Raw genomic sequence first — 144,179 nt, forward strand, 5'->3', positions numbered from 1 at the left:
AGAATATAAAAGGAAGAGGAGGAAAGGAGGAGACAGAAGGAGGGAAATCGGTTCAAACTATCAGGAATAGTACTGAGACAAAGAAGAAATTAGTACTAAGAGAGGAATATTGGTACTAAGAGGAATAGAGGGTGTAGAACACTCGAGAGAATGAGAGAGAGAGAGTGAGTGAGTGAGAGATCGAGGGAGAGAAAATGATGATGACAGCGATATATTATGTGAGAAGAATATACAATGAAGGCTAGGAGGCTTAAGACTGGCGTTGAACCGATTTGGTTTGAAATAATGCCTTGTGCCTCCTTTTATAGTGTTCTCGGGAGTAATCTTGAAGCTTCTAGAATGTTCCAGAGAAATCTGGAATATACATTAATATCCTATGAATTACAATAGATAGTGTAATGGTCAAGAGCTTGACCCATGTAACATAAGGTCATGGGTTCGAGTCTTGCCATATCATGACAAAACCAATGCAGTAGAACGAGGACCCACTCGAACCCCTAGACCAGACTAGAGCATATTGGACATACTCATCGAGGATTGAAGAGGCTAATTGTGGGTTCGACGTACAATGTATTGTCCCACGGGCGTGTCATGTGTTGGTCAGAGGCTGGAGTATGAAAGACAAGTGGGGGATGAGTCAGAAGCAGAAAGTATTAGTTATTAATTAGCTAGAATTAAAATAGGAACGAACGGATCTGAAAGAGTTGCAACGATCTGGATCCAGACCGATTCGTAGCCAGTTGCCGGTATGGCACCGTTTTGTAATCAGAACCGGATTCCTATAAAAGGATCCGAAGAACGATGTATTAAGTATGGTGGAATGAATATAAGTAGAATTGTCTTTGAGAATATTGTGTACCTTCCTTTCTGTGCTTATGGTTTTATCTTACGAATGACATCAATCTGTGTATGTTGTTAATCCAGAACCGACCCGAAAATAGTCGGATATAATTATAATCCTACCAAAAGCATAAACCCTGTAACCACCCTTTGGTGAAGTGATCCGAAAGGAGACCCTGTGTTAGTGGCTAGTCCGGCCCAGGATTAAAAACCTTATTGTGCATGTTTAATTGGAACCATTTACAAACTTGTCAATTTTCATCACAAACTATTGATTTTTATCCTTATTGATATAGTTTAAACAATATCCACCCATCCAACAATGAAGATATTTTACATGCCTTGTGTAAGCTCAAACAATATAAACACTTACATTACAAAATAAGTGCACTTTGGGTCATATAAAACAATTGGCTTGGCCAAGTTAGCTACAAGGGATACAATCATTGTCCAAATATTCGGTTAATCCAAACAACCTTTCCAAATATCATGAATCCTCCTTTGGTCAAGGGATCCTTTAGTAGAATTTCTACTACCCGTTGTCTCTGAATGTTAGAAGGGGATGTATGTAGCAATGGGCCTAGTTTAGTTTCGGTTTGGTTTGGTTTCTTTGCCTTGAAACCAAACTGAACTAAACCAAACCATTTATATAAAACAAAAACCAAACCAAACCATTTAAGAAAAGGTAAACCAAACTATTTAAACCAAAACCATTTAGGGAAATGTTGAAATCAAACCGAGCCATTTAATAAAAAGTTTAAACCTAACAACATTTAAGCCAAACTAATTAAAAAATTAAATAAATAGAAATATACTAAATTAAATAAGCACTTATGTTAATTTAAATAAATAAGCATTAATTAAGCCATTAGATTAAATAAACATTTAAGTTAAATGAATTAAATCAATAAAAAACATTAATTAAACATTAAATTACATAAACATTTCAGGGATAAAAAAAGTTAGCCCAAACACCTATAAACCTTTAAACCAAACCACTTAAACCGATAAACCCCAGTTTCAAAACCGAACTGAACCATTTGACTAATAATTAAAACTAAACCAAACCATTTAATTATTTTGGAACTTATAAACCTTTAAACCATGGCTTAACGGTTCAATTTAGTTTGAGTCGAAATTGGGCCCATTGTTAGATGTATGTAGCATATTGGTGAAGAAGAATTATTACGTCAACCAAACCCCTAGAATTTCAACTACTCATTGTCTTCTAAATGCGAGAAGGGAATGTTTTAATGTAGCATATTTGTCAAGGTGAATTCTTAAGTCAACCAAACCCCTAATTCAACCTACACGTGTTGCTTTTTAACATAAAGCCACAAGGATCATACATATATATCTTTTTTTTATTTCAATTACATGGTGCATATGTATACGTACCATCACCGATTCTCATTCCCCCCTGCCCCTCAAGCCTCTACTTGTTTTATTATGACTGGAGATGGTGCTGACACTTTCTTGACCCTTGCAACTTGTTTTTCGTAATAGTAATGGTAACCATGGCAAGATTTTGACGGGTTTCATGCTCGTCAAAAACATACACATAGTAAAAATGCTCGTCAAATGAGATATAAAGTTTAAATTTTCATTTTCATGTGAAAGGCCCCTACAAATTATGCATGTCAAATAACATACTAAAATTCTATTTTCCATGTCATATATATTATATATATACATATGTCACTTATTATAGATAGTCAGTAACCATTTGGTTAAGTGTGTGCCCACTTAAGTGTGCTATTCTATTAAGTGCGCATTTTATAGAGGTCAAAATCTAGATCAAAAAATTTACATTGTTTCATGATGAAATTACATCTAACCAAATTGAAACTATGTTCAAACATTTAAAAAACAATAAAATCATATAAAAATCTGATTATTACACATTGAATGGTATGGTATGTGTGCCAATTAGCAAATTTCACATTCAGTGATATAATTTATTCATATTCATCCCCTCCTTCGTAGTGTTTCCCTACCTGAATACTCTTTCTATTGCTTCTTGTTATTTTTATTTTATTTTTTTCCAAAAAAAGATACTACATTAGTATTAGAAAACCGCCATAAGGCTAAACATACAAGCTATACCGATCCCCTATATTTTTCTAAAGTCTAACCATTGGCTTGAATAAACACTTTGGTGTTGAGTAGAACCACTCCACCTTACCAAAATACCGTCTATAAAATATACCTATGTCCCAAATGGCATGAAACTCCACCCGCCTAAGCTCCGCTTGATGCGTATTACCTTTTATTGTTATTGATGCATCTTCTTAATCTTCTTATAATTCTTATTCTTCTTCCTTCTTTTCCTTATTCTTTCCTAAACCACTTCTTTTTCTTGATTCTTATTGATCCTAATTTGTTTCATTCTTCTTCTTCCACTGCAGATGCATTTCCTTGATTCTTCTTCTTTTACTCTATGTACTCCCTTTTCATGATGTTTCTTCCTACTAATACCCCTTCCCTTCTTCTAATGAGTTCTTAATTCTTATTATTCCGTCTACTTCCCCTTCCCCTATTCATCATCATCTACTTCCTTCTGTTTCTTTCTTTGTATTTCCTTCTCCTTGCTCCCTCTCCTTTCTGGTTCGTCTTCTTCTACTTCATGTAGAGTTCTAGTCCATGAGAGAAAATACAAATTTCATAATATATTTGCGCCTGTAAAGCTTCATAAACTAGATTGTAGCCCCATAAATAGCTACTTTCAAGATGATAGTTCCAACTACTTAGCATCCATAAGAGAAAAAACTTGCAATTTCAAATTAAAGAAAAGGTTTTTCTAGGGTTGAAACAATGAAAATCACTTCCATTGCAACAAATTAGATCAAATTTCTATAAACAAATTAGAACAATCTTCAACATATGAAATGCTCAAGTTTTATTGGAGAATAGAACAACAAATACCTTCTGCCACAATAGGTGAGAACAGTCAGCTTCGACAAACAAAATTTAAATCTGTTTAGCTTCCTCCTGAGTTAAAGTTCTATTGTAGAAGAAAAAATAGAAGAACAGTTTCTGTGAAACAAGTTTTGCATAAGAAGAAAGAAAAAATTGGGAAAAAAAAATTGAGTGAAAAGGCCCTAAGTGCACAACTTGGTTAAGTGCGCACTTCTTCCTTGCGTTCAGAGTGCGCACTTAACCGAATGGTTACTGTACTATGAAGTGTGTATAATAATATATTTATTATTATATTGTAATAATGCTATATATTCTCAAATATTTATTCTTTACTAATAATATTAGTTGAAATTTGATTGAAATTTTAAACAATAACTTTTATTAAATACTTTAAGAGTGTAAACTCTGGGTTTGATTTTAATGATTTAAGTTGTTTTATGTTTAAATCAAATTGTTTACTTACCTAAAAGTTTAAGTTAATACAAAAAAATTTACTAACCTTTTTTTCATATTTATTAGTAAAAACATTAACACGATATTTATTTTATGTATTTCATTATCATTGTGAGGTAGTTATGTGTTTATTTGTGCATCTTTGTGTACTTTCTATAGTAATGAAATATATAACAATGAAGCATCATATAGAGCTTTTTATTATTAAAATTTTATGTCAAATGACATGTTAGTTTTTGCACTCTCATGTTATATGACATACATCTTTAAAAAATGCCCGTCGAAAAACATTAATACTAACCCATCAAATTTAGGCCCTGATGGTAAGTTGCCTTTGAATTCTAGATTCTTTATGGTAATGTACAATTCAATATATGTATTGCACCATGGTTTTTTTGTTAAGAGATACATTGTTTGCCATAAATTTCACAAATTGACAAAAATTACAATCTTATTGAGCTTTAGTTCATATAGAGTACAATGTACATGCTCATAATATATATATATATATATATATGCATATCCCTTTACTGAGATGTTCATAGAGGTATTATTCTATCTATATAGCTTATAATACAATACTAGCATTGAGCTTAATGAGATATTATTCATAATGGCATCATCCAATATATCAAATCTAATACACTTGGTAGCTTTGCCTTTTGTATTGTTGTTGGCTCATGGGTTAGGGAATTCACAACCCTATGGTTGCATAACAACTACTATACAGTTGCACAAACATATTTATGTTTTATATCATCGATTAAGTGCGCCCATCAATAGAGAATAATCTTCTAGATCTAATTACTCTACATTTGGGGATGATGTACAAGCTATACATGTAGTGCTCACACATTTTGTTTTAGTAGGTAACAACTTCTCAAGATTAAACATATGTTAGGTTTTCATGCCAATTCATGTTACGACGAATTTACAATAAGCTCAAATGTTAAGGAAAACTAACAACATACTAGAGACGACAATGGAAACAAATTTAAATTAAACCCATCCACGATAATAGTTGCAGCAAAGAGGTATGCAGGACACTAGCAATCATGTCATATCAACAACTTTGTATGTTCGGCATGGCGTCAATATTTGATTATGTATGTTTACATTGAAGAGAATTTCTTCGGCCACATGATGAAGGATATGATTTCCACAATCCTCATTGTTTCCACTCGAAACAACGTGCATGTGTACAGGTACGCATACACGTAATTTATTGTGAAACACACAAGCTTGATATCTTGATCCCTTGGTTAGGATGAATCCACATGTACCCTCCAAAACGAGACAAACAAAATATGTGTGGTCAAGGGACATTACAATTTAGCATGATCCATATACTAATAATGGGAGGCATGGTGGGTTAGAGGCAGATTGATCGAGCACGGTAACTTTGAAGAGATGCACGTGGTAAAAGAGAGCAACTATGATGTAACTCTAGTGATTCCTTCTGCATCCTACTATTCTCGACAGACAATTTGGATTGTTATGAGTCATGCGGGACATGCATTCACACCATTTGCCTTCTTTACAACAGTTATTATAGAGAAGCATGAGTAGCATTACATACAGCACCGGAGAAAGTCGGCCCAAAACTGGGGATATGAGTGACTAGATCAAATTATCGAGAGATAATAATAGTAAAAAACAGCTAGAAATGGAGGGTCCACTGACTCAAGAAACAAAAAAAACAAAAAGCAAAGTATGAGAAGAGACCAAAAGAAAAGAATAGAAAAACAAACTAAAGGAGAAGGAGAAGAGCAGAAAGCAAAGAAGAAGAAGAAGAAGAAGAAGAAGAAGAGATGCTTTTCTGCTTTTCTTGCTTTTTGGCGGAAAGGCAAAGGGAAAAGAAAAAGCGGAAAGCACAAAAAACAAAAAATAAAATAAAGAGGAATAATAAGAGAAAAAAAAAACAAAGGAGAAGAAGAAGGGAAAAAAGATAAAAAGAACAAAGGAAATGAAAATAGGAGGGCAGAAAAGCAAAACGCAAAACGCAAAAAGCAAAGATGGGAATTTATGAATATTATTCTTTTTATTTTTTATTTTTTATTTAGAATTAAAGGGGGAAAAAAAAAACAAATACGGATATATAAGCGCAGAAGAATCGAAGCTTCAGTCTATCTTCCATAGCCATAGCCATAGCCATCTTCATCTTCATCATCATCTTCTTCATCTTCTTCTTCATCTTCTGCAGCGGCAGAAGTAGCAGAAGCAGCAGGTCAGTATCTGTCTCTCTCTGTGTGTGTATAATATGATGCCTTTCTCCTGATCTTCTCCTGCTTGTCTGTTTCTCCCTGAATCACCTGCCAGAGATCAAGCTCTCTGTTTTGATATACCTCACTCACTATAGTAGGTGAAGAAACTGTTCTTGGTTTCTTCGACGAAGCCTTTTAATGCTGTTCTTTTCTTTTTTTGTTTTCCCTTTCGTTGATTCTGGATATGGCATGGCTTCCATTCTTTTCCTTTTCATTCTTCCTCTTCTGAGCCATGCCGTATACAGGCCTCTGTTTTAAGGCTTTCTCCTTCTTCCTCGGGAGACCTGTCTGCCTTATACATATTAGTGTTTCTTTCGGCTTCTTTTCCAAGAATCTATCTTCTGAATCCTTTTCAGCTGTATATTTAGGGCTTCTTCAGAGCTCTCGTTCGTGCTCTGAGGTTTGTCTGCTATAGATTTAGGCTTCTTTTGAGTTCCTCTTATTTCCGAGGCCTATCTGCCACATATTTAGGATTTTCTTTAGAATCTGATTGTCTTAGGTGTAGGAAAAGTTCCATTAATGTCCTATGTCCTATGCTCAGGTTTATCCTCTTGATATTCAGTGTTTTGACTTCTTGTAGAGTAGTTATAGAGTTGTCAGCTAACATGACTGACATGTCATGATCTCCTCAGGCTCTACATTTTTGTTTCCCTGAAAGGCATAAACTGTCTTATCGCATCTAATTTTTCCTGATCTAGTTTTTCTATTTATGTTTCTGCAAATAAAATCTTCATGCTTTGAATCAGGCAATTTTGAGTTCTTCTGTGTGTTTCACATCAAGTTTGTGAAAATAAATTTTTGTGTTTTGCAGCAAGTAAATTTTCACTTTTGTTTTCTGTAGAATATTTGTAACATCGTGTATTATGTCTTAAGTATTTTTCTCACCCTTTTAAGAATTCCACTGGTTCATCTTGATGTTCTCGTGAAGGATTAGATGCATTCATCCTGAAGGTGTTTTTAGTAGCTCTTATTACTTGTGGAAACTCTAAAGATTTGACCGATTTTTTAGAAATGTGTAAAGCTGTGTCGCACTTTCATTGGGGTTTCTGTTGCTGCATAGGTTTCACTGGGAAATCTTGCATCATAGAGAGTTCTGGTTCATCCCGACGTTTTTAAAGAAGGGTCTAAATTGTGATACACTTTTGGTTGGGGTTTTCCTGTATTGCACAGTGCTCACCAGTAAAATCTGCATGCTACATTCTCTTACTCATGATATATTACATGAAGTTTATGCTTTTTGAATGTCCTTAGTGGTAACCTAAAGTTTGCAAGTCTCTCTCTCTCTATATATATTTAACAAATATTATGGATCACACTTCAGTATTTGTTCAACTGGTAGTGGTTACTGACTTTAAATTTTAAGCAGTGATGGCAAGCGATGGAGTAGTTACGGTCTATGGCAATGGTGCGATTTCGGACCCAAAGAAATCGTCATACGCAGTGAAGGTTGGATTGGCTCAGATGCTGAGGGGTGGAGTGATCATGGACGTTGTAAATGTTGAACAAGCACGTATTGCAGAAGAAGCAGGAGCTGCAGCTGTTATGGCTCTTGAGCGTGTTCCGGCAGACATAAGAGCCGAAGGTGGAGTTGCACGCATGAGTGACCCTGGCTTAATCAAAGAAATCAAGAATGCTGTAACTATCCCTGTTATGGCTAAAGCTAGGATAGGTCACTTTGTTGAAGCCCAGGTTCTCGAAGCCATCGGTGTCGATTATATTGATGAGAGTGAAGTTCTTACTCCCGCCGACAACGTGAATCATACCAACAAGCATAACTTCAGGATTCCTTTCGTCTGTGGATGTAGGAACTTAGGCGAAGCTCTACGAAGGATCGCTGAAGGTGCAGCGATGATTCGAACCAAAGGAGAGGCTGGAACTGGTAACGTGGTCGAAGCAGTGAGGCATGTGAGGTCAGTGCTAGGAGAAATTAGGAAGCTTCAGAGCTTAGATGACGATGAGGTGTTCACGTTTGCGAAGGAAATCGCAGCTCCTTATGAGCTTGTGAGGCAAACCAAGCAACTTGGCCGCCTCCCGGTAGTGAATTTTGCTGCTGGGGGTGTTGCCACCCCTGCGGATGCTGCCATGATGATGCAACTTGGCTGTGATGGCGTCTTTGTCGGATCAGGAATCTTTAAGAGTGGGAATCCTTCTCAACGTGCAAGAGCCATTGTCTCAGCTGTCACTCACTTTAATGATCCTAGTGTTATAGCAGATGTTAGCTGTGGGTTGGGTGAAGCTATGGTCGGCATTAACCTCAGCGATAAGAAAGTAGAGCGCTTTGCAGCCAGATCGGAGTAGCTCTTTTTCTTCCATTTGTTTGCGCAACAAAACCTCTGTAAACCTCTGTTTGCGGTGATTTTGGGTTTGAGGAAGTGGGTCTTTTCGTTGAAGTCAAATTTCTGGCTCAACAAGAGGGGACATTGGACATGCTGACAAAACTCTGATTGTTCAACAATCAAGAGGGACACTGGATTTGTGTACTTTTGTTGCCTCTCAACATTGCATTGCTCTCAAAGTACTAAAGCTTTTCAACAAACTATATTTCCTATATTTACTGCATTGCATTGCATTGCGTAACTTCATATCTATTTACTCCAGTTCAAAAAAAAAAGCTCTAACAAGGCGTCTCTTGTATGAATCAAGAAGCTGTATTTCTTAAATGTATTGCATTGCTTGACCTTTTATTGCTTTCCCTTGAATTAGAAAATTGCTTTAACATGGTGTTATCTCTTGTATTTACAAGCGATTTGAGTGTTGTCCAGGTGTTTGTCTTAAAATGTGTTGTTAATTGTGGTAATGACTGTTTAATTGTTAGCACTACCAATGGTATGTGTGTTGAAACTGATGAAAGTATTTACTTGATATGATTTGTATGGATATGTTTCTACACAAATCTGGTGATAAGGGTTTGGATATGTGGGGTTGGCATTGTTTTAACGGTGCAAATAATAGGAGACTTTGTGATCTCTGAGTTTGAGTGAAGCAAAGAATGGTGGAGGGTTTTTACCATTTTCCTTGTGATCTTCATATCTGATCGATCGGAAGTTACCCGTTATAGTGGGATTAGTGTGAAGTATATCTCATTAGTGAAAGCAAATTGAGGGAGATAGATTAATGACGTAACGAGTTAGAAATGGTGTACGAGACCAAATAAAGAGTGTGCATCTTTAATTGGTGTCTCATCTTTGAGAACAGTGAACTGAAATAATAAATTATAACTCAACTTAGGTACTATATAGTCATCTTAGCTAAGCAATTGGTTTTCTAAACTTAGATGAAGCGAAAAACTTTTGCATCTGAAATTTCTCCAACTTTTGCACCTCTTTGGAGAGAGTGACACACCTTTGAGGTAGGGTGATAATGGCTTGGCCTATTGTCAAAATAACTATTGTTACTACATTTCTTTATTGGGGATAAAATTGATAGCTTCAAAATGGATTGTGGGAGTGCCTTTGAGGTAGGGCGATAATAGCGTGGCCTATTGTCAAAATAACTATTGTTACTACATTTCTTTATTGGGGGTAGAATTGATAGCTTCAAAATGGATTGTGGGAGTTTTGGTAGCACTCTTTAATATTATGTGAGTTTGGTAAACAACCAATGCCCCCACAAATTTGATATTTCTCTAAAATTAGTTGTAATCCAATGCATTCAGTGTTTGGAAAGTTTTTTGATAAAAAACTTTGAAGCCAATTGGTCCTAATTTGATTGATGATTCGATGGTTCATACTCAATAATTGGTAATCAACAGATTGGGCATGGTCCACACAAGATACAAATTCGAAAACAATGGAATATTTATTTAATCGGTTTCTTTATCAATTTTCTCTTTTAACTTTCAAACAATACAGCCCATAACTATCAATCAATGATACACAAACTTTAATTTGATAAATGATACACAAACCTAAACTTGATCAATGATGTTGCAATCCTTAACTTTCGATCAATGATACACAAACCTCAACTATTGATCAATGATACACAAACTTAATTTTTGATCAACAATGTCAAAATCAATAAACTGAATCCATACATCATGAATAACACATTTATTGAATTTGAAGTGATTGTAACCATGGGATTCTTTGGATGGTAGACATTTGAAACATCATTAGTGCAAAACACTTGACAAATAAACACATTATGCTTTAAGCACATCACATGGATAGGAATTTCTATTGATTGTGAGAGGATTAGAATGTGCATCTCCTAGAAATGTAGAGAAAGTATGTTTAATACTAGAAACACTCTCAAAGAAGACATTATCTGCTACACGACATACTCAAACATACATGACACCATCAATTTGGACCTTTTAATTTCTATTGTGTGCCTAAAAAATGTCAAACAATAGATGTTGGGCGTTTGGAAAATAAATATATCTTTTCATTCTCATTCCAATTGGTTTTATGTGGTTAATTTGTCGGGGAGAAAATGCATGAATATTGTGCAAGAAGAGCTATTTGATGTGGCAAAAAGGTGATGTGACATCATTAGCCAACACAACCGAGAAATTTGAGGGAAATGATTGGGAATTGAATTGAGAGTCTCCCATTGCAACGATATTTGCATACGTATGTATGTATGAGCAAAAACATCATGTGTGTGCATTTACAAATTTAGGTACTGACGTATGTACATGTTCATGTACTCGTATGTGAATGTGTTCACGTGTGGGACATGAGTATAATAGGTGTATCCCATACTTCAACTTTCTAAATAGAATATTCAATAGTTAAGAAGTTGCTCAACTCTCAAAGGAATCCATTCGCAATGAATTATTTTCTGCATGCATTCAAGTTTGGGAACTAGACAAAACATTCTTTGAAATTTCGAACCCTCTTGTATAAAAATAGCGAGTGGTAGATGACTAAAGTTCATACACGAGTTTGGAAACTAAACGAACAATTTTTTTTGATTTTTCAACATCTCAAAGGACTACTTTTATCTACGACCAGCACACAAACAAAACGTTTGGTTTGATGACAAGAATTCCAAGTCTAACACCTTGATGCGGACATTAGAATAGATGGACATGAGACTTTGAAGTTTCCAGAAATCCTTAGGAATGAATGGTCAATATAAAGATAATATAACTAACAACTTTTGAATTGTATGATGCCAACCCACATTTATGTTGTCATCATAAATTATAGCACCTCGATTGCTCTGTTGAGCATTCAAATTAGGTAAACAAGGCCAAAATATAACAGGTTGTTCATGACATGAAGCAACAACATATTCCCATCCACACAAAGCAACAACCAACAAACCCCCAAGTTCCAAACCTCCGAGGAAGTGTCAACTCACAATCGGCTATATATACACACAACTATGTATGCCTTCTTTACCTATTTCACAATCCTCTAATGTTGCCGATTTGCCATTTAGGGAGTTGCACTAACGTGTCTTCCATGATATGCACAAATCACATCCAACGAGTAATGCCAAATCGACAAACATACCATCGACCCATGCATGCTTCCATTTAGAGTGGAAGCAGGGTTGTTGGACAATGATGGGACCAAGAGTTCTTCTCATTGACACCATCCTTACCGGATGAAATGCGGGTCGACACTAAAGGCCGGTTCTATGTTTGAGCTATATCCTATACAAAAGAGCAAGGGTGTAAGTGTGAATTGATCATTCGGAGGCTCGACAAAGGCGTCTATCTGGTCCGATCCGATTCAATCTCTTGTGGAGACTACGGCAACTCTCTCTCTCCTCTCTCTCTCTCTCTCTCTCTCTCTCCCTCTCTCTCTCTCCCTTACCGGATGAAATGCGGGTCGACACTAAAGGCCGGTTCTATGTTTGAGCTATATCCTATACAAAAGAGCAAGGGTGTAAGTGTGAATTGATCATTCGGAGGCTCGACAAAGGCGTCTATCTGGTCCGATCCGATTCAATCTCTTGTGGAGACTACGGCAACTCTCTCTCTCCTCTCTCTCTCTCTCTCTCTCTCTCTCTCTCTCTCTCTCCCTCTCTCTCTCTCCCTCTCTCTCTTACATACACACACACACACACACACACACACATACATGGAAGAGTGAAGATTATTAAGAAATTGTCAATTGGGTGGTAGTTGTAACTTGTAAAATGTGAGCACTCTAAATATAGAGCAGAAAACAGAGGTAAAAAAAACAGAGGAAGAAAACAGAGACAAAAAACAGAGGAAAAAAAAAACAGAGGAAGAAAACAGAGACAAAAAAAACAGAGGAAGAAGAAGGACTACAAAGGCTTTTGGAAAAATTCCTGCAAGTACTCGCCATCGCCATCGCCATCGCCATCGCCATCGCCATCGCCATCGCTCACAGAAAGGTCGGTCCGCCGCCTGTCTTTCTTCCTTCCCTTCTATACATTCCATTCTGTGAAACTCCTTTATATATTCTGCCTCCCTTTCTCCTTCTCCTTCTCCGACTCTCTGTCTCCCTTTCTGTGTATGTATATCGAGCAATTCATCTGCAGAAAGGTAACCGTCTTGCAAACATGTGCAGAAGAGAAACTATCTTAGCAAACATCTGTAGAGAGTAAGTCTTCTTTGCAAGAATCTGCAGAGAATAACTCTTCGTTTGCAACCATCCGCAGGAAAGAAACAAGCACCTGAAGAAAAGAAAGCATCTCTGCAAAACCGTGGAGGAAAATTCAACCACCTTGGGCGAAGCTCTGCTCTGATAGTACCCATCTTGCGAAACTGTGGCGAAAATAATTATGTCGCGAATCTTTGTTCCTTTACGCAGAGAAAGAAATAACCTTGCAGAATTGTGCAGAAACCCGAAGCAGATCTTAGCCAACTTGAAACAGGTGTATACATTGTAGCAATACTGGTTTCCCATGGAAGTTTTCATGTGTATACATGCGTAACGAGAATTTCCGATTTCTTCGGCACACTATATCAAGCCTTTTGGAAAAGCCCAGTTTCAGTTGAGAATCAGAGAGGAATTTCGAGAAAAAGATTTACAAAGTTAAAGAAGAAGAAGAATACAAGAAGAAGAATCCAAGCAGGAGAACCTTAGAAGAAGAAGAAGAATCTAAGACATCATACAAGTGTCCATGGGAAGTATCCTTAAGAAGAAGAGGAGGAGTAGGACATACTAAAATGAGTGATTTTGCAAAGACAATCAGTCATAGGCACAGCAGCTTAACCAAGAAGAAGGTATCACACATCATAGAAGTTGTGATTTCTTCATTAGACTTTTGACGAGAACAGTTTGTCTTCCCTTTTGCTTGGGGGCTATTTCCCTTCTATTATCAATATGGAGGGACAAAATCAAAGTATTTCACTCCTTGAGTCTATATGGCATAATGCCAACCAGATAGTTGGAGCAAAAGGTTTTCCTTCTAGTCATAAGAGAGTCTGTGTTGACCTGATTCGCAGAGTTAAGCTCATTCTGCCATTTCTTGAAGAGGTTCGAGAATCTCAAGATTCCTCGTTGCAAGAAGCTTCCATTTCTGCTTTCTATGCCCTCGAAAAAGCTCTATGCTCTGCCCTTCGTTTACTTCAGTTTTGCAAAGACGGCAGCAAATTATATCTGGTTTGGCTCTTTCCAACTTTTGAGTTTAATTTTCATCCATATGTGCTAAATTCTCAAACATTTTAATTTGCTTCGTATGCCCACATAAAGTTTGATTTCAATGTCAGTTGATTCGCATACACTTGCTTTGTTCCATTTGTACACATGGAATGACTTCCATTATCTGATGTTGATACATATCACAAATATAGAGCATCTGCTCAAAAAGCAAGTTTTGGTGTTTTTGTTTGGTCTCTTTTCCTTAGGTTTTGGAGAGGGGAGTTATTGCAAACAGACTCTATGAAGTGACTGATGCAATGGATAAAGCTTTAGACCAAATGCCAACCAAATGTTTAGAACTCTCATTAGAGGTTCAGGAGCAGGTGAATTTCTTATGCTTGCAACTTTAGTCTGTAAACAGCCTGTAATTTCGACGGAAATGGGATTCTTAGCCTATGATTTATGCAAAATGTTACAGATTGAGCTTGTCCATGCCCAACTGAAACGAGCAAAAGGAAGATCAGACACACACGACATGGAACTATTTATGGATGCAATGCTAGCCATTTCAGAGAAGGATGACACAAAAGCTCTCTGTCAAGTTGCTGAAAAGCTTCAGCTTAAAAGTCCTTCACAACTAAAAACTGAAGCTCATGCTGTACAAAACTTGATTAAGGAGAGGAATGGGGTTGTTGATGAAAGCCTTAAACAGATTTTGGGTTTACTGAGGAGACTTACTCTTTTAATTAATGAAGCTGATACTGAATTAGATAGTTTGGAACTTGAGAAGCTTTCATTCTATGATGTAGCTGATGGTGAAAATCCACAATCACCTGTTGTACCTAATGATTTCCGGTGCCCAATATCCTTGGAGCTCATGAAAGATCCAGTCATAGTTGCGACGGGGCAGGTTAGCTACTTATGATTATGATTATGATTTTCCTGATATCTATAGAAAAGATTATTCTTGTAATATGTTTAACAGTGTTTTACATGCTTATGCCAGAATTTATATGTCAAAATGTGATTTCTGGGCTTGTGCAAGAGACTTGATATGATTTTCTGTACTTAGAGCCTTTGTTTTGAAATGTGTGTTTAAATGTGCTACTGCTGCTGCTTGCATAAGACTTTTTTGTATGTCTTCTGGTGCAGACTTATGAGAGATCGAGTATCCAAAAATGGTTAGAAGGACATAAGACTTGTCCTAAGACTGGGGAGGTTCTCCCACATACAGTGTTAACTCCTAATTTTGCACTGAGAAGTCTCATCATTGAGTGGTGTGAAGCTAATGGAATTGAAGTCCCAAAAAGAGCATGTCTGAATCGAGGTAATAAGACTTCTTTGGTGCTATCTTCCAAAGATGGCATCTCTTTGGATATGCTTATTGAGCATTTATGCAGTGGTCAATTAGAATTACAGAGGGTTGCAGCTGAAGAGATAAGATCACTAGCAAAACAAAATGCTGATAATAGAGTGTGTATAGCAGAAGCGGGTGCTATTCCACTTCTAGTGAATCTCCTCTCAACTGAAGATTCTCGCACTCAGGAACATGCTGTTACTGCGTTGCTTAACTTGTCAATTTATGAAGGAAATAAAAGAGCTATAGTGAGAGCTGGGGCTATCCCACACATTGTTGGAGTTTTAAAGTATGGAAACATGGAAGCAAGAGAAAATGCTGCAGCTACTCTCTTCAGTCTATCTGTGATGGATGAAAACAAGATGATGATTGGAGCGGCTGGAGCTATTCCTCCACTGGTAGACCTATTGAGAGATGGGAACCCTCAAGGAAGGAAAGATGCTGCAACTGCTCTGTTTAACCTAGCAATTTATCAAGGGAACAAGCGAAGAGCTATTAGAGCTGGAATAATCGATCCTTTAATGAGGCTAATGGTTGATCTCACTGCCGGAATGAGAGATGAAGCATTAGCTATCCTTGCTATCCTCGTCACCCACCAAGAAGGAAGAGTTGCTATTGGCAATGCTTCAGCAGTGCCAGTATTAGTGGATATAATAAAGAATGGCTCATCACGCAATAAGGAGAATGCTGCCTCAGTTCTTTTAGCATTGAGTTCTAGTGATATAAGTCATTTAATGGAAGCTCAAGAGCTTGGAGTAGAAGGCCCTCTCATTGAGCTTGTTCATTCTGGAACTGCGAGGGCAAGACGGAAGGCATCTAGTCTTCTAGAACGGTTAAACAAGCAAAATGAAGATTTAAGAAGTTCATGATGAATTAAAATTGAGTTAGTTGATTTCAGTTAGCAATTGTAGGAGGAGAAAAGTTTAGTGACATGATAATGGTTTGTGAAAACCATGATGAAAATATAGGCGATATCAGTTTGTAAAGATGAAACCAGGAAAGTTTAGGGCCAAGATAATGGTTTGAGGAAGCCATGATGATAAGATGTGGAATCAGAACAAATCAGTGGACAGGCAGGGACGATTTTAGCAGCCATGATTAGTAGAAGATTGATGAAAGCATCACACGTTTGGTCTTTGAGAAGTGTTGTGATGACGTTTTAAGAAGACCATGATGAAAATACAGTTAATTTTAGTTAGTTCCCGTGGAATAAGATGGGAAAACGTCTAGGAAATTTTTTAGTAGCAAGATGATGTTTGAAGAAGCCCATGATGAAAATATGGTTCATCTCAGATCGTGCAGGCTGAAATCAGAGCTAGTAAATGCTGGAACTAGTACGTGAAATTGCGCCACCCGTTTGCCTCACAAAGTTATTGTAACATTTATATAAAGTTTGTTGCATTGTGGGTCCGACTTCACCATAAGCTTCCTAATTCATGCACTAGAGATATTCAAAAGAGAGATTGTTTATTGCAGAGTAACGATACAACACAGCTGAAATCCATTGCTGGTCTACTAATTTGTATTCGGTCTATGTTCATGAACATCTTGCAGGTTGAATAAAATGTTCTAAGGTAGACAAAGTCCTCCTTAGTATATTCATAATAAATCCACGAGAAAGAGAAATCAATTGCATATATGCTTCCATTCAATTGTTTATTTCCAAGTTGTTTTTCATTATTAATAGCACTTCCTTATAATGGATTACAGCATTTTTCTCATCACTTTTTAGCTCATTGTTTTTTTCTTCCTTTTAATGGGTTTAAACAATGAGGAACAACTTGTGAATGTCAAGTTGTTACTCTTTGACTTCTCTCAATCTCTCACGAGACCTATCACTACCATTTTCTTTTCTTTTTTAAGGAATAGAGGAGTCTATAACAGGTTATTACTAAAAAAGAGAAACAAGGAGAGAGATTTTATGTTTTGCTAACCATAGCCTTTAAATGCTCGAGAGTAAAACTAAACTACACAACAGATTCAGTTAACGATTAAACTCCAGTGGTGAATTGTCTTGCTATCTATATTTATCCAATCTATTATGACATTCAACTATCCTGCATACTAATAATTGACGTTTCATTTTGTACAAGTACTGCTATTTCTTAATGGTGATTATATTATTCTGAAATTTGTATTATTTTTAGGATAGAAGCTTTCCTTATTTAGGACTTGGGAGAGTTTTATTATTGATTGCCTATGGTCTTTTAGGTTCCTCTTTAGATTTTACAAGAATCCAGGACATCCACATATAGTTGCTTGTAGTCATTACTTTTTAACATGTATATCTTTAATCATGACACATGTCATGGTGAGATTCCTCTTTAGATTCTACAAGGATATCTAGCAATGCACACAATCGTTTCTTTGATAGACATTGCAATATATACATATTTGGTCATGATGTCTTTGAGTATTAATTTTAACAGTTTAACGTCTCCTCGGGCCCTCCTTGAAAACTAGGCATTACCTTCAAATGAACACAGATAAAGCCATGGGCTTCTCATTAATGATCAATTTAAGAAATAAAAAGAAAACGACCATCAAGGAGCCTTGGTTGGATTCTTTTGTTGGATCATATTCCCTAGATTTAGCATTAACATGAGCTTTGAACACTAATTTACTTGTAATAGAACCATGAGGAAAATGAATATTGAAGTTAGTTGCATTACCAATTTTGCATTCGTGTCCTTATGATGCTTAAGTTGTCTATTTGGTATGATTTGAGTGCATATGAATTGAAGACATTTAATGGGTTTTTGAGCACATAGAGATGGTGGAGCATGTGATATAGAATCAAAGAGAAAATGACGCCGTACACACAGAGACTAGGATATAACCTTAACAATGGGGAGGGGGTTTCTCAATTATAGATATTAGTACGCAGCAGAATCTTTCATTTGTAAGGTAAGATGACATTTTGTGCTAGCTAATAACAAATCGTTGAATGTGTCTGGGTTAAATCTCTAAATAAAAAAGGCTATATTTATACGGCAAGTAATAGCTTTGCCAATGGATTATAGGAAGGCCATTTCATCTAGTTAGAACTCAATGATATCATCGTTCAACTTATTTGAAGACATTTTACATTATACTAGTTCAGTTAAATAAGTATAGACAACAAGATCCACATAATTGGCCATCCGCAGATGGAATGCAAAGACTTGTTACCATGTTATAAGATCCTTGTTAAGATTCACAGAAAATACTCATGTGCGGGAACTCTATCAATCTATCTTAATGTAATCTCTTAATTAGGACACAAAACAAGATCTTCAACAAGGATCTCTTTTTATTCTGCTAGAATTTACAGCATTAAGTTTCTTTCCAAAGGTTTTACAAACCAGATTTTGCCCATGAAGGCAAATCATGAAAAGATTTGGAAGTTAAAGTCGGCTCTGTTTCATGCCACGCTTATGTGCATCTCTGTTGGGACCTCGAAACTGGGTAGCTTTTACAAGGGCTTTTATTATGGAGTTTGGTGAAGCCTTGTCATTGGGGATTAAATTTCCTTGCTCCTCAGATAGCTACAAAGTACGCTTTGCTCAACTTAGTATCTGGATATCTTTTACTAGATCTTTTATTAGGGAGTTTGGTGAAGGCCTTGTCATTGGTCATTGGGGATTAAAATTCCTTGCTTCTCAGATAGCTGCAAAGTATTCTTTGCTCAACTTAGTGTCTGGCTTCATTGTTTTCTCACCAGGCTTCCATCCGGCAGGGCAAACTTCATCAGGATTGTCTTGCACATATTGCACTGCCTGCATGATTATTCATAAAAACAGCCCACAGTCAAAAAACAATTCTCAACAGCAACATAACCTTAAACAAGGCCGATTGTTATGCACAGACTCCTTCTACATCAGAATGGGTGTACTGCATATTATGAAGGCCCTTAAAAAGCGATTATACCTCAGGCATGAGAACAATTTCATTAACTTAGTGCCCGTCATATGTGAGATTCATAGTAGGAGATTGGGCCTCAAGTATCCAAACATACCCATTGGAGGATTTTAAACACACCCTTAGTTGGAGGGGTACCTCCAATCAATGTAGGAAAATGTGCTGTGCATTAAGTACTTGGATCTCTGGCATGTGAATTGTGGGCCTCTCACACTAGCTCAGACAATGCAACCACACATCCAGATGACTAAGGACATACTTGGAAGTATGCGAAATAAAAGTAGTACAACCAGTCATTTCAGAAGTCTTAGGGAAATGTTTGAAGTGAGGAAAAATAAAATTTATTTACCTGTAGGGTTCTTAAAGTTTCTTCTACACTACGACCAATTGCAAGGTTGTTAATAGTTGCATGTTGAATGACGCCCTCCTTGTCGAGGATAAAGAGGCCTCGAAGAGCAACACCCTAGAAAAGATTAGATTATCATATTATGATCCATAATAAAATGAAGTAACCAAAATTTACTATCAGCAATCAGAGCAAATGGCAAGAAAAAAAATATGATTCCATTGCCTTTCTTGCTTTTACCTGTCCCAGGATTAAAACGTTCCCTAATAAAATGAAGTAACCAAAATTTACTATCAGCAATCAGAGCAAATGGCAAGAAATTTTTTTTGATTCCATTGCCTTTCTTGCTTTTACCTGTCCCAGGATTAGAACGTTCCATAATAAAATGAAGTAACCAAAATTTACTATCAGCAATCAGAGCAAATGGCAAGAAAAAAAATATGATTCCATTGCCTTTCTTGCTTTTACCTGTCCCGGGATTAGAACGTTGTAAGACTTTGAGATACTCTTGGTTAAATCAGCTACAAGAGGATATTTGAGATCACCCAATCCACCAGACTTCCTATCGGTTTGAATCCATGCAAGGTGTGAGAACTATTCCCAACGCACAATACAAGAAATTACATCAATGAATCAATGAGTTAATGCAAAATTATTTGTTCTCTCTTACATAGCACAATATCACACTGAATTGAAGTTAAATTATGAGTTCTAAACACATTAAACTGAGGCTAAATTGTAGGTCCATACACATACCACACTCTCACTAAATGGAGCATACATTACTGGTGCATACCACGCTATCAATGGAAATACCGATAACTTCAGTATCCAAGTCCTCAAATTCTGCATATCGATCGCTAAAAGCGGTAATCTCTGTCACATGCATGATATGGAAATATAATTTAGAATTATGGCTTACAGATTGATCTCTGAGGTGCATCCTTATAAGGGAATATCATACCAGTGGGGCACACGAAAGTGAAATCCAAAGGGTAAAAGAATAGCACCACATACTTCTTCCCTCTATAATCTGAAAGCTTAATCTGAAGGTAAAGGAAACAAATTTGACGAAAAATAAACAAAATGTTAGAATAGTGCTCGGGGGTTCATGTGTCGTTTTAACATTGAATGAAGCTAATTACTTATGATTTATGCAGCCGAACCCTACTTTTATGCATTTGCCTTAAAAGAATTAACAGTTGTCCTGTCAAAATGAATTGATAAAGCATACTTACATTGATAAATTCTTGGTCAAAAACAGCCTCCGCTTGAAAATCTGGAGCTACATTGCCAACCAAAGGAAACTCTCCCTGCCATATTTAGGGAGCAAACTTCTATTAAAGAGAATAAGCCAGAAATAATATCCATTAACAAAGAACAATTTGAAGACGGTGGACAATGTTTTTATTAATAACATGCATGCTTGGTAATATAATACCACAACCAGGTTATTCTAATCAGTGGATATCCAGTTTGACAAATCTAGAGAATTTTCCATGTTTGAATTGTACAGTTGGTGGTTGAACATTGTGAGGAAAGGGAACTCAACTCATTCATCTATGTGTAAGGGATTAAGAAGCTATGAAACAAGGCGTCATGAAAAACTGGAAAACGTTTCTCGATCGAACAGAACACACTTCTTCACGCATACAAAATTCACGAAAAACTCTACACTTTTATGTAGAAAAAAGCATACGAATCAGTTTTTTAATCAGTGCAAAGAAATCGGAAGGAATTTTTAGCATATTTCTGAGCCGATAAAAAACGCGCGCGCGCGCGCACACACACACACACACACACTATAGACCTTCATTGTTCTTCTATTCTCCTGCATCTATTGTCTTCATCTGATTCTCCGACATTTCTCTTTCCTTCGTACTAATCCTCAGGGGTTTCCGATTCCATGCATGAAATAGTAGGAAAGTGATGGAATCGAAACATACCGCTCGAACAACAAAAGACGGAGACGAAGAAGAAGAGGAATAAGACGAATCCTTGAAACAAAGGGAAGACGAAGGGAGGGGTGATTGTCGCAGACCAGGAAGGGGTCGAGAGAAGGAAGAACTCCAAAGGGATCGTACGCGCGGATTATGGCGATGAGGAGCAGATGCAACGATCGAAGGAGGAGGAGAAGAAGAAGAAGAAGAAGAAGAAGAAGAGGAAGAGATTAAAGGAGAGAAGCAGAAGGTAGCAGCCATGGTGGATCTATCGTGGAAGCATAGGAAGGTGTCGAAGGGACATTTTATGAAGGAATCAGGAGATGGTGAGTAGAAGAATTTAGATGTATGTATGTATATGCATGTATGATGTATGTATATGATATGTATGTATGTATGCCATGTATGACATGTATGTATCATGTATGTATTTACATATGTATGTATGTGTTTGTGTGTATGTATGTATGTATGTATGTATGTATGTATGTATGTATGTAGGTGTGTGTATGTATGTATGTATGCGACATGTCTATTTACATATGTATGTATGTGTTTGTGTGTGCGTATGTATGTATGTATCATGTATGTATTTACATATGTATGTATGTACTCACGTATGTATGTATGTGTTTGTGTGTGCGTATGTATGTATGTATGTATGTATGTATTTACATATGTATGTATGTACTCACGTATGTATGTATGTGTTTGTGTGTGCGTATGTATGTATGTATGAATGAATGTATGCGACATGTCTATTTTCTACCATATCATAATGAGGTCTAGCGAGGGAATCGTGGCCACGGTTGATGCAAAGGGCAAATTTTCGAGGGCACGCGCGATCTACAGAGTCGAGATCTTTATCTCAAAAGATGTGCGCCATCATAAAATCTAAATTTTTGGTAGCTCGAGTAGCCCAACCATTCAAATCAGAGTTGCCCAGCTCAACTCTCCAATTACCCGATTCCTTTCCGTAGCCCGACTCTCTCATTGTAGTAGCCCGACTCGAGGCAATAACCTGACACATGGGGGAGCCCTGAGTCAAAGGAGCCCGACTAGTTGCAATAGCCCAACCTATACTTACATTCAACTAAAACCTTGATGTCTGTCATTATTCTCACGTTTTTGAAACGATGGCCAGGGTTTTAGGAGGGATGAAGCCATTCACCACCAACACCTGCCAACCACCTACATCCAGATCTACATTGCCACCCCTTCAGTTGCCGGGTATGTATTTATTGGTTTCTACTTTTGTTAGATAATTTCGAATGCTTTTGTGAAAGTTTTGAGTGTTTGGAAATGGATGGTAAAAATGTTCTTCAAAATGGATAAAATGTGGGTATGATGTGGATGGATAAAATGGTATTAGCGTTTAGATTCTTCGAGATGCATGTAGACCATGCCCTTATTGGATGACTTTGAAATCTTGCATGTTGGTGAATGAAAGGAAAATGTTGGGTTGGGTAAAATGTTGTTGAAATCTAGTTTTAGGATTTAGATTCTTGTGAAGGCATGCAAACCATACATGCATTGGATGATTGTTGACACCTGGTATTGATGTTCATGCCAAGGTCATTGGTTTGAATAAAATTTGGATTTCTGCCTTGCTTTCATAGATGGTTGCCAAGTCCAACGAGTTCCTAGAGTGCGATTCTAATTGGGGTGAAAGCAAACCCAATGAAGGGAGGTATGACATGATTCATTTTTCAACAATGTATACGAGACTATAATAGTGATGCATGTGTGCTAACTTTGGTTTTGGTTGCAAGGTTTTTGCAAGAAGGGGTACCAAAAGCAACGTTTTTACCAAGTTGGAGGCTGAAAACAACATGCATTAGAGGTTCCAAAGGTAGAGACTAATGATGTTGCGGACCCCATACTGGAACATGAACCATCAGATGTTGATGCTCCTCCAAAAGTTGAGTTGATGTACATCCTTGTATTCCAACTATAGTCATGTATATATTGGTTTATTCTAATGCATGCATATGTCATTAACACTTCAACTATATTTACGCGACCCACTCTTGCACTTCAAGTGTGACTGAGATTCAATGGGGATCAAATCTTGGACATGTATAGTGTCTGAGTCATGCTGGCAAAACTCAATAGCAGTTTGGGAAGAAAATGGAGATGGACACACATTTGTGGAAGGTATATGGCATTAATGTAGTGCTTGCAAGAGGGCTAAAGATATAGGAAGAGTAGCAATCGACTCATAGAAAGGAAAGTGGTCCATCATTCTTCCACAACAACGAAAGGGAAAGACTTCTTCTTCTTCTTCTTCTCTATCCTTTTTTTTTATCGTAATTAGCCTACAAACTCTACATCTTGGGTGTGAAACCCAATTTTCTCATATCTCTATTACTTCATACATAGAACCCATGACCTCTTGGTCTCTATTGGGCAGCTTACCAATTGAGTTACATCCATCTGGGCTCTCTCTCTCTCTCTCTCTCTCTCTCTCTCTCTTTTTCGTAAATAATGGCTTTCATTACGAAAGAAAAAACACCACCATGACTAACTTACAACAAACTATAGAACCCCTTCTATCTAGGGATCTAAAGAAAACTACGACACCAAACTCAATGCCACCCTACACACCAATTCAAATGGCGAATATGATGATATGTGACCTTGCAGAGTTCTCTCTCTTCTTGGTTGAGATTTTGTGACTTCTCTAGCACTGTCAATTGCCACAAAAGAAGTCCTTTTAACTTAAGAACATATTTTCTCACCCCAACTTGTGAATAAAAAATGAAGGCATTCCGCATATTCCAATTGAACCATAGCCCCCAATACCTCAAGAACTCAAAAATAATTTGAAAATGAGGCATCTGTTCATTGTTCTCTATATGTGAAAAACCCAACTGAAGGAAGATAGACTTACTCCTGTTAGAGACATCCACACTAAACTGATACACCTCCAAACCATCCTTGCCATCGGGCATGAAATAAATCGATGCCTACTATGTTCCAATTCCACCGAACAAAAGAAACACAATCCTTTAGTAATGTTTCTTCTTTTAAATGCATCCCCTAATGGTAAAGCTCTAACCATAACTCTCCAAATAAATACCTTGGCTCGTAGCATCAATCGAGAACACCAACCTGCCTTGATCACATGAAACCACCAAGTAATGGGCTTATGAAAACCCCATATCTTTATAACCCTTTCTTCCAACCATTTATGTTTGTCAATCAACTTGTGATAAGCAACATTCGTTGAGATCATAGTCAATCTCTTATTTCCAACAAACCTCCAATCAAGCTCTTGAGATCGCCCATCTAAATCAGGAATTGGCTCATGCGAAGATAGTATTTGTTGCAACTTATCCCAAATAAAGTTATAACCTTTTGGAATACGAAATGTTGATCTTATTGTTCGAAAAGCCATTAATCTTCTTTGTGAAACCAACATAGCATCCTTAACTCTTACCAAACCCAATCTAGCCATCCAATTAAATTGAAGGTTAAGAATTTGTTTACCTTCCCACCTCAACAACCTTGATGTTGCCAAAACCTCCATTTGTAATGAATTGGCACACCCCCTTTCTTGTGGGGGATGCCATTCCACAAAATCCAACATACTTTGCCAAGATGTCAACAAATGATTAACTATCATAGACCTTGTACATTTGACATCCCTGTTAGAATTAATTACATTCTACCAATTCGCTTCAACCTTCATGTTTCCAAGCTTTATTCCGTTCTTCTCTATAAAGTATGCCACCATTTCTGTCCAAGGTTGTACACCTTCAAACATGAATCGAATGAAAGTAAATCGACAAGCCACCATATGCTCATATAGATTCAATATTGATGCCCCACCAAGACGCTTCGGAGTATAAACATGATCCCATGCCAACCATGACAAGGCACTTTTCCCTTTTCTTTTCCATAACAACATTCACATCGAGCGTGACAACATTTCAAGAGCTTTCTTTGACCATGGGAGCAAAGGAAGATAATAAGATACCATAGAGACCATAATCGATTGGACCACCTTAAGTCGTACATGAAAAGGCCAAAATTGAGACCTCCAATACATAAACTTATCCTCCAACCTTTTGGATACCCACTTAATAAGTTTCACATGAGAAACTTCCACCCCAATTGGATATCCAAGATGACGTCTCTCTCTCTCTCTCTCTCTCTCTCTCTCTCTCTTTCATGTTCGTATGGACCTTGACACATGACTTGTTTGGCGCACCTTGTGTTTTTATGAATACCAACGTTGTGGGGTAAGGCAAGGTGATAAGCATATGATCCAACTCACTTAAGGATTTCAAAGGGGCCACAATATCGTGGGGCTAACTTACCACGCTCGCCCGTAGACAATAGCCTAGAGTCAGTAGGTACACGCAAAAAAACTTTTGGACTAATAGTAAATGTGCAAGGACATCTATTCTGGTAAGCATAAAATCGGGTGTATTCCCACCATATATATATTTGTCACTTTAATGTTTGCTTTAAATATTCAGGTTCTGCTAGAAGCGTTTCCCTCTTTACAACAACTCAGTATGGAAGTAGTGTGCTCAGTGCTAAACATGTGTGAGCTTTTCACGATGATTTGAGGGGAGCTCTATAAAAAGACATATGGGGATATCCTACGACGGTACGAACTTCATTGCGATGTAATAGCAATGATTGAACTAGCACACTACTAGAGTGCCAATAGACATCTTAGTGTTAGTATGGTGGTTGCACTCTTTAAGGCCACCCATGAGTATGCCAAATGTTGTGACAAGTGTTGATGTGATCAATACCCCCTTAAGACAGATTTATAACCTCCACCACTTGAAAGCAATCAACCATTCGAGAATAGTGGGCACAATTAAACCAACTTCAAACTGAAAATGCTACATAATCACCACCACTAATTATTCGATGAAGTAGGCTTACGCCACGACATACATAAAAAGCAACCTAGAGCTAAAACTTTGTTTCTATAGGAAAGAATGGTCATTCGTTTTGGATGCTCCCTAGAATTAGTGAGTGATCGGAGGGTCACATTTTCTAAATGAAGTAGTTGCATACATTACATTATATCATTTCAGCCCATAACAAGAAGTCCAAATCTTTGTACAAAAGATATTATGCCTTGCCCTTATATAAAATATTGTAATTTGTAACATTTAATGTAAGCACCTTACAAAAACATTAAGGTGTATATGAAAATTAAACAAAATGACATAAAATTCGAAAATGAACTCAATGAGAGATATAAGGAAATTTTCATGTTTAAAAAATGCTAGTAATCGAATCCTAAAATATGTGGGCATTCTGTGAATTCATCAATGTAGCGAAGAGTAAAGCTCTTCCACCCTAGCTTACCAAACTACTTTTGAGGAAATAACCACTAGTCTTTGTACCAAATATATTATCTTCAATCTTTAGATGTAGTCAAACTACACAAATCCTCACTTTTGCCAACATGGGTATATGATATATCCAAGAGTTTTGCTGAAACAACTATGATGCTAGTAAACATTTTTCTTAGTTTATGTTTGCTAATGCCATCTTATTCAAATTTAGCAAGGCTAATGATTTGTTATGTTTTTGCTTCTTGTCTAATGAAGACTTGTGCTGAATGTTTACCTTATGTATCCTAATACAAAATATATGCCTAGAGAAGAATCATCAGCTCCAATAATTTAAGGCATACCTATAAGAAGGAATTATTCGACAACAAGACATGCTTAGAAATTGGCAATCTTTGCGTCAAGTCCAACAACTATGTGCTTAGTCATAAGGGAATGAGTCCATTATTTGTGCACATCTTTACTAACACCTTATAACACTCTTTTATCTACCTTTCTTGTTTTGTTTACAAGAATTTTATACCATTTTACAAAGCGTTGAGCACGTGCCGAGTGCACACATAATTTTACATTTGCACAAATAATGACACAATGTTCATATGTTACATTCTTGAGCAAACCATCCAACTAGGAATAACATGGAATGCTAGAATGTATATTCGATCCCATCTTGTTTACAAAAAGAGTATATGTTACAATAAAATGTACAATTATAATCAATCAAGTAATGAGTTAAATTATGTTTTTTCTACCCCTTCATCTGAAGTGAGAAAAGAAGAAAGAATGTGTTGCATGCAAAATGTGTCGCTGTGTACATAAATTACAGGACAAAAATAAACCCATCTCCTAGTGCATGCATACTGTATAATAATCTAGTTATAGAAAATGCCACCTTTTAGTTGTCCAAGAATCTTTGGGATCGATACAAAAGATAACAATAGGTGACCATTTTTCCATGCTCCCTTAAAACTGTGGTGTTTCTAGTATTGGATCAACCATCTTGCATGTGTGTTGCTTCATTTATTGAGTATTTGGGATCAATCATCTTCGATTTGGACAAGCTTTTAAAGTCTCAAATCTATCTTCTCACCAAATCTGATGCTCTTTCGGAGATGTGTTAAAATCCTATTAACAGGTGCAAAATATTTGTAGCATCACCAGGTACTAGAAATGATTAAAACATCCAATCACTCAAGCCAAACTTCTCTTAGTCAAGCTTTGGTTGTTCCATTGCTTCTCCATTCATTTCCTTTAGCTTCACATGGTGACAAAACCTTCTCCTTTAAATCTTCTTTCTCCCATTTAAGGTTGCATGTAATCCATACCTGGCAAGCATTTTCATGAAACGGAACTCCTGGGTGTAAATTTAACATTCCGTATGAAAGGATGTTGCAATAGTTGATCAGCCACTGGTCTTTTTAAAGGATCTACTTGCAAGCAGCTTCTAATAAAATCCTTGGCATCTTCAGGAAGATCGTCAGGGATAGGAGGTAATTCTCCATGGGCAAGTTTCCACAACGCTCGATGCTGTACCATAAATTCGTAACACAATTTCAGGATGCATTTGAAAGAACAAAGATTGCATAAATGGAGTGACACATACCCATTCAAGATCACCAAATGGAGGGCGGCATGTCTCCATCTCAAGAACTGTACACCCTAGACTCCAAATATCTGCTGGAAAGCTATATGTTTTTCTTGGGTCAATTACCTGTTATTTGAGAATCAAGTCATATACTGTTATTTGAGGTACCACATTGAACATTATGTGTGTGTGTGTCTAGAAAACTAGAAACAATGTGGGAGAACTAACAGAATGCACACTCATTTCATTTATCCATATCCATAGTTTTCAAGCATTTCCTATTGCTAGCGTATACACCATATTCCACTACAAAGCCAATAAACCTAGATTATTAAGGAGAGATGATACACTTCTAAACATTTGGTAGATGGCTGTTAACTTGACGAAGAAAATATCTTGATATCACTTTGCACTAAAGCAAGGCACAGTTTAAAAAAAATTGTCTAGAGGATGCCACTCACTTCTGGAGCCATCCAGAAAGCACTCCCTTTGCAAGATTTAAGCTCATTTAATCTTGTCACCTGTGTAAACATTTCAAATACATCATATAACAAATGCACACATACGTGAACAAACAAATGTCAAATTGTATTTTAACATCTACAATTTCCATCAAATAAATCAACCTGTCTAGCCAGTCCAAAATCTGCAACTTTAACTTTTCCATCGATATCGACCAATATATTAGCACACTTGATATCTCTGAAAATAAAATTTCCAAAAGTGGACACATTAATCTAAAAGTCAACCAGGTCACTTACAAACAGTGATTCTTATCTCGACAAATACAAAATTCTACTATAATGACCATCACCTGTGCACTATTCTTTGGTCATGCAAATACTTCAATCCATTCAAAATCTGTCGAGTGTACAGTCGTATTTGTGGATCATATAATTTGTACTTCCGAATAAGAGAAGCAAGTGAACCTTTTGTAGCAAGTTCAAGGAAAATATACAGCTTATCAGAATCCTGTAAAACAACCATCCAGATAAAGAAGTTGTAAGTAGCAACAGATGTAAACCTGTAAGTCAGAAAATATCAAAGGACAACACAGGAAAGGAATGCAAGCCCCTACAATTTTGATTTTTACAATCAGGTAAAAGGAATCAGAAGATATTTTGTAACTGCATAACAATAACAAAGAGACTTTAAGTGACACTTACCTTTTCACTACCAAGATATCGGACAATATTATCATGTCGAAATTTGCTTAAGAATTTGATCTCCTGCAAACAGAAACTTTATATTAAAAGCGTAAAAATGAGATAACCCTCATTTCAGAAAACAAAACAAAAATGCCATATGCCATAGTTTTTTGCCGTTACATAAAACATAATTGATCATTACATTAACCAAAGGAGGATTCCGTTCATTGTACGATATCTATTTGGTACCTTTCTTCATGTGTGCATGCATAAAATATCTATAGAAATGCACACATGCATGGCTATATTTTTGAGAATTGAACAAATTGAGTAATATCTTAAAATATCAATAGTTTTATCCATAGTATAATTTGTTTTTATAAATTGTTGAGGTTGTAACATATCGTCTTTGTCCACTTTATAGATGGACATTAATCAATTTGATAGTCTTCTGGTTATATAAATCTCTAGTCTTTTGGCTATCTGAATTATGTTGCTTCTCCAAATAAGCAGAAATGGCTGCAATTCTAATGGTTGTAACATATCATCTTTTTCTACCTTATAGAGGAACATTAACCAATTTGAAAGCATGCTGGTGGAGATCGGTGCTTTCACCTTACAAAGAGGTTTCGAACCAAGTAAATAATGTAAAATTTCAGTGTATTTTTCAGAGACTTTGTCAGCGGACTACGACATTTCATAGAGGAGATTGGTGTGGAGCATAAGAGACTAACAGAGGGCACAAAAAAACGTGGCCAAAGAACGAAATATGTATTGATATCTCTGGAAGGCCAAGATAGCCAATGTGGCCCAAAAAGTAGTCACAACCGAAAACAAATTCTCGTCCATGAAGAGCAATCAAAGAATAAGCAGCGATTATTAAGTAAGTTGAACTTTGTTTAAAGAAAGATCCAAAAACTCAGAAGTTTGAAATGTTCAAGTACCTGTCCAAGCTGTTCAACACATTGTTGAGTCTTGGTATCACTTAGTGACAGACAAACTTCTTTCACTGCAAAATATATTCCCTCCCTGACAAAATGGACTAGAGATTAGGCATGCCACGGTATGAAAGTAAAATATTATAACACACTTTGAGCACTCTTCTATCTCATTAAAGGAATCTCTTCTATATCAATTTTGTGGAAGCCTTGGAATGTATGATGACATATAATTAAATTTCCTTCTCTGAGTGGTTGCCTAAAACTTGCACTCTAGACGTGAATTCTGACTTTCTGTACTATTTCATTTGTCATATGTATACTGACTTTACTGAAAAGTGAACTGTGAAACGAAAAAGACACCAAAAATAATATCAGCCCAAGTATATTGGTTTTGCGTTCTTCTTCTCTTGATTAAGGAGATGGTCCTCGATGGTAGCAGTTAACCTCTCTCAATATTCATCCCAAATTCTTGTGAGAATGATACAATACATTATGTAAGAACGTTCTAGATCATAATTGCATCCATCTCTCTGCCCCCTACCAAGGTTCAACAAGCAACACAATTTTATGCAGAATGAATGTAATGGTGGTGTTTTTATTTCACAGTTCACAATTTCGGTAGACAGATGACAGATGAAACTGTACATAAAAGTCTGGATTGACGTCTACTGTTCCATAAGCAAAGTAAATCACAGAATTTAGCCACACAAGTGGTGCATAGTTTTGAAAAATACGTACTCAGACAACCCCTCATATACTGTTCCGAAGGATCCCCTACCTAACACATCCAGTTTTCTCCATGAATGGATAATTATATCACTTCTGCTAACTAGCATAGCAGATTCCTTCCTGCTAAGCACCTTTAATGTTGGCGTGGGTTGGTTTTTGACAAGATGTTCTGGGTGTTTTATTACCTCTATTTCAGAAACTCTCGGCTTGTGTTGGTTATTTACAAAAACGTCTTGGTGCTTTATTACTTCTATTTCAGAAACTCTTTTTTTATTTTCCTCAAGCAAAATTTTGTCTTCGTCGTCTTCAGAATCGCCTTCAGTTGATTCATCATCACTATAAATATCAGAAGAGTTAAAACCATAATCGGTATGCTTATCTGGTCCAAAGCTCTCGAGAAGTTCAAGCGTTGACATCATAGACAAAGGTTTTTTCTCACGCATCAAAGGTGGAGGATGTAAGGGCCCTGGCATTATCTGACTACTCCCATTCAAATTCTTAGAAACCCTACAAAGTCCAACACATACGCCAATAAATATATGTGATCTCTAGATATAAAAATGTGCATCATAAATAAAAGTTTGAAAAAAGATTCGGCTTGTAAAATCCGCTATACCTTTTCATATCAACTCTTTTGTCCTGTTTTTTTATTACATGGATGCCTACACTGGGATCATTGACCTCATCTCTTTCTGTATCACACTCTATGAGATTAATATGCTTGCTTCCATTGGTTATCCAGTCAAGCTCCCCTGATGGCTGCTTGGCTACTGATGAGGAATGAAAGCCAAATATATCTGCTTCTTTTGAATTCCTACAAGAACCACAAATAAGTTGTAATAAGAGCTCACAGTGTCAGTTCGAGACTAGAGAAAAAAACTGGTCTATTGTACTCCCAATGTAATGAGACAAGTTAATGAACCAAATAATATTTTGACTATAGTAAGAGAGCCTCGAACAATTCCCATAAATTTGTGGTATTTTCTTATAATTTCCTATTGGAAAGGGAACTTGCATTTTGACCACGATATATAACTTTCCCCCTGAAATCATCAAGTTCCTAAATTCAGCTGATTAGAAAATATTGTTTTTTGCTGTGGAACTTGAGGAAATGATACTTATGAACAGACTTTCAGTCACAGGATCTAAAATCGATCAATTGTCTAATTGTTTGCAGTTTTGATGGTCAACTGCATAAAATTTCTCCTAAATTCCTATACAACGTGTTATTTTGTCATAATTTCCTACTCTCTCATGGATGAAGACAAAATGCTGCCACTAGTGAAGAAGACTTTCTCAGATGCTGGCGTAGCACTTCAAGAGATTTAATTAATGAACTGATAATTAGAAATGCCATCTCAGTGACAGGAAAATGATTTTTTTCTATAAGATTATGATATTTTCACAAAGTTTGTTTTCCTGTTTTATCCATGAAACAAAGCTGGTTAGTAGAGAAGATTTTCGGAAAGAGTTTTACTAACCAGATATTTCAGTGGCATATAATCTAAGTGAGAGGCTCTAAAATTCCTACCTTGTCTGATTATTCCAAGTGTTAATCTGGAGAATACATTAATTTTTCTTCTAAGTACTATCAATTCATGAAACTTCCTCATAATTTCCCATTATTTCCTGCATCACAAGGTCTGAAATGCATCCATCGGCGGATCATTCAGAGTTTTGATGCAGAAGTACGTGAACATTTCAATGTAATTGATAATATCATTTCCAGTGAGAGGATGTAAAAGATATACAAAGTCTGATTGTTGACCGCTTTGATCAGGAAATATGAAAAATATGGCTAAAATCCTGTGAGATCTCGTTATTTTCGCATAATCTTCTATTGATTGACGAATGACAAGGTCTAAAAGAAATATCTCATATAGAAACCATTATGCTTATTTTACAACAATATTTCACTGAGAGAATCTAAAAGACACACCCAATGTTCAAGATTTTCATAGAGAATTATATGTTTAATTCACGACAATATTTCCACGAGCAAATCTAGAAGCATATCTAGTCTGATTGTCCAAGAATTCTAAGATTCCTTCACAACGTGAGAGAATCTAAAACACATGCCTAGGCTGATTGTTCAGGGTTCCATGATTATTTCACGACTTTATTTCTGTGAGAGAATCTAAAAGACATAATTGGTCTGATTGTTCACGGTTTTCTTACGGAAATCCACGATTACTCCACAATAGTAACTCGGTAAGAGAGAAAAAGACAGCCTAGAAGACATAGTTAGTCTGATTGTTCACGATTTTGTTATAGAATTTCGTGATTATTTCGCAATATTAACTCATTGCGAGAGAAAGAGAGAGCGTAAAAGAACTACCTTCTCGGATTGTTCAGATTTTTGTGCATCCTTGAGGTAGGACTTCGATCTAAATCACCAGTTCTATTATCCAAATAGGAAGTAGAATCAGCTTCATATAACCTTCCTCCGGATTCTCTGAGTCTTCCAGCTCTACTTTTGAGATGAGAGCCAGAGGCAGGGTTTCCATCTCCTCCACCAGAGATGCGAGTGAATAGATTTCGGTCTGAATTATGAAGCTTTCCTGACTCCCAAGCAGCGACGGATATGGCGAAAGCATCCGGTCCACCAGATATACCAATCTGCTCACAGATCATCTGAAACTCACCAGAATGAAGACCAGAGACGCGGAAGCTTGTTGGAGAGTCTCCTATCGATGGTAGAGAAGAAGAAGGCGGAGGAGGACGAGATGGAAAGGAATCGTAGTCTGCGATTTTCTTCGCATATCTTCTCTCAAGTTTCTTGCCAGAAGAAGATCGTGAAGGCGTGGAAGGAGGAGAAGCCATGGCACATTCGATCGATCGATGGACGAAAGGCCAAATAGCAGCAGCTGAAGAAGGAGAAGAAGAAGAAGCAGAAGACGACGACGAAGCAGGAGAAGCAATTTTCTTTTATTTGTATTTTTCGAAAACAATAATAGCTATTATTATTATTATTACTACTACTACTACTACTATATACTACTATTACTATTATATATTATCATTATTACTATTATTATTCTCGTTATTGTTATTTTTATTGTTATTATTACAGATTAGCATTATTTCTTTATTATTATAATTATTGTTATTTTTATTATGATTATAATTTATAATTATTATTATTCTGATTTAAATGTTTTCCTTTCTTCGGCATTAATAAATAAAAATGGCTTCTTCTTTTTTCTGAGTGATTTTATGAAAGGGTTCATGGATTTGCTTACTATTTGTTTTATATCTTCGTTGACCATTTCCAAACCTTTTAAAGAAGAAGCCCTCTCTCCTTACACATCATCATCACCCACACACACACCCAAGCATTGTCAAACCCATAGCATCTCTCTCTCTCTCTCTCTCTCTCTCTCTCTCTCCATAGTACAAAGAGATGGGCGGGGCCATGTCTGGCACATGGGCCCTGGACGCCCCCGTATCGACTTACATGGTTGCTTCAGAGACCCATCTAGAAGCTAGAGAGACGAAGATTCGCTCGCAAGCTTCCTTTCCGTATGTACCACGGCTACAAAGCCCAACCACAAATGGCAACACACACCATGCATGTGTGCACCTCATCTTTTCAGAACCCAAATACGACGACATGGCTTCATTATGCTTGCATTGACCATATATATATATATGTACGTGAACCATGAATAACATTCTTACCGCCTTATGATTTAACTCGATACGTCAATGTCCTGTCGTAGCTCCCCCTCTGGAATGTCAATGGTGACAATGACAATGCTGACACTTAGTGCGATCATTTGCAAAGTGACACCAACAACGATGCAAAATGGTCTACCAATGACCCTACCCCCATTGCAACACGCACATGCACATGCATAATAAAGTTGTGGAGAGGAGACATTCACCAAATGGGTTTGTTTGTTGTGTTTGGGATTTAGTTTTTGACAATGCAACAAGCAAAGCCCACGTTTGTTTGCCATTTGGACTTGCTTTACAGTGGTGAAGTGCGTCATTGTTTTTTCTACAAATTCATCAAGTGACCCGATTTTGCTTCGCTTTTGATATCAATCAATGACTATTTTATAATTTTGTTAAGAAAATCATAAATATAAAGATATTTTTACCCTACCTTTTCCCTTTCTGTAAAGGCCTATTTTCAAAGCGGGTGGACATATATGTGCTTCCGTATACTAAGTAAATCATCCTAGTTCTCAACTCTAAAAAGTCAAAAAGGATTTGTGCAAGGTATTTTTGGATAAAGTTAACTTTTAATAGTAAAAAAACAATGACAATAGCATCCAAGAAAGAGTCTTTAGCCACAACTTTCACTCTTTCATTGACAATTTCCATGCCCATGACTAGTGAGTGTTTGACGCAATCCTCAATTCAGTTGCAACCCAAAATAATAATAACAAGATAACTTAATTCTCTCAATTACCAATCATTTATGTGTAAATTGATTTATGAGGATTGACAACATTAATCACAAATTATATATAGTTATATATGAAATATGCTTCACTATTATAAAGTGCATTCCTTCGATCTCAGGAAAGTTTCTTGAACATGACACTTTTCAATAAAATTAGCGATTACAAGGGCATTAATCTATGCATACAAGAACTTCACTTGTAATGGAGAACTTACCACCTAACCTTCATTAAAGAAATTTAAATCTGACACTCTAAGTTGTGCTCTTTATGAATGGACTTTATTATAATCGACATCATTTTTCAGTTACTAGGTGAACTTGCAGAATCTAGGGGTTGAATGCATATCTGGGTTCAAATCTTACATTTTTACTGAATGACCATGATGGATGTATGGGTTGAAAATTGAGAGAACCAAAGTTTGATCCTCATCATGTGCTAGGCTTCGTCTCATAGATCACAATCAGTCTCTTGTGGATGTTAAAAAGACCTCTCCAATGCTCTCTATTCTCAAACATATTTCAGATATTGCACACCAGTGAAGATGCATGGTACTCCACATAAATGGACATGTATATTACAATTTTATGTTCGGCATGTTCCCAGCAGATATAGTCAAGGATAAGGGAAACAAAGTATTGAACTATAATATATGTAATCAACTGCAGGCAGTACAGCCATTCCAAAATGAAATCAGCCAAGAACCTTCAAAATGAATCTCTATACTCTCGGTGGTTGTTCAATCTCCCCCACCCCCTCTCCAATTGCTTGGCTAGCTACTTCAGTTTCTTGAATGAAAAACTACAAGCTCTTCAATAGATAGAACTTCTTAGACAGTGGATTTCCAGTATTATTTTCTAGTTTTCCAATTTTCTGTACCAAAGAATTCTTCCATCAAACCCTTGGTGGAAATGAGCTTGTCAACATCATCTTGATTTGTGAGAGCAGATGGAGAATTCCAGACCTCTTTTGCACACCCCTCAGCAACAACATGATTTGTTGTTTGCTCCCATGCTAGCACTTCCAATGACTTAATCATTCGACTTGAATCTCCTCCTCCAGAGGACACCTTTGTCATTGTCTTCAATTGTTCATGAATAGAATCATCTTTAGAAGAAGGTTCCACACATATTTTCTCATGTCCAGGTATATCCACCATAAATAAACCATCAAAATTATCTCGAATCTTTTTGTTGCTATCCTCTTTCCTAAATGAAGCAATGACACCATTCTCTTCCTCATGCCATTGGATGGCATCATCGACCTGAGATTCTACTTGAGATTCATTGTCCTCTTCATCAGAGTCCAGCAGATTATTATCACTATCCTTCTCATCATTGTCTAGGACCATCTCATCATCATCACTATCAATATTATCTGGGATGACTCTATTTTGAATACCCCTCCTCCGCAGCATAAACACATTGAAGTAATAGCTCACAAGGTCTGCCATACATTTTGACGGAAAAATATCTTGCAACTTACACCAAAAAGACAAAGGGCTCCTTCGAACAGCATCATGGAAAGCTAGTTCCTCTTCATCAGTCCAGTGTTCTGTCACAATCTCTCCCATCTCATCAAAACCCCAAAGAAAAAATGCATCACCCAACTCATCTTTTAGAAGCTTCCTTTTCTCTTCAATGTGCAATCTTACACATTCAAGTGTACCCTGAATGCTACAAGCACATAACACATGATGATATTTCAGTTCTTCACCAAAGGTATTGACTTCATCTTCTTTTTGTGGTTGTGGCCATATACACTGCTCAATCCATCTGAGGTCACACGCTTTATCATCAAAGTCCTCCCTTTTTCCATTAGGAATGATTACATTAGGCAGCTCAGCTTGATAATCTGATCCTACTGGAACTGCTTTCCGGACAGGAACAGAAGAAACCTGTCCATCACTGTTAAACTCCTCAAAGGAGCTTCTTATTATATGATACAGTGAACCAGGTACATCATACTCAGGTACAATGTGATCCGGTGGACATTGTGGACACAAAAGACCCTGACTGCCCATTTTAACCACATACCCTAAGAATTTGTATGTGGAACCTTTTTCCTGCAAAGTTACATCTGATAAATAAGCATATTGAATAATAGTTTACTTCAAAGTTTCACATTTATATGTGGATTTTTCATTTATGATGTTATGTTTTTGGTAATTTCTCTTTTGCTTATTGTTGGTTTGCTTTCTTCCATTTCTTTCAAGGAAAATGGATCCATTATGAAAATCAGTGACAGAATCTGGTGGATATGTTCTCGTCTAACTCTACAGATTTTCTTCTGTTTTCTGGTATTTCGCTATGCTTCCACGAGTTTTGATAGTTTACATATATCCTATAGTCAACGGGGAAGATGCAGGATTGAGATACAGAGAACATATAATGACATAAAAACATATCTCCTCATTCAATTAGGGCACAATATTATGAGCATTAGAAGAAAAATTGTAAATTTACTTCATATTTTGATTAGAGTTCTAATTTCCCTAATGTTCTTGAAACATTCTGAAGGACTTTTCAACATCAAGTCTTTTAAATCTCCACAAAGACAATTCAAATGGCTGTAATCCTTTTGGTTTTCTTTCAAGTGATGAACTGTAATTTCTCTATTCTCTGCCTCCTTGTTTCCCTGTTTCTCTATTGATGGCTTGTGGGGAAAAACTAATAACAAAATGAGTTCTTATATTATTAATTGCACTGAACTCATTTTAATAAAGCTTCTAACAAGACAATGGGGTCATAGAATCACATAAAGTTAGACCTTAAAACAGAGCAATATGCTCAAGCAATCATTAATGATTTCCTACATACAACTTGAATGGGAATTTTCTTCTATTTTGCACACATTGTTCTTCATAATTTTTATTGAAGGAAAATATCTCATTGCAACATGCATATTTGTGTTGGTCCTTTAACCCTAAAGACATTCAAATATGTCTTCCAAGTCTCACTGCAATATTCTTTCATCCTATAACCAAAATTTGGTATATACTACAACATGTGAATCAACCAATTACTGAAAGCATTCATTCATCTTTATGCAAAGAATTTTTATAACATGCCATCCCAATCAGTTCCCTAACTTGAGAAAGCATGTTTGTCTGTTTACAGCACGTTATACTTCATATGCGTTTCAATTTTCCTATTCTCTCTCTAGAAATACACATAAATTTTACACCCTTAGAATCTCACTAGAAAATGAATTCTATAAGCTTCAATTCAGACACGAATGATAAAAATCTGAACTAAGAACAACGAACTCTTACATTCTTTCAGCAAAAGGACTTCTTACAGAGAAGTTAGGTCAATAAATGACCATGCCAGGAAAACTATATTTGGGATATTTATCACCAAATGATTATGTTTGTATTTGTTGTTTAATTCAGCTAGTTTTACAATGTAACAGCAAATCCTAGCAATATTCACCCAAACAATGCCACACATTGTTTAGATATCAGTCACTAGCCCAAATTTCTATAAATGCAAGGGTTGCATATAAATTCTTCCAACCCATCTATACTAAAACCCCATTTAATTAAATAAAGCCATTACGGTCTATTGTTTTCCTCCCCTTTTATTAACCAATCGATTTGGAGGGGAAAAATAACAAAACAAAAAAAAAGGTCCAAAAAACAAAGACCAATTCAACGCAGAGATAACGACAAGAAAGAAACGCTGAGAATCAGAAACCCTAACGCGGGGGGGGGAACAAAAAAACAGAGGCAAACAAGAAAGAAAGAAAGAAAGAAAAGGAATAGGAAAAGAAAACGCGGGGGAAGACGAAGATCTCACCTTGGCATGGATATAATCAATCAATCACCGATCGAAGACGAAGGCAGAAAAGAAGGATGGAACGGCAGAGGTTTGCAGAGAGAATCGAAGGACGAAACACCTGGTGATGTGGCTTGTCTGTCTGTCTCTCTCTCTATCTCTCTCTCTCTCATCAGCCCATGGTGGCCCCACATTAACATGGACAGGAAATGGGCCTCAATCCATGAACTTAATATGTATATATATGTATGTACATACATATGTACATATATACATACATGATACATATATCATCAATACAAGTCTTTCTTTCTGTCTTCTTGGAGCATTTCTCCGACTTATCCCTCCTCCTCTGGGCTCTCCTTGTACCACTTAACTCTCTCTCATATGTTGTCCGTCCACATGCGACACACATATCATATTCGGCATCTTTACCAATCTTCATCGAAGGCAACCACTGCCATCCATCATCACCCGTTACCACTATCACCGCTGTCGGCGAGCCTTCATTCTGGACGCGAAATATATATACGGTACGATGCCCTTTGTCTTGTCTCGCTTCACCCGTCGTCTTTCATATGTTGGGAGCTAAACTTCACTCTCCGATGGTGTCCCACGTGCGATTGACTTATCATTCAGCATCAAAAATGTTGATCGCCATCAAAGACACCATCATCACCATCAATGACACTATCATCGTTGCATATGCTTCATATCAGACGCAAAATAGAAGTAAGATGTCCTTTGTCTTGTCTAAATTTGTTCGTCGTTTTTCGTATGTGAGAGCAAAACTTCGCTCGCAGATGTTGTCCACATGCGACAGACATATCATTCGGCATCAGAAACGTCACCGTCCTCGAAGACATTATCATCATCATCGTTGACACTTCATTCTGGATGTGAAATTTATGCATGATCTATTGGTTGGCTTGTCTTGCTTCATCCCTAATCTTTCATATGTGGGAGCTAAACGTCGCTCACCGAGGTTGTCCACATACGACAATCAATGTATCATTCGGCATCAGAACCATTACCATTGTCATCGAAGACACTTTCATCATTGTTGATGCTTCATTTTGGATGTGAAATATATGCACGATGTCCTTGGGCGTGTCTCTCTTTGTCCATTGTCTTTTGGCATCAGAACCATTACCATCGTCATCGAAGACACTTTCATCATTGTCGATGCTTCATTTTGGATGTGAAATATATGCATGATGTCCTTGGGCGTGTCTCGCTTTGTCCGTTGTCTTTCGTTTGCAAGAGCTAAACTTCGCTCACAGATGTTGTCCACATGCAACAAACGTATCATTCAGCATCAGAAACTTTACCACCATCATCATCATTGTTGACACTATCATTGTAACTGTCGACACTTCATTCTAGGCGCCAAATATAAGTAAGATGTCCTTTGGCTTGTCTCGCTTCTTCCCTCATCTTTCATATGTGGGAGCTAAACTTTGCTCGCAGATGTTTTCCACATGTGATAGACATATCATTCGCTATCAGAAATGTTACCATCATCATCGAAGACTCTATCATCATCACCGTTGACACTATCACCGCCGCTAACGCAAGTCATTTTGGACACAAAATATAAGTACAATGTCCTTGAGCTTGTCTCACTTCGTCCGTCGTCTTTCGTATGTGGCCCGAGCTAAACTTCATACAAGTGGTGGAGTAACATTTTTCCTAAATACCCCTTCCTTATTTGCCAACATCCATAAAAAATCATTCAAACACCCGATCACAAATACATGAAAACTAGAATCACATATAATTGTAACACATCTTCACAAAGTATAAAAAAATGCTAAAGACATTTTTCTAGCATGTACTCGTAAGTATATATATATAAACATTAATAGAAACATAATACTCGTGTATATATAAACATATACGTATTTGAACAAATATACACATCAACTTCCACACACACATTTACATTTCTATATGCACACACACACACATTCAAATATATATACACTCTACATTTCAATGTACATTCCTCTTGCACATTAACATACACTCTTACACATAAGCATGTACATGCACATAAATAGGTCATATACATAAGTATACTTATATGCTAAGGGATATAGAAACTTGCACATATATACCTATACTCAAACTTGTACCTACACATGCACATAGTCCCATTGTCAAAGTCTATAAAATCATCCGAAGGAAATTGAGACCAACTTCAACTGACATGGATGAGAGTCTCGAATTCATCAAATCGAGCCAAACATATCTTCCCTAGTTCATGTTCTTAGTAGTCCCGCTCACATTTCACACGCAAATAACCTTAGCGAAGCAATGGTTTCCACACCCTTATTTGCTCATTGTTCCTACTTGTTAGAACTCAATATGTCATACTCGTATCACAATTTTGTGAGAAAACCAATGCCTAGGAGGACATGGCTATGTTCCTCTTCATATGGAATGTTTACTACCTATCACAATACATCAACACCACCAATGCTAAAATCTTGAAGAGAACAAAGTTTGGTCTCCACATAGATCATGACCACGTCGCCAATTGATATCACCAAGGACCATTACTTCATTTTCTTTTTTCTTTTCTTTTACAAGAAAAGATACTACATTAGTATTAAGAACGCCCTGAAGTTGTACATGTAATATGTAGATATAGGTAATTACCCCCGTGTTAAGATCTAACTATCAACTTAAATAAATAGTTCGGTGTAGAGTAAAACCACTCCACCTTGTCAAAAATCCGCCTATAAATATTCATTTATTCCATAGGGCATGAAACTCCAATCATGATAGCTCTGCATGTTGTGTATTGCCTTTTATTTTATCTAGAGAACCTCTGAGGTTATGCACAATATCTATCCAAATCCAAGTAATTATTTGAATAGGTCTTTCTGTCACATTTTGGAATACCTTCAAATATCTAGCCTTCCAAATATACCAAATTGTGATACTTCTTACGAATTGTCATATTTATAGCTTACTAGTCCTTATTTGTGGATTCAAGGGTATAATGGTTTTTTGTGTCAAACAATGTGTCATAAAACGAACATCTACAACATCCTCACATAGGTTGAGCTTGTACAACCGCCCCAATGTATACCCCACTGGAGGATATATTAGTATTAATAATGTTAAGATTTTTTCCCATATTTCCATTGCCAAATCCCAACTCCACAAACCATGCTTAGCCATGTCCACTAGATTCATACAATTAGGACACATACTGTTTGCATTCAACCCTTTTCTCCACCCATTAACTAATACAACTTTGTGAATCAACAATCATCTAAAACTGAATTTTTCCTGCTCATTTTTATGCCCAACAACCATTCTCAAATTTTCTTGAGTTGTGAAGAAAGTTCATTCCATCTTCAAAAAACATTTGCATGTGGTTCCCTCCATGACCTAGCACTATTAATAGTTTCCTACCAATCTTCACAGAATACTGGAAAAAAGGCACATGCTTTACCTTATCATGAAACAATACTTTCCAATAAAGTTCTTTAGGATCCCAAGTTAACCTAGATATTGGTCTCCTTCATAATCCAAAACCTCCATGAAAGATTCACTTTTTGTTGATCCATATCTAAGGACTAGTTTGATCTATCATTTGCTACCACCCTCACTTTTTTTTGTAAACAAAAACAAAAAAAATCAATTTCCATGTGTGTGTAATGTAACCTACCATTATCATGTTCATCAAACGTCATAAAAGTTTCTTCCCCAATATTATCACCAACGTTCTTTGATATGTTGATGAGGACAATAATGTGTCTGAGCACCTATAGATTATGTTGGTCCCCAGTCTAATTATGCCCATGCACATCGTGTATGCCCTCCAAGCATATGTCCCCTATGGTCAATGAAAATTGAATTCCAAATCAAGGGTTGTCTACAAAATTCAACTTTTGTTTTTGGAGGTCATTTAACTAAATCGAGAGAGACATCCTTCCATGAATTAATAACAGATTGAGCAAATTTATCTTCCCATTTTGTAGAAATAGCAATCTTGATGTATTCCACAATATTCCATCTAATATTGGGCTTCCAATCTCCACTAGTTTTGGGTCAAAACCTTTGCAATTTCTACATCAACATTTTTTCCCATGGTTCTAGTCCTAGTAACAATCCACTAATCACCAAATTATTCACAAGCAAAGCTTTTGACTATTGTAATGGATCAACAATCCCTTGATCCGATGTTTTAACAATTGTGGACCAAGAAACCTCTACCCTTGCATGACTTCCTTCATTGCCAACTCACAAATAATTCCTAATCAATCTCTATGTTATCCCATACATGATCTAGAAAAACTCCATCATGACATACTATATCAAAGACTAGATAGAAGAACTTGGTTAAATACTACCATTATGATCACAAATGATAGTTTGGCTTTACTCCAAAACAACAATTTTTCCATATTGCCAATAACAAAGGAGCAACTTGAATACTAAAATATTCAAGCCTATGTCGCACCCCAAATATTTTATTGTGGGTATGAACAAGTACCATATGACCACTCTGCACCTTATACACATCTATGCACATTGTATGACATGTTCCCTTGGCAACTCTTCATCCAAGAGTTATACAAATACTTCTATACAATATGCTAACTTTCCCAAGAATCCCTTCAATCTAGAGTTTCTATACAACTCAAGCATTTGTTTCACCACCTCCCAACATGATTGGGAAAAATCGATCTGAAAGTTATCCATAAGTCATATATAGTGAGCTCCTATGCACACATATTGGTCTAGTGAACTTCACCAACACCACCCTTGACACCATGATGGAACACATCCTAGACCTTGACCATCATCCATAATCCAATATCTTCACTTGTAGGGCCTAGCCCAAATCTCGCCCACTATCTAGGTCCTCTAGTTTCAACAAGTAGTTTAATGTACCATATGTTGATATATATATATATATATATAGCCGGCCACAACCGGTCAACACACACAAATGAGGAACACAAAGATCAAGACAACAAGAAACAAAAAGTGCTGACACACAAGATCTTATAACATGGAAACCCTAAACGGGGAAAACCACGGGAGTCCCCAAACTCCAAAACAAATCACTATGGTAAGAGGAATACACAAGAAACTCTATGGCAACAACCTTAAGCTCCTCTTCGTCTAGCAACTGTTACAGAGTCACAACTCTCACTCTCTCTCTCCTACTCGCTCTCGTTACACACTCTGATACACTAGTTACAAAATGCACACACAACTAATTAAATGATTTGTCGTAGGTGTATTTATACTAATACACACTATGGGCTATTTTCAAATATGACCCAATCGGCTTTGGCCGATTCGGCTATTAGTTGAGCCGCTTATTGATCGATTGTCGGTTAATCGAATTTTCAGCCTCGGCTTATCTCACCAGTTGGTGCTAAATTGACTCCTGACGATCCGACTCCTTGTGCAATATCTAAATTTCGAATCTGACAAGCTGACTATCATCTAGCTCTTCAGTCGATTGGTTTCATCCTGATCCAACTAGTTCTCCATCCTATACAACTTGTCTTCTTCCCACCCAGAGGCACTAGTTTTCCCAACATATTCTCCTTGGGTGCGGGCCATTCTTCAGTATACCCTTTACCAACAATTGTGTATTATGTGCAGCTCCAATCAACATTTGACCAACTTAGAACTATGAATACAACGTGCAAGATTCCACGATGGTCTCCATCCACCATATAGAGGCCAAACCCATGCCACAATATGAACGCGCAACCCACCTCACATAGGATGGGCACTTCTTGCACCAATGAAATTTGCTTCGGGGTCAATTTTCACAATAGTTACTAAGTTTTATAGGCATCTTGGCTTCCACGGAGTTGCCTTTATCTTAGCTACTCTTATAGCACTCATGTGAAGATGTGCTTATGAAGAAAAGCACAATAGTGTGAAAATGTGAGTGAGCACACCTTATTGTAATCCATGTGAACTATCTCGTTACACAAAGAACTAGATTGTGATATCTAGTTAGTTGATAATTGTAAATGTAAATGTTAGTTATGGTTATTTTCTTTGATTCCTTCTCTTGCTCACACCCCCACTCTCACACATGGACTACGCTTCCGCATACACCAACTCTATGAGAATTAGATTCTTTATAAATGGCATTGGACTTTTTCATTCTTGAATGTCATCTTTGGCATGCAAGAGGCAAGATACCAATGTTCCCTTAGTTACTTTGATTATTTGCTGGAAAAACATGAAAAAATTACGCTATGAATTGGCCGAGTTGTTAAACATTGTGCCCATCCGCTTACTTATGGGCTAGGGAGTAAGAAGATACCGAAAAGAGAGAGCATAACAATTTGGAGGAAGAAGATACAAAAAGGAGAGAGCCTCTAGTTCTTTGACATGGGATTTGATTGTGATCAATGGGGCAAGGGAGTGTTTGTGAGAGTGAGGTAGATCCATAATGGTTATGAGCTAGGGGAAAGGTCTTGTTGAGTTAGGTTTCTTGTAGGATCCCTCCTCGAGAAGTGTTATATAAAATAGTTTTGCGATGATTCGTGTCTAGTGTCATAGTTAGGTAGTTCATAAACCAGAGCTTTGGATTTCATTGAATCATAATATAGTCATAGAGAGGTCAAGATAAACGAGAACTTAGAATAACGAGTCTCTCGTGACCCAAACTCGAGTGTGATTGGCGCACAATATTCCAAGCCACCTTCCATATCTTCTCAACGCACAGAGCTAGCGAGATAAGGTTGTGTTTGCACTCAGGGAGGACAACTCTTATGGGGCAGCATTTTAAGGGGAACTCTAATCAATATGGCACATCATATTGTGAATTTGTGACTAGCATGCTTGGTTTGTTTGCTTGTCACGTGACATATTAGGGTTTAGGGTTTCTCAACAAACCCTAAAATGTTAACACAAAACGTTAACATGTCACGTGACAAGCCTTAATATGTCTCACGTGACAAGATGACACGTGGCCAACATGCGCAGCTACAGGTTGTCGAGAATCTAAGGAGAGAACATGAGCAGCTCCTCCAGGTGTGGAAAAAGAAACTGAGGGATGTGGTGATGATGGTGCAAGAATGGTGAAGGCTGCAATTGTATGTTGGTCTGTACCAGACCAAGGGATCTCTGCAGTTTCCACTAGTAGCAGGAGAAGAGCCAGAGAAGAAGAAGAAGAAGAAGATGAAGAAGAAGAAAGTGAGGATCATGTGGTGATCAGGTTGGAGGAGATTAGGTTAGAGCAACCAATAAGCCATGATTCTGTGGAGGTCCTCCACACCTTCATCCTCTGCACTGACCTAGACCTCTGCTTCTGCACTCCCCTCCATCATCATCATCATCATCATCATCATGTCCCAAGCACCAACATGAGCCCTGGGTCTGCACCCTCATCACACCATATCCATCCTTTTCATGGACCACACAATCTCCTTCTTCCTCATCATGATGATATCTACACATCCATCCCAGGGTTTAGTGCAGTCGGAGTCATCACGGAGCTCGGGTCCGGTGTCCTCGCCCATCATGTCGGCCAACGTGTCGCGTACTGCACCTTCCCGATCAATCTCGGTTCGTCCAGCACTCGCCACATCCATGGGCCCGGCCATGTGGTAGGGCCATCGCATGAAAGATCAAGGGCTAACATTCTATCGGAGATGGGATCCGATGCGGAGGACATAGCAACACTTCTTCATGACTCAGCCGAGCCGGGGCCATCGGACCCCCTGACATCTGAAGGTGTGGACCTACACAAGCCCGCATCGCTCGGGCCCAATGATGACCGGGACCTCAGTATAATGGCATTGCGAGAGACACACGATGATGTCTCGTATACCACTTCTGTCAATGTTGACAAGACCCTATACAACCATGGATATGGCGCGGCGCTTGAGCCGCTCGAGTTGTCGGATATGTATCGTGGTTTCTTACCCCAAGCCATGGAAGGCTATAATGTCTCAGCACTTCCGTTCCCTCGTGTTGCCCAATATTATTGCTCTGTGCCCCCCTCATCCGCACCCATTGGAGCTCATTGTGAAGCGAGAATTGTCCCCGTAGATCGCCTTATCCCTCTTCCCGATGATATCGATGACCGTACCGTGGCAACTATCTTGTTTCCGGGATTGATAGCAAGCACACTCGTCTACGAGGGGAAAAAGCGATGGATGCAACAATCGTCGTGTCTACACATCGAGCGTGACATTATCATGAAGGTCTTGGTATATCCAGCTGTGGGTGTATTGGGCTCATTAGTATGTCAGTTGGCAGTCCATTTGGGAGCATTTGTGATAGGGGCAATCCCTAAGGGCGCGGTATCATCGGACCAAGAATGGAGTCATCAAATTGTGTTCACGGATTCTGTCGACTTCTCGAGTAAGACAAATTTGTGTTCGAGGTTGATCATTTATACTAATTGTCTCCACATCCCATAGCATTTAAATTTGAGTCTAATTCTATAGAGAAAATGTTGGAATTGTAAATGAGATCATATGTCCCAACTTATTCCGATCCATATAATGGTTATATTCTAGGCAATGTTCAAGCACAATTTGGAGGAAACGTGTCGATTGTTTATGATCTTACCGGAAAGGGTCCACTTGAAAGTTGCATAGATTGCCTTGAGCTTGGAGGTATATACATTAGCATGGAGAGGTTGATGGGAACTCTTCACAATGAAGATCATCATAGTCGAATTACTGACGAGCGACAACTTCCCGGAGAAAAGACATTGATCAAGATCCACCATGCTGATTATGTGAGAAATGAGAAGGATCTTATTCAAAGTGCATGCGAGCTCATTGAACTTTACAGACAAAAACAACTAAAATGCCCTGTCGTCAATGAGGTAAGCCAGCTTATGTTATGAACTTCTTATTGCATGTCATTGAATGAGGTTAATTAAATCTAATTATTTTCTTATCATTTACAATCATTTTGTAGTACTCGTTGGAGTTGGCTATACAAGCTCACAAAGATGTACTTTCTCAAGTACAACTTGGTGGCCTTGGGGTTTGTCTTTTGAAGCCACCCGCACAAGATCCGAAAAACATTCCCGACCTCTCTTAATATCAAAATTCCTTCTAAGGCATTCACATGCAATGATAAATGCAATCCAAGTTATTAAAGTTAAACCATGCATTGTTTTACTAGTTTTAGAACATTTATCAATCCTTTGTGATTTAAAAATACTCACACATTGGAGCCTTTGTTTGTTGGTGTTTCTATGAACTATTTCAAATTTGATTGACGTTTATAGAAATTGTGTTTCTTAATCAATCATGCATCATAACATAAGCATTTACTATTTTCATGTAGGTCATGTAGGAGGTTTACGTCTTTAAATGATGTTTCTCTGATTCAAGCTCCACTTGAACCCACATGTGATTCAAGGAGCATCATGCTTATACTTCAACAAGATATTGCAATATTGCAAATAGTATTTCCATATTATGATGTTTTTCCTTCCGACTAGTGTGGCCCAAATATTAGGTGCTGGGAGTTCAATTTTAGAAGTAACCACGTTGAGCATGCTAACAACCTTCATGGCTTTGGAAGTTACCACACTTCTTTTCTCACATTTGCGTCATAATAAACATTTTATCATGAGTGGATTCTTTAATAACAATTACTCAACATCAACCATGATAGATTTTAGCATGATTATAAACTACCATTTCTTTTATGTAATGATAGTGATGCTTAAAACATTGGACAGTCCTCCTGGATGGGTTTTTCTCGCAACAAGAGGAAATCATTCCAATAATTTGAGATCATCGCAAGTATGTAACACTTTTCACAAGGTGACTTGTCAATCGATCATAATTTATAGGTAAATTTAGATAAGACACCTCAAAAACTTCTCCCAACAATGACATTATGATACCTCTTGTAACTGACATCTGATTGCTTTCCATTTTAGCCTAGATTACTACTCCATTGATATACGAACTACTTGATTGAATAACATAAAACTCCTCTCTCAATCACTTGTGGGTACTTAAAAAAACTGTGGGAACTTTCAGGCTAATAAAGTTAACTACCCCTCTCAACTGCTACATATGGAAAGCTCTCCACAAAAACAAAACCTTAATGACATTATGATACCTCTTGTAACTGACTTCTGATTGCTTTCCATTTTAGCCTAGATTACTACTCCATTGATATACGAACTACTTGATTGAATAACATAAAACTCCTCTCTCAATCACTTGTGGGTACTTAAAAAAACTGTGGGAACTTTCAGGCTAATAATTAATGTTAACTACCCCTCTCAACTGTTACATATGGAGTTCCATCACTTTCACCATTCCCCAATGATTGCTTTTATTAGAGTCTGTCAGAAACAAGGCATTACCATATCCACATTTTTTATCTTGGTCTATAAGATAATGTCATGGGCCAACTTCAATGTATAAAAGACACATAATTACCGATATATAATTTGAAGGCACCAGCAGCCTTGCCTTGTAAATGAAGCACTCAAAACCTTGAAATGTCCCAGTGAATGAGGTAAAAATCTACAGAAAAACCAGTAAGCATTTGGTAATCTGATACGCTTCCAAGTCTTTCAATTACATCTACTGCCCGCATTTGTCATTGAATCTTTTTATCTAGCCATGCTATATACATCAAAGCTTTTCTATTATCGCCTGATGTTCGGAAACAAGATGTGTAATTAAATGTTGACTGCCGGTGGTCCCCTTTGTTTCTTCTCTTTATTAAAAAAAATGGGAGAAAGAAAGGATATGGGCTAAATTTACTTCAACTCTTAATCCCTGTCCAAATAATCTAAAATTAATTGTTGATCTCATTTCCTCTTTGAACCTTTAGTTTTCTTTCTAGCAATGGGCTTTATGGGTCTTGCAACCGATTTCAAGACTGGTTCTGTGTTTGATTTCAAGACTGGTGCAGTCACCACAGCCGGTTCTGGTCTAGTTGAACTTTCTGGTTTCCCCAAGTGTGATGTCTCTGGGATTTGCAAGAAACTTTTCACAGACGGTCTCTTCATAACTGCCACAATAAATAACCATTTTGAATGAACGAACCCCCCATGGATTATATAAAATAATATTTAGGAAAAAACATATACACAAACCTGTTGACTGAACTAATGACCAGAAATTGGATGTCATCCAATAGAAGAAGAGTGCCTGAAACATACATGAACGAGAAGAAATTCATTATTGCCAACTAAGAAAAGTACATGTGAGATGTTTAAAACTTGTTACTTTCACTTCACTTCAAGTTGGCACTAAGTTTTTATCAAATACATGTCAATACTTTTCTCTGCCATAAATTTGGTATTTCAAAGTTATAAGTGGGCAAAAGTCCAACATTTCTCTAGCTGCTCTCTTTTATCCCTTCATTTTTTCATATACTGGGGCTGTAAAAAGGCAATAATCTGGATGCCACAATGCAAAATATACAATGTGCCAACTATGACTTAGAAGACCCCGACATGGCACCCTCAATATGTTTTAGGACACATGAACTAGCAGGAGCTCAGCAGACTGTATCACAAACATCTATGAAAAATAGTGTTTTGACACCATCTAGTTATCTACAACGAAATGAACTTGTCACCTAATTCTAACAGCTTTATGTGCTTTCCATTACGAAATATGGGAACACAAATCATTACATCCTCTGGATATCGTAAAACACCAAAACCAGCAAAGTCTTCACCATCCAACCCTGCCCTATCAGAGCTGACCAGATTTATATTTCCACAACCATCACTCACAACACTATCAAAATCACCATTAACTCCATCCAAATCAAAATCACCATTAACTCCATCCAAATCAAAATCACCACTACACACTATCATCCACTTCACCCATGAACCAGCTAAAACTTTTAAGTCAGCACATCCACAAGGGACTCTACCATCTATACCCAACCGTAACCCTTGATACCTTCACCTCCCAACTCTCTACTATAATCCATACCTCCACCATCAATAGTTTTCTACACCACACTGTCAAGACCCCACCATCTCAGGAACATGACCTGGAACCCATTGATATAAAGAGGACTGTTAACAGATGCACCGACAACTTCATGCAAAGATAAACCTTGGGTAAATTACATAATAAACAGCCCACAAGAAAATGGGAACTCTCATGCACCAAAGACAGCACATCTACAAGGAAGCATTACATTGGGCTTTATAACCCCTCTTCATTAGCAAAGGCTCAGCCACAGCCTAGTGTCCCTTCAGAGAACCTCAACAAATGATTCTCAAACATAGCACTTATGCAGAGAGCATTTGTCATGTCCCTCATCAACACTGCTATCTCCACCTTCACCTCATACAAGGTTGAGAAGAAAGCATTACATTGGGCTTTATAACCCCTCTTCATTAGCAAAGGCTCAGCCCCAGCCTAGTGTCACTTCAGAGAACCTCAACAAATGATTCTCAAACATAGCACTTATGCAGAGAGCATTTGTCATGTCCCTCATCAACACTGCTATCTCCACCTTCACCTCATACAAGGTTGAGAAGGCCATCTGATGCCTTCGACATGGACGACTATCTGAGCACACAAGACTACAAGATGGCAATCTTATATATGCTCCTACCCTCTCGCATATTTTCGATAGAGCACTGATGACCAGCTTCCCAACACATGGACTATGCACATGATCATACCTCTTCATAACTTAAAAAACCTCTACAACCAAAGAGCTATTGGAATATCATCAGTGGCCACCCACTTGCAACACTTTATGGGTTGTTGTTTAACGCAGAACTCTACAAAATGTCAAGGTGGAAAAGGTACGAGTCCCAAACCAAGCAAGATGTAGGCGTGCCTCCTCCACCATCAATCACATCCTTATAGTATGTTGCTTTGTAGACCAAGCAAAACCAAAAAGAAATTATTTAAGTACATGGACGTCTACATGTTCCTAGTGCTCAGAGATCAATAGGCCAACTCAGCATTTCCTCCCACCATCTAGAGATTCAAGCAGGACAAGCACTTCACAAACATACCTACAGACTTTGCAAGCTATGTGAAAAAAATACCAAAAGCAAGCAACATTTACATGCAAGTACCCAGCGTCAAGCACATTAAAAGAATTATGTCAAACTCTTTGTAGGCTTCACCACCATTCAAAAGCATAGAGAATCACCTCTATAGTACCCTATGGAATGCATTAGCAATCGCACATCACTGATTTCTTCCAAAGGCCTGCACCTCTACAAACAATGTGCCAAGCCACCATAGAGCGCACAAAGGAATGTAAATGACAACAGAGACCATGAGTACCAAGAAACGAAGCACGCGGTGTCGTGTGGTTTTTCACACACGATATGAAAAGTATGTAAAAAAATAATGAAATAATTATTTTAGATTAGATTAGTGGCTTGATATAGAAAGATGGATGTACTCACGAGCTTCAAAACGCATTTTACTACATATAAAATGGACAACTACATATCAAGTTAGGTGGACATGAAGTTTAAGAAGATAAGGAAAATAGAAATTTGAAGTATCCCACATAGATAGGAAACTTTAGGAGCCCGCTATATAAGCAGATTGAGAACCATCATTTTTCATTTATGTGTTAAGAGCACAAAAGAAATAGTTGGGCTTGGGCCACTTTTGTATAGAAGGACAGATGTGGCTAAGTCGCCGGATGTGGCTAAGTTGCTCGAACCGGCCGGTGATGGAACTCAAACTGGTCGGTGATAGTACCGAAAACCAGATGGAACCGGTGTACAACCGGTGACCGAGCAAAGCTGGCAACCGGAAACCGGACGGAGCCGGCGACCGGACGTATCTGGCAACCGGAGATGGGGCGGAGCCGGCAACCGGATGGAATCGGTGATCGAACCGAAACCGAACCGGACAGAGCCGACGACCGAACAGATCCGGCAACCGGTGACCGGATAGAGCCAACGACCAGTTGCCGAATCCATCCGGTTGTCGACTCCGTCTGGTCGCCGATCGCTGGCTCCATCAGGTTTCCGGTTGCCAAATCCATCCGATCACTAGTCACCGGATCCGTCCGGTCGCCGATCGCCGAATCCGTCCGGTTGCCAGTTGCCAAATCCGCTCGGTCGTTGGTTGCCGGATCCATCCTGTCGTCGGTTGCCGGATCCGTCAGGTTTCCGGTTGCCAGCTTTGCCCTGTCACCAATGGAGTAGCCGGCTCCATACGGTTTTCGGTACTATCACCAACCAGTTTGAGTTCCATCACCGACCGGTTCGAGCAACTTAGCCACATCCGGCGACTTAGCCACATCTGTCCTTCTATACAAAAGTGGCCCAAGCCCAACTATTTCTTTTGTGCTCTTAACACATAAATGAAAAATGATGGTTCTCAATCTGCTTATATAGCGGGCTCCTAAAGTTTCCTATCTATGTGGGATACTTCAAATTTCTATTTTCCTTATCTTCTTAAACTTCATGTCCACCTAACTTGATATGTAGTCGTTCATTTTATATGTAGTAAAATGCGTTTTGAAGCTCTTGAGTACATCCATCTTTCTATATCAAGCCACTAATCTAATCTAAAATAATTATTTCATTATCTTTTTACATACTTTTCATATCGTGTGTGAAAAACCACGCAACGGACCATACGAGCATCAGATGATGGAGATCACTACTCACCATGTCTGATCCACCAGAGGACACTCAAATGCAATCGGTGAACTTCGTCATAGCCTCCCTCCACCACAGTCATTGATATTAAATAATATGTCCCCTCACCACCATTCATTCTGCATGTAGTAGTTGAGCATTTCATGGTTATAACACCATATCAAGCCTCATTTAGCAATCATGATTCATCTCATAGGCTGATTTTGGGCTCCAGTAGACATTAATATATCGTTCTTGTTCTTTGTTTCTCTAACCACCATTCTTCCCAAAACATTGTAGTTTTTTTGCACTTTATCCTTGCAAAACTATCTCAAGAATTAATACCCATTGTAAAGCCACCTCATGCATTATGAGTGATCCTTCCATTCTTCCCAAAACATTGTCGTTTTGCACTTTATTCTTGCAAAACTATGTCAAGAATTAATACCCATTGTAAAGCCACCTCATGCATTACGATTGGTCCTTCCATTCTTCCCAAAACATTGTAGTTTTGCACTTAATTCTTGCAAAACTATCTCAAGAATTAATACCCATTGTAAAGCCGCCTCATGCATTACTATTGGTCCTTCCATTCTTCCCAAAACATTGTATTTTTGCACTTTATTCTTGCAAAACTATCTCAAGAATTAATACCCATTGTAAAGCCACCTGGTCCTTGGGAAACAGCATTTTTCAAGTTTCAATATTGATAGCCTGAAGCTACTGATATTTGTAATCAGGACTTGTCTCATATCTCCATTTTTCTATCTCTAGGTGACTTTAATATTTTTTTCTTTCTATCATTCGTTACATACTTTATCATCTGCAGTATATTTCTTTGATGAGGCTACTCTCTGGCCATTTCAGAAATTCAAACATAGGCATTCAGAAGTTTCATCTTTTAAAAATACAAAGAGATCTGAAAAAAACAAGGTTAACAAGGAACGCTTAAAAGTTCTACCTTTTCAAAATTCATAGAAATGGGAAACAGAACTATGGCAAAGATTCTCATGAATTTCTTCATCTTGTCAGCCAAAGGATTCCCTTCCATGCCTTCAGCAGCATTTAACTGAAAAATGAAATGTCTCTTCAAGTTAAATTGCCTGCATAAAAACGTGATACTTCAAATAGAAAATTAATACCAAGAATCCCACCTCCACAGTCAGCAGAACACCCAGGCATGTTGCTAGTGGCAATATATACGTGGTATCTGGAGTCGTGAGATCTGTAAACCATAGAAAACCTCCTCCTTTAAAGGATTCAACTCTCGCTGCCATATTTCTTATCTACAAGACCAAAGCCCACCTGGGATTAGTCAACGGTTTAATTAGACATGTTACTGAAACTCCTAGAATTAAGTAGCAACAGCATTTAATGAAAAAAATTAGAATGAACTTGAAAATCACAGGATGTACATTTATGAGTTGATGGAACTTGCCCAAGCAAAGAACTTACCGCAAAAAAGAAACACATGAAGATGGGAGCTTGTAAAAGTGCACCAACAAATGGAGAAAATGGAGTTGTGTTATATCTGAAAAAAATGTATGCACACCTTAATCAACTTTTATCTAGGAAACACTCTGCATAGAAGACGCCTGAATTAAGCAAGTACTGAAATATTCGTTGAACATTCACAGACCAACATTTCCAATCTTAATAAGAAAGCACAGAGCTTTCCCATGTTTTCTTCTATATCAAATTATCAAACACTTCAAACTGTAATCAATAAATAGAATATACCAACTTTGTAAAAAGTGCCATTATTCGTTCCCGAGCTTCAGCAGATACTCTTGGATCATAGCCCTACACACATGAAATACACTTGAAAAAAAATGAAAAACTAATATCAAAATGAAATTCAGCAAGGTAATGATTTGAGAATTACACTATCTTTAATTTCAGCATTGATTCTCTCCATTTCTGGTCTCATCAACTGCAAAAAAAAAGAGCATCAATTGCAGAGATTCCTACAGAAACATCAATTGCAGTAATCATTAAGTCCACATAACTTTGGATGCATACCGAGAGTTTAGCTGCAGATCTAAGCTGGAACACAACCACAGGAACACAGAATATTCGAATCGCAAGAGTTGTGGCAGCAATTGCAGCCCACCTAATAAGTAATGTTCATTTGTATTAGCATAGAGAAGTCTCGAGAGATATGCACCTTCAGAAGGTAGTTAGGCATGAGGTTTGTTCACATAGCAACCTCAGGAATAGAGAAGTAACTATTTTTAAATCTCTGAAGAGTACTGCCAAACATTTTTTACCAATCACTTTGCTGTACTGCATATAGATTTAAAAATATATACATACATCACCTATACATATATATACAAATAAACCTACACGTGCATACATACATACCTATACACACAAAATGCACATACATACATAAATACATTACTTGCATTTTGTCATTACAGTCTTTTATGTTATTTGAGAAGTTTATGAGAATTTTTTCCAGCATTCACACATAGAAGTACAATGTTTTGGTTCTAATAATTCCAAAATTCTGTGTCAAATGATGACAGATCAAAACTAGTATAAGAAACAGATCGCAACCTAATCTCAATCTTGTCTCTTTCCACCATTGGATAGATAAGTATCTCTCTATTTATCTATATACAGGGGAGTGTGTGTGTGTGTTGTGTGTATATTTGCAACCTGGTTTTCATTTTGTAACATTTCAATATGGGTACTAGTACACTTAACTATATAACTCTATGCATCACCATCTATCCATCTACCTGTATACATATATATGCCTATACTTCTAATACATATAATACATTAGCATCTATCTATGTATACAGTATTTGCCACCTGAACTTAATTCAGTTCACTAAAGGTCATACAACACTACAAGCATGTAATGGCATACATCAGCATCCCCCCTTATCCATCTATTTCCCCATAAGCTATCACTATGGCCATTAGTAGACAAAAAACGTATAATTCAATCAAACAGCATTTATATATCTACCTATATAACATCAATATATACGTACATACACACATCAATATATAACATCAATGTATCATTCTTATCTATATTTATACTTATAACATGTATATAAATAGGTATACATATATAGCATATGTATATGTAGATTTCATCAGGTTTCCTTCCAATATCTACCACCATACAGTACAAATATAACCTTATAAAACAGCATCTATGAATCTACTTAGATAGCATATAAAGCTACGCATAACACAAACACGTGTATGTATGAATGTATCCATGTATATTTGCGTACCATGGAAGCCCAGCATGGAGATGCACACCCTCAATGAGCAACTGCAAGAAAGCTGTTGGATAGGAACAATCTCCTATGACAGCACTCACTTCACTGATGGCTTGAGCTTGGGGTGTCACCAATCCTGTTACAGTCTCTGTATCCACAAAACCTTCACTATTTCCTCCAGCCGTTACAGTCTCAGAGCTGTTTTTTCCATTCATAATCCCAAGCTCATCTTCCAACCTATTATCAGATGCTGATGTTGATGCTGATGCTGATGTAGCAACAGTACTACAAAACCTAACCCCAAAACTAGCGTCAGAAACCTTAAAAACGCATTTTGATTGTGCATTAAAGCACTGCCCATTTAGCAGAGAAGCTTTTCTGATGCGAAAGGAATTCGTGGGTTGCTGTATTTCTGCTTGTGAAACAAGATGGGAAAGCCTAACACTAGAGGGGCTAAATTTATTAGATTTTCCTTCTTCTTCTTCTTCGTCACCATTATGGCCCAAGAGAGATCTGGCGTGAACAGAGAAGGTAGAATCGACGGGTTTCGGTCTTGGGTGGTGTTTGTCTGAGCTGTAGGAGGAGGCCAAATGGCGAGAGAGGTAAGATGATGACGATGAGGGGTTGAGAGATTTGTGAGCTAACTGAGATGCTCTGCGCAGCAGTTGTCTCCCTCCCATCTCTCCTACCTGCGAGCTCCCTCGCTCGCTCTTACAGCATTTCTCTCTCTCTCTCTCTCGAAGAATCAATGAGAGAAAGAAACAGAGAAACAGAGAGAGGCAAACGCAGAGGATCTGTCTGTCGTGGTGCTGTTTTTAGGAGGGTTTTCTGACACTACAATGATGTATGTATGTATTGTAGATCATTTCCTGTGGGCACAACACAGTCTGTAGTCTGTTCTTTTTTTAGGGTTTTCTCCCATTTTAGAGTTCCATGATCCATCATCCCATACATAGGTTATATATACATACATCAATTGTTAGGTCATCCATGTGTTTATTTGCACCTAAATCATACCTAGGGTTAGCTGGCGAGGGAATTGCGACCACAGACGGTGCAAGTCAATCGCTCAGCTGAGGGCAAATGCGATATGCATCGTCTGATTTGTAGATAATAATAAACGCGCGCCAAATACAAAGTTGTCAGTACTTGCCCCCAACTCTGACACCCTTATTCGCCCAACTATCACCAGCTCGGTTGCCCAACCAAATATGGTCGCCCAGCTATCACCAGCTCAGTCACCCAACCAAATATGGTCGCCCAACTAATGCAGCAAGTATAAAACCCTGAAACCTATCATTTTGTCACACTTTTTAAACGAGACTATTAGGGTTATGTGGCGGGAAAACAAAATTAGCCAACCAACCAACAATCGACGCGCATTTGGAACACCATCTTCATCGCTGCTTGCTTACTTCACTGGTTACTATTTTATTTGTTTCTATTTGTTCTACAATTTCTTTATACCTGCAAATCATATATTTCATGAAAATGTTTCAAAACTGGACAACGTTGTTGGATATGCTCTGGTTGGTGAGATTCTTGCTCTTGAAGAGAGATTGATTTACAATAGCCTAAAGAATACAAGGATTGTGTTATCACTCTCACGAAGTCTGTCTTTCAGATTAGACCATTGCTCCCAAGCAAAGTTTCTTCAATATATGGATGAACCTATGGAAGCAAAGAAGAAGAAGGCAAAGATGAAGATTTCAATGATGAAGAGGAAGAAGAAAAGGATTCTATGTGGTATATTTTTTTTTTAAAGAAAGATACACCTTAGTATATTATGTGAGAAATGTACATATAGCAAACAGAAGGAGACATTTCATCTCACCTCTATTGTAATACAAAGGCCAATACCAACCTCTAATCAAACAAACGATATCATATAAGAAACAAGTGGAGCACAAACTACAAGTCATGCAATAAAAAAGAAGGTATGGCATAATCCCAGCTCATACTAGAAGTTGTATCTAAAAATAAGTGAAGCCCTCGCCACCGTTTCTTAAAGTCCTCTATCTCACTTCATTTCCATCTTTTATTCCACGGTTTAGAATTGAAATTTTGGTTATTTGGCGTACTATTATGTCATTAGCTCTTTGGACAATATGGAAAGTGAGATGTGATGTTGTTTTTAACAATGCTCACATACATCTCCATACCATGCTTATTGAATTCTAGCTGTTATTTGTCCATACCCTACGTGAGCAATATGATGATCTACAAGGTTCAACTGATTCTATGTGGTATATTGATATTGTCATAGATGGATTAAAGCTTAGCAAAGATGGAGACGATTCTTCTGCAAAAATATGTGCCAAAAGCTTCAAATGCTTTGAAGGCGGTGAACCACAATCATCTACACCACCCATTAAATGACATAATTCACCTCTTTACGTCCACAAAAAGACATAGAAATATGACAAAGAACGAAGATCCTTGTCAAAGAGGGGGGGGGGGATGATGGAGAAATTATTTTTCATGTGTTTTCTATGTATGTATGTATGTTTGTATGCATGCATGTATACATGTATGTATATGTATGCACAGAAAACTCCACCAATCTGTATTCATGAAAATGGTTCCGAAATTGGACAACATTGCTCAACCTGGTGAGATTGAAAGGGCTTTGGACTTATTCAATGACGTAGTATTTGAGGCCAATATCCCTGATGTGGTTACCTTCCTTGTTTTGTTGAGTTCATGCAATCATGTAGGCCACGTGGAGGAGGGACAATGCGTTTTGATGATATGGAGAATGTTTATTGACGCGAACCTACCCAATGACATTTCAAGAAAGCAATGGTAGCTATTGAGAAGGTGCCACCATATATATACTGATGTTGATATTACTTCATAATAATGTTGATATTGCTTCATAATAATGTTGACATTGCTTCATACATTTCTGTGAGATAATTTGATGCAAGAGAGAGATAATCCACCTTCATCTTTGTTGGAAATATTGTTTTTATTACCCAAAGTCACCTCCATCTGTATGACATGTTCCAAATTTCTTTTTGATTATTGGTTTTGCTTGATTGTATATACTATAGATGGCTACTAGGTCCAAGTACGAAGAGTGGTTTTATTGCGATAAAGGTGACATATATCCAAGTGAAGGGAGGTATGTCAAGAATAATTTTTGATTGTTAGTGATGCATGTATTTTAACCGACAAATTATAATTCTAAGTGTGGAGAGGTGTTGAACCAACCAATGGTGGTTTCTCATCCTCGGGTGGAGGGCAATTGGACTAACCAACACAGCCAAATGGTTGGGATGGTGGCTTTTACATCATGAAGACCATACAAATGCAGGTAGAGGAGTTTATTATTAGTTGGACATCTCCATATTTTGTAAGTATGATTGGATTTGGATGTCAGATGTGGATTTTATAGATCTTGGCTCTTATACATATTTGGTTCTAGGGCATAGAGAAATGGTTCGGACATGAAAACATGCAACGCCTTTGGATCAATATCGCGGAGTGGGCACGAAGGGTTTTGGGATTTCCGTATTCGTGATCAACAAGGATTTCAGAAATTTTGTATCATCGATGCAATATTACTGAACGCTATATATTGAAACATTTTATATTTTGGACATTGCCCGTACCTTGTACATTGCCATAATCATTTTGTATATTGGTTGCCCGCCATACATTGTATATCAGATACCCTTGTTAATGAAATATCTTTCATTTTTTATCTTGTCGGTCATATTCGATGTTTAAAGGTGTATATGATCATTTGTGTGTATGATCGTAACATATGTTGGACAGTTTTTGGAGAATCATATTCGATGTTTAAAGTTGTATATGATAATTTGTGCGTATGATAGTAACATATGTTGGACAATTTTTGGACAATCAGATTCGATGTTTAAAGGTGTATATGATAATTTGTGTGTCTGATCGTAACATATGTTGGATAGTTTTGGGAGAATCATATCCGATGTTTAAAGGTGTATATGATAATTTGTGTGTATGATCGTAACATATGTTGGATAGTTTTAGGACATTCATCTTCATAGGTTGGACAATTTTCGGACAATCATTTTCTATGTTTAAAGGTCACCCAACTTAATAGTGAGGTCACCCAACCGCCAACCACCTATACTTATCATATTGTTAACAACAAAATTAACGGTTCAATTAATGAACAACTTAGCTTGGAATTAATCACTCTAACCACAAAGCTTTCATCTGCAATATCTCACAACTAGTTTGATGTTTGAGCAATCACATTGTGAACACATAATATTGACATTTTATACACCAATTAATCATATATTTATCAGAAAATTCACACTTTCTACTATCAAGCTTTGGTGTTCTACTCACTAGGATGAATCCCCATGAACCTAATATGACTAGCTTACTGTTCGACGACGATTTAGTTCCAAATGTTCACAAAATGTGTCTATTTAGTCCTTGGTTGCTGCTATGCTAGTCCCAAAATGTTTAGTAGCAATGAAGTGCAAATAGATGTAAAGCACAAAACCATTTTGGTTAGCTTTGATTTCTTTTATGTGGACGTTATTCTTCTACCGTTTTTTGTGAGGAGATATGAATACATGAGAGAACGATTGTATGCTATTGTTTGCATAAATTGTATTATGATATGGAAATGTTTAGGCTTGTGTGGGATAAAACCTTTATTCAAAGGCTAAAATCAAGTTGGCTCTTTTAATTGAGCATGGAGAATTTTTTGAAGTAGGCTTGAAGGTTATTTTAAAGTATGTATGGAGAGGATACCTAGTTAGGTGGTTCAATGATTGAATCATTAAAAGCATTAGGGTAGGGTTAGGCTTGTTTGTACAATTAAAAGATCACTTCTTGGGAAATGTATGCAATGGTAGCAATGGATGTTGGCCACATAATAACAAGATTGTGTTCCATTCAATGCAAAAATATTTCTTTCAATGAGAATTGAAAAGCTGCTTGTCTATTCTATGGCTTTTTGGTATTCTAACTTCCATAAATGGGCTTAAGTTGGTAGCTTTAGTCAATAATTGGCTTGGCTTGGTGGTTTGTTTACCATATTAAAATTAATTTAGTTGCGATTGAACCATATAAACTGTTTACTTTTCTACCACTATCAATGATTTTGGGAACCTCTTTTAATATGCTAAGAACTAACTGGATTGTGAATTTAGAGTCATGATCACCAAATACATCAATAATTGGGAATTGGTTTGTCTTATAGCCGACTGATCTGTAAGTAGCTTGTGATTGGAGTACTATACTCTCCTCATTAATCAGCCATCCCAGTACATTATAATTTAGTTTAGAAATCAACATATGCCACCGTAACATTATTGGATCCTTAACTTATCTTTGTCAATGCAAGAATTTTCCTTGTTGACTACTAATTCTGAAGTATAAGCTATTTTATAAACAAATCTAATTCCATGTATGAACAAGATTTCAAACTAGATGAAATGCTCAAAAATATTTCAATTTTGTGAACAGAACAAAGTTACACGACCACACCCTTTCAATGTTTTTAAATATCAAATTTCTGAACTTCAGAACGTACTAGTGTTCTGTATTTGCCAACATAAATTTGCCTGGAGGCTGGATACATTATCTGTACCACTAGAATCTGATATTTTTTGGTTATGAAATATACTCACACAGCAGTCTCGAATCATATATGTTACAAAGCTGGATATATTTTTTGAAATGTCTGCAATCCATAAATTACAACGTTTGTATGTCTAAATCAGAAAACCCTCCTGAGTTTTTGGAACTGGCAGTCATACCATCTCGATGTTCTTCTTTTATGCTTGTCCTGATCAAAGATATTATAAGAATCTCAGGAAACATGATTGCTGAAAAGTCAAATGTGATTGTTCTGTTTTATAATAGAAGAATGGTATCCAATCTGTCCAATCTGTCCCCAACATAGTGTGTTCATACCCCACTAAATGTATCACATATATCATGCTTATGGGACCTTACACTGGATGGAACACACTCAATCTCCCATCGGGAAGAGTGGTCAATTCAAGTAAAGAATCATCCTTATGATCACTCACTACCATAGATAGGGACATAATTCCCACCAATGTGAAAGCCTAAACCTGCATTAAAATATGTTGTCCCTTGGGAAATAGTTGTGTAGAGAGGAGGAACTCACCTGTGATCGAACTCTACCATTCTTGGCTAGTGGATTATCCGTGGTGTCATAAGCATGCCATGCTTGGCTCTTCAATGTTCACAGGTAGGCATAGCTATGCTTAACTCTCTACTCCAATAGTGAGGATCTTATATGAAATCAACCACCAAGATTTCTTGGCTCGTAAATTATCTTGATGTTCATAAAGATGCCATGTTTCAGTAAATGTATCATTGGTATACTGGGGCCTTAACCTTCACTATCGTCGGAAGAGACGAAGGAGTATCTTATTCATAGTCTGGTGTTACCATCTTTGACTTGTGGATTACCCTTGGTGTCCAATAATAATGCCTTTTAAAATGTAATATCACAGATAGGACACTTATGCATTAAGGCAGCACTCTGTTCGACTATCCTCAGCAAAGTAGTTGCTTAGAGAAAGGATCATAGTTGTGATCAATCCCTACCACCCTAGCTTGTGAATTATCCTTCATGTTCATAGGATGACATTTTTTACACTTCCCTAAATATATGGCAGCTATGTTTTACAAGGGAGGTTCCACCACTTCTCCATCATTACAATTTTAGTTTGTTTATTCCTACCCCTTTTCTGTGGGAAAGAAACCAACCACTTTCCATCACTACTGTCTTAGTTTTGAATATCATATGCATACCTAGATTGCTTTGCACCAAATATGTTACCTTGGGCTGCTTTGCACAAAGCTGTTGCGTTCACCATCACCATCACCATCGCTCTCCCAATCACCCAAACCAATACTTTCTTCCAGTTGTTCAAAAATCTGTTCTGGCAGTTTAGCTTCTGGGCTGGATACTGCAGACAGTATTAAGTTGCAAGGTTGTGGGTCATTAGAAAGCGACGACATCCTTTGAGTTGTCAACTGTTCCGCCACTTGGATGGTATGTGTCTCTACACTATCAAGGCTGTTCCTTGAGACCATATTCTTAGATATGGCTACCACATCCGAAATCTGTGAAAACACTCGTGATCGAAAGGTATCAGGTTGCTCATAGCCATGCACTGAAGCTGTCATTCTAGCACTCTCACTCTGATCAGCTTCAAAATCCAGATATCCACTTCTCCTTTGTGATTGAGGACTTGAACTCTGCAAATTTGGTAATATAAATTAAGCTGTACTAACTTAAGTGTTACTAAAAATTTGTGAAGTTTACTAAGAATTACTCCATACTTGTATGATGTCCTCGTCCTCAGAGACTGAATCCTCCACATTTTCATCATTACCAGACATTGAGTCTGTCTCTCTATCGAAAATGGAATCAAGTATACTCATATCACGTGAATGAACAGCTCTCTAGAATACAAAAAAACATAATGATTACGTCACATATGAACCGTCTAATATGGCGTTGAAAAGATAAAAACATTGAAACTTTAGAAGATAGGCATATAATTAACCCATACTGTGCTTGCTTTTCAGCAGTAGTTTAAGTAGAAATACTGGATGTTTACCTCAATCTGCCACAAGACTGTGCTTCTTTCAAACTCCATAACCTGTCGGTCATTGAATGGGGCAGAAGAAAGACGGACAGCTCGTTGCTTCTCAAGTGCTGTAGCAACAACTGCATATTTGGCATCACTGAAAAACAAATTTGTAATATTTCATTTCACTTGGTAAATATAATGTTCACTGGTTGCCAACTTGACAATTTATTTATTTTGTATAAAAATAGGATTTGTACAAACTTGAGAATTTAATACTTACCTCAGGCCTTCTGCATTTGGAGGGATTCCAAACTTCTGAAGCTCATCTCTTAACATTTTATCAAGGCGCTGCACAAAATATAAGTACATATTCGCTCATTCTTCCAGGGTTTTACCAAGATTATAGACAATCAAGATTATACCAAAACATCAACAAAAAGAAAAATTCCAGATGAAGTATTACTCTAGAGACTTCATTACGTTTGCTCAAAAATAGTGCTGGAGAATGTGGGTATTTTGCAACAACATATGGCCTGAAATAAGTACATGTTAAACTAAGTTCAAGATGAAACATTCCTAAACATGTTATATGAACAACAAATACATAATTTACTTCCAAAATCTAGCATTGGCAGCTTACAGATTCTCTAAGGGTGTATAAGGGTGCAATCTCAACCATTTCTCTTTATCCGGAGGGATTTCCTCTTCTAACATGGTATCAACTATAACTCTCCTTGAAACCTGAAAATCACAGAATTCTAATACTATTGAGAGAATCATATTTTGACTATTGTATTGGAAGGTTAGAGATTAATGAATGGAGTGCAAATAACATAAAATACTTACAAGTCACATGCAAATGGCTCCCTTTCATGATATCACAATTAGGAACACCAATTCTTTCATAGACAGTAACAAACCCTTGTGGATAGAGGCTACGATTTAAATTATTGTATTGTATTGCATGTCCTAGTTGATGGTGTAAATGGTTCCATTATATAGCATGTCCTAGATTAAGGTATGGACTTATACCTACTTGTAATAGATGGCATCTGGTAAGTTGTATATTAGTACTAGAAAATATCCGATGAGAGAGTAGAAGTCCGAAATCTTCTTATAGATGAAGATTGTGCTTTGTTTACACAATTAAAAAGAATTGGCATCACAAAACAGTAGGTACAAAGGGTTAGCCAAGTTGATGCTTCAACTAAGAAGTGCTTCATAAGGTAATCCTTGATGAAACTACATATTTAACACCATTCAATCATGAGTAACAAGATCAGGATAGAACAAGCTATGTAACAAACATCCCAATATATAATTAGAAGTAGGCAAGGGCCTCAATTCTCCATATGGTAAGCTGCTTGTGCTTCACTTTCTATCTTCTACATGGGGTGGAAACTTGGGGCCAAGACTTCAAAGGGCACATAATTGGAGAGATTCAGAAAGGTCATTTTAGTGGATGTGATTCATTGGATTTCGGTAGGAATCCTGAAAGCTATGTAAGCATATGCAATGTAATCATGTATCAACTCGAATTATGCTTATACTGGTGGAATAAATTGTGTCATTAAGTTCCGAATGACAACAATGTTTGCCATTGAAATGGTTTTAATGTAGTTAGAGGAATCCGTGGATATGATGGATAATATGAAAGATCACATATGTAGTTAGAAAGTTACTAAATGTAATTCATTGGATGTCAGTAGAGTCTCTTCTGAAGGCTATATAAACATAAGCAATGCACTGATGTATCAACTCACATTAAGCTTATAGTAGAAGGGTTCTTACCAATAGATATAACTGTATCATTAAGTTCCAAATGACAACAATGTTTGCCACTGTACAGATTTTAATGTAGTTGAAAAATTCACTGATATGATGGATCCAATGAAAGATCATATGAAGTTAGGAAGTTACTGGATGTAATTCATTGAATATCCATAGGAATATGTTCTGAAGGTTACATAAACATAAGCGACGTAGTGACACATCAACTCAGATTAAACTTAAAATAGACAGAATCTTACTGGTGGATATCATCGAGTCTGAATACAATTAAGGTACTATGTAATTAAGTTCCTGATAACAATGTTTTCCTATGCTTTTATGAAATAAGAGGCAGATATAAAAATCGTATCTCTTTGGTCCATTCAGCAAGATAATGGAATATGAAAACAAACAATTTTTGGGCTGGTCTTACCTCAAATCAAGATATATAGACAGACGTTATTGAAGGATAAGAATATGGGCACATAATCAGAAATCTTCTTTAGAAGCATGACCCTCCCTCTTAAGCTCGAGGTCAATCAAGGGCTACACAAGAGGGGTCTCAACCACAACGTTCCAGAGACATTACAATAGAATGGATAATAGGATTTTGTCATGCATGTAGCCCAAATGCATATAAACATGCTTCTGTCATCTTCGTTATTGAAAAATCAATGTCATTATAACTGACACAAAGGTGCTTTTCTTGCTTCGGCGTCTTATCAATCTTGGTATGGACAATCTCGTGGATCTTTTGAAGGCAGAAATTTCACTTCATGTATGATTACAGTACAACATTCTTAAGTAACAAGAATGTCTAGTATTCTTGACAGTTTTGCTAATTTACTTACCTAACAAGTTTATCTATTTGTTCTTACAGATGAGACAAAATTTGTTTTGTTTCGTAGCCATTTTGACCTCTTAAAGGACTTTAATATATCATTCTTTCTTTCTTTTTATCAAAGTTTAATATTTTGTCACTTATGCTCAGTCCACGTCACCACTTTTCACTTGCATTGTTTCCCGATTTAGTATCAATGCATTCATGTTTATATTGCATATTTGCAGCCGTTTTCCTATTACTTGAACATGTAGTTTCCCATAGCTTAAAAAGGGTCAAAACTAAAACAGAGTAAAATATTACCATTCAATTACAAGCCAAATATTCACTTTCAAACAACGTTTTGAGTAATATAGAAGAATTGAAGACGATCTTTCTTCTGATAGAATTTTAATGCATGACGTACCGGATCTTCTTGTGATAATTCTGGTTTTTCTGAAACTGGAGACCTTGTTGCCATCTGTCAAAGTGAAAAGTAATAAGGCATACATGAGGCAGTAATCATGCAGTCATATTCCTTTCAACAAACATTAGAAAATTTTATTTACAATTAGTTAAGAATATCAACCTGTGATTCTTCACATCTGAGTCTCTTTTGGTTTTCATGAAAGTCTTCGACTTCATGTAACCAGTCCTACAAAACATGGTTTGTTTAAGACATAATGAATAAACTACAAGGAAGTTGGCTTGCAAAAATGAGTTCAACCTTGATTGGCTTTGGCCTTTTGTCAACAACTGCTTGTGCATAATCCTGCAAAAGACAAATATATTTTCATGTATTTTAAACATGTCACCTATTTTCCTTCTTTTACATTAGACATTGTTTCGGTTCACCTTCTTAAGACTTCTTCTCAGTTCTTCAATCTGTTGTTGTAGTTCCTCCACCTGTAGAATAACAATATTTAGAAAGAGCAAAGGTTGTGATGCAACAGAAACAAAATGTCTCAGAAATTCACTTCAGTAGATCATTTGATAGATTCAGCAATCACCATATCTCCATGAACTAGATTTTTCTGAGAGTATTCTTTTGAAAGGTAATTGAGATTTCTCAGGTCATCCCTCAAGCTTAGAATATTTATTGAATCCTTCCTACATTCCTTGTGTGCAATTTTATACAGTGAATTTAAACACCATGCTACAGCATTCATTCACCAGCAATTACTAGACTCAAGTTTATTTGATTAAAAGCCTATAATAGAGCATGACATTGTGATTCAACCTTTGGATATACCATGTTTTGCTACCTATTAAATATCTTTTCAATCGATTGCCCCGCAGCGAAGTTTCCATTTAATAATTATATAGTATGCAGTCTAGTTAATCTTTCAGAAATTATGTCATCAGTTATCTGATATGATCATAAAACCCTCAAGGGTTATCTGACATGTTGGCAGGAAGACCAGCTTGCACACCCATAGATCTACAGAATGTAGCTTTTAAGAAAGGTTCCCAAATATAACATTGCTGATTTTACAAGAAGAAATTCAAACAAAACCTTTGGAAAAGAAACTGACTCTAAGCCAATCAAATTGAAAGGGGGAAGAATGACTTCATCGAACAAAATCCATTTATTTTAAATTAATACTTCTATTATCCTATTAGTCACTACATATGAAAGAGAAAAATTACCTGTTCATCACGATGATCCATTGACCGAATGAAGCGCCTTTTCTCAGATTTCAAGCCTGAAACCTGAGAGATTAGAGATATGAGAGGATCACAATTCAAGATATATATGCAAAAGAGAATGACATTTACAATGCTCCCTTTATTATCTGGTTTTTCATACTATATATTGTTTCATGTGGCTTTTGCATATTTTCAGCATAGATGTTGAATCATGGACCAAAATAACGATTACCAGCTACGTTGAGAGGGATATCAAAAAAATGAGTATCAAAAAATGAAATTGCCCTATAGAGATACTTTTCAGAATGCAGAAGTAACCCTTCTTAAGTAATGCTGTGGTTTGGAAAGTGAATCCACCACTCTTGTTAGAAAAGAACATTGTTTTCTGCATAATAAAAGCCTTAATGAACATTTTTCTTTTCTAACAATGGTATATCCTGATTCCCATATGATATTTATGAATATCCTAAGCAACTTCTCCAAACTATGAAGTTCATAATCTGATATAATACAGATTAAATGTGTTTACAATAAAGTACCTCCGAGTATGCGGCATTGAGCTCCTTCAAAAGCTTTGAATTTTCCTGCAGAATGGATCTGTTAATAATATATTGCTCAATTTAATGGAATAAATTTTAACTTGAACATAATTGAGACCAGTCCTTTCTGAGATATACCTCGCCTAATTGTTTAATTTGACTCTCAAAATCTCCAAACTTGACTTCTAGCTCTCTCAATTTCTGGGGCAATTTACAAACGCACAAAAAAGAGAAAAAATGTTTCATTGCATGATATGAAAGGAGTGAAAGAAACAATATTGGATACAATATTGAAATATAACGATGAAACCTGGGACATGTTTTACTGTCACCAATACTACCAAAAACAACTTATCAAAATATGATAACATCTTCATTGCAATCTCTAAAGGCATCTTCAAACCAGAAAGAAAACCCTTAGTAGCTATTCTATGCATTCAAAAGACTGACGTTCAGCCTCTATTCTAGTCCTTACGACCACAGAACTTAATTTGGTAGTGTCGTGTAATGCCTTTAAATCTTAGTCATCCAAACCTAGTATTGCTCACACTTAATGAAGCAACCAACTGGAACCATTATTAGCCATGAAGTCTCCTGCGTAACCACATTTCCTTCCTGATATTATGCTTTGAATTCAAGAAGGCATCTCTCATCTTATTTAACTATGCTCCCTGCTACCTGGAAAGTCAGGGTGACTGTGGCATATCTGCTTCATGAGTAGCTCCTTCCATGGCTGGCTGACAAAGTGAGTCCTAAACTAGTACTTGGATCAGATAATTCAATTTTGGAAATGTGGATAAATAATCCTCTATATATACCTTAAGTATACATTCAAGTTTCTCAAATACAATGAAAGATATTAAATATACTATTTTGAATCTTTCAAAAATGTCTTATCAAAACAACACTTGAAGCTTTCAACATGAGCTACTGTGATTGCACTTCTACATGGATTATCTTTATAGAAGTGAAAGGCTTCAAACATGGAATAAACGGTACCTCTTGAGCTGCCATAGCTTTTCTATCCTCTACTTTGTTTCCCACATCCGTCCTTGATGGCCTCTATTCATGTCTTTAGAAAGAATACATTAGAATTCCTAGATATATAGTTAATATTTGAAAAACTATACAGAATAGAATAAAGCAATGCCATTGCACTCAATTAGTTATTTTACAGTCATCCATACTTTAAGTACTTTCATTAACTCAATCATGGTGATTGTCAAATGTGGCTCAATTATTTTCCAAATGTCCCTGATTATAGTACTTTCATCAAATCAACCATGGTCAATGTAAAATATAACCAAAACCACTATTGCTTTATGCCTATAATCATAACATAAGTCTTTGTGCTTAGAACCGGTGAGTCTATTTCAATGCTTTTATTTAGTACATCAAGAGAAAACAACAACACAGTTGGGACACATATATCATACCTAAAATGATACAATAATCGTCACTAATAATTATAGATATAGAAATAATAATTACTTCAAAAATAAATAACACATTGAACTCTGAGAATAATAGCAGATTTAATTGACCAAACTCCAGTAGCACTAAATTTCTTTATTGAATATTGTTTCCAAAAAACAATAATGATGAGATTTAAGGTGGTAGAAGTGCTTGTTTCTCAATTTATTCCTTAATTATAAATCAAATAGTGTAGCTGTAAATGTAGATCTGTTAAGGATTAAAAAATGTGTATGTACTTAAAGGACTTAAGACTGTATGACATGAACCCTAAGACAAAAACTGAGAAAACAAATCATGATAAGTAACTTCGTTTTGGGAAGATCATGGTGAAAATTGAGAGGCAGCCGTGTCTCTCCTTTTTATTTGAGAAAGACAGATGTTATATTATCAGCACATAGAGTCCACCAGAATCACCATGTCTGATTCTGACAGGGGTACATTGCAGAAACAGCCATGGCCGCACAAGAAAATGACCAACACCATGGAGTGTCTTTCATATTTACTATAGCAGTATATGGAAATTACTTGATGGAATATTTCTACAATCTTAGAAAGTTACGAACACATGAACATATATGTTGTTCTATGAATATAGACCTAGATACATACAGGATTTACAATTTGTTTCTGAAGATTGTCTAGCTTCTGTTGAACATCCCTCAACTTCTTGTTGCTTTCTTTAAGTGCCATCTTCAATGAGGTAACCTGCATGTGTCCAAAGATACTGTCTCTTGTAAACTAATCACCATGATCGTAAAGTATGAAGAAGAAACATAGCCTTTATATATTACTATATATGATTCATATATATGATACATAATAGAATGTACAAGGCTGTGATAAGAATAGCAGTGTGTGGCGCTAAATGATTCAATAAAATCTGAAGTACGCTAGCAAAACTGCAGAAAAAGTTAAAAATATATATGATTTTGTCACAAGACTGCATCCATTTCCACTAACAAGGTTGAGAGACAGACAAAAACGTTTTCCTATCTAGAGATGGCATGAGCATCACCATTGGAAGGCAGCACATCAAAGGCTCCTCAAAGAAAGAGGAGAACTAAACTATGAATCCATTTGCGACCCTACAATAAATTCGAATTCCATCACAAGATTTTGTTTACTTCATGAATAGTGCGCACAAATATATTCCCACACATTTTTTGAATATTTAAGGGAAAGTCAGAGCCAAGGGCTTCTCATCCATTTCAATCAGGGCAGAGATCTCTTTTCTCAATCATGAGCATTCATATAAGGTGATCTTAAGAAGAAAACATAGAACACAACGAGAAGACAGGAAAAAGGATTTAGTCGGCATACAAAGTACACCAACCCACAATGGGTTGATATCAGATTGCATTTACAGCCACTTAGGGTGTAGTGTCAGGGAAATTATTCGAATCAACCTCATCACCAGTCCCTTCTCCAGAAGAGTTGTGCACTGTTGCAATATCCTCCATAATGTCTGCATCTTGCACAACGAAGACACAGTTCAGAGAACTTATAACAGGTTCATTCCTGAACTCTCATATATAAACCAAAGAATGTTGATGAGAGAGAACAGCCTTGTGTCACCCCACAGTATTGTGTATATCTTGTAATAATTCCGAAACATTGATAAGGCCACCATAAGGAAAAAAACAAATAGACTTACCAACTTTGTCCTATTAATCTGTGAACACATTTGACTAATGTCATTCAATGTTCCAAATGTTTCCGTCCACTACTTACAGATTCTCAGGGATTTAAATATTTTTAAAAGCATAAACAAAATCTGACAAGACATTCAGAGCAAGATTCTAACCTGTGATGAATCAATCCCACCATCCTTCGAGTACTTAACCTGCGAAGCATTAGAAACATTATGTTTTACATGGATTCCTGATTTTAAAAATTAACACAGAGCACACGTCATAAACCTGAGAAGTTGTTTGGAGACTATGTACTTCGGCTTTTGGTGCAGGTTTAATCTGTAGGACATTATGATTAATAAGAAACCAGCCTATACCTGTGTTTTGAAAGTTAAAGATTTAGAGCTTCAGGAGAAGGTGGTAATGAAAAGGATTCATTGGCAGAAGAATAGTCTAGATGCTGTCTCAAAAATGTCGCCGAAATATTGGTAGAAGCCTTTTCAAAGATATTTAACTTTTAAACCATTTTAAATATTTTCTAGCACTAATCAAATCAAATGCAAACATGAGGTGGCAAAACCAGAATCTTGCAAAAGCAGTGATACAACACAAAGCCTTTCCAACTAATAATGTGGACTTATTGCATGAAATCGTCAAACAAGCAGTGGATCTGACGTCCATTTATCACTTTATAAATAGGTAAATACAGACAATGATGGATACAACTGTCTTCCAGTTTTCTCTTTGACTAGCTAGAGCTTATATGATGATAGGAAACTAGCACTGGAGGAAGAATTGTATGATCTCCTATTTTGTTGGCGAATGAGCTTCTACTATATGGAGATGGAAGTGATTGGATGTAGACCCTGCAGTAATCCTGTGAGTTACAGTACAGATGCATGCTACTCAGGCATGGCCAAGCCCACAAACCCACCCTTATTCCAAGGACAAACTAAGAGTTCAATACTACTGACCAAGCTCACACAAGGTCGTCTCATAAGCATATGGTCTGATAACAGTAAGATCCCATATCTAGAATTTACCATCTGACTTCACCAATACTAAACACCAATCTTAGATTCTTCCTATATGGGTGTCTACTTGAAGCTTGGATTATTGTAATGTTACGTTAGTGGAAGTTTTATTTGAGCAAATCTCACAGATATTCCTATGCTAGTGAACTAGTATAATAACCAGTATGTCTACAGTAGGAAAGCCATTCATTTTACTACTCTCTCAGGCCATTCTGTCCTGAAGGTGTTTCCCTCACTTAAGGCTTTGGCCCGCTATGCAAGGTAATGGAATATGAGGACCAAAGATGCCTAGGACTTTTCTTGCTAGAGCTCAAATGACATTGGGAAAAGTTGTTGAAGAACACAGCCACACAAGCTCATCCACAAAGAACAATCACAACTTTCTTTAGCCCCATCACTCCTACTGATGCTACAAGTCAATCAAGGGATACACAAATAGGTTCCCGACCACGACATAACAAAGAGGTTACGATTGATCGGGCAATAGCAATCTGTCGTGCATGTAGGTCCCGGCCCCGGCCCCATGGACCACGACCTCAACACCCTGGTCATCGACAGATAAAAGCCATTATCTCCCGCCATCACAGGGGCTTCCCTCACTTCAGAGACCTTTCCATTCTGGATCAACCTATGCTAGAGATCTTTCGAAGACAAAAGTTACAATACATCTAACTTGAGAATCTCACATGTGCCGAAAACCAGTTTCCCTCGTCTCGTTCTATCTTATTTACTTTTATATTTACGGAGTAATGTTTATTTTATTTTGATTTGTTGATTTGTCGTTCTCAAAGACGAGACAACACTTAAGATGTAATCTCTTGTTTGGTCTTATAGGCCATTTTGGCCTCTTAAAAGACATTAATATATCTTTCTTTCTTAAGAGACCTCTCCATCTTGGATCGCTCATGTTGGAGATCTTTCGAAAGCAAAAGCTTCAGTCTAACTAACCTCAGAATGTTAAGTGCTTAGCTAACAAGATTATCAAGTACCTTAGGCCATCTTACTGATCTAGCTATATTCACCATGGTTTGTTTATTTCAAAAATGGGACAACATCTTCACTTGTAATCTCTCATTTGGTCCTACATGCCATTTCAGCCTCTTAAAAGGCATTAATATATCTTTTTGACATTAAAATATTGTCCTTTCTTTCAACATGAATTTTTAACATCTATCCCTTACTCGAGAGTCATCTACAGTTTTTAATTATAAATACGAATCTCCATCTTGAAATTAATACCTGCGAAGTAGCATGATTATTTGACCTCAATAACTCGGTTTTCTTTGCACCTTCCGCTGGGTGCTCATTTGATGAAGAATGTCTTCTGGAAATATGCATATCCTAATAGCCGTAACTGACACAAAACTTTTATTCAAGCATTACAGGGAATCTTCCAAACTTTATTGAAAAAGAACTAAACAGCACAAAAGTAGTATTCAAAATAACTTACAAGATACATAGAAGATTCAAAGACTTTCTCACAAAATGGACAGTAATGTGCCTGTAATGAACACTTATGAGTTGTTACCTTCCAGACAAACATCTCAATGACCAGCTATTGATGAAGAATTTATACTCAATAATCAACGCACTTTATACTTAAACTAGTTTAGCCTATAAAAGATTATTTCACAATCCCCTAAATTTGGTTTCTGAAATAGAAAGAAGAACAAATCAAAGTAAATAAAGTGTCTTGGCTAAATACAAGATTTTGAGCTAAAACTTGTGTCTTCAAAATATCTCCTAGATGGAAGGTCTCAAAAGTGAGGGAAGCACCTTTCGTTGCGCATTATAATGGTCTCAATTTGTCGATGACAAGAATGGATGGGCCATGCTCTAGATGGTTGGGGGATAAATGCACGATAAATTGCTATTGTGAGACCTATGGAAACCCCGCTTTGAAGTGTCATCATCAGGACCCCATTTTTGTGAAGCGTGATGGAGCTAAATAAAGTTGTGAAGGTTCTTTGTTGATGAGCTACTATGGTTGTGTTGATGTCCTTTAACAACTACTCTCTATGGAGCACATTTGCAGTTCCAAGAGCCACGAACTAAGTTGTGGTTATTAGATACACTTGTCACACCAACTCTTCTCTATGGAGTAGAAACGTGGGGACCAAGTCTTAGCAAGGCGAATCATTGGAAAGATTTAGAGAGACCACTAGTGTCAATGATTGCCCGCATCATAATGAGCAAAGCATTGGTGCCCCATGATATAATCCGGGCAGGGATGGGAGCAGCACCTATAGTCACCAAGGCATTGTTCCGATCAGTGACATGTAACCACCGTCTTTGGGATCTCTTGAAACGAAGGTACCCAAGGTTGGCACTTATGTCATCAAGAAAACTGGCTGAAAATGGAGACATTCATTGTTGGTATGCTGAAATGCAGCAATGGTTTGAGTCACATGGCATGAGTATAAATGCACTACCCCCATTCCAATATAGCTTGGACTGTCCCCATCTAAATATGACCAAAGTGGAAAAGAATAGAGAGAAAGAATATTATGAACTTGGATAACATAACATGGATCCACCCCAAAATTTCACTAGGTACAAAGATGGCCCACTACAAGACACACTTCTTACACATCAGAGGATGGATTCACTATCAGGCCACCTTATATGGACATACATCTATCCTATGCGATGCGTAGTGTGATAGGGTAGCTGAGAACTTCATCACATCAGTTAGAGATTGAGGTAGGCAGATATACACGTATACTTGTAGAAGAAAGAATTTGCAAATTGTGCCATCAAGGAGTGGAATCCAAAGAACACTATGTTTGTCATTGTAGTGTCTTTTATGAAATCAGAGGGAGATACCATTGTCTCTTTAAACAAGGCTTTGGTCCACTACGCAAGGTAATGGAATATGAGGACCAACAGTGCCTTGGACTTTTCTTGCTAGAAGTCAAGAGACAGGGAAAAGTTGTTGAAGGACAATAATACTGCCACACAACCTCATCAACAAAGGACAATCACAACTTTCTTTAGCCCCATCACTCCTACTGATGCTACAAGTCAATCAAGGGATACACAAATGGGCTCCCGACCAGGGCATAACAAAGAGGTTATAATTGATTGGGCAATAGCAATTCATCATGCACATAGGCCCCGGCTCCATGGACCATGACCTCAGCACCCTTGTCATCGACAGATAAAGGCCATTATCTCCCGCCATCACAAGTGCTTCCCTCGCTTCGGAGACTTCTCCATTCTGGATTGACCTATGCTAGAGATCTTTCAAAGACAAAAGTTACAATATATCTAACTTGAGAATCTCACATGTGCTGAGTAATGCTTGAGAATCTAACTTTTGTATTTACTGAGTAATACTTATTCTATTTTGATTTGTTGTTCTCAAAGATGAGACAATACTGAAGATATAATCTCTTGTTTGGTCTTATAGGCAATTTTCGCCTCTTAAAAGACGTTAATATATCTTTCTTTCTTCCTTCTTTCTATGACTCTTCAGTTCTAGCAAGAACAGTCCCAAGCATTGTTGGTCCTCATATTCCATTGCCTTGCATAGTGGGTCAAAGCATTGCCGTTTTTCATAAAAGAACAACAGAATGGAAAAGATGGCATTCTTCTAATTCCAAAATGGCAAACATAGACTGCATGCATATCTAACCAATGGCAAATATAGATTTGCACACATATCTACCAATCTAAGTCTCTCATTGATGTCATGAGGTCCTGAGACGCCCTATGACATAGTGGATTGCAAGAGATGTAAATGTCTATCCATGTATTATGTCCTGATAATAACTCCATCTTGAGACCTGTGCAAAAAGAGTGGCTTATAGTGCCCATTTCACTACCAAGAGACATTGTGGGGCTGACCTATGTTTCAATAGCCAGTTTCATGATATCTGTTTGTATTGCACTACTCTTTTCCACTTTGATCATGTTCAAGCATGGACAATCCAAGCTTACTGGAACAGGGGGTAGTGCATTTATGCTTATGTGATGTGACTAGTATGTGACTCCTTTCTAAAACGGGGCTTTACTGCTCTAGTATGTGTATCCTGTGTTCCAAGCTTGTTTTGGCAATCCATGATCAGGCTTATTCTTGACTTTTGTGATATGCGTGACTACTCTTTGCATGGCTGAGAGAAATCTTTTTAACATCCAGGGGAGACCGATTGCAACCTATGGGACAAGGTCTAACTCAGGGCAAGGATCAAACTTGGGTTCTCTCCATTTTATGACTTTGATGCGTGCAATGTCGTCCACTAGAAAAGAGATACACATCAAGAAGACATTAGAGATGACAAAGATGGACTAGACATTTGACAAAGCACAATGTTCATTGAAGACCATTCCCCATTGCCCACTCACTAGCTTCTCTACCCCTTGCTACACTTTGCATTGCATTTGTTACAATTCTAATCTCTATTGATCAACTTGTGTTTGATTTATTGCTTCCATTGTCATCTCTATTGATAAGATGATGCTGGAAATTTTACTAGAGATAGTAGCCCATGAGTCTTCTCTGAGGCAGCACATCAAAGGTGTCAATGGAATATCCTAAAGTGTCAATGTGAACGCAAGGTCCAATGAATTGTATGTGACCACAATTATGTGCTTTCATTGTCAAATTAGGAAAATTTTGCAATGAGTACATAGCTAGAGGTTGCTATCCTCTATGATAGAGGGATAAGAAAAAGAAAGAAACGCAACCCTTTACTACTATGGGGAATGTCTAAATAAAGCTTAAAAGTGAATTATATTACGTCAAATAGGCTTGAGAAACATCCTAGTTCAAATATAAAAAATACTCTCACCCAGAAGTTCAAATATAACTATGCTCTTTCAGTCTTCCAAGTAAATGATATGGCCATAGCCTTTATTTGAGATGATTATCAGCTAGAAAAAAATCTAGAAATAATTTAGAAATAATAAACATAGATTGGAATTTGTTAATGTGTCAAAAGCTTATGAGTTGCTGGTTGGCTTTTGAAACATTAATACATCTAGAAAACAAATTCCAATTTATGTTTATTATTTCTAGATTATTCTATGTAATTAGGTGATTCCATGTGAATTTATCTATTTTGTTCAAGTTTTGAAGCATGCCTGTGTGGGTTGTACAGTTGTTGTTGCTGGTTGTCTTTGAGTACGAAGTAATGATTCATAAGTACGTATTGTCTACAAAATGTAGAACTCATAAGCATAATATTGAGTTTATGTAACATACACAAATGATAACAAGAATCATTATTGCCTAAAACTATAGTAGACCAACATGCCGAATACATTCACACTCGAAAAAGATAAATCTATTGCAAACTGTAGGAAAGGTAAATGCTACTGTTCCCACAACAGGAATGAATCCATCTGGTTTTTTAGGACATGAGAAATTCAGTAAAATATACCCCATCTCCAAATACAAGGCAATGATCATGTCTCTGTTGGCAGCCCAAAAACAGCCAGCAGAAGCAACCAAGATGCTCCATTGCATGCTGATGAACTGAGTCCATATAACCACATATGTGACGGCTGTCAAATATGAGTCTCCACTTGGAAAATGCGGGCAGTAGGCAATCCATATACTAAAATGATATAGCAGAAAATGTGACAGCTCCTTCCACTATAAAGGCTAAATAAGTGCATCATTATGAAAAGGCAACAGTGTCAAACTCCATTTACACCTGCTAAGTGGTCATTCATGCTCCCATTCAGTATCATGATTCATTACAATTGTTCCTGATCATATCTCCGTGTTGTATAGTAGATGTCACATCTCAACAATAGTACGTTCCCATGATTGTTTTCAAACTTCAACCGATTGATTATCTATAAGAATCATTGAGCAAAATTGATCTATTATTTATCATCATAAATTGCAAAAGAGTGAACAATAGAATATCGCTATCCCACTGCAAATTTTCACTCATATTTATAATATGCACATCAATCTTCCACTGTATTCTTTAAATTGTGCTCTGGCTGAATTTTTTCTGGTTTTTGGGCAACCGACCTTCTAGCACTCAGCATGAAAGAATTCTCATGAGATTACATAAGAATATAGCATGTCCTATCTCATTAAATAATCTCCAAGAAATCAATATTATACATATGAACATGTGAAAAAGCAAAACTAATTTCTCACCATTACTCATCATATTTTTTTATCTCATTTTCTTGTTCTTTGAAAGCTTTTTGATTAAATAATCCTCCACATTTCATGAGAAAAATACCTTTTTGGCTTGTTTCAAATCACGTCGACTTTGGCATAGAGCTTCATGCTGCCAAACACAACGCAGTCTAAATTTCTCAGCGCGCTTAAAAAGGCTCCCTCCAGCTTCCAGTAACCGAGTCTTTTGAGAATGAAACAACTCTTGCATATGAAGTAAGTATTCCACCTTTCATGGTCTCAGACAAAAGTACAGAATTTATAATTAGAATTCCACATCTAAGATCATAACAAAAATTGAGGAAAAAGTACATTATCAAGAAAATAACAAACATCATTGGATGTAGTTATTTCTAAGCCACATGCATTAATGAAGCTAGATTTGCTGTTGATTACCATTAATTGAGAAAGGCGGAAAAGTTTCATGAAATTGGCCTCCGTAAAATTTCGTGTATCTTCTCCTTGAATATCTCCAAAGGTGACCGTGTCAAGGACACTTTCCAACTTGACAACATCTATAGTTACGTATAAAAGTACAATTACTTCTCACGGAAAATATTCTGGACAATAAGGAAAAAGGAACTGCGTAAAATGAGATGAGCCTTTCTTCGAAGGATATCAGATTAAACTTAATACATAACTATTTTTCATCATGCTAATATTCCTGCTTTTGTCACTATTTACTTCTGGGGAGAACCTTTCTGTTAGTGAGGAATCTTACAAATTTTAGTATTACTCACAGAATCTGGACACAAGTGCTCACAAGAACTTCATCACCATGGCACAGCGAACCAACGGCTACCACGAGATTGGCGCAGGGGATTCTTTGAATTGGAATGGTGGCCACCTCAATGGATGGCAGCCCCACGAGAACATCTACCAGTTTTCGGTAGGACCTACAGTGTCCTCAATATCAGAATCCCGGCCATTTAGCCACAGAATGTGGACTGAGCAACCAATGGTGCGCTATTTGACAGATGAACAAGCGGCGGGAACAAACCAGTCGCTCAGGTAGCAGCTGTCACAACTGCTTCAGGACGATCCCCGGAGACTCAACTCACCAACCAGTCCAAAGGAAATGATCCTGACAATAAAGGTAGCAACTATCGACGCCCCAATTACAAACGAAGAAGAGATTCAGACAGCAGGCCAAGGAGAGACTACAAAGATGGTCAGGATAAGCACGAGATGTGTTGCTTCATTTGCAACGAAAAAGGCCATAAGAAAATCAATTGCACACACCGAGCAGCAATTCAAAAGGAGAAGGAAAAAGGCACACAACCAGCAGTAAACATGGTTCAGATCGAATTAATGGAAGGTGAAGATACCACAGCGGTGTTTGTCGCCACCCCTAGTCAAACCAAGCACAATGAATGGGAAGTAGACATTGTTGTAAAATACTTAGCATAAAATACGTGTACAATATGTATTCTAAGTATTCTACAAGTATTCTAACTTTTTTTTTAAATACTTAGAAAACGTATTTTATAGATAAAGTACGTTAAATACGTTAAATACTTAGAATACGTGTAGAATACGTTTAGAATACTTAGAATACATGTAGAATAATTGTAAAATACGTTAAATACTTCTTAAAAAAAATTTCAAAAAAAAGAAAATATTTTTTGAAATGATAAATACTTGTTAAATATGTTGAATATGTAGAAGACGTCAAAATTTAAAAAACAGCAGTTCTAAAGCGTAGAATACGTGTAGAATACTTAAGAGTATTCTAAAACGTAGAATACATGTAGAATACTTCAGAGTATTCTAAAACGTACTCTAAACGTAGAATACGCGTTTTTTAACAACTATGGAAGTAGAGAAGAATGTCCATGAAGAAGTAAGAGCATTGCTATTGCAAGAGAATGTCACCAACAAAATGGTAACCCCTGAACATACCGCCCCAGCTCCCATACACGAACTCAAAAGTCCGACTAGAGAAACAAACATCTGGGAGGCATTACGAAAACAGGAAATTACATTTTGTGTAGATGAGCTGCTACCACTAGTACCTCGATTTCGTGACCAAATCATCAGTGGTGCACTAATGACAGCAAAAGTAGCACAAAGCTTGACAGTCTCCACCAGCGAGCAAGATCCGGATACCTCGCCTGAAGTATACGACAATGAAACCATACAAATAGACGCTCGTATCAAGGGACAGTTGGTGAGCGGTATTGTGGTAGATAGTGGCAATGGCGTGAACATCATTGCGGATTACTTATGCCATACACTTGGGGTATCTTGCTAGGAACCCACACCACTACTACTCTGTATGGCAGACCAGCAACCAGTTCACCCCCTCAGCATGTTAGCATGTGTTCCCGTAAACATTGGTGGAGTGTTCATCAACATTGCCTTACTGGTTGTCTGCATGGAGTATGTGAACTCATCCTACACACTCCTTCTAAGATGTCCCTGTATGAAGAAGTTCAAATTGGACCAAAAGTGGGATCAGCCATATCTAAAAAATCGGCACAGACGTAAGATCCAGGTTCCAATTAATCGCACCCAACTCTCTAGGCAGCATAGGCCACAAGTCGCAGAAGGATTGCACATGTCTTCTGGTCTAGAGGATGATAAAACAGAGAGGACATTATCAATTCAATCCCAAACTTGGTCAGCTTGTTTGACATGGACATTTGCGGCTGGCTGAACACTATAAGTCCACTCCACTCCCAGATAGCATTCAGGTGGTTGTCCATGCGAAAAACAACTTCCAAAAGGAACTTCAACACTCAAGAAGGGTCAAGGAGAGTGACCTAGAGGATCTGAACTTAGGCATGGCAGATGATCCCAAGATTGTGAAAATCGGTACCTGATTACCTAGGGAATTCAAAGAGAAACTGACGGCAATCTTACAAGAGTACAAGGATGTATTCGCCTGGAGCTAAGATGAGATTAAGTGCATTGATCCAAAGTTCTACCAGCATCACATTCAACTCCAAGAAGATGCCAACCCAGTTAAGCAACAACGATATACGATGAACACAAAGTATGCACTGCAGGTAAAAGAGGAAATCGACAAACTTCTGAAAGTTTGATTTATTAAACCAATTGACAAAGCTGCTTGGCTATCCCTGATCGTTGTACTACCAAAGAAAAATGGCAAACTCCATATATGCATGGACTATCACAAGCTCAATACAGCCACAGTCAATGATCCATTCCCATTACCCTTCACATATACAATCTTGGATACAATGGCGGGACATCAAATCTACTCCTTCATGGACGGATTCAGTGGCTACAACCAAGTAAGGATGGCAGAGGAAGACCAAGAGAAGACACCTTTTGTAACAGAATGGGGGGTGTTTGTGGTAGATTTCATGATGTTCGGATTGAAGAACGCGCCAGCCACTTTCCAAAGGATGATAATGGAAATCTTTGAGGAATTCATACCAAATTTCATGCAAGTGTTCTTGGATGACTTTGCCCTCTTCAGCACACTCTTTGAACACATCGAATATTTCACAAAATGCTAACAGAAGTGCCGCATGGCAATGTTGAGTCTTAATCCGTCCAAATGAACATTTGCAGTACGGAGTGGCATGCTACTCGAGCATATCGTTTCCAAAGAAGGTATAGCAATTGACCCAGGCAAAGTCAAGCTATCATGGATGCGAAAGCCCCAAGAAACACAAAGGAGCTCATGAGGTTCTTCAGACAGATCCGTTGGCATAGTCGGGTGTTACGCTTTCTTGCGGATTTAGCTACTCCATTACACATTGCGGTAGATGCCGCTCCCTTTAGTTGGACAAAAGTTGAAGGCCTAGCATATCACAAGCTTAAGATCATCTTGCCAAAAGCACCAGTGGTACAACCTACCAATTGGACCAAACCTTTTCACATTTTTCTTGATGCATCGGAATTGCCATTGGGAGTATTCTCATGCAAGAACATGAACTGGGGTGGTTTCGCCCAGTTTACTATGCTAGTCGCCGTCTTTCCAAAGCAAAACGTAACTACAACACCACAGAAAGTGAAGCACTTGGCATGATCTATTCGGTGCAGAAGTTTCGTCATTATTTACCAGGTAATAAGTTCACCTTTCATGTTGATCATTCAACACTACTCTACCTAGTAAAGAAACAATTAGTGACGGGGAAACTAGCATGATGGATGCTCTTGCTCCAAGAATTTGACTTTGATAACTTAACCAAGGTATGCATCAAAGTGCAAAAGTACATAATAATCCCAATCATAGAACGTAATAAACGTGTTCGTGCAAGCATACAAACATTTGAAAACGTTTGGAAACGAATACGTTTGAAAAAAAAAAATACGTATTCCTTTTTTTTTTGTTTTCCCTTTTTTATTATTAGAAATTAGCTCACCCTAGTGGTAAGTTGTTGTGCTACTATCGCCTATGACTTGGGTTCAAATCCCAATTTTCTCCCTCTCTATCTCTCCTTAGTGTCATGTCATAGTAAAATTTTATGTTAGTGTCATGTTTGTTGGAGGGTGGCAGCTCCAGCCCTGCACTCTCTTTCATATTTATTATCTTTGAACTACATTCTCTCTTTTCTCAGATTCTTCTCTCTCTAGAATCTGCAACTCTTTAAATGCCTTCTCTCTCTAGAATCTGCAATGCTTTAAATGCCTTTTCTCTCTTCTACCTTTTCCAAGATATTCCTAGTTTTTTATACCTGTTTGGTAGTACAAGAGTCACTTAACTACCAAACAGCCATTTCACCCACATTCCCCAATTTTGTATAAATAGGCTATACCAGCCTCTTTTGTATAAGTTTTCATTTTCTTTTTTGCTACTTAAAACAAGCTCTATTCCTTGGCTGTGTCTCTACTCTTTGCAACCATTTTTTCTACTGCTGTCTAACAGCCTTCTCACAGCTTGGCTGTGCCTATTTTGTTTTAAGTCTTCCGCTGCTGCTATTAACAGCTTTTCTCACATGGTATCAGAGCAGTGAGGTCTCCATATCCTCAGCCTGATTTATTTTTTTGCCAAAGAGCACACAGACCTATCTTCTTTTATCCCTCCCTCCCAACCCTACAGAGGAGGCTCTTCTGTTTTCTTTTCCCCTTATCTGAGCCTCACCTAGCATCTAGGGAGAAGTAGAAAGACCCTGAGTATCTACTTACAACTGCTGTAAATTGTCCAGCTGTAGCTCAAGAGGAGGATATCCATGGCCTCACATGCCACCATTGTTTCATCAACCATTCCCCAACTCCCCAAAGAATCCATCTTGGATGGGAACAATTACTTGGATTGGGAGCTACAAATAAAGACCTTGCTACAATACCATCATTTATGGAATGTAGTCAATGGTAGTGACAAGAAACCACCAGTAACTTCATCCTCTTCAACCAAATCAGTTGCTGGCTCATCTAACGCTGAGATTGAAGCTTGGCTAGATAAGGATTCTCGTGCTCATGCTTTCCTCATGTTTAATATTAAACCGAGCATCGCTCGTCAATTTCAAGATAAAGATGACGAGACAGCCAATGAACTATGGACAGCCATCAAAAGGAGGTATCATCGAGCTAATCATGCTCAAATGATAGCTATTGAAAGCCAACTAGCAAATCTCAAGATTCATGACACTCCCAACATCATGGATCAAATAACGGAATTTGTCACTCTCCAAAAGGAACTAGTTTCTTTGGGAAGCAAGTCCACTGAAGTTGAGTTTGTGCATCGTCTAATGATAAAGTTGCCTGAGTCATTCTCAGCCTTTTGTGACACCATTTCTCTTCTTCCCAACACACCTGACATGAATACATTTCTTGGTATGCTACAAGATAGGGCAACAAGGAAGAAAAGTGCTCAAACTTCCAATGAGACGCTTCTACATGCGACAAGTAAAGGCAAGTGGAAGCAAAATGGTAACTCCTACAACAAACCCAATACAAGACCGCCAAACAACCCAGCTTACAAGGAGCTCACTTGTCATTATTGTGGCTACAAAGGTCACATTCAACCAGATTGTCGGAAAAAGAAAAGGGACAATGCTAAGAACTCCTCTTCTACCAGAAATCAACCTACACCGAAATCCAACTCGGCCCACTCAGCCAAAGAAACAGTTTTCCTTGGCATTGAGGAACATACTTCACATTTGGCTGGACCAACTACTTCAACCATCGATGAGTGGTTAGTAGATAGTGGTGCCACTTCACACATGACCTATGACAAATCCATTTTGCATGATGTGAAGCCTAGCTCTTCCCAAATCTCTATAGGAGATGCCTCAAGCATTGAGGCTTCATGTGTGGGTAATGTGGTTCTTGACAATTCTTCAAGTGAAGAACCTGTCGTTCTTCAAGATGTGCTACATGTGCCTCGCATCTCTACCAACCTACTTTCGGTTTACAAAATCACCAAGCAAGGTTATGGAGTCTACTTTGATAGCTCAGTTTTGGAAGTGATTGACACCAACAGCATACAAATTGTAGCTAGTGGCACACAAGAAGGGGGTTTATATCGCCTAAAAAGCTCCCATAGCCCCTTGGAAAACTCCAAATCTCATCTTCTTCATCTTCTTCAAGGCTCTCATGCCTTGGTGGCACAAGAAGATCCCACGTTGTGGCATGCTAGGTTTGGTCATCTCAACTATGATTCTCTTCAAAAGCTCTCCTCCTCCCAACTAGTTGAGGATCTTCCTATTTTCAAATCTCCCAATACCCCATGTGTTGCTTGTCTTCATGGCAAGCAACATCGAGAGCCTTTCCCTCATGAAGCCACTCACCGAGCAACATCTATCTTGGAGTTAGTGCACATGGATCTTTGTGGTCCCATGAAAACCACTACTCTTGGTGGTGCACGCTACTTCATGCTTATAATTGATGACTTCTCCCGCAAGGTTTGGGTTTATTTTCTTGTAGAAAAATCCCAAGCCTTCGCAAAATTTCAAGAATGGGTAGCTCTCGTGGAGAACGAGACATCGAAGAAAGTTCGAAAGATCAGGTCGGACAATGGTGGAGAGTTTATCTCCAAAGCTTTCCACCATTTCTGCTCTCAACGAGGCATTGCTCGCCAATTTTCTACACCCAATACTCCTCAACAAAATGGAGTTGTGGAAAGGAAGAACCGGACAGTCCAAGAGATGGCTCGTACGATGCTATCTCAATCTGATCTTCCTCTCTCGTTTTGGGGTGAAGCTGTCAACACAGCAGTCTACATCATCAACTGCTGCCCAACAAAAGCAGTTGCTAGAATGACGCCTGAAGAAGCATTTACAGGTGTAAAGCCCTCAGTATCTCATTTTAAAGTCTTTGGTTGTGATGCTTATGTTCACATTTCAGATCATAAAAGGACGAAATTTGAGTCCAAAACCAAGAAATGCAAATTTCTTGGTTACAGCACACAATCTAAAGCATACAGGTTATGGGATTTAGAGTCAAAGTCCCTAGTCATATCTAGGGATGTTCATTTTGTGGAGTCTCAGCCGGATGACTCTAGGATTTTACTTGAGTTCATGGTTGAAATCCAAGCTCCTCCAGAATCTCCTATTTTAGACGAAGATGTCTCATCTTCAAGCCCCCCATCACCTCCTACTCAATCTCTAACTTCGCCAACAATTCAAACCTCTCCCTCAACTCCACTTGTTTCCACTCCCTCTACAAACCAGCTTCCACCACTTCCCAAGTGGCTTCAAGCCACCACTCGTGATTCTCATCTCTCCGATGCTGAACTTCATGAGTATACATCTGGTTCTCGAACACGTAAGTCACAACGGCCTCTTCACTCATGCAACTTTGCCTTATTGTGCACTGTTGTGCAATCAAAAGAACCCACAACAGCAAAAGAGGCCCTTGTTCTTCCAAAGTGGAAAGCAGCAATGGAAGTTGAACTTGATTCCATTGAGCGGAATCATACATGGGAGCTGGTCCCACGGCCTCCACATCGACAAGTCATTGGATTGAAATGGATTTTCAAGACCAAATACCATGCTGATGGTACTTTGGATAAGCACAAGGCACGTCTAGTGGCAAAAGGCTACTCACAAGTTGAAGGAGTGGATTATGAGGAAACTTTTGCTCCAACAGCAAGGTACACATCTATCCGATGTGCGCTTGCACTTGCTGCTCACAACAAATGGGCCATTTTTCAAATGGATGTCAAGTCAGCCTTCCTTAACGGTGACTTGAAAGAGGAGGTTTATGTTGAACAGCCTCCAGGTTTCGAGATTTTAGAGCAAAAAAACATGGTCTACAAGTTACACAAAGCCTTGTATGGCTTAAAGCAAGCTCCCAAAGCTTGGCATGACAAAATTGATAGCTTCTTTCTTTCTCTTGGGTTTCAAAACTGTAATGCTGACAGCAATCTCTATGTTTTCTCCCAAGATAATTTGCTTTGCTTGATCATATTATATGTTGACGATCTTCTAATTACAGGGTCCCTTGCATCTAAAATCGAGGAGGTCCGCGCTGACCTCAAAACAACCTTTGAAATGACTGATCTAGGACTTCTCCATTATTTCATAGGTATGGAGGTCTATCAATCACATGGTGGTATCTTTCTCAGCCAACATAGGTATCTCAGCCAGCTCCTTGAGACCTATAGCATGACAAATTGCAAGCCACTCTCCTGTCCAATGGATCCAAACTCAAAGCTATCTCGTGAAGACGATTCTCCCATATTTGAGGATATCACGAAATATAGGAGATTAATCGGGTCCCTTCTTCACTTAACTTATACCAGGCCTGATTTGTCCTATAGCGTGAGTATTCTCAGCCAATTCTCAACTGCTCCAAGACAAAGTCATTGGCAAGCAGCTATTCGAGTTCTTCGGTATTTGGCCAACACACTCGACTATGGTCTATCTTTTAGAGGCGGCATTGAGCTTGTTGGCTACTCAGATGCTGATTGGGCAGGTGATATTGATTCTAGAAGGTCCACATCTGGCTATTGTTTTATGTTAGGTTCAGGCTTGATTTCTTGGAAATCGAAGAAGCAAAACTCAATTTCTACTTCATCGACGGAAGCTGAATATCGCGCCTACTTGGATACTTGCTGTGAGTTGCTATGGTTGATGCAATTGTTTTCTCACATTGGTGTTTTGCAAGCCTCTCCTATTGCAGTTTTCACCGACAGCCAAAGTGCACGTGCCTTGGCACATAGCTCAGCATTTCATGGTAGAACAAAACACATCGAAGTGCACTACCATTTTGTTCGTGACTTAGTGAAATCACAAGTCATCAACTTGGCATATTGCCCTACTCAAGAAAATGTGGCTGATTTATTTACTAAGCCACTTCCAAGGCAAGCCATTGATCAGCTCCTTGATCGACTCAATGTTGGACTGCCGTTCTGGAGCTGAGAGGAGGTGTTGGAGGGTGGCAGCTCCAGCCCTGCACTCTCTTTCATATTTATTATCTTTGAACTACATTCTCTCTTTTCTCAGATTCTTCTCTCTCTAGAATCTGCAACTCTTTAAATGCCTTCTCTCTCTAGAATCTGCAATGCTTTAAATGCCTTTTCTCTCTTCTACCTTTTCCAAGATATTCCTAGTTTTTTATACCTGTTTGGTAGTACAAGAGTCACTTAACTACCAAACAACCATTTCACCCACATTCCCCAATTTTGTATAAATAGGCTATACCAGCCTCTTTTGTATAAGTTTTCATTTTCTTTTTTGCTACTTAAAACAAGCTCTATTCCTTGGCTGTGTCTCTACTCTTTGCAACCATTTTTTCTACTGCTGTCTAACAGCCTTCTCACAGCTTGGTTGTGCCTATTTTGTTTTAAGTCTTCCGCTGCTGCTATTAACAGCTTTTCTCACAATGTTTTCTTCATATTCTCGAATATAAGTTTTATGAGTTTTTGAACGTTTGATTATAATTTATAATGACATATTTTGATTCAATCTCTATAGTTCATACTCATTTTTTTGTAAAATTCTAAAGTGAAGAAATTGATACCTTCACTAGTTGCGAGATGAGAACATCGATAATTGCAAGATGAACTCATCATCAATACAATTATGTCTTTGAATTATTTGATTTTTGTTGATATATTTTGGTAGTGATGTGTGTGGGCCCATCATCAATACAATTATGTCTTTGAATTATTTGATTTTTGTTGACATATTTTGGTAGTGATGTCCAAAAAAACTCTCACAACCCTAAAGTGGTGAAGTTTTTGGGGATTCAAAATAAGAACCCAACAATTTTTATGTTCGTGCTTGCTAATGTTTAGTAGTTAAGTAATTCCTAAGTTTTGAACTTTCAATTGTGTTGACAGTTGATTCAATCAAATATATAATATAGACCATAGTCATTTTTTGAAATTCCAATCTTTATTTTTTTTTCCAACTTATAAATCCAATCCAACTTTGAGATGATTTACCATACACGTTTGATTGAATCATTCTCGAATGAGGATGCACGTATGGTACGTATGGTTCATTCTATGGTTCCAATGAATGGTTAGATGGCATGGTGCAGTTTTGTACCACAAGCACATTCCACATTGAACTGAGTAAAGATCAAAGGAAAAGATTAGCATTCAGGTCACAGCATTAAAAGCGATAGGTAACGCACTATATTGGCTGGGTGCGGATAGAATTTTCCGTCATTGCGTCAAACATTCTGAGAAAAGGAACTGCATATTGGAGACCCATCAAGGCATATCAGGAAGTCATTTTTCTGGAGAAGTCACAACCCGAAAAATATGGTAGGCTAGTTTATGGTGGCCCATAGTAAAAGCAAGGATGCAGCCAAGTTTGCAAAAGAAGGCAACGTTTGTCAGCATCTGGGACAGCCACTAGTCTTAGGCTAGTTTATGGTGGCCCTCATCAACCTATCTTAGCGTTCAAATCTTTTCCGAAATGGGGACTAGATTTTGTCAGTCCTTACAACCCACCATCCATCGGAGGATTTCGGTATATCTTTGTTGCCACAGACTACTGTACCAAATGGGTTGAAGCAAAAGTTGTACGAGACAACATAGCTCAAAGTGTAGCTCGTTTCCTGTACGAGAATATTATTACACGATTTGGATGTTTTGTAGAGTTGTTCAACGATCAAGGATCTCACTTCATCAATGAGGTCGTACAAAATCTCACCTCCACGCACCTGATCATTCACACGAAATCAACAATGTATCACCCCCAAGCAAATGGTTTAGCAGAGCCAACAAACAAAACTTTGCAAAGATTACTGAAGAAAATTGTGAACAAGCATCGGATGGATTGGCACATGTGTCTGCAATCTTGGTCGCCACAGATTACTGTACCAAATGGGTTGATGCAAAAGTTGTACGAGACAACACAACTCAAAGTGTAGCTCGTTTCCTGTACGAGAATATTATTACAAGATTTGGATATTTTGTAGAGTTGTTCAACGATCAAGGATCTCACTTCATCAATGAGGTCATACAAAATCTCACCTCCACGCACCTGATCATTCACACGAAATCAACAATGTATCACCCCCAAGCAAATGGTTTAGCAGAGCCAACAAACAAAACCTTGCAAAGATTACTGAAGAAAATTGTGAACGAGCATCGGACGGATTGGCACATGCGTCTGCAATCAGCCTTATTGGCAGCTCGCACAGCTTACAAAGAAAGCTTAGGATGTTCACTATTTCGTCTCTTGTATGGTCTGGAAGCATTAGTACCTAAGGAATTCATGGTACCAAGCCTACGCATTCCAGTAAAAGAACGGCTAGATGAAAAGGAAAGCATTCAAGCGAGGAAAGAAATACTCCTCCAGCTTGATGAACAACGGCAGCTAAGTGAGCTGCAAATTGAGGTATGACAAGCACAAAGGGCGGGATGGGTAAATCGCCATTATAAAAAGAGGGAAAAGGATCTCATTCATGGAGCAGCAGTATTGGTTTTTCAATCACGATGAGGATTACTCCCTGGCAAATTAAATCTTCAATGGAGTGGACCATTCTGGATTCTCAGAGTATACAATGATGGTACGTTTTTTGTTTAGGCACGTTGCAAGGACAATATGTACCTAAACTAGTGAATGGCTTCAGACTCCAGCTGTATCATGGAGTTATGCTGGATAATCCATTTCAAATGCTGATCAAAGAAAACAAGATTCCAGATATTTTACCCAAAGAGGGTGTCTTATCCCAGCTTGTCACACCCTCATATGTGGTTTCAATTATTCCAGACCCTAGGGGCTCCTCCAAGTTCAAACAACATGTTGGTGAACATTGTTCCAGTAAAATTCAAGAAGAATCCAACAGCTTACTAGCTGCTTCACGTTCTATGGGGAAGGAGCATCAGCTTATATCTCAGTCTGTTCACATGCCGCCATCAGGTCCGGCCTCGGGCAGTCGAGCCTGAGGTAGCAAATGGGAAGGTTAATGCACTGTCACCCAACAAGGAGGCTTCCCAACATGATCAGACCGAAGTAACTACTTTACGATTATTGTTAGCTCCTGCAAATAAGCAGGTGGTGGAAGCTGAGGTTCATGCAGAAACAGAACGCATTCAAGTCATCACAACTAGCACATATATCGCACAATGAAGGTCAAGTATGGAAGCAATTAGAGGTAAAGCTACGACCATTTGTAAAGAAGAAGAGTCTACTTCCTCAAGGCTTTTGTCATGGTGGCTAGGAGATCCAGGAAGAGTGGAGACAAACGCAGCAGCAGCTACGAGCTCTTGGGTGGATTCCAAGCTGGATCTCAGCTAGTTCCTTCAAAGCATAGATGTAACTTCCACTAGGATTACCACATTGGGTTCGCTTGCTTTCATGGAAAGCTGTCCACCGAGCATGCCAAGTGTTAAGGCCCTAAGATACCCTTAAGTACTATTTTTGTATTTTCATATATTATAAGTATCTTTTCCTAACCACCTTTTGAATGGGTGTGACTGTTCACCCAGCGGTTGTTTCTATAATTGTCTCTGGGTGAATAGAACCGGGGAGAGAATGAAAACAGAGACCACTTTTTCTGACTTCTGCATGATTGAAACAGTTTGTCCTAATCTCTCTGTATCTGTGTTCTGTGATCTGTGATTCACTGTTGTTATGTGATCATGTTGTTATCCAGCACCGGGCATTGCTGTTCCTAGGCGGATAACAAAAACCTATCCCACTTCTAATCTGATTTGATCCAAATCAATAGCGTGGAAGAACAGAAAAGGCCTTTACTATTGCAGCATATACATAGAATCTAGAGATACATAGGGAGAAACCTAAACCTGTTTTATGCATGAGCTAGTTCAGAAAGAGGCCATTATACTGGAATACCATTGGCAAAGTTCAAAACTCAAGGATTTGGAATAGGTCATCTATTGTACCTCATATATTTGCAAGGATATTCCAAGATCACTTCACAGAGTTCAAAACTTCCGTATTTTGAAAGGTCTACTTTATTTTACACATCATGCATTCTGACTGAACATGGATCTTCTAGAACCTTCTCAAAATAAAAAATTGTCAGTTGAACTTTACTTTCAGGTATAGGTAGAGAAAACCTAACCTATTTTATCCCAGTTTGATGGTGAGGAGGAATGAAAAAATACATATAATTCGACCTCTGTTTCTTGAAATGCATGTATTCAAGTATGTACAGGAAGATCACAGAGAAGAACCTAACCCGTTTCTCATATGATCTGGTCTAAATTGATGCAATTGAGGTGTACAAAGTTTTCTATGATGTAACATATTGTACATGGATGTCGGTGTCATTTCTTCAAAATCTTAGAAACAGGTACATACAGGCAGGTCACACGGAACACGGTAGTTCATTTATCGTATGATCTGGTACAGAGTGATCGCAACAATGTATTGGAAAGGACGTATAATTGTTAAATATATATGCATCGACGTCGGATTTTTTTCTTGAAACTCAATGTAGGCAGAGAAACACCTAACCTGTTTCTCGTATAATCTGGTCAAGATCAATGGAATGCAAGCTCCTCCAATCGATCCGAGCTCTTCGACGCTGGAAGGAGAACGGAGCAGAAGAAGCCTGAAGAGAATCATGCATCGGATTGCTCTGAAAGGGGTAATATTTCGAGCTACTCTGCTGATGGAACGTGGTGGAGCGCCAGGAATGGCGGCGATGACTGGTGCTATGGGGTTTCTTCCAAGAAGGAGGTGCGAAGGGCTTGAACTCGTCGCCATGGCTGGCTGTAGAGGTGGAAGAGGTCATCCTACCAGGTCCATCTTCTCGTCCGCCATCACCATCGCCATCGCCACTGTCTGCATCGCTCGCCATGGCTATGGCTGGACTGTCTGTCTGTTCTTGTCTTCTCTGGTCTTGTCTGTTAGGGCTTCTTCGTCTGCTCGTTTGTTCGTTTGTTCGTTAGTTACTGAATGGCCGGTTTCACACCTGTCCTGTCCAAACTTTGGCCTTGGACGCGGACCACACCATACTTGACCTTTGACCTTGACCATCATCTTCTTGACCTTGACTCACCTCACTCGTATCGTGTCGGGCCCATCTGCTAATTCCTCCTTGCGGACCAATCTAGCCTTATTGTTTAATCATCTCCACACGCACTGCCCGCCCCCTGTTCTCTTTGTTCAACGTGGAGCTTGTTAAGGCCTGCATCTTGTCCTGTAACATACACACAAGTCGTCATCAGGCCCGCCGTGCTTTTCATATTTTTCTTGGACAGCTGACTTTTGGTGGTGGCCTTATTGATTTACTTATGTTACACCAGATGTCACGGTGTCATGCTTTATTGTACACAAGAATACCCCACCCATATGCTAGTGTATTGTTGACCTTCATTATTGCGTCATTCTTGTCGACTCACCATGATATTAGCTTTTCTTGTTCATTTTACACACGTATGTAAGTTAGTAGGAGTTTTTTTGTTTGTTGTTCGCCAATTACACCTATATGGACAACCACTTTCACATTATGTTTTTTATATTTTGGACAATAATTTGAAATATCCTAAGCACACATAATCATTAGGCTTTGTTCGAACTCCCACTCTGCTGAGGAAATCTACCAAATTTTTATGAGCCATATTGAAAACATTTTGCAAAGTCTATTTGAGGAGGGGAAAATGTAGATATGCTTCATGTTTTCATCATGAACATTCTAATAAAGCTTCTGAAAATATTTGAGCTTTTCTTATTGACAATATCGGCATCCAATTCGAACCTACCTCTATCATAGGTTAAATCATAATCATCAACACACTTTAGATATAATGTAATGTATGGTGCATGCACAATATCATGCCTTCTATCGTTTGGCTATTGTCATGCACACAATATCATCACTTTCACTATACTCTATACGTTGCACTCTCACTATGATATGCATAATCTAATAAACATGGTTAATTATATAAAGCACACGAAGGCACAAACCTTACCCTGCTCCAAATGATAAAGCTCGAAACCTAAAATTCCACATGTAACTAAGGTCATGGATGCACCGTATACTTTACCCAAACTCAAGGGGTTAATGATAGATTATGTGCATCATACAAATGATGAAGACAAAAACTACCATAGATGAGGGGTGAGAGAGAGAGAGAGAGAGAGAGAGAGAGAGAGAGAAAGAAAGAAAGAAAGAAAGATATATTAACGTCTTCTAAGGCCAAATTTGGCCCATGAGACAAATAGGTACAACAAAAAATGAGTGTTTATCCAATCATCAAAACTAAAAATAAAAGAAAATAGCTTAAGCTAAGAAAGTTCTAGTAGTGTACAAAACTTTGCACCAAGCCTAATCTCATTTCCACCCAAGTCTCTCAAAAAGAAGTGGGAGGTCAAAAGTTTTTGGTGTGGGTGTGACCCATGGTCCCTATGCATAGAGTGCCCTAGCCATGGCTTCTAGGCGGTGTAGTTCACGTTCCCTTATTTTCTTTATTGCTTCTACATCTCGTCGAGTTGCTTTGAAACCCGGCATCCGAGGGCGTTTGGTTCTTCTTTGATTTTCTGCTTCATCAAGGAGAAGTCCGAGTGGTGCAGGTGTGTCGACATTCATTGTCTCCCCCTGTTCCTGAAAAACTTCATTTGTTATATGTTGGTAAACATTAACAACATTATTATCAACGTTTTGTAATTTGTTCTCTCTGTGGTGTTTCAATTCTAAGATGTATCTACCTAATTTCTTTATATCTAGTGTATCTAATAGTTTAGGGAGGGTGGGAGAGGAACCAAGTATGTCTTGGTATTTTGCCCTTATCTCGGCATAGGTGGGGCATTTGCATGTAAAATGGTACTCATCCTCTATCTCTATGTGGCATAACCTACATATCCTTTCCTCCCTAGGGACTCCATTAGTACGTCCATTCTCAATCTCAAGTTGGTGAGATGATATTCTAAGTTGACCAATGGCAACCCTTAGTGCATGTGGTAAGAATACATCTAGATATTTTGGGCGCGTGATAAAACCTAACTCAGAGAAGTGCATAAAGTGTTCCTTATAGTACGACATTTTAGATGGGAGTGGCTCTAGTGGTGTGATCCATTTATACCGGGTATAAATTTGCCATATTTCTTGGCGTATTACTTTATTACGGTCCTCATGAGAGAGTAAAGTGTTATCATTCGTGTGGTCGTACTTAAGGGGGGGGAAGTTAGTAATGTCTAGACCGTTGGCAAGAAGCCAACTCACCATCATGCCATACCATGAGCTAGTATAGCCGGACTCATACAGTGCTCGAGAAGCCTTAAAGGCTTGGTGGGATATTCTATCAAGTGGTTGGTTATGTATCCTGTGTATAAAGACTACCAGTTGAAAAAGTGCTTCTACTAACATAGGGGGTAGAGTGAACTCAACCCTAATAATGTCATGTGGGACCGACGATTTGCTTCGGAGTTGGCGTGATAACATCATCACCAATGGTCTCTCTAATTGCGTCCACATGAAAGATGGTAGTCCTGGGGCCCAATCCGCTGATGCATACATGAGAGAGGGAGTCACTAATGAGTCAAAGAGCCACCCTTTAGTTCGTGGCTCTTGGAAGTATGCTTGGTGGCATTGTCTCTCGAGGAGTGAGAGGGATGCATGTCCTCTTGTAAGTCTATCCTTCGCTGCTTGTGTCATCGAAAATTTACCTGAGCAGGCACTGAAAGTGACTCCGAGATAGACATATGATCCAACCACCTCAATTGGGCTATGGGAGATAGTTAGGTGACACTTAGCTCTAACTTGGGCCGACGTGTGGAAGATAAGGACTTTAGTTTTCCCTAGATTCACTACCAATCCTCGTTGTGTGCAAAAGTCATCTAAGGCATTAAGGTGCCTTTGTAGGTCGTGTTCGGATTCAGAGAGCAAAACTATGTCATCTGCATAGAGCAAGATACGCACCTGCGTATCTCCAAGGACTACTCCATTGCCTCCCTTACGAGCAATAAAATCTGTGATCTCATCAATGTAGATCCCAAAAAGAGTCGGAGATAAGGGGCAACCTTGTTTTACACCAATAGTGCTAGTGAAACTATCGGATATGCCGCCTGGGCATCGAACACACCCGGACACTTGTTCATATAGTGCGTAGATGGCCCAAACCATGTCATCTGGTATCCTCAAGCTCTTAAGCCTATCAAACAACCGCTCTCTAGGGATCGTGTCAAAGGCTTTGCGGAAGTCCACAAAACAACAATATAGTTTCTTCTTGCGAGCCTTAGTCTGGTCAATTAAGCATCTAAGTGTGAAGATATGGTCAATAGTGGAGAAGGCTCGTCTAAAGCCGACCTGTTCAGGTGCATGAAGATTTAAGGTCTCCATATACTTGCTAAGCTCTGCCTCCATTATTGCACCATATAATTTAGCAAGGGTATGACCTATCATAATGGTCCTATAAGTATTTGGGTCCATGGGGTCCCCCGCCTTATGTATGTAGAAGTTGATCCTAGGTCTCTATCTAATCCTTAGCCATCAATACCATGGTTCACTTTGAAGGTTGTGTAATAGATAGAATTGACTCACTCTAATCTCATATCATCTTTCCTTAAATGTGCTTCATCATAGTTTCTCAAAATTAATTGCTTGCTTCTTAGTACACTTTGTAGAGCCATTTCCAATAATGCAATATTCACATAAGTTGAACTTTAAGCATATCATCTTTCCTTAAATGTACTTCATCATAGTTTCTCAAATTAATTGCTTGCTTCTTAGTACACATTGTAGAGCCATTTCCAATAATTCAATATTCACATAAGTTGAACTTTAAGCACATTCTTATTGTGCAGAGTGTTTTAAATGTGATGCCATCATTGAAAAGCTTGTTTCTCCTAACACACAATATGATCGTGTAGGAAGGTATAATACAATCCATAGAGCACATGAATGTTGTATTATTCAATGCGCACAAAAATGTCGAATGATTTCATAGGGCCATACATGCTTTATATACATTGAGAAATGGTGCCATTTTCTACCACATGATCGCATGCCCAAGATCAATTGTGCTTATAGCGACGTTTATAAGAATCTATCATATGGTCAAAAGTATCCAGTAGTGCCACTGCTGGGGAATCAGTTAAATCCGAACTCCATTCCTGGTACAAGTGAAGGCTACCCGTAAAATCGGTGAATAATCCATCAATTTTCATGACCTCGATCCAATACTTATATTCTTGATATGGATCTTGATGAAAATCAAAATGCAGATAGACGTTCTCATTCCTGTAGGTGTAAGGATGGACCTGAAAATCACAAATATGAAGTCAAGGAGTGTGTCAGCAAACAAGGCATCTTCTATATGACATGTTAAAGCCCATTTAACGGGTGTGCAAAAGAGAGGGTGCATTCTGAGCCCCTATATATGCAAAAGCTTTTGTGTGACAATTTTCACTAATATTTTGCCATGTGCTTAGTGGATTATGTAGTTTTCGTGAAGTCAAAATAAGCAAAGAAAGTAATGTTATGGTCTACAAAAGGCCGAAATTACCTTTGCGACCAAAGCATCTACACCAATATATAAAACTGACATAATTGCATCTCATCATAAATATGATAAGAGACTCTATACACAAATTAAAAACTTAAAATTTAGGTGTTGCTTTCTCCTCATGTCCTTCATTGAATTATTCAATAACAAGGATCACAATAGTATGTTATACAATAACATCCCCTCTTTCAGAAAATAAATGAGCAAGAGGACCCTACAGATGAAAATTAGTAGGCAAGAAGACCCTCACTTTGGCTAACCTTTCTGATAAGGTATGTAATACTGTCAAATTTAGTTTTCCTTAGTTGACATTCAAGTTCTTAAACAACTCAATGAACTACCATTTACGGAATACCATTCCACTTTAAACACATTCATAGAAAGATGGGATTTTAAAGTTTCTGGTGTATTCAGCTAATGTCAAAATCATGGACATGGTATCTCTTTCATCGTCTTCTTGGCCATCGGACACTATCATGAAAAACATGATCAATATAATTCCCCGATGACACCATGAATCATGATGAATATTCGATCTTCCTCCCTGATGCTAGCATTAAAGAGGAAGTTGGTCCCTATATAGCTGGCATCCCAGGTGCAGGGTTCTTTGCACATGTTAAGCCTTGGGATCCTTCATTTGAGGTTCTTACAGCACATGTTACCCCTTCAGATCCTTCATTCGACCTGCTCTTCACACATGAAGAGCTTCTATCTTTTTATTATCAAATAGTCATTTTAGTTCAGGCTTAGGGGTAGTTTTGTTTCTTTTATGAAATGGTCTAAATTATCTCGTGCTTTATAACATTGTAGACTTCATGATGCACATATATAATAAAACTTATGATACATTGTATAGAAATCAGATAAAGACAGAGAGAGGAGGACCTTTAAACCACGTGCATGTGCGAGTTCCACCAGATCTGTCGGCTTCCCTAGATAATTCGCAGAATTTGGAGGTACTATAGTATCCTTCCAGGGTCCGATCCCCACAACATACTGCTTTATATAGTCTAGATATTCAGCTGAGGTGATTTCTGCATATGTCTGCATGTGCATATTCACCATGTTAGTTCTTAAAAGCATCAACTCTCAAGTTCGACCATGAACTGCGTTACTGAAGTAAATGCTCAATTACACACCTGATTTGTATCTTGTGTTGGAACAGTAACATCGTCAATAAGAAGGATTTGTGGAGAATCAATCAGATGAGACATGTAAATCAATGATGTTGGAGCAAAGCTCTGTATAAAAAGGGGTTTTTTCCTCCATAAATCGGAAAGGTACTTTCCTGTGTAGCCATATTTGAGGAGTGTCTTCACGAATATGTCTTCAAATTGTTTTCCATTTCCCCAACTAACCTGTCATGTTCACGGATTTTTCAACATTGAATGGAGAAATGTATATTCATGTTTGAATGTAGTATTAACAGAACAAGGTGGTTTACATGTTCATTGATGAAAACAGGGTTTTTAAGCTCAGGGTAAATCCCAACTACTCTTGAAGCATTCAGTGCAATCTCAATAAAATCTTCAAATCTTATGATTGGATATTTACCTGAAATCACAAATAAATGAAGTTAATAACCTTGAATAGTAATACCAGGATGAACTAACACAATCGACTGAGTGCACACAATCAGCATGTTTACCATCATAAGAATGATCACGAAAGCTAAATCTTTGTCGTGTACGCAAAGTTTGTAGCTCCTCCCATGTGAAGTCCACTGCAAAGAGAGACATATTTTATTTTGAATTTGTAATCATGATTAGTCTTATTAGCCAATTTTGGCATCTAGCCAGTGTTAGCTTATAAAACACATAGCAAGTAGGATCACACTTCATTCCATCATCATTCTCATTGACCAGTTATATCACATCATTTGCTTTTCCAAGTTATTTTTCAACACAAAAGTTATTAGAGTTACCACCAAACCATCCAGTTATGTTTGAGCCCTGCACTTCATATGTAGAAATACGATCTGCAAATTCTGGATGCTCAGCAATATCCGTGGTAACATTGAGAATTAGATCATGGAAGCATATCAATATCCCATCTTTTGTTGACAATATATCAGTCTCTATGAAGTCTGCACCTTCCTCAATGGCTCTCTATACCAATACCCAAAATCCCAAGAAAAAACTATGTTGGTAAGTAATGCAATGAAAGTCAAGGAAAAATCATGCAAGGTTTTATCTCAAACATGGTTCATTGCCTAATGATATAAGAACAAACCGCACATTTCCTCTGGAGTTAGGGAACCTATCTCATGCCTAATTGACTCCTTAATCGTATCAATAAAACATAGCATGATATTAAGAAACCTGAAATCTCACGCGAAATGCATAGTTTTTTAATGCTTCAACAAATCATCTATTACAAACCAAGATGGGTTGCATTAGGAACAGTTCAGTCTGACAAGTCAAGTCTCTAGCAGAACTTTAGGACGTAGAGGGTGGCATAGCATGGATATGACAAAAACACACCTTGAATGGTTACAGTATGCATACCTGAGACATAAAGTGTCCACTAACACCAAACATGAAAAGAATATCACAATCACATAAGAGAGGGTAAAAAACTTGTGACAAGTTAGAACACATAATCTAGGTGGTTAGAAGAAAAAAAGGACTAGAAAACATGGAAATGACATCTCCTGCCAATCGATAGAAACACCCAAAGAAAAAAGCACCTAATGAATAAAAACGTGTAATAAAGATCTCATTTCCATTTCCATTACCAAATAAGCAGCTGCAGTCTCTTCTGGGAGCTCGCCATTAGAGCCTCGATGGGCAATGTTGAACGGCCGATGTGTTTGAAGAGGTGGACGATCGGAATGTAGTAATCGATGTGTTTCGACAGGTTGATGATCCGTATCGGTCACCAATAGATGCCTTGCATGGCCTAAGATCCCCACCAAATAAAGGCAAAAGCAAAGCACCCAAAGCAAAAGCAAAACTGCACCAAAACAAGACAAAAAAAACAAAAAATAAATATAGATTCAATTCTGTGTCTCTTTTTGAGAAGAAAACATGGAAGAAGAACTAGAAAATCTTACATGGTGTGGAAGAAGCCATCATACTAGACCAAAGATTAAACTTGAGCTGTGTGGCTGAAGTGCAATCCGCATCTTTTATACATACATCCCGATGTCTTTAACTGGTTGAAAGTTCCTCCACAATTCCAGGTTCTTTGGCTTTCAGACATGAACATGGTGTGGAATCACGGATATTGTCTCACAGAATATTCCCTCTTTCCTTCGCATCTCTTTCCAACATATCCATCCGTTTCCAAGTCAGCCCTCAACTTTCTGTCTAAATTTAATATATATCCATCCGATTCCGGCGGAATGATTGTGAGCTCAAATCTCTCTCTCTCTCTCTCTCGCAAAGTCAATCTCGCAAGAGCGGAATCAAATTGCCTCTTGCGAGTATATGCATCTTCGATTCCCCGATCCCTTTACTTCCAGGTGCACAAATCGAGCGAATTCTCATTTCCGACTCGGAAAATGGACGATGAGTCCAATCTACATGTGTACCCTCAAGGCTCCAATGACAGGCATTGACTCTTCAGTGTGGATTACACACTTACACGTTATCTCCAATGCTATTTTACATGTGTCCCAACCCATGAGAGAATATGAAGTCATGTTTCCCACGTATCTTTTGTTGCTTCTTTATATACTCCACTTCATCGTAGTTTAATCGCCAATGTCACCCTAAGCAAGGGGCCGAGGGTTATGATCCTACGAAAGCATTTGTTGGGACATAACCCTACGATACTTTCATTTTGTAATGTGTCTATGGCCTAAATGAGGCCATGTACAAAATTTGGGGATTTTTCTCTTTACTTTTGTGCATTCATTTCAATTCACCACCTTTGTTCAAAATATCTAGTCATCATGCACTTTGACAAACAAAAGAGATGGTAAATAGCACTTGTAGGGGTATCATGCTATTTTGCCTTGTTTGAAGCATGCCAAAATCTCATCTTTTTGCATCTAACCTACGCATATATATCAAGTAGCTCATGTTTTAGTTAGTATATTGGCTCACTTTTCTCACTACCCATGCATACATAGCATATGATGTAGAGGAATCAAGATGAGGATGTTATTTTTACATCAATTGGATGAGAACATACAACATACACACGTGTTTGAAAATTGAACTATACCATTTCAATAAAATCACATCAATGTATATACCAAGAAATATGTGCGGGAGCACATCCAATTCTCATTTTAGTGGGGATCTCCTGAAATTGTTGTCTTATCACAAATCCACAATGCATCATTTTAGCAATAATCAATTCCAGTGATAAAAGTCACAATTTCTGCACGTATTCTAAAATAGTTTTCAAACAAATAATCATATGTCAATCTACTCAACTCTCCCTTGGTAGCATAACTAAAGAGATGCTCTGATCAATTGATACACTCAAAAACAGACAGTATTATGCTTATGCCACATACATCTAAATAAAGTAAGCCATGAACTGAAACTAGCAAAACAGAAATGTAAAACTAGCATTGCCTTGGAAGAAAAAAAGCTCATGGGGGTCATAAATTGCCATGCTTGACACAACTGACAAAGAGATTTAAAGAAAGAACAGTCCTGTTGCACAATCTTCCAGCCGTCAATTGGATCTATTGAGAAAATTATGCGAGCTTGTTATTCTTAAATTTTCTCATAATTAGATATAGTTAGTTGCATGAAGCTCAAAGAGCCTCAGAATCTCAATTCAGGTGGCTCAGCCTTCCCACTTTATTTGCATGATCATTATCAAACAAAATTGAAGTTACACCATGTCATTGGCAATAATTTCCTGTTCAATATAAAGCTTTATCTTTGTGCAGTGGATCACTAGCCAAAAGGCCGGCCACCCTTAGGTTGAATTCATCTATTAAAGTCTCTTGCCCATGATAAAAGGGAGCCTATGTCTTAAAACATCAAATTGATCTCTCTATCTTCTGATGTTTAAATCATCGAGCATAACTCGGCCAGAAGGCAAAACTCTTTCCACACGACCAACTCGACTTGGAGGCCAAATCTTGTGAGTTACTCTTCCTTTTACCAATGCAAGAGGGATCTATCAACAAAAGTTAAACTCATCATCATAATGTTTTTTGAGGGTTACCCAACAAATTTGAAAGCACAAGTAGAAATGCATGTACTTACGGCACCAAAGGTCCTTGAATCCATTCTAACACTTCCATTATCACCCTCAACCCAACATCTACCCTTGGGAACTTGAATTATTTCATATGATCCCGGAACATTAATCCAATCCCCTTGAAGTGCTATCAATCTCTTAACCATCCAATCATTAGGTTCCTGTGGTGACCTGTAAGCAAATGAATGCGACGAGTGAGGTTAAGATATACCAAAAGAGAAATGTGGTTCATTTATAGTATGGAAGAGCAACATGTATTGATTCATTGGACAAAAATCAGGACCACTCAGGGAATAACCAATGCTATAATCATCAGCAGGTTCTCGCACTATTCACCAGTCTATCAAAAACATGACCCATATATGGAATACAAAAAGCGAACACTAGTATCATCTAACTTGCCATTTTCCATTATTTCAGAATATGTATTGCTTCATGAGAATCAGGTAAAAACGCATGACCTAAATAAAAAGACAGCTATAACGTGATAACACATTAACTATTTCATTTAATACTGAATCTATTGGTCTTTAATATGACACAAAGGCATTCCATAAAGTCACAATTGCTATCGAATGTCAATTGTGCACATATCGCATCAAAATATATCATTTTATATCATAGAAATAATCTTATTCATTAATAAAAGGACATAGAAATTCATGTAAGACTGCCCTCCCCCTCCATTCAATCCTAATTAGTAGGGATCAAAAACTTGATGGTTGAAGTCAGGGAATTTGTCTCTAAAATATGACGTGCAAAAGAGAACATAGAATTACCTTAACAAAACAACATCGCCGCGAGAGAATTTGAAAGATGGAGCCGAGAGTTTCTCAACAAAAACGATATCACCATTTATTATACCTGATAGGCCATGACTCCCTGGGCTGAGAGTAGGTTGCATAGAGTCACCATGGGTTCTTGCGATGCTTCCCACTGTATCTGACACCGACATCGACACTACCAGGACAGTGGCTGATCTCTTCGCTAAGGCCCACAAAAACTCCATAACTGATGCACTTTATAATTGAAATGCTGTTTAAACCCAGCTTTTGTGTTACTACATAAGCATCAGATGGTGAACACCCTATCATTGCAGAAAGGCACCCGAGTGAGGTAATGTATCTGTGTATTATTGCAGACAACTACTCTGTAAAGCAGATTTTTGTACTACATATGTTATTGTATATATACATGTACATAGAGGTTATAAATACACAAATGCATATCTATATGAGTATATATGCACACATGTACATGTAGATACACATATGTAAGCACATGAGTGTCTACACCTCTACATACAACAATATGTGTGTGTATGTATGTATATACAGAGTCACAACAACTCCATAATTGTTGCACTTAAAATACTTTCTGCAAAAACGGTCTGCACTAGATTAGCTGGATACTACGCAATGAAAGAAATACAACAAAGTAACATACATGCATATATAATTTTTCACGCACGGGAACACATGTATATATCAGGATCTTTATGCAGTATATAAGCGCTTAGTAAACCTCAAAGTGTTTAATGACCGTGTGATGTGACAGCATGGGGAAGGCAAACAGAAGAACAAAAATTAACGATGCAGCATCTTAAATATACATACCAGGAGGATGGGAGGAATGCCTTCTGAAGAATTCACCATTGGATCCCTCTTCTGTAAAGATTTAATGGCAAAGGAAGAACAACAGGGGGATTGACACCGGAGGAAATGCAGAATTAGGGTTTCATGAGAGTAAGCCAGAGAGGGTAATCAGCCAGTGACATGCATACATATATTGCTCTGTTTCACCCAAACACATAATGCTCTGTTTTACACAAATAAACATACATATATGCTCTGATTTAGGCTAGCCAATGCCATGGTCTTGAGAAATTGGTCATAACTTATACATACATACATACATACATACATATAGGCATCTTTGGGTAGAATAAGACAACCCTCTAGTGATACATGCTACTTGGTCGGTCTGGTCTGTCGGCCCCTTTGTCACCTGAATTCTACATAATCGATACATATATACCTTTTTGTCTGCCTCGTAGTCGCGATTCATCATTTATGTCACGATTGCTTCTCGCTGAGATTAAGAATGAACGAGAATCGCTTAGAGTTTCCCGATTAACTCAATGTGTGCCTTCTTTTCTTTTCGGAAGGCGGGGGTTGTTTTGGGGCTTAGAAACTCGTGTATATATATGGATGCATTGTACTCACGGCCATCACAACATAGCGTGGTCGATATGTAACATCAGTGACTTGAAACTAGGGATTCAAGGATCTGGGTGTGACGTGCAACATCAAACCTCTCTCACGTTCAATGCTTTCGTTTGTTTCCAATCGATGTTCATGGCCAATGGTGGAAATTGTTTGGACTCCATTAAGTACTTCACACATAAGAAGGATTTGTTGGAAGGTTAATTACAAATAGTTTTCTTGAACCACATAAGATGAATAAATTGGCCAAATAGAACTTGGATGCATTAGAATCCACACAAGTAAAAAAGGGAGGCGATTTAGATGGACAAAACAAGTGTTTTGCTGCTTTTGAAAAAGTGAATGTATATGTGTGTGTGTGTGTGGCCATGTGGTAATGGAACTATCCCCAATATTCTAATGTTATATGAGTTTTTGTTTCAAAAGGAAATCTTTTATGAATGAATGGCATTGAAAATCCTAGTAATATAATTTGAGCCCAAGGTTGCGAAGAGAGCTTTGACAAATTTTAATGTAAACTCGATCTAGGTTGTTCCTTGAAAGTAAGGCCGCATGCAATCACATTCTTGCACGTTCTATCCATTTGCCAAGTTAACGAATCGGCCAAAACCCCCCTTATTTAAGAAGATTGAAGACCAAGGAAGTAGCAATTCCATTTCCTCAGTAAAAAGAATCGGCCAAAACCCCCCTTCAGAAGATTGAAGACCACGAAAGTAGCAATCCGATTTCCTAAGTAAAAAATTCAAGCCAAGCACAAATGGCAAACAAGGCTCCCCTAGTTTTAGGTATGGTTTCTCTACTCTTGTTGGTATTGGTGGTGGTTCCTACGGGTGCAACCTTGGCGAATAGACGGCACCAGATCGTCCTACGTTACTACTCGCATCAACAGTTTGGAGTGAACGAGTTCACGAATGTCAATGCGAGTGTGGCGGCCGTGAACGGGACATGAACGGGGGTTGGGCTCGGGGTCGTGTATGCATACCCCATCACTGCGACACCCAATGTGGCTTCTCCATCCATTGGCTTCATCCGCGGGACCTCGACTGTAGCCTCCAACACTTTACCTGCCACTTACTTTGTCGCTAGGACCGTGGTACACTACTCCGACCCCACCTTTAAGCGCACCCCCAAGTCTAAGAACAACATTGGCCTTGAAAGCACATTCACTATACAAGGCGAGGCCGACTTTACGAGCGGCCAGCCCTGGGAGTATGCCATCACTGGCAGTACTGGAGACTTCCGCAACACGTTCGGGTATACCATTGGTCGTGTCTACTCTCGGACACCTACCGCCACCACGGCCATAATCGTGACCCTTTATGAAACTTACCTCTGGATCTAATTACAAATGCTCTCGATCCATGGTCACATTTTGTTTTTGTTTCCTTCTTCTCTCCTCTAGCTCAACCTAATGGAATTCTCTAGGTTTTCTTCAAGATTCAATGTATTGATGATCAATTTTATTATGCATTGACAAAAAATATATATTTTCAGTTCTTCTACATGAGTTCAAGCATATATTTGATCATGGAGTTTTTGCTACTCAATTGGAGAATAGTGCGACTTCCTTGATGATTTTCATAATGAATTTACAAGAAGAGACTTGAACTTGCCACTTTATTAACCAAAAACCAATCACGATTTCAAAGAGCATACATACAAGTTCGACATGTTGTCAACGATCTAAAAATATCAACGTATATGCCACTTCAATGATATGCATATATGTCACAACTAACTAACGTACATACCATCCATAATGGACACTAGGAAGAGAATAGATAAGAATTTTTTAGAACAATTGGATGTATAGGATTTCATTGTATTGTCTATTTCTTTGTATATCTTGATTGTTCCTCGTCCTGTGTTAATGGCCTTGGTGTTTTGGTGCATGTGTCATGTACCTTTACGATGCTCCCAACCCACAAACCTTATCATGTTGCAGTATCTTGTATATTATTTTGTGAAGTCGGAGGAGATGAAAAACAGGAAGTGAACTCTGACATTGAATGGCACACACTGTAGGAGTCTTATCCACGGAATAGAGAAAGCATCATCGAACATAACTTTGTAATGTCTCCAAAGTCACTAAACATTCTTCCACATATGGTCATATGGGGGCTCGGGTCCTTCTCGATCCCTTCGCTTGGGGGGTGATTAGATGGATCAACACCCTTCTTTCTCTCTCTTTCTCGTATTATCTATCATTTAATTCCTTGTCTTATGCTTGCATTTGAAATAATCTTTAACATATGGTATTCGAGTGACTTCCTAATGTTTCCTAGTTGATGTTAATTTCTTTTAGATCGTGATCGATCATTGTTTGTTCGAGCTTGCTTTAGAAAGTCATCAACAAAGGAACTTCGGTACTTCCTTTAATTTATATAACTAATAATAATTTTCATTCTATTTTTTGTACTCCCATTCTCAAGCATGTTTAAGTGGATATGTTAAAATGTACATCATTCAATTATATTGTATTGGTCATAATTTGTTCGTATAAAACGTACATATGTTATGTATGTGTATGAGCTCAATACCTCAATTGCCATGTATTTGTTATGCGATGTGTCGTATGCATGAAGGGTCAATACCTCAATTGCGTATCAAGTTTACTTTTATTTTTTGGATGTTATGTGTGTGTAGAGGATACATATCTTGATTACATCATTTGTTGGTTTGTGTTTTGTTAACGATTCTTTTATATATACATATGTGATCACATGTATATGTATGTGATCGTATACATGTCATAAACATACCACGTATATATTAGAAATTTGTTACATGATATTGATATGTCATATGGTGTTCGTTTCGAAGTAAGGATCTTGGTGATCAACTTCACATTTTTTGTGGGGAAGGCGTAATCACCATCCTTTTTTAACCATTATTCTTTTGTTATCCCCCTTGGTCACCTCGATTTTGCCATATGTAACGATTAAACAAACATTACCACCATTATGTGTGTAGGCAAGCATAAGGGCTTGACCCACTTCGTTCGAGGTTGCCCTTATGAAAACTACATCCTATATCCCACACTCATTACATGATAACGAGGCCATGATCAGACCATCATTACAAAAGACATTTGTAATGAAGTGACCATGTGATGGGCCACATGGGCCTACTATAAAAAAGAAGACTAGTATTGGCTTGAGTATTAAGTTTCTCCTTATGGTATGCCATGTAACGATGAGACTTGAGGTTGGGTAATGTACCAACATAGTTTTGTAGTCAATGTGGTGGAAAGAAGGATTGTGGACCATATGTTTTTTATTTTTATTTTTAATGGGTGTACATCGTCACACACCTCTCATATGTATAAACATTAGCATTCAATATGAGTAAGCCATTTGGTAAGCTTAAGTGTTTAATGACTTTGTTCTAGAGCATTGGAGCTCAAATATGACCAAGACCATGCAATGTTATTGATAAATACGACTATAAAACATGTTTAAACATTAAGTCTACGTGCACTTTGGGGTCCTTGTTATAGGAATTTTAAGACTTAGTTCAATTTTAACATTTTCTTGTGTATAAACTATTCATGACGCGAACCAACATGGTTAAGCCTTAGGAAGTCCCCATGGAAAAAGTCAATATAGAGATAAGGGAAAGACATTCATTTGTCACCCCCATCGTTGTTAAAACACCTTTGTGTTGGGAATTCGGTCCATCCGGATGAGAACCGGAGGAGCCGGATCGGATGAGCTAGATGAAGGAACTAGATCCGGAAGTGTTCTGGATGAGACCCGGAAACCGGATCGAGTGAATCCGGATGGATCCGGTGCAAACCGGATCCAAGGACATATATTGTAAATATGTTAGAGTAAGCCCACTGAGGCTATATTTGTAAATAGCCTAAAAGTCATATAAGTATAAATATGACTTAGGGCAATCACTTTACTGGTGTAGAGAGACTTGTTGTCAATTGTTGTTGAGACACAGAGTGATACTTTGTTGTAACCGTCGCTTGGTGAAGATAGAGAGCTCGAGGTCGTTGCCTCCGAGTCTCTAATTGTACCTTTCTCATATAGTGATAGTTTGGAGTCTGTGGGCTCCCGTGGTTTTCCCTATTTAGGGTTTTCCACGTAAACATCCTATGTTCTCTATCGTTGTTTGTGTGTGTATGTGCATTCACTCCCTACTTCCCATTTTTGTGTTTGATTCTCATCGAAGTGATTCAAGACTCGGTTGTGGCCGAGCAATATTCTGTGCTACTTCCTTCAAACTGGTATCAAAGCGAACAAAGGAAACAGAAGAATGCCTTTCTTCAAGGTGAATTAGAAGAGGAGGTGTACATGGTACAACCACCCGTCTTCGAATCCAGCATTCATCCGAAAGTCATATGCCAACTCAAGAAGCCTCTCTACGGGCCTCTCTATGGCCTCAAGCAAGCACCGTGGCACACACACATTTGCATCCGATCGTTTGTGCTAAACCGAAACATTGATTCCATGCCACATCGGACCATGCACGCAATAGACCACACGACCGACAATAGTAGCAATGATGGCCACAAGGAATTCACGTAGAGGAAACTCTTGCATGTAACAGGTGAGGAGCGGACCTTGTATAAGAGAGAGAGAGAGAGAGAGAGAGAGAGAGAGAGAGAGAGAGAGACCAATTCTTCGAGGACTAGGTGGGGACCCTATTTACCTAGATGAAGACCTCATTTAGATGCAAATTGAGCTTTGCGAAACTTGTATGCCATGAGTCATGCAAACTCATAAAGAAGAGCATCGCACTTTTTACCGAGACGGACGAGTGATAATAAATGACCACACTATGAATTGATGACGTGTGGACCATGTGACAGAAGTTAAAATCAAAATGACTTTATGGAATAGTAATCCGCACTTTGGACACACCTTGGCCGTGTAGAGGAGATTTTAAAGGTATTAGATATACTTTTCTCAGTAGAAACACAATAGAGCCCAAATAGAGGACTCCCATGAGTTGAAGTTTTTCATTTGGAATCCGCATTTAGACAAACCTCACGTTGACACACTACTAGAGGATCTAGAGGTGTTGCAATATTGTTTTGGAGAGAGCCACATAATAGGATAGAAATACTAGGACAAACCTAGAAGTCCATTTTATGTGGGTGAAAGTGTTAGGAAATGGGTCCCTCCGGATGGGAAACTCGGCCGAGGTCGAAACCGAAATCGTGTAGACAGCCAACTCGGAAGACTATACTTGTAAATAGTCTAAATATGCCCTTATGGGCTACACTAGTAAATAACCCAAAAGGTGTACTAATATAAGTACTTAGGGCAATCATGATGAATATGATGAGTCATTTGTGAAAAGTCATTTAGAAGGTTGTTGCCTCTGTAACTACGTAATAGTAAGTGAGTGAGAGTGAGAGAGTGTGTAACTGTGTAGCTGTTTGTAGACGAAGTAGAATCTCGAGGTCGTTGCCTCAGAGCTTCTAGTTGTAGTCCTCCTTTTAGCATAGTGATTCTATTTCTCGGGGTTTGTGGACCCCCGTGGTTTTCCCATTTCGGATTTCCACGTTAAGATCGTGTGTCTTCTGTCTCTTGTGCTATTTCTATTTTTGTACTCTGTCTGAGTGCATTCTACTTTACGTTCCCTGCACCCGAACATCCGAATGATAAGTCGGTTGTGGCCAGTCACGATTCTCGAAAGAAAGTCCTCACTAGGAAGGATCAGATAGTATTTATTGCCATTTGTTACTTTCCCCCGAAATGATCCCGTTATAATATGGTTGAAGAAGCGAGATTAGTTGTTGAAGGAGTGCCACATGGGCCTTCTCCATATGAACCTTTATCAGATGACATAATGTTAAGCCCTTGGATAGCACCACGACCAATCGTGAAGAAGAGCGCATCAACAAGGACACAGTATGGCTAAAGGACCTACGAAGAGGGAATGACAAGAGGAAAGAGGGCTAAAGGACATCAGAGTGTGAAATGTCCATACCCTAAATGTAAATACTATATAAACCACATGGTGGTGGCTTTGTAAGGGTTCTCCCATTTGTAAAGATCTCCTAAGTGATTAAGAGCTAGAAGCTTCCTCTCCTCTTTCTTGTAACCTTTAAGCTTAAGAGAGATTAGTGAAGTGTTTAGTTAGAGATCATTAATCTTTCTCTTTTGTTGGTGCTAGACCTCTTAGCAAAGAGGGTTAATAAATATATTCATTAATCTTGTTGTCTACATTCATTACCCCATTGTTTATGAGAGTGAGCTTGAGAGAGTGAGAGAGATATTGTGCCTAATCATTTACAAATCGTTAAGTGAGTGTGAGGCTCGGAGGTATCCGACAACTACCTCCGCTCGATTCGCCATCAAAAGGGTATACGCCGGTTCGAATCCCGCAACGACATCGAGGAGCTTACTCCATCGATATATAGATCCTTAACACATAATCCAATATTCTTTTCAAGGGGAAGTCTTCCTCATAGGAGGTTTCAATGCGAGAACCCAATCCCCATAGTGCACAATATTTCAGATAGATAAAAACCTAGAAATGGTGAGTGTCGATCCCTTAGCCATAGACATCACAGGTAGATAAAAAAGCCAAGGTGTGGATGCTATTTAGGGGCCCGGTTTCAACTCAAACCGAACCGTTAAGAGATGGTTCAATAGTTTATTGGTTCCAAACAAATTTAATGGTTTGGTTTGTTTTGGATTTTTAATAAACGGTTTGATTTAATTTCGGTTTGGTTCTAAAACTCGGGTTTATCACTTTATAGGTTTAAAGGTTTATTGGTTTTTGGTTAACTTTCCCTCCCCATGTTACCCCATGCCCTAATGATGCTGATAATAACTTCTTATACTTTGAGCTAAAATGCGATATCTCTAATGCCACCAACACTAGTCCACCAAGCCATCACACCAAAATACATTTCACACATGAGCTCTCTAACATCCACTCCCGACATGTTCAAGCCCATGGTGTTGATCATAGCTTCTTATACTTTGACCTAAAATGCGATATCTCCAATGCCACCAACTCTAGTCAACCAAGCCATCACACCACAATACATTTTACACATGAGCTCTCTAACATCTACTCCCGACATGTTCAAGACCATCTCTCCTCTCTTGATTCTTCCTTGTTTTTAGAGAACCTTACTACACAACTCACACATCCTTCATTCCTTTCCACATACTAAATACTCCAATCAAGGTAGACTCAGTAGGATCCACAAAGTAGATGGTATGATGAGGATTGTAGAGACTTATATAGACAACTTAAAATATCGCAACTTAGTGGTACTATTACCTCAATACAAGCTCCCAAAGAAATGCGTAAGATGACACGTCGTAAGAGATGAGCATGGGAGGCATCTCAATATTGGGAGCTCTTGTTGTAAACACCGCCATCTAATGCGGAACTTAGTTGACCCTCTCTATTTGAAGATCATAAGATTATGTTCAAACTAGAAAGAGCAATGGCAACATGAGCCGAAAAACAAGATGCAACAAGTATGCAACAGAGAGTTAGAGACAGGTAGGCACAATGTTGATGAAGTTTATTTCAACCTTTACAAAATGAGCAACCACATGTAACTAGGTTACAAAGTCAATTTATATATACTGACTAACTTAGGGCAACTACCCTTCTCACTATTTACATAAGTAGCCTAAGTCTAGTGTGTTCAAAAGGAGACAGTGTGAATACGTCCATTAGAAACCCGTATTCAACACTCCCCTGTAATGGGCGTATACATCCGAAATCTGTAATCGAAATGAGTATATAATACAGATTGATACAAAGTTCCGAACATCCGAAGTCTGGTGTCCAAAGACCATCCCGAGTGTCCGATTTAAGCGAACTGATTCTTCATTACGCCCATGTGTTGCCTAAGGGATCGATATCGATCCGCCAAAAGACACTTGGTTAATGCGTCTGCGACATTATTAGTTGTCGATATTTCCTCTAGACCGATTTTCCCTGTAATGACGCAATCCCGAACGAAATGATATCGAATGTCGATATGCTTTGAGGCGTTGTGATGAACCGGATTTTTTGACAGAGCAACAACACCTTGATTGTCATTGTAAACAATTGGAGTCGAGCCGATTTCGGCTTGTCGAAATGTGCAGGCCAGCCGACCGAGTCATAAGGCCTCTTTTGTCGCACAAGACGCGGCTACATATTCGGCCTCGGTCGTTGATGTGGCGGTGCACTCCTAAAGTTTTGATTTCCAGGAGATCGCTCCATTGCCGAGTTTAAAACAATATCCAGTTGTCGATTTACGACTGTCTATGCAACCTACAAAGTCCGAGTCGGTGTATCCAACTACGAGTTCGGTTAATTCGCCAGCATGGCGTCCAGAGATTAGCATGTCGTCTACGTAGATGATGAGGAAGATGGGTGACCCATCTCGAGATGTTTTCGTGAAGAGACAGTGGTCCTCACCGCTCTTTGAGAAGCCGATCGATTGGATGAAGTCGTTGAACTTCTTGTACCACTATCGTGGTGCCTGTTTCAGGCCGTAAAGACTCTTCCTGAGTCGGCAGACTATATGTTCTTCGTCGGATGCCACAGCCTTTCGGCTGCTCCATATAAATTTCCTCCTGAAGATCACCATGGAGGAAAGCCATTTTGACATCTAGTTGAATCAGCTCCAAATTTTCGATTGCCACTACGCTGAGCATGAATCGAAGGGTTTTCATCTTCACCATGGGTGAAAAGATTTCGTTGAAATCGACACCGTGCTCCTGTCGAAAACCCTTTGCTACTAATCTAGCTTTGAATTTTAGGTTAGCCGAATCAAACGTCTCATTAATTCGATAGACCCACTTGCACGGAAGAGCACGTCGATTTTTTGGTAATTCGACCAAGTACCAAGTCTTGTTTGCGTGAATGGAGTTCATTTCGGACTCCATTGCTAGATGCCAGGTGGCCGAATCGGCTGATGCCGATGCTTCTTCATATGAGGTTGGTTCTCCGGCATTCGTAAAGAAGATGCCAAGAGAGTATCTCTCCGGGGGTTGCGACAATCTCTCGGATCTTCGAGGTATGACTGAACTAGTCGCATCGGGTGTCGTGGTCAGATGGTCCAAAGTAGAATCATTCGGCTGTGCCGAGTCGGTGTTAGAAGGTTCAACTACCCATGAAGCTGACCGTGTGTTGTGCGTTGGGCCTTCATGAAGGGTTGGCACATCGGAAAAATTTACCCTTCAGACTTCGATCAGTTTTTCGACCGATTGATGCATGGCCGACTCATTGAACACGACGTCCGAACTTCGGACGATCTGTCTATGTTCGGGGTCTGAGAGTCGGTATCCCATTTCGCCATCTGTTCCATAACCGAGGAAAATACATTTCCTAGACCTTGGTGCAAGTTTGTGGCGATCATCTTTCGGGATGAGGGTGCACGCCTCGCATCTGAAAATCCTCAGCTTGTCGTAATTCGGCTTACTGCCGGTCCATAGTTCTTGAGGAATCCGAAGTCCTAGAGGCCTACTCGACGACATATTGATTATGTGTACTGTCGTAAGTAGGGCCTCTACCCAAAAGCCATCCGACAGTCCGGAGTGTTGGAGCATGGAAACTATCCTTTCTTGAATTGTCTAATTCATTCGCTCGGCAATTCCATTCTACGCCGGACTATGAGGTGCCGTAAATTCACGTCGTATGTCGCATTGTCGGCAAAATTTGACGAATTCCTTTGAATTGAACTCTCCCCCGTTATCTGACCGAAAGCTTTTCAATTTTTGGCTGGACTAATTCTCAATCATGGCGAGCCAATCGGAAAAGATCGAGAAAACACGATCTTTGGTTTTGATCGGATAAGCCCACACCTTCCGCGTCGAGTCATCAATGAAGTTGACAAAATACAAAGCATCGCCGAGAGATTGATGTGGCATAGGACCACATACGTTCGAGTGGACCAAATCGAGCGGACTCGATTCTCTCGGGGCAGATGAGGGGTGTGTTACGGCTATTTGCTTGCCGTATTGGCAATGCTCGCATAACTGATGATCTGAGAAGGAGAGTTTGGGGATGTATCCGGCTCTAGATAAGTGCGTGATGTCAGTCTTGCTGAGGTGTCTGAGTCGTCCGTGCCAGACTGATGACACAAAAATGTCAACCAAAAACAGGTCACCCTCTCTGAGTGTGATGTGCAAAGGATACAATGAGTGTATCTTCGGTCCTTGAGCAAGCAGGAGGTTCCCTCTTTGGAGCGTCCACCCTCTTGATGAGAAGTCGACACGGATATCGTCCTCATCCAATTGTCCGACTGAGATCAGTGGTCTTGAGAGCTCAAGTACATGTCGAACATTGCGTAGTACTAATGTAGAGCCACCCACGAGGTTGAGCTCTATTGTGCCGATTCCAATTATGTTGCAGTGTTGTGAATTTCCTACTCGAACTGAGTCGGAATGTCGGGCCGTGTATTGCCGAAATTGGGATCAATGGGGAGTCACATGAAAGGACGCACCTGAATCTAAGAGTCACGTACTTGATTCTTCAGTCGTAAGCAGAACTTCTTATTCGACTGGGTTCTTAATTGATAGTATATTCGGTTCGTTTGTCAATACTTCAGTCGAAGAGCCGATGTAGTTGATTTCCTTGTATCGGCCACTCTTCTACTTGGCTTGTTGAGCCTTATCGTTTTTGGCCTTGAGTACACGGCAATCGGCTTTGATGTGTCCGGGTTTCTTGCAATAGTTGCATACTTGATTATCTCGGGACTTGCTCTGACTTCGATGATTGTTCAGCTGCCGTGAGGAACTTCTTTCATGGTTGTTTGATCGGTCGATCGAACCTTGTACTATGTAAGCATTGTTGGCTGAATCGTTAGCAAACGATTTTCTCCGAGCTGCTTCAGAATTCCACTCGTGACTGAGGAGTACTTAACGGCAACTATTGACGCATTGCACATGGTGGTAACGAAAGTTTCCCACAAGGGCGGGAGACTACTCATGAGCAACATTGCTTTTAGTTCATCCTCGATAATTGTCCCCTGGGCCGAAATTTGGGAGCTTAAGCTTTCGTACTTGTTCAGGTGTGCCTAGACCAAGTCAGACTCTTTCATCTGAAGGTTATAAAGGCACCAGATCAGGTATATCTTGGTGGCGGTGACCTTCTTTTCGTAAGTGTCCGAAAGTGTTTTCCATAGTTGGAAGGCAGTCGAACACGATTGCACCGTGAAGTACATAGACTCCAATAGGTGCATTTGAATGGTGGCTCGAACGATTTTGTTGAGCTTTTCCCATTCTAGCGACTTGTATCCTTCTAGAGGATCGTCATTCTCAATGGGGTCAACCTGCCCCTTGACTATTAGATAGTCTTGCATCTGCTCCTTCCAAAAGTTGAAGTTCGATCCATCGAACTTCCGTAGACTCATCTCTGACGAGCCGGATGTTGAAGCCATCTGTGTTGGTATAATAGACTTTGTCCAAAGTTAGCTACGAACTGTGATGGAGTGCAACAGCTTGGCTCACTTGATGCCGTTCTAACCGAAGTCGAACACAAGTCATGTTGATTACGAATATTAATGAATCCTGTTTGGAGTGACTATTGTCAACTAACTTAGTCGAGTTGAACCCGGATTTGATTATTCGATTTTTCTGAAATTTCTCAACATGGATTATATGCAATACTCCAAACCGATCCTGTTTCGGTTAACTGCAGTGATGAGAGGGATGGATCCGACTAATCCTCCCAAATGTCATTCAGTCGAATGAAACACAGATTGGAGTTGCCCCTGGAGTCGTGTTTGCTTTAGGTGACTACGGCGAGTAGGAGAAAAGCATGGATTTCTGCCTAGCCGAGTGAAGCAACGATTTGGCCTAGTCAAGATTGAAGTCTCACTCCAAGCGGCTACGATCACATAACCAAGAGTGACCTAGAACAATAGAGTGCAAACTTCATCACATTTCTCTTTGCGTAAACAATCTTGTTGTAGGTTGCCTATCGAGACTAGCTAAGATCTTCAAGATACACAAATGAGAGTTGTCGATGGAGACCAGATAGAAGGTGGCAATAGAATCAAATAGAAGACCAAGCTCTGATACCAAATGTTGGAAACATCTCCATCTAATGCGGAACTTAGTCGACCCTCTCTATTTGAAGATCATAAGATTATGTTCAAACTAGAAAGATCAATGGCAACATGAGCCGAAAAACAAGATGCAACAAGTACGCAATAGAGAGTTAGAGACAGGTAGGCACAATGTTGACGAAGTTTATTTCAACCTTTACAAAAAGCAACCACGCGTAACTAGGTTACAAAGTTAGTTTATATATACCGACTGTCATGAAGACATACATCTTGGCTTATCATGACATTCATCTTGGCGAACCAGGAATCGAACCCATAACCTCTTGGTTTACATATTGTACTTTAACCATTGTAATAACATATGTGAGATGTAATCATAATAATTATATGTTTAGTTATTACGAGATATTTAGAACATTCTAGATTATTCTAGAATGTTCTTGAATATTTCATGATTATATTTATTATTATTATTATTCATAAATATCTAAAATATTCTAGAACATTCTAGAATACTCCATAAGGGCCTATAAATAAGAGTCCATACACTCATCACAACTCATTCGGTTCAACACCAGTCTTTAGCCCTTAGCCTACTCCTTGTAATCTTCTTTCTCATAATATAATCGCATTCCCATTTCTTATCTCTCACTTATACTTTTCTCTCTCTCGCACTCTCTCCCTCTTTCACTCTCTTTCTATCACTATCGCTATCTCTACCGCTCTCGCCATCTCTATCGTTATCGTTATCTCTATCGCCATCGCTCTCTCTCTGCTTCCTACTCAAGAGTCACGACAGTTTGAACCGAATATTTCTTTTCCCTTTCTCCAATAACCCTAGCAAGCTTTCTTCTTTATCCTTCTTTCTTTTTCCCCCGCGGTTATGGAGTCGGTCAGCAAGCAAGAGTATATGCGTGTCCTTTCGGAGCTCGATATGCTCACCACTAAGTTTGTGGCATTAGAGCAAGAAAATCAAAGGCTACTCGGGGATCTTCAACAAGTCAGTACTGAGAAAGCTCATCAATATGAGGAGTTATCACAACGGGTTCATCAACTTGAGGCTACTATATTAGCATTACGAGAACAAGCGGCGGGGGTTCAAAACTCCCCAAGGGAACCAAAGATTAGCCTCCCTGCCAAGTTTGATGGTACCAGATCTCTCTTTCGAGGTTTCCTGAATCAAGTTCGTTTGGTGATTCAGTTACATCCCAATCGGTATCCAACTGATGCTGCCCGTGTGGGATTAATAGGAACCTTGCTAAGCGGTACAACGTTAGCATGGTTTGCACCACTTCTTGAGAAGAAATCACCATTATTGGAGGATTTCGAGGCATTCGTTAAGGAGTTTCAAGCTAGTTTTGGAGATACGGATAGCACTAGGACTGCAATAAACAAGATTCGAAGACTCCGACAAGGAGATCGTCCCGCTTCAGCTTATGCCGCAGATTTCCGTCTCTTGGCATGCGACATCCCTTGGGATGAGGCAGCCTTAATGGATCAATTCCGTCAGGGTTTGCGTAACGATGTCAAAGATCTTCTTCTTACTTTCCATGAAGATCCAAAGTCTCTTACTGAAGCTATTAGCCGAGCTGTGCGATGTGATAATCGCCTATTTGAGCGACGTTCTGAACGTCAACAAATGTTACGCCGCCAACCGGAACAGACATACGCTTCTATAGTCGCCACACCGCCACAAGGTTCTAGACCCGTTACGAGGGATGGTCCCACTCCGATGGAAATAGAGTCGACACAACGTCGCGGGCCCTTATCAGATGCTGAGAAACAACGACGTCGGGCGCATCGCCTATGCCTCTACTGTGGTGGTCCAGGACATATAGCTGTGAATTGTCCACATAAACCCAGGCGTCAAGTTTACCAAGTAAGTGCACATGACAACCCTACATCAAGTTCTACTATCACTTCTAATAACTTAAGTACTAAGCCTACTAGCCCATGCCATGAGAATAGATTTGATGTCTTGAGCCAATTAGAGGATGTGTTAAACGAATAAGTCCGGCCAAAATAGGAGCCATTTGGTTGGACCATCCTAGTTATGTAGAGTCAGTACCTAGTTGTGGTTCCATTTCATCAAATCAAGTTAGTAGAGTTTTTTCTGCACAAGTCGAGCTTAGCACATCTACAGGTCATCGCGCCCTAGCCTCTGCCCTCCTAGATTCCGGAGCCAATTCTTGTTTCATGGATCGCGAGTTTGCATTGACTCAAAACATCATCTTGAAAAAACTCCCAAACCCAGTAGCTGTAGGAGTCATCGATGGTCGCCCTATAGCATCAGGAGATATAGTCGAAGAGTCTGAACCAATTCGTGTAGTCCTAGGTAATTTGGCTAGTGTCATCTCATTTAACATCATTAGTAGTCCGGAGCACTCTCTAGTTCTTGGTCTTCCTTGGTTTGAGTTACATAACCCAACCATTGATTGGAGAAAAAGAACTATTGAAGAGGTCACCGTACAATCCAAGTCTCTTGAAGCTCCAACTAAGGATCTAGGATCCCCCACAATTTCAACAATCTCTATACATCAATTACGAGAGGATGGAAGAAAGGAAGACATGATGGTATTTGCGGTTTTAGCAACTCCCTCATCTAGCTCACAAGAATTGGGGGTCCAACTACCAAAGAAGTACATAGAATTCTCCGATGTGTTCGATAAGGTGAAGGCTAATAGACTACCAGAACATCGACCATATGATTGCCCAATTGATTTGCAGCCAGGAAAAGAGCCTCCATGGGGACCAATTTATAATCTTTCGCCCACGGAGTTAGAGGTTCTTCGAGAATATATCAATGAGAACTTGGCAAATGGTTTTATCCAACATTCAAAATCTCATGCTGGTGCACCCATCTTTTTCGTTAAGAAGAAAGATGGTACGCTTCGTATGGTCGTGGATTATCGAGGCTTGAATAAAGTGACCGTTAGAAACCGATATGCTCTCCCATTGATCTCAAGCCTTCTAGAACGCCTCAGTGAAGCAAAGTATTTCACGAAGTTAGATCTTCGAGGTGCCTACAACCTTGTTCGAATTCGTCCTGGGGATGAATGGAAGACGGCGTTCCGCACTCGCTATGGTCATTTTGAGTACACAGTGATGCCTTTTGGCCTCACGAATGCACCAGCAGTCTTCCAACATATGGCGAATGATATTTTTCGAGACTTCCTCGATATCTTCATCATTGTTTACCTGGATGATATCTTGATCTACTCAAAAACTCAAGAAGAACATGATATACATGTTCGCCAAGTTTTGCAACGGCTACGAGAGTATGGTCTCTATGCAAAATTGGAGAAGTGTAGTTTCGACCAACGTCAAGTGGAGTTTTTGGGGTACATAGTCTCTTCAAATGGCATCTCTATGGATCCATCAAAGGTTCAAACAATTTTGGATTGGCAAACACCACAGTCCGTGCGAGATGTGCAATGTTTTTTGGGGTTCGCAAACTTTTATCGCAAGTTCATCAAAGATTATTCAAAAATTGTGTTGCCCCTCACTCAACTGACGCACAAGAATCGATCATTTGTATGGAGTATAGATGCGAACTCTGCATTTGAGGGTTTAAAGCAAGCATTTACATCCGCACCAATCTTAATCCATGTCGTTCCAATGAGGCGCTTTATACTTGAAGCTGATGCATCGGATTTCGCACTCGGAAGTGTACTATCCCAAATTGGTGATGATGGTGAACTGCACCCGGTGGCTTTTCACTCACGAAAATTTGAAGCCGCAGAAATCAACTATGAGATTCACGACAAAGAGCTTCTTGCCATTGTGGATTCTTTTCAACAATGGCGTCATTTTCTGGAGGGTTCTTCTCAGCAGATTATTGTCTACAATGATCATAAAAATCTAACATACTTTCAAAGTGCTCGAGTCTTGAATCGACGACAAGCTCGTTGGGCGCAGTTCTTAACTCGTTTCGATTTTGTAATTCTATATCGCCCTGGGATGCAACAAGGAAAAGCAGATGCTTTATCTAGACGTTCGTATATGGAACTTCAACCTGGAGAGGCCGCATTTGAAAGCCAAAAGCAAATCCTCTTAGGTCCTGATCGTCTACGAATAATGGCAATGCATACCATCAACACACCGGGAGATTCAAGGCTTCTTGATTCCATTCGTGAGCAGATTGCGACTGATGCGTTCGCCCAAGAGGTTTTGAGCCATATTATCCCAAATCGTGCATCTAGCTCCCAAACTCAAAATCCTCGTCTAGACTACACCCAGTTTAGTTGGCATGATGGGTTACTTTTTCGACAAACTCTCTTGTATGTGCCTGACGGTCCTTCTCGACTCAAAGTCATGCAACAATGTCATGACACACCAATGGCGGGACACTTCGGCATCCACAAGACTTTTGAGTTGATTTCTCGCCGATATTGGTGGCCACGGCTTCGCCATTTTGTTACGGATTATGTTCGTAGCTGTGATACATGTTGCCGATCAAAAAAGCCTCGACATCATCCATATGGCTTATTACAGCCAATGCCTATTCCGGAGAGCCCATGGAAATCTATTTCCTTGGACTTTATTACGGATCTTCCACCTTCCAAGGGATTTGATTCGATTCTCACGGTTGTCGATCGTTTTACGAAGATGGCACATTTCCTTCCATGCACAAAGACCATTACTAGTCAAGAGACAGCTGATTTACTCATGCGGGAGGTGTTTCGCCATCATGGTCTTCCGGATGATATTATCAGTGATCGGGGTCCCCAATTCATCTCGAAATTTTGGCGGCACATGTTCAGACTCTTACATACTTCTTGTAAACTCTCTTCCGGCTACCATCCAGAGACTAATGGGCAGAGTGAGCGCACCAACCAAACAGTCGAGCAATATCTACGTTGTTTTGTCAACTATCAACAAGATGATTGGGTGGATTTACTACCTTTGGCAGAATTTGCTTATAACAACTCCGAGCATTCTTCTACTGGATATTCCCCATTTTTTGCAAACATTGGGTACCATCCTCGTTGGACGATGCTTGAACATCCTGAACTCCCAAAAAACCCAGCTGCTGAAGATCGGCTCACTCGACTCCAAGAAGTTCAGGATATGCTTTTGCATCATTTATGTGAAGCCCAAAACACTCAAAAGAAGATTGCTGACCGTCATCGGCGTGATTCATCGACTACATTTCAAGTAGGCGATCGTGTATGGCTCTTACAAGGTAGCATTAAAACGACCCGACCTTGCTACAAATTGGATTATCAACGTTTTGGCCCATATGTCATAAGTGGTAAGATCAATGATGTGACATTTCGACTTGATCTTCCTCCTCATATGCGTCTTCACCCGGTCTTCCATGTTTCACTTTTGGAGCCTTACACAATGAGCTCTATTCCGGGTCGTGTTACACCTCCCCCACCTCCAATTGACGTTTCCAATGGCTCTGAATATGAGGTTGCCGCTATCCTCGACTCCAAGATCATTCGCAACAAACTATACTACTTGGTTGATTGGTTAGGCTATACACCTAATGATCGAACATGGGAGCCTGCCGAACATCTTGCCAATGCCTCCGACATGGTTGTTGCATTTCACAACCAATATCCTCATAAACCAAGTCTGAACTCTTTTCTTCCGACTCGTGCAACTCGTCATCGAAAAGGGGGGATAATGTCATGAAGACATACATCTTGGCTTATCATGACATTCATCTTGGCGAACCAGGAATCGAACCCATAACCTCTTGGTTTACATATTGTACTTTAACCATTGTAATAACATATGTGAGATGTAATCATAATAATTATATGTTTAGTTATTACGAGATATTTAGAACATTCTAGATTATTCTAGAATGTTCTTGAATATTTCATGATTATATTTATTATTATTATTATTCATAAATATCTAAAATATTCTAGAACATTCTAGAATACTCCATAAGGGCCTATAAATAAGAGTCCATACACTCATCACAACTCATTCGGTTCAACACCAGTCTTTAGCCCTTAGCCTACTCCTTGTAATCTTCTTTCTCATAATATAATCGCATTCCCATTTCTTATCTCTCACTTATACTTTTCTCTCTCTCGCACTCTCTCCCTCTTTCACTCTCTTTCTATCACTATCGCTATCTCTACCGCTCTCGCCATCTCTATCGTTATCGTTATCTCTATCGCCATCGCTCTCTCTCTGCTTCCTACTCAAGAGTCACGACACCGACTAACTTAGGGCAACTGCCCTTCTCACTATTTACATAAGTAGCCTAAGTCTAGTGTGTTCAAAAGGAGACAGTGTGAATACGTCCATTAGAAACCCGTATTCAACAACTCTATCATATGCTCATGGGTAATGATTACGCCATTGCATGCAAGAGACTAGGGGAACCAAGACCACAAACACCCATCGAGGATTCCAACACTTGGCACATGTATATAGAGAGACTTTACCAAGTCCTAAACCAACCACCCATTCCAATGCCTTCTACACCTCAACCTACCATGGGGACACTTTTCACGACCTCTAGGGTCACAAAGGTCGTAAAGAAATTACAACATAGAAGTCCATGGATCACACAGGATTGTGAGATGAACACATCATATATGCTCGAGAGTGCCTAGCTCCTTTTCTCACTCTAATCTTCAACCGTGCCCTCATCGAGGGTTTTCCACCATAGTGAACCATGAACACAGTGGCCCCTATACATGAAGGAGGGGACCCCATGGACCCAAATACATATAGGATCATTATGATAGGTCATATGCTTGCTAAATTATATGGTGCAGTTATGGAAGCGCAACTCAACGATTATATGGAGACATTAAGTCTTTGAGCACCGGAACAGGTTGGCTTTCGACAAGCCTTCTCTACTATGGACCATATCGTCACACTTAGATGCTTAATTGACCAGTGTTGTTTTGTGGACTTCCGCAAAGCCTTTGACACAGTACCTAGAGAGCAATTGTTTGATAGGCTTAAGAGCTTGGGGATACCATATGACATGATTTGGCCCATCTATGCTTTATATGAGCAAGTCTTTGGGTGTGAATGATGCTCAAGTAACCTCACTGATTTTATTGCTCGCAAGGGAGGTAACAGAGTAGTCGTTGGGGATACGCAAGTCAATCTCTTGCTCTGTGCAAACAACATAATTTTATTGAGTCTGAACATGACCTACAAAGGCACCTTAATGTCGTAGATGACTTTTGCACACAAAGAGGATTGGTAATAAATCTAGGGAAAACTCAAGTCCTTCTCTTTCACACATTTGCTCGAGTTAGGACTAAATGTCACCTAACTGTCTCTCATAGACCAGTTGAAGTAGTTGGGTCATATGTAAATCTTGGAGTCCCTTTAAGTGCTCGCTTAGGTAAATTTTCAATTATATAAGCAGCCAAAGATAGACTAACGAGAGGATATGCATCCCTCTGACTCTTAGAGAGACAATGCCACCATGCATACTTTCAGGAGTCACGAACTAAGGGGTGGCTCTTTGACTCTTTAATGACCCCGTCCTTGATGTATGCATCGGTGGTTTGGGCTCCAAGGCTACCATATTTCATGTGGACGCAATTAGAGAGACCATTGGTGACGATGTTATCACATCAACTCTGAAGCAAATTGATAATGCCACATGACATTATTAGAGCAAAGTTCACTTTACCCCCGATGTTAATAGATAGCGAATCACAAGATAGGATATCTCGTCAAGGTTTTGAGGCATCTCAATCAATCTATGAGTCCAGAGATACTAGGTTTTGGTATAGCATTGTGGTGACTTAATATGCCAATAAATATGGCAAATTTACACTCCATATAAATGAATCAACCCATTGGAGCCACTCCCATCTAAAATGTTGTACTATAAGGAATACTTTATGCACTTCTCTAAGTTGGGTTTTATTGCACAACCAAAATATTTAGATACATTCTTACCAAATGCACTAAGGGTTGCCAATGGACAACTTAGAATATCATCTCACCAACTTGAGGTTGAGAATGGTCATACTAATGGAGTCTCCAAAGGAAAGGATATGTAGATTATGTCACATAAAGATTGAGGGTGAGTATCACTTTACATGCAAGTGTCCATCTTATGTTGAGATAAGGGCAAAATACCAAGACATACTAGGACCCTCTCCCACTTTCTCCAAACTATTAGATACCCCCGATATAAAGAAACTAGGTAGATATATCTTAAAGCTAAAACACCATATAGAGAATAAGCTACAAAATGTTAACCATAACCTTTCTAATATTCACCAACATGTAACCAATGAAATTTTTCAGGGACAAGGGGAGGCAATTAATGTGGACACACCTACACTACTTGGCCTCTCCCTTACTGAAGTAGAAAACCAAAGAACAACCAAACACTGTCGGATGTCGTGCCTCAAAGTAACTTGTGGTGTAGAAGTAATAAAGAAGATAAGGGAATGTGAGTTACATTGCCTAGAAGCTATGGTTGGGGTACCTTTTACATTGGGACCACAGGCCACATCCACATCGAAACCCTTTAACCTCCCCTCCTTTTCGAGAGACTTGGATGGAAACGAAACTAGGCCTAGCACAAAGCCATTTCCGTTATAGAATATGTTACACCATAACACGTCTTGTACAATACAAGAACTCTTTTATCTAAGTTTTATTTTTATTTTCAATGATTGGGTACACACCCCATTTTGTTGTAAACTAATTGTCTCATGGGCCAATTTTGGTCTTAGAAGACGTTAATATATCTTTCTTTCTTTTCTTGGCCCAAGTAAAAGAAACTTTGATACTTTCTTTGGCCCAAATGGGAAACAATAAAAAACTCCAAATGCAAGTATTGGAGAAAGGTAGAAAGGGAATTGTGATGGGTGAGATTTCATCTGTCGACATGTAGGCATTGTCACTAATCTTCATTGTTGCACATTTGGAAGTTAACCTAATCCTTCCAAGTTTCCAAAAAAGGATATCAGTCTATGGCATCATTATGATGAAATCATGTGTGAGAATGACCTTGATGTACTTTAGGAGGCTACGACGATTATTTTCTTGACATGAATAGGCAGAAGTATGCCATGATGAAGGTTTAATTTTTTATTTCTTCTGTTTTGTTGTTCATAAGTCTGACTTCTCCTTTATATCTAGCACCAAAAAATTGGAAGTTTTTATTATTCACACATCCACTTAGTCTTTTCAACCATGGCATTTTTTTGGCAACTTCTTTTGGAATTCAGACTTTGGGTATCCTCCAATTCCAGCACTAGAGGCTTTGATTTTTTGCCAGGACTCAGAGCTTATGTATTCCCAAATTAGTAAAGTTCTACTAAGAAGAAATTCTCAAATTAAGAAATTTATGTATTTTGTTTAATCACTTGCTGTATTTATTGTATGTTTCATGGCTCCTCTCATGCATATCATGGTTATGTACAAGACAGTTGACTCTAGACGTGGTAAGTAGTGACTATGCTATAAGAAAATATGAGAATGTTATTTTTTGAAGCCTTTTAGAAACTTCTGAAACTAGAAGAAGATTTTTGTTATATTAAGTGACATTATATGATTTCCTGCTCTCAAGGTCCAATGATCCTCGATGTGTTTGTTGATAGGAGTAATGGCATGCCAGGTTTCCCACAACGTGGGAGGCTACCCACTGTTTATTTCCGTTAATGGAAAAACATTGACATACCTGTAACTTTTTGGGCATTTACTAGAATACCTATAAGTTTTCCAAAATCACAAGAGTTCTCCTCTTGTATTGCAAAACTTACTACTACAGAAGGATATACTGATAAAAATTGGCACCGTCAAATAATGCTTACATGATTTCTTCGATGTTCCACTTGTTGCGTTATGTATCAATAAATAAACGATTTCCATAGGGTTCGACCTAATGTCCAAGCACTAGTATATATTGTCAAATTCTAAACATTTGTCTCATGATTTGTGAAAATTAAAAATCATATTGACAAATTAGGTTTTGTTTATGTTTATTTTATATGTAGGTTCATGTGAACCCTTGGCCGACTATTTGTTGCAGTATGTTAAGGACATAGATTATTTCATAACTGAACTTTGTATTTGGATGACAATTGTGCTATGCGCATATATATTTGAGACAAAAGGGTGTTCATGCTGATTTTTCCACCACAGTGGAACTCGATTTATGTTGTCGATCTCCTCTCATCTTAATTACATGTAGTGGTTCAAACTTCATAGTGTATGACAAGAAAATGACTCAACCTTGGATGTATTATTCATATATTAAGACAAGCAAGTAAGCTTCATGATTTCTTGGCTATGCAATTTATGGGTTGATAGGTAAAAGCCCTCCATTTTTTAACAATTAGCTTGGAACACTCATGATTGAGTGGTGAAGATGCAAAGGTACTCTAAAAAGAGTGTAGAAGATGCCATGTCTTGACTAAGTATAATTCTCATCTACATTAACACATTGTCACTATAAGTATCAAATCATTAAGGGGATGATAAAACATAAATAGCAATTTCTATGATCAAGCTTACTAAGTTATAGTAGTTGAAAACTTGACCTTGAATACATGGTGTCATGCCCCACAAAACCTAATGGCATAATGACAACATATAAATCAAGTAATATGTTTGCAATGTATGTTTCTTGGGGAATGGTTGTGATCAAATTCACTGAACATGGAGAAATGAGGTGGTATAATACATGATTGAACAAACTCTATTGAAGAAGAACAAAGTCCAAGGACCAAATTGCTCTAATATAATTTGTAGCTGAGGTGCACTAGATATGAAGTGATAACATTGAAATTGTACCAAGTTATAGTGGTTATAAAATTATATATTACAGGTTATTGAGTTGTGGCAAGGTATCGCATAATGATGCATGTGTGGAAGCATTTCCTTAACACTAATTAGAAAAGTATATGTATGAATGGGACATGTCTTAGTGCTAAATTCCATATATTATTGCTTAAAGGCCAAGGGTTATGGTCTAACGCTCTATTGGACATTAAAACCATTCATATATTTCTCTTCGACATCAACACATTTTTCCTAAAATGGTGGCTTTGTATATTTAATTTCCACAAACAAGGGGGTTGAGAACCATAGCATTGCATTGTGGAAACCAAGAAAATGTTGATTTATATCTATAGTGAAGATATAATGTATAACATACATTGGATGTAAGTTGCCATTTAATTCCCTCATAGCATACTTCAATCGTTTCACTTGTTGAATTCAGATTAGGAGATTATATTCTTTGGCACCTTTTGTTTTTTATTTTTTTTCCAAAAACATCTACTTCCATTAGTTAAGAATGTACAAAGGAATCATTTACAACTCATATCTTACAAGACACCTTGCATGTCAAAGGAAAACAATGTGTAGATGAAACAACATAAAAAAACAACTCCAAAACACCACATCATTCTATGTGTATAGCATTACTCGAAAACATATTCTCCACGTGAGCCTCATACAAAACAGAATTCAGCATAGATGTCAACCTTTTGTTTTTAACACATCTAGATTATGTGTGGAAATTGATAGGGCATGTTTCCAAGAAATTGACTCCCTAGTAATATCCACTTATTTTGCTTACACGATGGATCTTTACTATAATGAGCATATGTTTTTACCTCGGTATCCTACATTAGCAGTTTATTTGTCTTCCTTTTCCCATTTGCAAATTTTTCAAGTAGAAAATAACCTGAGAGAAGTCCGCTCTTTAATTAGATATTGTATATGATAGCTAACCAATATCTTAAATATAGGGAACACCCGCGTGTGTGTGCATGAATATATTTTACATTCATATAACAATCTAGGAAATTGAATTTACAAATACAATATTAGCAAACCAAGCCTTAATAAGAGGAATCATATATAAGTGAAACAGAGAATTGCCAATAGAAACAACAAAATATAGAAAAAGCTAGGTTTGTTGGTAGGAACATAATAACATATGCATATCACTCCCCTAGCTCCATATCTCTACCTATTTGTCACTGAGGCTTTCTCTGCTTATTTACAAGCACCAAGCAACGGATTGAGGGGATTGTCCATCCCCAATGCGTCTGAAGATCTGCTGCTATTTGAATATGCCGACGATACGGTCCTTTTCTTGCAGGGTGATGACGCGAATCTGCAGCGGGCTGAACAACTTGTTGAGGACCTTTGTCAAGCTGCTGGAGCCAAGATCAATTGGGATAAAACCCAAGGCCTCTGGTTCAACGAACAAGAGAAGCCAGGGTGGCAACCCCACGTTGACTTTGCTTGGGTCCCTAATGGGACGACATTCAAATACCTAGGATTTACGATGGGGAGGGCAATCCCCAAGGGAGTGCAATTGTCACATGTGCAAACCAAAATAAGCAAGAAGTTGATCCAATGGAGCAGATCCAAACTTTCCTTCGCTGGTAGGGTTCTTATTGCGAACCAAGTGTTGCTCACCACCATGTGGCACTCAGTCTCCTGCTAGATTATGGACCCCTCAAGTTTGCACGCGATTAAGGCTACCATCAGGGGGTTTATATGGTCAGGTAAGGACAACCCGTTTGCTGCCGCCAAAGTGTCATGGCATTGGTTAACACAACCGTGGGCCAAAGGGGGGCTTGGCCTCATAGACCCCTTAATGCAGAGCCGAGCATTGCTAGCCAAAATGGTGGTTCGATGCCTCTTGCCAGGTAAGGGGTGCTGGAAGGTACTACTTCGCAATAGGCTGCAAGCAGGGACGCCCAAGTATGGTAGGCCTTGGCCGGATTCCTTGAATTGGTGTTGCACGAGTGGAGTCCCTCCCAAGTTGGCTTGTCAACCGGAGGAGTGGGTCACGAACTCCATCTTGCGGGCATGGTGTCATGTAAGAAGTCATTTGGTCAAGCACACGCCAGAGACACTAGTCGAGTGGGCTAGATAGCCATTATTTTGGAACCCTCAAGTGCGGTCAAGTGGTGACATGATGTTAGGGCAGCTTAAGGGCCTAGCCTGGGGAAAGTTGGCGCAAACAGGGCTCCTCTCTATAGATGATTGGAGACGCACGGTGGCTTTAGGAGGGGACCAGGAGGTCCCTTTCCCTCCCCTCAAGGGAGCCATGAAAATGCGGAGGTTGATAGCTGAGGCACTTGATAGGGTCTCGATGGAGGAGATGAGAGAAAATACATGGTTCGGTCTCTTTGATGAGACTGGTGTGGTTAAGTTGTTGAAGGGTGTGAGTGGATCGGGACAAGATACAATTTTTGGGGAGAGGCAGAGTAGGGGCTCTTGGCACCCAATCCGCGTGGTGGCGTAGGTTGGTAACATCTGGAAAACAGACCCGGATGTTGCTAAGGTGGAACCCCATTGGAAGTTATAGGTATATGGTGGATGTCCCCTCATCGAGCTAGAATGGGACCCAAGGGATTTCAGGTGGAAACAGGATGGCAGACTTCGCCATTTCTTCGAGTACAACACTAAATTGGGTCAGACTTTACAATTGCAGCTAGATGGCCCCTTACGCAATGGTTGGCGTACATTGGGCATCCCTGATGAGGTGCTCATTACTTTTTGGAAAGGTCTCTGGCGTCTCCACATGCCTGAAAAGATCAAGTTTTTTTGGTGGCAGATCAGTCATAATGTGGTTCCCATTGGCGAATGGTTAGGTAAACGTGGCGGCCCGTTAGGTTGCCCACTCTGCCCTTCACCTATTGAGACTCTGAGGCACTGTCTATGGGATTGCTCTCAAGCTCAAAAGGTATGGGATAGAGTGACTCGCCTCCTTGTGGCTTGTGAAGTGGAAGGAACCGCATCGTGGAGTACTGCGGCATGGATTGATCACTCCGACGATAGGTGGACGGACGCCTTCAATGCGGATAGCTGGTGTTATGTATGCATTGGAGGCAAAATCGCCAAGATTCGTTATGGAAGAGGCTTGCAGTCCGCATCCCCTAGGTTCTCGGAAATTTGGATGTTGATCGCAGGCTTCACCATGTGGTATATATGGAAAGTGTGTTGCCTGAAGGTTTTTCAGGATCTGGTGCGACCCCCGGAGGAAGTGATCATGGACATATGGTTTGCTCTTATCAGTTTCCTACAAGGGCAGTTGGACGAGGTTTGCAGCCATTCCAACGATGTGGTCACTGCCCGTTTGCGCTTTTGGCAAAAATGGCGGAACATGCCTATGGTGACACAAGGAGGAAGTGGTCCGAGGTGGAACTACCAGCCCCCACGCTGGTTGTTTCTGAGTCACTTGCCGCCCTCCCTACGGTGTAGGCCCTAGGAGGTGTCTCGTACTAGCCAAAATTGACGGGCACCATTTTTAGCTATAGGTATCTACTTATATTGAGTAGTCAACCCGTTATGCTAAGTAACTAATCTCATTTTCTTGTACTTGTTCAGAGGGAGATTTCCTGATTTGTATATAAGCCCCGTGTACAGTCTTTTTGTAATAATCCTTCCTAACTAATGGGAAAGTAGCTTCATTTTGGAAAAAAAAACATATGCATATCACCGTGTTATTGCTGTTGTAAATAGAGGCCTATCAATAAGACTCTAGCAATGTGCGCAAAATCTTGACTTCTACAATGGCCAATTGAAGAAGGACAAGGTTGCTAGATATCAGCTATATACCAATTTCATATATGCCTACAAATGTGTAGACTCAAAAAGTTACATCATCTAGACTTCGGAATCCAACATCATTTCTTTGTTGACACTCATTCACATATGTTGAGAAATTGATTCCTTGTGGGGGGTGAGAACGTGGCATCAAAGATTAATGCCATCACATAATACTAGTCGTTGGCATTTAAGTTTTGTATAGAAGATTGTTGAAGTTGTTTTCCATAAAGAAACTTTCCAAATTATTACGTCTTTACAATGATAGGATCATATGTGGTTGCCACAAATAACAAATATGGCACACAAAATATAGCGACTTACTTCCATGTGTGTGTGTGTGTGTGTGTGTGTGTGTGTGTGTGTGTGTGTATGATATGGTAGAGCAAGTAAAGTATAACTTGTGTGAGAGTGTAATATTAATTGTTAATCCAAACAAATAATTCAAACGTAAAGTATAAGTTGTGTGAGTGTGTAATATTAATTTTTTATCCAAACAAATAATTTAGATGTAACGTATAACTTGTGTGATAATGCAATATTAATTATTAATCCAAACAAATAATTGTGAGGATTCAACTAAAACTCTAAGATAGGGCAACCTCAAGATACAATTGACGATGTGTAGACATTCAAAAACTCATATAGGAACCGTTTAAAATAGATTTTCTAAGAAACCAAAACTTCCTCATAAATCCTTGGGAGATATATAGAGTCCTACGTTATTGATGCATGCATAAAACATGCAACCTAACTTTCATATATATCGTAGTAGACAATATCGAACAAGCACAATTCTCATGAGGCATCCATCTCACAACAAAACTAGGTAGTAATCAAACGTATTGGCTCTATAAGGGAGGATTCAACATGTTTGAAATAGGTATGTGCAACCCTGCACATTGAATTGGAAGTTGAAAGTGCAACAATATTCAATTGTTCAAAAAGCCACCATTAGTGTCACATCTGATACAACATGCATAATATATTAATATTCAAGACCATATAGAATAATGTATTTTCAATAAACCTCTATAATTGGTTACATTAAATATGACAATCGTTGATCATAAGAAGTGATCGTTTTGTAAATTTTAAATAATTCAAAAAGTGAGAACATGCTCCAGTCTTTGGATACATTGTGCATAATATGTAGGGGGGATCAAGGGATGTTTAAATCATACAAATTGACTTCGAAATATGAGAAGTTTAAAGAGTAAAGCAAAATGTTTGGAAAGCTTTAAGCAACCTCATTAGGGTGCATCATGATTGTATAGGTCCTAGGATACAACATCCATTGTATAGAAGATGAGGGGCCTAAAAATATAGTTATCTAAAATTAGCAATGAGATGGAGTTATAAAGTACTAGCACTCCTTGCTTCTAAGAATTGATTGATTGTTTAACGAATTCAAAATGTGAACCGACCAAAAGAGAGCAAGAGGAACTTAGCTTTGAAATTGTGCAACGCGCATGTTATATTAATATTAAGCGTCTAGAAAAACATGTGTAGAAAAGGATATCTACAACTTGTCATGATACCGAGTTAGAGGCCCAATCCTCGATTTTTACATCAAATGATTTGAAATTGTAAAAAACTAAAAAAGTGAAGTAAAACACATCTTGAATCTACTTTTCACACAACATACAATGTAGAGTAATATAAATGGCACGCGCAAACTGTGGATTCACATACGAGCGCATATATGTATATGTATATATGGTGTGTGATAATGATGATGGTTATATTTTTAACATCCTCAAGAAGCCAGAAACTTGACCAATGGGCCAAAACAAACATACTAAGCAACTTGCAAGAAGTTATAACTTATGAGAGTCATGTCCACGTTCACCCATTTGATGCCATCAAATAACTTTCAAATTTGGTTCAATATCTTCCTTCACCAATACTTCTCTAGAGTAGTTATGTGCATTAAACATAAAATCATAAATAAAACCACTTGCAAGATGGACGTAGCTTTCCATTTGAGAGAACAATCATGATCAAAAACACTATATAGGTGTTCACATACCCCGAATATTTTATAAGAGGGCTCGCTCTCACTCTCTCAGAAGTACTCATGCATTCAATATGAGTAACAGAAGACATGATAGAATGCAAGACTTGAAGTACCCAAATGCATAGTTGAGACTTAAAAACCAAACTTGCATTTAATATTTTTAACTAATGGTGGTTGAGTACATCAGAAATGCATTGCATTTGACTCGAGTTTGACTAGAGTTAACATTGTGCTATATTATAGCCTCTTTTAATTGTGTTGAGATCCAACCATTAACACAATATGGCTCTCTTCAACACCTCATCTCATACTTCAAACTATAGAGGCTTAGTTAAATTAGAAGGAGTTTCAAGTCATAGGCATGGCTATGAGAGACTACCACACCTTAATGATTTAACAGGTGAAACCCTTGATAGATTGGCATCATATGAACCAAGAAGGCAAAGAATTCGACAAGAGAGAAAGTACTACATTAGGCTTGGGAAGAAGAAGAAACTACGCATCTCACGACTTTTGCACGTGTCTCGAAGGCGAAGAAAGTTTACTTCATTCCTAACATCCATTAAAAGATACAGTACCATGTGGATTAAGACAATGATCAAGTTATCAATGGAAGAAGGTTCTCATATACCTAATCCTTTACCACTCCCAATTCTACCATCTAGTTTTTTCAATGTACCCTACTATATGTACTAGCACATTCTTTTTATATCCTATTTCGTGGGGAACATTAATAAGATACTCCACCTTTGGACGTATGTTCCTTATTGCTAGATATTTGTGGATATTTACTATTGCATGAATACTTTATACACATTGAGCATATGTCATATACTTGGTACATGTCAAGCTATGCAGTCATGTCTCAAACCATGAGTACATGCCTGCATAGGCTGGAAATTCCAATTGTATTTCCATTTCAGCGGAACTTTTTGAGAACACTTCCATTTGTAGATAGGAAAAATGTGAATACATTCCATTTTTAGAGCTTAGAAAGAGTTTCTACTTGTTAGAGAAGTTATCTTTTAATCAAAGGGTAATATTAAGCATACCTTCCAACATGCATAATCTACCATATAAAGCCCTTCATAATTGTGAAAACTTAGACAATATCCTCAGTAAAAAAATACTTCTTGAAAATATTTTCTTTGAAAATTTTCCTAGTGCCACCATTCAAGTTATCTTTAACTAATGGTGGTTGTAACTTGTATCTTTTTGTTGAGAATATTCTGCTCTTTTTGGAGCTCATCTTTTTATCAAGGGGTAACATAAAATATATACTCCACCAATGGGATAGTATATGACAGATAACACCCTTTGTATTTCACAAACTTCTACATTACCCTTAGTCTAAAGAACCTTGTACCTTTTCTTCGAAACTTTTCTAATCTTTTGAGAAGTCATCTTTTAAGTGAGGGGTTATAATAGAACTTACCCTTTGTATCTTCGAAAACTTCACAAAAATAGCCGTAGTAAAAAAACTGTGTATCTTCTCATTGAAGTTGGTTGTACTCTTTTTAAGAGGTCATGTATTAAGCATGGGGTGATAAATATATAACATACAGTGTAACATCCGATATATATTACCCTTCCTAGTATGTTTAGAAATTTCATAGTATATTTTAATAGCAATAACATTTTAAAGCTCTACCCAACAAATCACTATAGTCTATAACTAAGCACATAACAAGTCAAAGCCATTAAGAAGCCAAGCAGTTAATATAACTTCAACCCAATTGCATCTCACGTAATGAGATATCCAAGTTTCAAGCTTATAATCAAAATATAACCAAATAACCACAAGATCTTATTCTTATCATATTAATAAAAAAAATGCTATCCATTAGTTAGGAAGAAATACACAAGGTATCATATGTACAAGCTTATCATATTATTATTATGATCACTCTTATTATTATCAAAGGCAAGGAAACTTCATATTTATTTGTAGATTCAAAGTAAACAGGTAAAAATACATCTGCTTTGAGACTCGAAATTGCCTAGGAAATAGATGATATTAGGTTGTGTTTTCTGAAGAATAAGAGTGCAAAATCTTATGTGCAAACAATGGTGTTTAATGCATATGAGAATTTGTAAGGATGTAAAAATGCTAGGAAAATCTTGCCTACCAGACCATAGAATAGTTGAATATGTGAATAAGCAAAATGTCGTTGTTCATTGGCATTGAAAACTTTGTGCATAAAAGTATAATGTGATATTCAATATTGTAGATGTTTCATTCTTATGATACAGACCTTTGTATCAGGCAAAAACCATGCAACCCTATCATGGTGTGTTCAAATTTGGTTTTTCTACATTCACATGTAAATGATTGACTACTCCAAGGTGATCATAAATAAACTTCATCTCAGAAACTCTTATGTCAGGGGCATATCACAAAGGTCGACACCCATGAGAGATTGTCATTACTCAGGGTTCTTCGTCAACTAACCTTTCTAATCTTTCCCTTTTGCCAAAAACAAATATCAAAGAATATAATTCTAGCCATTTGGCCCTTTCCATTTTAAAACATCATCACTCCCACTAATTTAACCATAACAATAATAACAAAGTTTACCAACATATTAGCAAGTGAAAAAGAAAGCTTAGAAGACAGAGAGTCTTTCACTTTAATTATGTGCAAAGGAAAGAAACATGAAAATTCACAATTCCCTCAAATCCTCACACCACACACTATTTGTTTTTGGAAGGGTGTTTCTGATGACTTCTCGCATTGTGTGGATGAGAGTTTTACTTATATGAAATTAAGAGGGACATAAAATAATGTTACTAAATACTAGGAGGTATGTCCTTCTCAAAGTTGGATGTAAACCTAAAACTCAAATAACTTGGCTACCTATATTGTTTGAAAGTTGCCAAGGCCAATGCTATCAAGTTTTAACATTCACAACATAACAGTGCCTTTCCCATTGCAACAATCTCTTCCTTTTGCACATTTATATACCATTTGAGTAGATTTACTCTCATGAAATGTGCATGTTCAATGCTTGGCACAATCAGCTACTTATAGTATAGAAACTGTTTTTGCATTTCACTTTATGAGAAGTCATTACCTTGTAAACTTCCATGTGATGATTATTAATGTACCATTGTATCATCTGAGGGGAGCATTTACATGATGCCTAAAGAAATAACTGGCATGGTGTGACCACTGACATCCAAGGGAGATCAATATTGCGTGATATTAACAAATAGCTAGGAACCTAGTTTTGGGCCGACATGAGAACTTGACAACAAGAACATGATCTCATTCATTTTAACAATAATATTAGAGAGAGAGAGAGAGAGAGAGAAGACACAATTGTGTAGGGAGTAGGGACCAAGGTGGGGGAACACAAAAAGACAATGGGAACATAAAAAGACAATGTGATATGAACACTAGCATATTATATAAAGATAATACATTCATTTGTTCTCAAAATTTTGTGAACATTATTATTATTGCATAACATCGGGGATCATGAGGGTCGAGGAATCCATGAGGAATGAGGAAGAAGAGGGGCCAATGACACCACCTCCATGTGTTTCCTGCTCGACCATCATGTATTGTGCGGACATGTCCTCTGATGGCTTCCAATGTCGCTTCCTTTGATTGATGAACCAATTGTTTATTTGCTTTTGATCCAATCCCGTTGCTTCTGCCAATGCCGCCTTTTCTCCCTCCTATATTATGTCACCAACACAAAACACTCCACATTATGTCACTTACATTTAGTTCAAACCCCTCATTATCGATACTTTAAAGATGTTTTACCGACTTCACTTAATTCTTATGAAATAATCACCCGACTGATTGTATACATTAGTACTGAGCACGATGATATAAAAAACACAACACCTCATGTGCAAAGCACTAGGTTTATGCTTTGCCTCTTATTCGCAGGCATGCTTATGTTTCGACATTTAGAAACAAATCATAGAGAAAAAAAAAAAGATTAGTGTGTCGCAAGAACTCACCTTGGCTAAAAGGATGGATTGCGAGATTTAGTACATAAAATAATAAGTTGTATAAAAAAGCCACACGAAACAAATACATCTCACAAGTCATGCCACACACTACAGTTAAAAGAGCAGAGAAACTAATGTCTTTTACCTGTGAAGGTATATTTATTGTAAGGCTTCATTCAAAATCCAGAATACTCCTAGGCATTAATCTCATAGAGCAAATACATGCTACTAGCCAACAAACTAGCTCGTTTGAGGTGTAGCTAGGAATTTTCGTCATTTTACTACTAGCTAGAAATCAATTAAAACATGATGCGATACATATTCAGCATTTTTTGAGAGAAGACTTTCAATTCTCATGAAAATTATGCATGCATATTAGTGATTTGACGCTGAGTTTGACCATCACACATACTTTGAAGACCTTGTCAATTATCATTTGTATGAGAAAGAAGAGTTGACAACTGTTAAAAACATTTACTGAATTTATCTATGCCCAAAGATGGATTCCAAGGTCGAGAAGGCTTAATAATAAATCAAGATGATTATTTTGTTGGTCAATGTTTGAAGAAACGTTTCGATACGAAAGGCTCAAGCTTTCTATGAAATTATTTATAAGAGTGGCGAGAAAATGTCACAAATGTATAGGGATTTAGTTGACATCTCTATGGGACACCTTTTTCTTGAACACCATTGTTGCTTCACTGCAGTATTCACATTCTTCTTGTATAATTGTTTAAAATGCAAGCATGAGGAGAACTAACATAGAATGGAATGATATATACATATGTCTACATCTTAATGTGTTGGGGGATAAAACAAAACCTAGGGGTTCCCCCCCCATGGATCAACATTTCCTACAAATCATAGTTTTGTGTATTCCCTATAATGCCCACCAACTCACACTCTCCATGGAATGATCGAACATCATGCTCAACATGAGGATCTGGTATCTACCAGAGCATTCCCAAGTGCATATTCGGTATGCCCCACTCTCTTTCACCATGAAGAACATAATCTCAATGATTGGCAATAAGCTGTTTTGAGAATAGAAAGTTATATGTTGAATATTCTCATTCAGCATGGCATGATTGGAGTGTAAAATATGCATGCACTCAGTTCAAATTCTTGAAGTTGCATATGTAATCCTTACAAATAAACTCCGCCATACTAGAAGATTCAAACTCATACATAGTTTGATCTTCGGGCCGAGACATGGAGAAGAACAAAAGTACTCCAATGCAAAGATTAACCTTGAGAAAGACTTTGGAAACGAGCTGATCCCATCAAATATGCATGACTCTCGGCGAAACACAATGAGAAACATCAAATCAATCATTTTAGTACATAATGAGGATAACAAACAAAACCCATGTTGCAATGATACTGATAGAAGGAAACACATGTAATGGCTGAAACCCAAGGTATGAATAAGCAAACAAGGATCAAAGTAGACCATTTGTACATAAGGACAACTTCATTGTGAAACACAATTCAGTACGCTTGAAAGTGAAGCGAAATGTGAAAGCCTTCAAATGGAACACAAGTACAAAATGTGCCAATCTCTTTTGAAGCACATAATCTGTCTCTAAGATTAACAATCGAACTGCAAAACCACAGCTTAACAGCTTAATGGTCAAACGGTTCAGTTTGGTTTAAACGGTTTCATGGTTTAGGGTTGCTCATTATTTTTTTAAACAACCTATTCATTTTTAAGCCTAATTCTCACATTTTAAGAAAAATATTTAAAATTTTCAAATAATGAAAAAAATTAAAAGTTTAAAATTTAAAATTTAAAATCTAAAAACCGAAACCAAACCACAAAACCACGGTTTAACAGTTTGGATTTTTTGTAACAGTTCGGTTTAAACAGTTCTAGTTTAAATGGTTTCGTGGTTCGGTCCGGTTTGATTCAGTTTCAAAATTTTTAAATGGTTTGGTTTTGACACTCTCGAACCAAACCGAACCATTGCCGATTGTTATCTAAGATGCAACACCCTTGTACCCACTTCAATCATTGGAAGAGGAGACACAAATGATGTTGAGGAAGACCTTGATCATTGAAGGGAAAGTACTTGGACAATGATATCCGATGAAGATAGAGGTAATGTCGACCCTGATCATCAAAAGGCATATGCGACGGATGTAGAGGTTTTACATGCGACCACATGAAATGTTAAATGTCCATGTAAAGAAGCCAATGTCTTGTATTGCATAATTGATCTCTTGTATCTCTTGACTCATCAATTATGAATGACCCAATAAGGGAATAAATAGATGAGGTTTAATTCAAGTTATATCATCAAGTTATGAAAGCAACTTTCAAAGACTCCCCCAAAAATACCCAAAAACAATATCCTACTCACCCGAAGAAAGATAGTCATGATAGGACTTAAGGGCATGGAGTGCTGCTTAATACAATCATAAACTCACAACCACCATCATGTTCATCATGATACTAATATTTGTTTTCACTAGAGCCAAAAGGAACACAGGTTAAGTTTTTTCGTGGTCATGGAGAAAATTAGGGGCGTGATGTTGCGATCCACTAAATTCTCAAGGATTGAGAGTAGTTTGGCCTCTACCCTAAGGTTAGATATGAGATGCATAACCTTTTGTCGATGCATTTTAAGCAATAAGAATGAGGGGATGAATGTTTTTGCATTATGTTCACATTAAGGTGAGATTGATTCAAATTTTCTTTGAGTCCAGCACATATGGCCACGAACACAAGTCTGGTTGCAACGTTTGTCAAAAGACCTACCATAGTCCTCCACCAATTATAGCGAAGATCTAGGAACATTGTTACTAATATAGGTTTCCGGAACTACCATATGTATCAAGTTGTTTCACAGTAGTGTCATTCAAGAAGATGGCCATCAATATAATTAAGACAAATGTTAGAAGGATGGTATCATATTCATAATGTTGTAGAGCATTAAGTCATTCGCACTAATATAGGTTTCCGGAACTACCGTATGTATCAAGTTGTTTCACACACTAGTGTCATTCAAGAAGATAGCCATCAATAAAATTAAGACCAATGTTAGAAGGATGGTATCATATGCATGATGTTGTAGAGCATTAAGTCATCCGTAAAGGAGCCAAAGATCATATAGTGATGATCGTGGAAGGATACTTGGTATCATCAAGAGTATACTACCACTTGCTGATTTGAACCACAATTGTTTTTATTAGCTTCTTATTTTATTCCACCGAAGGCTCTTAAGCATTTCAGCTTTTGGTCCAATTGAAGCAAAAGGCCGAACCAAATGTTTTCAATGTATTCTCTTTATACGTATGGGAAAACAATTTTAAACCTATATAGATGAGGTTATGGAAGTCTTATGTTCAAAAACTCAGAAAACTGCCACACACTGAAATATAAGATTTTATTAATATAGTTTTCCGAAGTTTGAAATAATTTTTGTGGTTAGTTGAAACATTAGGGCCTACTTCAATTGCTACTCTTCATGGGTTTTGGACTATTTTATTAAACAAGGTTGTGGAAAGACTCACATTATTTTAAAATAAAAATGGGGTATTATTCGTGATTTTATCCCTGAAAACAAGCTAAATCTAGTATATATATAGATATACATATTATATATAGATAGATAGATATAGATAGATATAGATAGATATAGATATATTTGTTGACATTTATGTAAACCTACAAATTCCTTATTCTTTGGTAAGCCTACAAGGTTCCTTATTCTTTTTACCTCAACCATGGTTTTAGTTTCATGGCATTATGCATACAATGAAATATATTGCTCAAAACAACAAGAAAAACGATCAAGCAATGTTCTAGAGTCTAGAGATCACTCTAAACCACCATTATACTTGTAGAGTCTAGGTATTGATTGGATGAGGTTAATGGTAGTGGGTAGGAATCAGCAACAGTTCGGTTTAGGCTTAACCAGTTTGGGGGTTTCCAAACCAGTTTAGGCTAACCGATTTGGCCAAACCGGTTCAGCTTAAACCGGTTTACACTTAACCGGTTTGAGCAATCCCAAACAGAGCTCAACCAGTTAAGGAAGCTCAAGCCTAAACCGAACTGCCAAACCGCCAGCTTGAGCCGAGCCGTTGCCGATTCCTAGTGGTGGGCAAGGACAACCTCATCACCTTAAAGCCATATGGTTAACAACTATGTAGGGCTACTAAAGTTGATACATTTGGATATTGTGAACCCATGAAGAATGCTTAGAAGGCTCGACCTTTAGGCATAGGAGGGCAGTCACAAGCATTTGGTGTCATACATCAGACACAAGATTGAGAGGAGATCATAACAAGATATAGATGCCAAATCATGTGGTCCACAAGGTTAAGGTGAAACACAATTTGAGTCCGACGAGAGTGCATACAATGCAAGCGGGGTGCGGAAAAAATGCAAGCACTAGAGATGGGTTGGGGTTTAGGGTTTAGGGGTTGACTCGAGAGAAGGAGGCTGAGTGTGTTTCAATCAGTCTTTGCCTCACGCGCACGTGATGGTTGGTCTCGGATCAAGATATCGAATGTGCATGCGAACTAATCCTAGCGTAGGATCGGCAATATTGATCATGTCAATCATATACACACATACATACACATATCTACTACTTGACTTGACAATTACTACTTGACTATCCTAGTGTAGGAGAGGGAATATCAGGTCGTGCCATTCATACACACGCACATATCTACTACTTGACTTGACTTGACTATCCCAGTGTAGGAGCGGGAATATCAGTTGTGTCATTCACACACACACACAACACACACTCATATCTACTATTTGACTTGACTATCTACCACTTGACTGGTTTCTATCAACTTGACTTTGACTATGAATGCAAGGAATGGGTTTTGACTTAGACTTACTGAAGGGTAAATCGGGTCAGGATATCGGGGTAATCCCAATGTAGAAGCGGGAATATCGATCATGTCATTCACGCACACAAACACATACACTCATATCTACTACTTGACTTGACTTGAAAATCTACTGTTTGACTTGACCATTTCTATCTATGAAATAGAGTTATGAGTGAGAGGGGTGGGGTTTTGACTTGACTTACAGAAGGGTAGGGCCATTTGTAGTGGAGGGCCCACCAGTGGAGGAGGCTGGCTCTGGCCTCCTTGGGGAGCTTCCCTTTCTTCTTCTTCTTCAGGAATTCCTGCTTCAGGGACCATATGTAGGAGCTGTACTTGCGCCGGAGCTGCTCCCGTAGCTTCGTATCCTCCGCCACCGGATCGGAGCCTCCTCCCCCACCATTGCCCCCCACCCCTTCATCCCCTGCACCTGCCATTGCCTGCTCATCCAGCTCCAGATCGCCCCCCGAATCCTCGCTGTTATTACCATCATTATTCTCTTCATCATGATTCTCACCAATGTTATCATTACTGTTGTTATTATTCATGTTGTCATCCGCCACTCTCCATTCGTCTGCTAATTCCTCCCCTGCATTTATTTATATCCAAAATATAGGTATATGTAACTGCAAATTCATTCATCTATGAAAGACAATCACAGCCCTATAAATCATGT

At 38.3% G+C, this 144,179-nt stretch overlaps 10 protein-coding genes, 1 long non-coding RNA gene and 1 pseudogene across 16 annotated transcripts in view; 3 read left to right on the top strand and 9 right to left on the bottom strand.

Moving 5' to 3' along the window:
* Positions 1-7,832: 7,832 nt before the first annotated feature.
* On the top strand, positions 7,833-9,026 carry LOC147864532 (putative pyridoxal 5'-phosphate synthase subunit PDX1 pseudogene; annotated as a pseudogene).
* A 4,103-nt stretch (positions 9,027-13,129) lies between these two features.
* Positions 13,130-16,984, top strand: LOC147864533 (U-box domain-containing protein 13-like). Its single transcript, XM_087320440.1, has 4 exons — positions 13,130-14,011; positions 14,257-14,373; positions 14,469-14,900; positions 15,143-16,984. The coding sequence occupies exons 1-4, from the start codon at positions 13,733-13,735 to the stop codon at positions 16,214-16,216; spliced, it is 1,902 nt and encodes a 633-aa protein (XP_087176566.1). The 5' UTR covers positions 13,130-13,732; the 3' UTR covers positions 16,217-16,984.
* A 1,637-nt stretch (positions 16,985-18,621) lies between these two features.
* Positions 18,622-22,563, bottom strand: LOC147864534 (2-Cys peroxiredoxin BAS1, chloroplastic-like). The gene is made up of 7 exons (XM_087319763.1): positions 22,555-22,563; positions 20,832-20,906; positions 20,558-20,639; positions 20,390-20,469; positions 20,062-20,187; positions 19,597-19,710; positions 18,622-19,105 (listed from the first exon to the last, which is right to left on the bottom strand). The coding sequence occupies exons 1-7, from the start codon at positions 22,561-22,563 to the stop codon at positions 18,989-18,991; spliced, it is 603 nt and encodes a 200-aa protein (XP_087175889.1). The 3' UTR covers positions 18,622-18,988.
* Positions 22,564-27,494: 4,931 nt separating this feature from the next.
* On the bottom strand, positions 27,495-34,141 carry LOC147864535 (uncharacterized). 2 transcript variants are annotated; one of them, XM_087320445.1, is made up of 10 exons: positions 33,602-34,141; positions 31,880-32,077; positions 31,273-31,770; positions 30,538-30,622; positions 29,612-29,674; positions 29,260-29,417; positions 29,072-29,147; positions 28,907-28,966; positions 28,464-28,571; positions 27,495-28,387 (listed from the first exon to the last, which is right to left on the bottom strand). In XM_087320445.1, the coding sequence occupies exons 1-10, from the start codon at positions 34,084-34,086 to the stop codon at positions 28,199-28,201; spliced, it is 1,920 nt and encodes a 639-aa protein (XP_087176571.1). In that variant the 5' UTR covers positions 34,087-34,141; the 3' UTR covers positions 27,495-28,198. The 2 variants fall into 2 exon arrangements, with proteins under 2 accessions (XP_087176571.1, XP_087176572.1); XM_087320446.1 differs by having other exon boundaries at positions 30,538-30,618; positions 31,269-31,770; positions 33,602-34,140.
* A 2,086-nt stretch (positions 34,142-36,227) lies between these two features.
* Positions 36,228-39,603, bottom strand: LOC147864536 (AT-rich interactive domain-containing protein 1-like). The gene is made up of 2 exons (XM_087320447.1): positions 39,476-39,603; positions 36,228-37,740 (listed from the first exon to the last, which is right to left on the bottom strand). The coding sequence occupies exon 2, from the start codon at positions 37,696-37,698 to the stop codon at positions 36,526-36,528; it is 1,173 nt and encodes a 390-aa protein (XP_087176573.1). The 5' UTR covers positions 37,699-37,740; positions 39,476-39,603; the 3' UTR covers positions 36,228-36,525.
* A 6,906-nt stretch (positions 39,604-46,509) lies between these two features.
* LOC147864537 (uncharacterized) lies at positions 46,510-48,695 on the top strand. The gene is made up of 3 exons (XM_087319175.1): positions 46,510-47,821; positions 47,980-48,293; positions 48,389-48,695. The coding sequence occupies exons 1-3, from the start codon at positions 46,531-46,533 to the stop codon at positions 48,512-48,514; spliced, it is 1,731 nt and encodes a 576-aa protein (XP_087175301.1). The 5' UTR covers positions 46,510-46,530; the 3' UTR covers positions 48,515-48,695.
* Positions 48,696-49,966: 1,271 nt separating this feature from the next.
* On the bottom strand, positions 49,967-58,004 carry LOC147864538 (mitochondrial inner membrane protein OXA1-like). Its single transcript, XM_087320487.1, has 9 exons — positions 57,305-58,004; positions 56,064-56,154; positions 55,927-55,974; positions 55,786-55,844; positions 55,497-55,572; positions 55,196-55,327; positions 55,003-55,110; positions 50,544-50,598; positions 49,967-50,458 (listed from the first exon to the last, which is right to left on the bottom strand). Exons 1-9 carry the CDS (start codon positions 57,970-57,972, stop codon positions 50,256-50,258), a joined length of 1,440 nt encoding a protein of 479 aa, XP_087176613.1. The 5' UTR covers positions 57,973-58,004; the 3' UTR covers positions 49,967-50,255.
* Positions 52,433-54,250, bottom strand: LOC147864539 (uncharacterized). Its single transcript, XR_015529833.1, has 2 exons — positions 54,072-54,250; positions 52,433-52,652 (listed from the first exon to the last, which is right to left on the bottom strand). It is a non-coding gene; the product is annotated as an uncharacterized LOC147864539 (long non-coding RNA).
* A 4,884-nt stretch (positions 58,005-62,888) lies between the features above and the next one.
* LOC147864540 (uncharacterized) lies at positions 62,889-94,096 on the bottom strand. Of its 5 annotated transcripts, none has more exons than XM_087320449.1 (24): positions 93,749-94,096; positions 80,340-80,458; positions 80,008-80,172; positions 78,884-78,955; positions 75,249-75,299; positions 75,038-75,139; positions 73,053-73,103; positions 72,938-72,961; positions 71,743-71,838; positions 70,657-70,719; positions 69,796-69,858; positions 69,658-69,702; positions 69,119-69,181; positions 68,324-68,374; positions 68,196-68,240; positions 68,058-68,123; positions 67,896-67,949; positions 65,519-65,619; positions 65,342-65,411; positions 65,159-65,226; positions 64,906-65,032; positions 64,625-64,747; positions 64,119-64,540; positions 62,889-63,089 (listed from the first exon to the last, which is right to left on the bottom strand). In XM_087320449.1, the coding sequence occupies exons 1-24, from the start codon at positions 94,092-94,094 to the stop codon at positions 62,999-63,001; spliced, it is 2,478 nt and encodes an 825-aa protein (XP_087176575.1). In that variant the 5' UTR covers positions 94,095-94,096; the 3' UTR covers positions 62,889-62,998. The 5 variants fall into 5 exon arrangements, with proteins under 5 accessions (XP_087176575.1, XP_087176574.1, XP_087176577.1 ...); XM_087320448.1 differs by having other exon boundaries at positions 62,890-63,089; positions 72,938-72,976; XM_087320451.1 differs by lacking the exon at positions 78,884-78,955 and having other exon boundaries at positions 62,890-63,089; positions 72,938-72,976.
* Positions 94,097-98,001: 3,905 nt separating this feature from the next.
* Positions 98,002-101,926, bottom strand: LOC147864541 (glycerophosphodiester phosphodiesterase GDPD6-like). Its single transcript, XM_087320470.1, has 8 exons — positions 101,798-101,926; positions 101,480-101,697; positions 100,667-100,850; positions 100,391-100,465; positions 100,187-100,296; positions 99,882-100,100; positions 99,628-99,786; positions 98,002-98,497 (listed from the first exon to the last, which is right to left on the bottom strand). The coding sequence occupies exons 1-8, from the start codon at positions 101,817-101,819 to the stop codon at positions 98,252-98,254; spliced, it is 1,233 nt and encodes a 410-aa protein (XP_087176596.1). The 5' UTR covers positions 101,820-101,926; the 3' UTR covers positions 98,002-98,251.
* A 1,322-nt stretch (positions 101,927-103,248) lies between these two features.
* LOC147864542 (uncharacterized) lies at positions 103,249-105,703 on the bottom strand. Its single transcript, XM_087320602.1, has 4 exons — positions 105,531-105,703; positions 104,694-105,001; positions 103,920-104,085; positions 103,249-103,830 (listed from the first exon to the last, which is right to left on the bottom strand). The coding sequence occupies exons 2-4, from the start codon at positions 104,921-104,923 to the stop codon at positions 103,705-103,707; spliced, it is 522 nt and encodes a 173-aa protein (XP_087176728.1). The 5' UTR covers positions 104,924-105,001; positions 105,531-105,703; the 3' UTR covers positions 103,249-103,704.
* Positions 105,704-138,060: 32,357 nt separating this feature from the next.
* LOC147864543 (homeobox protein knotted-1-like 1) overlaps positions 138,061-144,179 on the bottom strand; it is a 13,577-nt gene continuing 7,458 nt past the window's right edge. Inside the window, exons 4-5 of the mRNA XM_087320456.1 lie at positions 143,710-144,092; positions 138,061-138,367 (exon numbers count right to left, since the gene is read on the bottom strand). Of these exons, the coding sequence (XP_087176582.1) occupies positions 138,143-138,367; positions 143,710-144,092 (608 nt within the window). The 3' untranslated portion in view covers positions 138,061-138,142. The remainder of the gene's footprint in view (positions 138,368-143,709; positions 144,093-144,179) is intronic.

Source organism: Azolla caroliniana, unplaced genomic scaffold (assembly GCF_043228905.1).
Source record: "Azolla caroliniana isolate FFs.n. ecotype wild unplaced genomic scaffold, voAzoCaro1.0.p SCAF_5, whole genome shotgun sequence".
Lineage (NCBI taxonomy): Eukaryota > Viridiplantae > Streptophyta > Polypodiopsida > Salviniales > Salviniaceae > Azolla > Azolla caroliniana.

Excerpts from the sequence above, each read along its gene's own strand:
- LOC147864540 (XM_087320448.1), bottom strand. The coding sequence starts at position 94,094 with ATGGCGAGCGATGCAGACAGTGGCGATGGCGATGGTGATGGCGGACGA. Across the intron at positions 78,956-80,007 it reads ATTTGAAACAAGCCAAAAAG|ACAATACGTACTTATGAATC; the intron begins GTATTTTTCTCA and ends TACATTTTGTAG. Across the intron at positions 65,227-65,341 it reads AACGTAATGAAGTCTCTAGA|CGCCTTGATAAAATGTTAAG; the intron begins GTAATACTTCAT and ends TATTTTGTGCAG.
- LOC147864533 (XM_087320440.1), top strand. The coding sequence starts at position 13,733 with ATGGAGGGACAAAATCAAAGTATTTCACTCCTTGAGTCTATATGGCAT. Across the intron at positions 14,012-14,256 it reads ACGGCAGCAAATTATATCTG|GTTTTGGAGAGGGGAGTTAT; the intron begins GTTTGGCTCTTT and ends TCTTTTCCTTAG. Across the intron at positions 14,374-14,468 it reads CATTAGAGGTTCAGGAGCAG|ATTGAGCTTGTCCATGCCCA; the intron begins GTGAATTTCTTA and ends AAAATGTTACAG.
- LOC147864541 (XM_087320470.1), bottom strand. The coding sequence starts at position 101,819 with ATGATGGCTTCTTCCACACCAT. Across the intron at positions 100,466-100,666 it reads CATAACTGGATGGTTTGGTG|TGGACTTCACATGGGAGGAG; the intron begins GTAACTCTAATA and ends CTCTCTTTGCAG. Across the intron at positions 100,297-100,390 it reads TCGTGATCATTCTTATGATG|GTAAATATCCAATCATAAGA; the intron begins GTAAACATGCTG and ends TTGTGATTTCAG.
- LOC147864536 (XM_087320447.1), bottom strand. The coding sequence starts at position 37,698 with ATGGGCAGTCAGGGTCTTTTGTGTCCACAATGTCCACCGGATCACATT.
- LOC147864535 (XM_087320445.1), bottom strand. The coding sequence starts at position 34,086 with ATGGCTTCTCCTCCTTCCACGCCTTCACGATCTTCTTCTGGCAAGAAA. Across the intron at positions 30,623-31,272 it reads GTATATGAGGGGTTGTCTGA|GGAGGGAATATATTTTGCAG; the intron begins GTACGTATTTTT and ends CCATTTTGTCAG. Across the intron at positions 28,967-29,071 it reads ATTTTGGACTGGCTAGACAG|GTGACAAGATTAAATGAGCT; the intron begins GTTGATTTATTT and ends ATGTTTACACAG.
- LOC147864542 (XM_087320602.1), bottom strand. The coding sequence starts at position 104,923 with ATGGAGTTTTTGTGGGCCTTAGCGAAGAGATCAGCCACTGTCCTGGTA. Across the intron at positions 104,086-104,693 it reads GGCGATGTTGTTTTGTTAAG|GTCACCACAGGAACCTAATG; the intron begins GTAATTCTATGT and ends ATTTGCTTACAG. Across the intron at positions 103,831-103,919 it reads ATTCAAGGACCTTTGGTGCC|ATCCCTCTTGCATTGGTAAA; the intron begins GTAAGTACATGC and ends TTTTGTTGATAG.
- LOC147864534 (XM_087319763.1), bottom strand. Across the intron at positions 20,188-20,389 it reads GTATTTCCATTGATAGCGTG|TTCTCACACCTTGCATGGAT; the intron begins GTATGCACCAGT and ends CGTTGGGAATAG. Across the intron at positions 19,711-20,061 it reads ACGTTCTAATCCCGGGACAG|GGTGTTGCTCTTCGAGGCCT; the intron begins GTAAAAGCAAGA and ends AATCTTTTCTAG.
- LOC147864538 (XM_087320487.1), bottom strand. The coding sequence starts at position 57,972 with ATGGGAGGGAGACAACTGCTGCGCAGAGCATCTCAGTTAGCTCACAAA. Across the intron at positions 55,975-56,063 it reads GATCTGCAGCTAAACTCTCG|TTGATGAGACCAGAAATGGA; the intron begins GTATGCATCCAA and ends TTTTTTTTGCAG. Across the intron at positions 55,573-55,785 it reads ATAATGGCACTTTTTACAAA|ATATAACACAACTCCATTTT; the intron begins GTTGGTATATTC and ends CATTTTTTTCAG.
- LOC147864537 (XM_087319175.1), top strand. The coding sequence starts at position 46,531 with ATGGTGAAGGCTGCAATTGTATGTTGGTCTGTACCAGACCAAGGGATC. Across the intron at positions 47,822-47,979 it reads GGATTCTGTCGACTTCTCGA|GCAATGTTCAAGCACAATTT; the intron begins GTAAGACAAATT and ends GTTATATTCTAG. Across the intron at positions 48,294-48,388 it reads AATGCCCTGTCGTCAATGAG|TACTCGTTGGAGTTGGCTAT; the intron begins GTAAGCCAGCTT and ends ATCATTTTGTAG.